This window comes from Miniopterus natalensis, chromosome 9 (genome assembly GCF_054644295.1).
Source record: "Miniopterus natalensis isolate mMinNat1 chromosome 9, mMinNat1.hap1, whole genome shotgun sequence".
Classification (NCBI taxonomy): Eukaryota; Metazoa; Chordata; class Mammalia; order Chiroptera; family Miniopteridae; genus Miniopterus; species Miniopterus natalensis.
In genome coordinates, this window is record NC_142089.1 from 44,155 (window position 1) to 178,320 (window position 134,166).

General features: G+C 59.5%; 8 protein-coding genes and 1 long non-coding RNA gene across 21 annotated transcripts in view; 6 read left to right on the forward strand and 3 right to left on the reverse strand.

Annotated features, from left to right (window-relative positions):
* The first annotated feature begins 40,994 nt into the window (after window positions 1–40,994).
* SAMD11 (sterile alpha motif domain containing 11) lies at window positions 40,995–58,895 on the forward strand. 7 transcript variants are annotated; one of them, XM_087820042.1, is made up of 15 exons: window positions 40,995–41,619; window positions 42,644–42,735; window positions 44,266–44,322; window positions 46,365–46,546; window positions 47,069–47,119; window positions 49,790–49,914; window positions 52,811–52,930; window positions 53,071–53,205; window positions 55,126–55,288; window positions 56,372–56,487; window positions 56,683–56,761; window positions 56,848–57,359; window positions 57,553–57,677; window positions 57,996–58,106; window positions 58,188–58,373. In XM_087820042.1, exons 1-15 carry the CDS (start codon window positions 41,103–41,105, stop codon window positions 58,287–58,289), a joined length of 2,487 nt encoding a protein of 828 aa, XP_087676168.1. In that variant the 5' UTR covers window positions 40,995–41,102; the 3' UTR covers window positions 58,290–58,373. The 7 variants fall into 7 exon arrangements, with proteins under 7 accessions (XP_087676168.1, XP_087676162.1, XP_087676163.1 ...); XM_087820036.1 differs by having other exon boundaries at window positions 40,997–41,619; window positions 58,204–58,895; XM_087820037.1 differs by having other exon boundaries at window positions 40,997–41,619; window positions 52,811–52,900; window positions 53,068–53,205; window positions 58,204–58,895.
* NOC2L (NOC2 like nucleolar associated transcriptional repressor) lies at window positions 58,544–70,908 on the reverse strand. 2 transcript variants are annotated; one of them, XM_016221912.2, is made up of 19 exons: window positions 70,838–70,908; window positions 70,539–70,691; window positions 69,179–69,353; window positions 68,969–69,091; window positions 68,190–68,310; window positions 68,004–68,094; window positions 66,319–66,397; window positions 66,085–66,195; window positions 65,784–65,897; window positions 64,923–65,111; window positions 64,609–64,748; window positions 63,697–63,808; window positions 61,935–62,048; window positions 61,505–61,606; window positions 60,405–60,548; window positions 60,205–60,318; window positions 59,778–59,910; window positions 59,348–59,443; window positions 58,544–59,119 (listed from the first exon to the last, which is right to left on the reverse strand). In XM_016221912.2, the coding sequence occupies exons 1-19, from the start codon at window positions 70,861–70,863 to the stop codon at window positions 59,010–59,012; spliced, it is 2,247 nt and encodes a 748-aa protein (XP_016077398.2). In that variant the 5' UTR covers window positions 70,864–70,908; the 3' UTR covers window positions 58,544–59,009. The 2 variants fall into 2 exon arrangements, with proteins under 2 accessions (XP_016077398.2, XP_016077399.2); XM_016221913.2 differs by having other exon boundaries at window positions 68,190–68,307; window positions 70,838–70,887.
* A 2,423-nt stretch (window positions 70,909–73,331) lies between these two features.
* KLHL17 (kelch like family member 17) lies at window positions 73,332–78,209 on the forward strand. Of its 3 annotated transcripts, none has more exons than XM_087820044.1 (11): window positions 73,332–73,597; window positions 73,681–73,802; window positions 73,916–74,137; window positions 74,501–74,686; window positions 74,924–75,137; window positions 75,432–75,576; window positions 75,661–75,828; window positions 76,222–76,310; window positions 76,415–76,488; window positions 76,707–76,888; window positions 77,166–78,209. In XM_087820044.1, the coding sequence occupies exons 1-11, from the start codon at window positions 73,387–73,389 to the stop codon at window positions 77,392–77,394; spliced, it is 1,842 nt and encodes a 613-aa protein (XP_087676170.1). In that variant the 5' UTR covers window positions 73,332–73,386; the 3' UTR covers window positions 77,395–78,209. The 3 variants fall into 3 exon arrangements, with proteins under 3 accessions (XP_087676170.1, XP_016077405.1, XP_087676169.1); XM_016221919.2 differs by having other exon boundaries at window positions 73,333–73,597; window positions 74,570–74,686; XM_087820043.1 differs by lacking the exon at window positions 75,661–75,828 and having other exon boundaries at window positions 73,347–73,597.
* A 687-nt stretch (window positions 78,210–78,896) lies between these two features.
* On the forward strand, window positions 78,897–85,481 carry PLEKHN1 (pleckstrin homology domain containing N1). Of its 2 annotated transcripts, XM_016221904.2 has the most exons (16): window positions 78,897–78,979; window positions 79,071–79,170; window positions 81,559–81,705; window positions 81,788–81,868; window positions 81,984–82,056; window positions 82,338–82,465; window positions 82,535–82,666; window positions 82,779–82,859; window positions 83,426–83,501; window positions 83,593–83,741; window positions 83,862–84,011; window positions 84,181–84,321; window positions 84,485–84,625; window positions 84,837–85,046; window positions 85,233–85,281; window positions 85,366–85,481. In XM_016221904.2, exons 1-16 carry the CDS (start codon window positions 78,897–78,899, stop codon window positions 85,479–85,481), a joined length of 1,857 nt encoding a protein of 618 aa, XP_016077390.2. The 2 variants fall into 2 exon arrangements, with proteins under 2 accessions (XP_016077390.2, XP_087676860.1); XM_087820734.1 differs by having other exon boundaries at window positions 82,338–82,666.
* A 1,466-nt stretch (window positions 85,482–86,947) lies between these two features.
* Window positions 86,948–90,043, reverse strand: PERM1 (PPARGC1 and ESRR induced regulator, muscle 1). The gene is made up of 3 exons (XM_016221902.2): window positions 88,016–90,043; window positions 87,294–87,419; window positions 86,948–87,039 (listed from the first exon to the last, which is right to left on the reverse strand). The coding sequence occupies exons 1-3, from the start codon at window positions 90,003–90,005 to the stop codon at window positions 86,948–86,950; spliced, it is 2,208 nt and encodes a 735-aa protein (XP_016077388.2). The 5' UTR covers window positions 90,006–90,043.
* A 3,948-nt stretch (window positions 90,044–93,991) lies between these two features.
* Window positions 93,992–97,201, forward strand: LOC107544129 (uncharacterized). The gene is made up of 3 exons (XR_001603871.2): window positions 93,992–94,030; window positions 94,946–94,987; window positions 97,186–97,201. It is a non-coding gene; the product is annotated as an uncharacterized LOC107544129 (long non-coding RNA).
* A 2,095-nt stretch (window positions 97,202–99,296) lies between these two features.
* Window positions 99,297–100,406, reverse strand: HES4 (hes family bHLH transcription factor 4). 2 transcript variants are annotated; one of them, XM_087820735.1, is made up of 4 exons: window positions 100,299–100,406; window positions 100,112–100,207; window positions 99,927–100,014; window positions 99,297–99,848 (listed from the first exon to the last, which is right to left on the reverse strand). In XM_087820735.1, exons 1-4 carry the CDS (start codon window positions 100,404–100,406, stop codon window positions 99,463–99,465), a joined length of 678 nt encoding a protein of 225 aa, XP_087676861.1. In that variant the 3' UTR covers window positions 99,297–99,462. The 2 variants fall into 2 exon arrangements, with proteins under 2 accessions (XP_087676861.1, XP_087676862.1); XM_087820736.1 differs by lacking the exon at window positions 100,112–100,207.
* A 3,718-nt stretch (window positions 100,407–104,124) lies between these two features.
* Window positions 104,125–104,897, forward strand: ISG15 (ISG15 ubiquitin like modifier). The gene has a single exon (XM_087820265.1). It carries the CDS (start codon window positions 104,256–104,258, stop codon window positions 104,895–104,897), a length of 642 nt encoding a protein of 213 aa, XP_087676391.1. The 5' UTR covers window positions 104,125–104,255.
* A 2,278-nt stretch (window positions 104,898–107,175) lies between these two features.
* Window positions 107,176–134,166, forward strand: part of AGRN (agrin) — a 30,812-nt gene continuing 3,821 nt past the window's right edge. For both annotated transcript variants that reach the window (XM_087820045.1, XM_087820046.1), the window contains exons 1-31: window positions 107,176–107,397; window positions 109,259–109,520; window positions 121,696–121,743; window positions 124,039–124,254; window positions 124,326–124,550; window positions 124,628–124,852; window positions 125,021–125,227; window positions 126,120–126,338; window positions 126,413–126,607; window positions 126,691–126,891; window positions 126,975–127,123; window positions 127,199–127,304; window positions 128,051–128,167; window positions 128,249–128,413; window positions 128,589–128,732; window positions 128,837–128,961; window positions 129,035–129,140; window positions 129,234–129,560; window positions 129,643–129,780; window positions 130,226–130,353; window positions 130,490–130,604; window positions 130,683–130,802; window positions 130,924–131,274; window positions 131,523–131,715; window positions 131,834–132,049; window positions 132,411–132,637; window positions 132,732–132,866; window positions 133,037–133,133; window positions 133,220–133,384; window positions 133,485–133,596; window positions 133,998–134,114. In XM_087820045.1, coding sequence (XP_087676171.1) covers window positions 107,191–107,397; window positions 109,259–109,520; window positions 121,696–121,743; window positions 124,039–124,254; window positions 124,326–124,550; window positions 124,628–124,852; window positions 125,021–125,227; window positions 126,120–126,338; window positions 126,413–126,607; window positions 126,691–126,891; window positions 126,975–127,123; window positions 127,199–127,304; window positions 128,051–128,167; window positions 128,249–128,413; window positions 128,589–128,732; window positions 128,837–128,961; window positions 129,035–129,140; window positions 129,234–129,560; window positions 129,643–129,780; window positions 130,226–130,353; window positions 130,490–130,604; window positions 130,683–130,802; window positions 130,924–131,274; window positions 131,523–131,715; window positions 131,834–132,049; window positions 132,411–132,637; window positions 132,732–132,866; window positions 133,037–133,133; window positions 133,220–133,384; window positions 133,485–133,596; window positions 133,998–134,114 — 5,358 coding nt within the window. In that variant the 5' untranslated portion in view covers window positions 107,176–107,190. The remainder of the gene's footprint in view (window positions 107,398–109,258; window positions 109,521–121,695; window positions 121,744–124,038; window positions 124,255–124,325; window positions 124,551–124,627; window positions 124,853–125,020; window positions 125,228–126,119; window positions 126,339–126,412; window positions 126,608–126,690; window positions 126,892–126,974; window positions 127,124–127,198; window positions 127,305–128,050; window positions 128,168–128,248; window positions 128,414–128,588; window positions 128,733–128,836; window positions 128,962–129,034; window positions 129,141–129,233; window positions 129,561–129,642; window positions 129,781–130,225; window positions 130,354–130,489; window positions 130,605–130,682; window positions 130,803–130,923; window positions 131,275–131,522; window positions 131,716–131,833; window positions 132,050–132,410; window positions 132,638–132,731; window positions 132,867–133,036; window positions 133,134–133,219; window positions 133,385–133,484; window positions 133,597–133,997; window positions 134,115–134,166) is intronic.

Sequence of the window (134,166 nt, forward strand, 5' to 3'; positions counted from 1 at the left end):
TTGGGGGGTGGGGCCCGGCTCACATACAGCACAACCAAGGCAGAGCTTGGAATTCTCTTAAAATATAGAACTGTCCAAAGAAAATATTGGAAGGCAGATTTTAAGAAACACCCTCAAAAGCATGTCCAATAACAAAGAAAAGAAGACCTAAGATACAAGGTAACCATTTTGGAAGATTGGTCCAGGATTTCCAACATCCACATCACATCTGTGCTCGAGAGAAACCGGAGAACACGGAGGGGAAAAATTATCAAAGAGTCAGATGACCAAAAAATACCCAGAGCTTAAAGGAGACCTTGATGTCTTACTTTAACTCAAAGGCTTAGCACCAAAGTGAATTACAAGGTCTCTTAACCTAGGGCTTAAAACTCAAAACAAAACCCTCCTTTTCAGCCTTAGACATTCATGGTGGTTGGAATGTAAAACAAAAGGAGTAACCAATGAACAGACAAAAACCAATTCAACTCATAGATCCAGATCCCAGAATGGTGGTTACGGGGAGAAGGGGGCGGGGGAGGGAGAATTGAGTAAAGGACTCAAAATATTCGGTAACAGCCCAGGTGGGGTGACTCAGTGGTTAAGCGTCAATCTATGAACCAGGTGGTCCCAGTTCCATGCCTGGTCAGGGCAACATGCCTGGGTTTCGGGCTCGATCCCCAGTAGGGGGCGTGAAGGAGGCAGCCCATCAATGACTTTCTCTCATCATTAATGTTTCTCTATCTCCCTCCCTCGATCTCCCTTCTTCTCTGTGAAATCAAAAAAATCATATTACAATACATATTACAATACAAGACAACCTGAGAACAATTTATCAGGAAATTTATTTTTCACTCACCCTTTACTGTAAAATTAACTGAACATGGTCTCCAACATAAGACATGTGTCAGGAAAGAGAGGGGAAGACCTATGACTTGGGACACCCTGGAGCGGACCCAGGGAAGCTACTGCAGGGGCTGTCAGGAGGACGGCCTCACCCCTGGCTCGGGGACACATCCCTGGGATGGGGACAGGGAGGAGGGCTGCAAGCAGCAAGTCTTCACTGGGGACACTTCAAACACTAGGAAGACTAAAGGATGTGAAGAAAATCAGGCGATGGAAGAAGAAAAGGACAATTAGAAAACCCAAGAAAACATGTCTGTAACCACAGGAGACTCAGAAAAGTGGGGGAGGGGCCGCAGTCATAGCCCAGGCACCTTCCTGAAGAGGTGGGAGGTCTCACGATGCTATTGTACTAGAGGACAATCAGAGACACCTATTGCAATGCACATTCTTTAAAGGGACTGATGACGGCAATTACCCCTAGGAAATAAACAAAGATAATGATATTTCTACTGTGGGGTGAGAGTGGGGAGAGGCGGGTCTCAGTATCTCCACCCTCTGCTGCAGGGGTAGGAGCTGGCAGGTCCTCAGGGGCACTGCAGAGGGGAGTGCAGGGCTGGCAGAGGCTTCCTTTCATTTTCTGCTCTTTCCTCACTGTCCTATTTTGTTTCATGTGTATGTTTTATTTTGACAAATAAAAGACATGAAAACGATAACCTCGGCAGATTGAAGATGGTGGTGGACTGAGTGGAGGCTACCCTGCCGCTCTCCCAGGACCAAACTGGAATGACAACTAAACTATAGAAACACCATCCTGAAAAAACTGCAACTGAATACGAGCTGGACGGCACCCCCATAACCAAGGAGGAAAAGGGGGAGATCGCATAGAGACATGTAGGAAGTGCGGAGGCACCAGAGCTGGCTGGGCTCTCACAGGCAGCAGCTGAAGGTCCGGAGGGAGAGCTCAGCTGTGGGGGTTCCCACTGAGGACTCTGGGGCCTCAACCCCTGGTGGGGCTCCCCAGCCCAGAGCACCAGACCTAAGACAGGTGCCCACATAACATCTGGCCCTGAAAAGCAGCCACATTTCTGCCAGGGAGAGAGGGCTGGAAATGCAGGCTCCCTCTTCAAGAGCCAACCCACAAAGTTTGGTGTGCAGCCACTCACCTTAGGCTCGGAGGGCAGAGTGGACTGTAGCTGTGTGAGGAGAATCTAGACCAAAGGCACCCCTCTGGATTCCTGTGCCGAGCCATTCCCCCAGACTGCAGAGGCAGACACTGACCTTCGAAGCAGCTTTTGCCTGAGGAGGAAGCAATTGCCCCACCCTGCAAGAAAACCTCTTGCCCTACCCCCCTGGAGTTTCTACAGCCTGAGGCTCATTAAGAGAATCAGGTTTATCAGCCTGCAGGCAGAGGCAGACCTCAGAGTGCTTTGAGTCTTTGCCTGATCTGCTTCTGGACCCAGGCCTTGCAAAAGCAGACTTAGGTGTGCATCTCGGTCCTGTCCAAACACACTCAGCCCCAACAGAGGGGACCTCAAGCTGTGGGTTATTGATAGCTCCAAAGAGGGTGCTCAAGGCCACTCACAAACAGCGTCTGACTTTGGCCTGCACTACAGACCTCCAAAAGGACAGCTTGTCCAAGCAGGCCAACCTAATATATAGAAACAAATCCAAACAGGCAGCTATTACGGCAAGCTTCAGCTGCTAACTGATCCCAACACAGAACCCTAACACAAAACGTAGCACAAACTTTCACCCTAACACTAACCCTAATCCTGGCCTAAACACTAGCCCTAATCCTAACCTTACCCATAGTCCTAACCCTAGCCCTAAACTTAAGCCACAACCTAGCCCGATCCCTAACCCTAACCTAAACCTAACACTAGCCCTAGCCCTAATCCTAAACCAAACCATACCCCTAACCATAACACTAACCCTAAACATAACCCTAGATATAACACTAACCCTAACCCTAGCCCCAACCCTAACCCTAAACCTAGCCCTGATCCTAAGCCAAACATAACCCTAGCCCTACACTTAACGCTACTCCTAACTCTAAACCTAGCCCTGACCCTAACCCTAATCATAACACTATCCTTACTCCTACCCCTAACACTAGCCCTTACCCTAACCCTAAGCAAAACCCTGACTCTAAACCTAGCCCTAAGCCTAAACAAAACCCTAATAACAATAACCCCAACCCTATCCTAGCCATATCCCTAACCCTGAGCTAAACCCTAACCCTAGCCATAGCCCTAACACTAGCCCTAGCTCTAACCCTAGTCATAACCCTAAAAGTAATCCTAACCCTAGCGCTAACCCTAGCCCTAACCCTAATCATAGCCCTAGCCCCAACGCTAAATTTAGCCCTAAACCTAACCCTAATCCTATTCCTAACACTAAAACTAACAGTAACCCTAAACATAACCCTAACCCTAACAATAGCTCTAGGCATAAACCTAACCCTAGCCCAAACCCTAACCCTAAATCTACCACTAATCCTAATCCTCACCTTAAACCTAGCCTTAAACCTAACCATGGCTTTAACCCTAGCCCTTAACCTAGCCCTCTCACTAACCCTAGGACAATATCTAATTCTATTCTAACCCTAGCCCTAACCATAACCCTAACCCTAAAACCCTAATCCTAAAACCCTAACCCCTAACCCTAACCCTAACCCCTAACCCCTAACCCTAACCCCTAACCCTAACCCTAACCCTAACCCATTTCTTCTAATTTGTGGAAGGTGTGCTTTTTGAAATTTGAAGATGTGTGAAATGTGTTCATAACAGTCAATCAAGCCCATGGAATAAACGTCATTTTTGCCTTGGGACATATCCCAGTGGCTGCCAGGGCAAGAGAGTTTAAATGTCACTTCTATCTCGAGAAGCCGTTAACAAGGCTGCAATGACAGAAGCGTTTGGGTGTCATTGGCAACTCGACATGGTAGAGCGGTTCCTTAGAGGGACCTCCGGACTAGGGCAAGGTAGCGGGTTAGATCCCCAGTCAGGACACATAGAAGAATCAACCAATGAGTCTGCTCGAGGAAAATGCCACACAGGCTGCTGCTCCCGCACATGTCCTGTGGCCCCAGAAGCCCCCCAAGGTATCTGAGCCGTGGGCACCACAATGCCAGCCCTCCCCCTCCACCACAACCCTACACCGGGTAAGATGGAGCCTCAGAGCTGAGGCCTGCACAGGATGGCTGAGGGCACCCAGGGGCCCCACCCCCACGAGCCCGCAGGCGACCACAGACCTGACATCTTCACCAGCCCCGAAGCCCCGGCCTTGATGCTCAGACCGGGTAAGTGCCCTGGAAGATGATGAAATGAGGACTGAGGTGAACAAGGAAATTGCCAGATAAAAAAGAAAACCCCTCATAAATGACTTTGGAAGAGAAAGGAAATCAGCATGGAGAAGCTGCGACTGGAGGATATCTCAGCCGACCTGGAGATGGATGAAAGCGTCCTGATGAGGAGACAGAAGCACATTCACCAAGGGAAGAACAGCATGGCCTGCGGCCGCAGCATTAGGGATCCCAAGGCACCTTTCACACATGGCATGGGCCAAGGAGACCACAGGGCTTCTCAGCAGAACCCCCAGGGAACTCAGGAAATCTCCCCTTTTTATCAGGATAAGGCTCTGTAACTGTGTTGAATGGCCAAATGGCTACACCTGCTTCCCCAGGACACTGGCCTGGCTCTGAGAGGTGGCTCAGCCCAGGCTTCCCCCTGAAAGCTCAAGGAGCATCCTGGCCCCCGAGAAGGCATCGCTGCAAGCCTGGCTGTCAGCCCACTGTGCCTGGAAAACCAACACAGCATTACACAGGCAGGTGCCTTCTGCCTGACTCCCCCCCCACACAACCCTGCCCCCCAGCACACAGCCCCCAGTTCCCATTCCACCGACGTCCAGCTTCGAGACCTCACGTCCTGTGTTCATCTTTGGCCAGCTGATTCACTCCAGGAGTTAGGAAGGAAGCCCACACTACCTCCTAGGAAAGCCTCACTTGGCTGGATGGCAGGGGCTTGCTCAGATCCACAGCAGTCGCAGGGCTGGGAAAGGTAGACAGGGCAGGTGTTGAAATTCTTCGCCACACTCCTCGGTTCCTCCTGTCTGCAGCCTTCTGGACTGTTGTCCTGGCCCCACGGCCAGTCCACAGCACCCAGGATACCCACGGCCCTCGCAAGCCCCTTTAAGACTACAATCTCGATATGAATCTAGGATCTTTATGCTGCTCGGAAACTCTGACAGCCTTTATCTAGGGAAAGAAAATGCCAGAAAGAGGCTGCAGGAAAGTCCCAGGACAATCTCAGGGAAGAGGCCTGAGCACCATCCAGATGTCCTGTCTGCCCTCATGTTTCTGGATCTTCATTTGTCTGACGGAAAACCACCCTCTTCTTTTTGGGAGATGCTGGCTGGGGAAAGCTGTGGTTTCCAGAAACAGGTAAGCAAAGGGCTTTATGGGCACCAGCTGGGTGGGAGTCTGTAAACCAGGTGAGACTCCTCACATAGCCTGTGGATAGTGTTGCCCGAGACACAAGGCTTTGCTGCCTTACCTCTGAGGGAAGACACATTCTGGAGCCTGCAGTAGTGTCTCCAGGAAGCTGCCCGCCTATGTGCCTGCCTGGCTAACGCCAGTGCCCTGATCCTCCTCCCGGTATGTGCTCTGGGGGTGCTTCTGGGTGGGTCCGCGAATCCTGCACACAAGGAACATCCACAGCCCAATGTGGGGGGATGGGGCCCGGCTCACATGCAGCACAACCAAGGCAGAGCCTGGAATTCTCTTAAAATATAGAACTGTCCAAAGAAAATATTGGAAGGCAGTTTTTAAGAAACACCCTCAAAGCATGTCCAATGACCAAAAAAAGAAGACCTAAGAAACAAGGTAACCATTTTGGAAGATTGGTCCAGCATTTCCAACATCCACATCACATCTGTGCTCAAGAGAGACACCTGAGAACATGGAGGGAAGAAATTATCAAAGAGACTATGGAGTAAGATGACCAAAAACTGCCCAGCGCTTAAAGGAGACCTTGATGTCTTACTTTAACTCAAAGGCTTAGCACCAAGGTGAATTAAAAGGTCTCTTACCTAGGACTTAAAACTCAAAACAAAACCCTCCTTTTCAGCTTCAGCCATTCACGGTGGATGGGATATAAAACAAAAAAAGGAACCACTGAACTGACAAAAACAATCCAACTCATAGGTATAGGTCTCACAAGTGTGGTTACCTGAAGAAGGGGGTGGGAGAGGGAGAATTGGGTAAAGGGCTCAAAATATAGGATAACACCCCAGGCGGTTGGCTCAGGGGTCAAGTGTCAACCCATGAACCAGGAGGTCTGCAGTTCGATGCCCGGTCAGGACACATGCCTGGGTTTTGGACTCAATCCCCAGGAGGGGGTGTGCAGGAGGCAGCCCATCAATAACTTTCTCTCATCACTGATTTTTCTCTCTCGCCCTCCTTCCCTCCCTCCCTCTCTGTGAAATCAATAAAAACACATTAAAATATATATATACAGTCAAAGGTGGTTAAGCATACAACTGAATATACAGATACCAAGTTATGATGAAAAGTACCTGGCAATTACGTGATGTTGGGAACCAAAGTTACCTCCGAAACTTTAATCTCTTAAAAAGCTCCAATAAATGAATTGCAGGTAACCTGCAGAGAAGGAAACCTCCAAGCGACTTGTGACTTATCAAGGACCCTGGCTGCCGCAGTGATACGGAGCTTTCAGGTTTCTAGTGGGAAAAGTATTTTAAACTCTGAATTCTGTCCCTGTCAAATCATTAGTCCAATGTGAGGGCAGATTAAAGACAACCTGAGAACAACTTACGCCCTTTCCTTTAAAATTAACTGAAGACGGTCTCCGACATAAGACATGTGTCGGGACAGAGAGGGCGAGACCTGTGACTTGGGACTCCCTGGAGCCGACCCAGGGAAGCTACTGCAGGGGCTGTCGGGAGGATTTCCACACCCCTGGCTCGGGGACACATCCCTGGGATGGGGACAGGGAGGAGGGCTGCAAGCAGCAAGTCTTCAATGGGGACACTTCAAACACTAGAAAGACTTAAGGATATGAAGAAAAGCAGGTGATGGAAGAAGAAAAGGAAGACAATTAGAAAACATGTCTGTAACCACAGAGGACTCAGAAAAGTGGGGCATGGGCTGCAGTCATAGCCCAGGCACCTCCCTGAAGAGGTGGGAGGTCTCACGATGCTACTGTACTGGAAGACAAATTATAGATACACCTATAGATACACCTATGCACATTCTTTAAAGGGATTGATGACAACAATGACCCCTAGGAAATAAACCAAGATAATGATATTTCTACTGTGGGGTGAGAGTGGGGAGAGACGGGTCTCAGAATCTCCACCCTCTGCTGCAGGGCAGGAGCTGGCAGGTCCTCAGGGGCACTGCAGTGGGGAGTGCAGGGCTGGCAGCGGCTTCCTTTCATTTTCTGCTCTTTCCTCACTGTCCCATTTTGTTTCGTGTGCATATTTTATTTTGACAAAGAGACGACATGAGAACGATAACCTGGGTGGGTTAAAGGTGACGGAGGACTGAGTGGAAGCTACCCTGCCACTCTCCCGGGACCAAACTGGAATGACAACTAAACTACAGAAAAACCATCCTGAATAACCAACTGCAACTGAAGACGAGCTGGACAGCACCCCCATGACCAAGGAAGAAAAGAGAAGATCGCAGAGACGGGTAGGAAGTGCGGAAGCACGAGAGGGCTGCATAGGCTCCCACAGGCAGCAGCTGAAGGTCCAGAGGGAGATCTCAGCTGTGGGGGGTTCCCACTAAGGACTCTGGGGCGTCAACCCCTCGTGGGACTCCCCAGCCCAGAGCACCAGACCTGAGACGGATGCCCACATAACATCGGGCCCTGAAAAGCAGCCGCATTTCTGGCAGGGAGAGATGGCTGGAAATACAGGCCCCCTCTTCAAGAGCCAACCCACAAAGTTTGGTGTGCAGCCACTCACCTTGGGCTCCAGCAGAGGGAGGGCAGAGTGGATCGTAGCTGTGTGGGAAGAATCTAGGCCGAAGGCACCCCTCTGGATTCCGGTGCAGAGCCATTCCCCCAGACTACAGAGGCAGACACTGACCTTTCCAGCAGGTTTTGCCTGAGGAGGAAGGAATTGCCCCCACCCTGCTAGAAAACCTCTCGCCCTACCCCCCTGGGGTTTCTAAAGCAGGAGGCTCATTAAGAGAATCAGGTTTATCAGCCTGCAGGCAGAGGCAGACCTCAGAGTGCTTTGAGTCTCTGCCTGATCTGCTTCTCAACCTGGGCCTTGCAAAAGCAGACTTAGGTGTGCATCTCGGTCCTGCCAAAACACACTCAGCCCTGAGAGAGGGGACCTCAAGCTGTGGGTTGCTGATAGCTCCAAACAGGATGCTCAAAGCCACTCACAAACAGCATCTGGCATTTGCCTGCATTAGAGACCCTCCAAAAGGACCGCTTGACCTAGCAGGCCAACCTAATGAATAGAAACTTGCCCAGATAGGCAGCTATTAGGGCAAGCTTCAGCTTCTAACAGATCCCATGCAAAACAGGTCCACTGTCCTAAGGGTTTTACCTGTTCCTTTTTGTTTTATACAAACAAAATTTATTTGAAATTCAGATGTCCAAGGCCTATCTCCAGAAATTCTTCAGCTGAATTTGGAGTAATATCCAAGAATATGCAATTTAAACATGTTTAGATATTTATATCTGGATTACTGCCTGAATTTTACAACTGGCTTCTGTTTTTGTATTTGCTGAGACACAATGACAAGTAAATGGGCTTGAATTTGGAATGTCAAGATGGACCAGATATATTATATTTGAAGTTAATGTAATACTCAACATAAGATTAGTGGTGTACGCCTCTCTCGTTGCTTTCTATTTGTATAGGGTTAGATATAGTTTGTATTTCTCAAGGTACTGCTTCCCATTTTAAGTCTCTTTTTGCACATTAACTCCCTCATATGTGCTGATGTCTATTATGTATTTGTTTAACAAACCAATTAAAATCAGTATATTTACTTATTTACTTTATAATCAAACCTCCATTACACCTCTGACTCAGACACTCCAAAATCCTGAGGCTGTGCGTTCCTATTGCCTCCTTCATAAAGTAGTAAACTCCTACCCTATTACTTAATGAAAAAAGAACTTTTCTACATTGAAAAGGGTTATTGGAAACAAGGGGAGAGATGTACAAAATTATATAGCCACAAAGATGACGCAAGAAATTGAGCCAAGAAAGACTTTTACAAACGGATTTGTGCCCCTTTTTTGTGGCTCTTACATTATGATTATTTTCATAAGTGCTAATGAAAAATCTTCAGGGAGATGATGGCATCTAACAAAGTCATGACTTCAGGGATGCTTGACCTCCTTCCAGTCAAAAGAAGAAGAAAAAGTTGCCTAACATAAAAAATTACAGGTACTAGTTAACTCCTATGCCCAAGTCCAAATTCAGATGTTGAAAACCCATAGCCCTAAATAAAATTTATTCACTCTCTCTAGTTTTTCAGCATTGTGCCTAGAAGAGGAAGGTAAGAGAAATGGAAATAGGCATCTAGGATGAAAAAATAATGCAAAGTGAAGGGAGATATAAAAATTATCAAACGAAGGCTGAGAAATTCAGGAATATAGTCTTAGATATTTATTGTAATCTCCAAAAATTAAAAGAAGATAAATCCAAAGAACAAAAACCACTTTCTATACAGAATTCACATACAAATACCTAATACAGCGCATACAATTTTTACACAATTAACTTCAAGAGAAGTAAAATTTCAAATGTGAACGCACTTTATAGCTTTAAGCCCAGGCAAGAGCTCCTGTGGACACGTGAAGAGTCACGAGATTTGCCGCGCAGTTTTCGGCTGAACATCAGATCGCCACAGGAAAGCAGGGAGCAGCTGCTAGTATTTGCTCAAGAAGAGCTCCACGGTGTCCCCAAGGCGCCCAGGGTGCCCGTCCCGGGGGCTCCAGCGCGCCCTCCCTCCCGGCCGCCGCGACCCGCACAGGACCTCTGGCGGGCGGGGCTCACCGCCCGAGTTACCTGAGGGCGAACTGCGGCTCCCAGGGCGCCCGGGGCCGCCTCCACTCCCGTTCTCGGCGACTTCCTTTTCCCTCAGTCCCGGGTAAATCTCGGCGTCTGTGTAACCCGGGGGAGGCTCTCAACGGACGGGGCGGGGCCAGTGGCGGCTCAGCCAATCAAGGCCGCTCGCCCGTCTCCACGGCGACCGCGGGGCTCGCTCCCTTCCCAGCTGCTGAGCGTCTCTGCTGAAGGTCGCTTGCGGTTTCTGAACATTGTATAAAAGAATCTAATAAACAAAATAGACTGAAGAAGAAAAAAGATCCAGAGAAAGAGAAGCAAGGAACAGTCTGATGAATCTCAGTGGGGAGGCGGGGGTGGGGGAGTGGGTGGGGGGAGATTAATAGAAGACCTTATATGCATAACCTATAGACGCAAGGCAACTGTGTGGTGAAGGACTGGGGGGCGCGGATGCCGGGTGGACGGGACCCACGGGGAGAAAAGGGGGGGGTATATATAATACTTTCAACAATAAAAGTAATTTTTTTTAAAAAATGAAGACAGCTCAAATAAAGTCAGACCAGCTACCAAAAGCAAAGGAAGGTCCAGGATCCAGGAGACACTCACACAACTTCACCACATGGGCAGGGAACCAGCAGGCTCAATGGCCCTTTCCTGGATCCTAGCACCGGGTCCGAGTCAAAGGGGTGGTCTTGGGGGAGCATCTTTGGAAGCCTAATGACTGCACCAAGTAATGTTAATGTCAGAAATCATTCAAACCTGTGAAGATATTTTGTGAGTCTATTTTAAATGGCATGCATGAAATCCATTGGTGATAGATTAGGGAGGCAGGAGAAAGCAAAGCAGGGAAACCTCTGTGATTGGATAAAAGGTACAATAATAGACACATACTTCTTTTACGTAGGTGGTTACAGGATAGTTAACAGTCAACAGTTAACAAGATATCAATAACAATGAGAAAATTCCTGGTCTCTGCCCTATTGCATTGAGGGCCTGGAAATTACTTTGTTTTGCAAAGACATGTGTTAGGTGTGCCATCCCAGATGCAAAAGACAACAGGTTAATGTGAAAATTAACCTTTGTCAGTGAAAAATACTGCCTCAGGAAAAGGCTACGAACCATAAGACTCTGATTGCTCAAACCGTATGTCCTCTGGCCACTAGGCCAGTGTCAAGAAACAGCCTGAGAAACGACACACCTGAGTTCGAGCAATGGGAATGAAAGAGACAAAGTTATGGGATCAGGAAGACTGCTCTCTGACGAGGAGCAGCCCCAAATGGCTTCAATGCCTTTAGTATATAGTAAGTGACAATTGGTAATGAGGTGAGGGTGATACAAAGTATCGCCTTCAAGGCTACATAAACACTTTCAGAGTAAACTCCCTGCCTCCCGCGTGAGCCCAGACCGTGGTAATTTCTTTATCTCCGCTCCTCATGGGAACTTGTGGGGAGGGTTGAGTCCTTGACTTCAAACCCTCAGGTGACATGGGCCATGTCCGGACACGTCACCAGCTCCCAACAGGCCGGGGAAAGAGCTGCTTTACTTTCCCTTCTTGTCCAGGATCGGGAGGGTGAGGCAGTAATTCTAGCTAAAAACAGAATGACTAACTGCAAGAGTAAAACTAAAATAACTATGAACACCTGGCAGTGATGAACTGGCACCAAAGGTACGAGGCATGTCTTCCCTCCAGTCTCTGCAAGCAGACACTCTCAGGTGACTGAGGGTCTCCTTCATGATGTGCAAGGGCCTCATAGGGACTCTAGAATACAATTGTAACTAGACTTTGACCCGTCTGGGGAGTGCATATAAGGTTTGGTCGCCCAGCATTTCGGTCCTCAGGGTTGTTTTAGACAGCCTGTGAGAGAAACCGAGGCACGTAAACTGAGCGAGGGTGACCATCAGGCTTCGCAGCCTCTGAGCACCTCCTCCACAAGCAGCACACTCTGACCCACCACATTGATCGCCAAGGATTCGGCTCGCAGCCGTGACCCTCGGACCCACACTCTCACCGTATACTTCTATCACCCATGTGTTGTTATGATTTAATAGGACTCACCTGCCCAACTGGTCTATTTAACCTACACTTTCGCTGGTCTCTATGCTCCAGGAACATTGTTGCATTTGTCCCTCAGTTAAAAACTGGACAGGAACCGTTAGACAGGAATCACTTTCTAGGACAGGAAATGGACCCTCCTCTTCTTACCTGTGCCCTAATGACATTGTAGGGAACATCGCTGGGCTAGCTCTTTATTTTTAATATATTTTTATTGATTTCAAAGAGAGGAAGGGAGAGGAAGAGAGAGCTAGAAACGTCAATGATGAGTCAGTGATCGGCTGCCTCCTGCACACCCCCTGCTGGGGATCAAGCCTGGAACCGGGGCATGTGCCCTGACCGGGAATCTAATCTCGATCTCCTGGATCCTAGGTCGATGCTCAACCACAGAGCCATGCCGGCCGGGCTGGGCTAGCTCTTTAAATTGGCAGCTGATAACCTGTATCTGGAGGTGGTGAATGCCGAACTCTTTGCAGGAAAACAATAAAGCCAGTCGTCCTCAACACTGTGGCTTGAAGGACAAGGTTAACTGTGGTCTCTTTCCTCCCTGCATCTTTTCATAGCTATGGAGTTCCCTCTCTCCCCCTCCCCCTCCCCCTCTCCCTCTCCCTCTCTCTCTCTCTCTCTCTCTGCAGACTGCCACACTGTGCAGGCATGGGTCGAGTATTTAAGAGCCATTAGGCACTCGCCACTCCCTCGACAGGATGAGTTGGTCATGGACCAGGGAAGTTTGCAGTAGGGACCTCGGTGACTGCAAGACAACGTCCATACACCCAGGAACACTGTGAAATCACACAAGGCCCTTCCCCACAGATTTAGGGCATGTGCCCTAAACCAGGAATCAAACTGTGATCTCCTGGATCCTAGGTCGACGCTCAACCTCTGAGCCACACCCAGCCAGGCTGGGGAGAGAGATCTTTGCCCTTTGGCTGGAAGGATGTTCTTTTCTTCACTTTCTCTTCCTTCCTTTGTGTCTATAGTTAAACTCAGATGAACTTCTTTGAGCTTCTTGAAATCCTCAAGGTAGCGCTAAGGGTTAAGGGTTGAGAGACCCTAGGCTACAGGTAAGGGTCAAGATAACCAAAAACAGGGGAGGAAATAGATGGCTGCTCTTTAACGTTCACGTTTCTGTTGGAGTTGCTTTGTGAGGGTCTCAACAGGACATGATGCTGGATAAATGAGAGCATAAAATATTCTGACTTGGAAAATGAGGGACACCTGGCAGTTTCTAACCTTCCTAGACAAGGCCCACAGGGCTCACCCCCAGGGCCAGAGGTGCTGTCTCTGGCTGGCTGCCCAGCTCACATGCAGGGAGTATGCCCACCCTCCCTGCGACTGGGCATCTGGGGCTGCTGGGAGGTCTGCCCTCAAGGCACGAGGAAAGGTCCACATCCCCTGTCCCCCTGCTGTGGTTCTCAGGCCACAGGACTACTGCCGGGACAGTCCAGAGACTAGCAGGGACGCCTCTGACTCTTGGCTGGGAATTTATGTCTCTCCATAGATGGGAGCCAGTCCACAGTGTCTCCAGATACCCCATTGGGGTGACATACCCTGTGGGCGAAATGTGATGAGTCCCTCAAGCTTTGGTTTTATCTGTTTTCTTATTTTTTATTTATCTTTATTGTTGAAAGTATTAGAGATGTCCCTTTTTCCCATTTACCCCTCGAGCCCGCTCCCTGCCCCTCCCCGGCCTTCCCCTCACTATCGTCCGCCCCTCACGCGCATGGACACTGTCGTCCGTCCCTCACGCGCATGGACACTGTCGTCCGTCCCTCACGGGCATGGACACTGTCGTCCGTCCCTCACGGGCATGGACACTGTCGCCCGTCCCTCACGCGCATGGACACTGTCGTCCGTCCCTCACGCGCGTGAACACTATCATCTGTTCCTTACAGGCATGAACACTACCGTCCGCCCCTCACCATGAACAACTGTGAGTTCATTGGTGACTCTCTTCCCTCCTCCCTCTTCCCTCTGAAACACGTCGGTCTGACGCTTTATTTCTGAAGCCTTTTTGGACCTGCCTTAGTTAAACATAACTATTACTCACGATGCCACTTCGAGATTTAAAGTTCTCCCAGAGACTCTCCTACTATATTATTTCACCTGTTCTTTGACTCTTTGAGCCCCACGCACTGTTCCGTCCACGACTTGTCTGGGAGGATGTGCTGACAGTCCCCCGGGTGCAGCGCAGCCTTCACCACACACGACCTGGGTGCTGTTCATCCTGAAAGGGGGCTGACAAGGGAGGGTGCCCACGGGCCCAGGAGAAAGTCCGCGTCCTGAGCACAGTCTGGCGGCAGGAAGGCCCGGTCCGCCCTCAGGACCTGCGGGCGCTCGGCTCTCCCAGCTCCTGCGGCTCCGGCGCCTCACCCACGCAGGGGAAACTAGCGGGAGAAACCGCCCGCCGCCGAAGGCTTCTTGACAGACACTCGCAGGCCCCAGAGCAGCCAATCACCGCGCGGTGGGGCGGGTCCTTCCACAGGATGCGAAGACCCGCCCGCCAGACGCCAGACTGGAGCCAAAGATTCTGACCGCAACTGACGGACAGGCTCCATGCTATGCCCCGCCCTTTCAGCTTCTTCTGACCACCCATTGGCCCGCAGGGCCCTGTGATCGCAGCACTGATTGGTGGCTTTGCCTGACGCCTCTATAAGGCGGGAACCTAGCCCCGGGCGCCCTCACTCCTCCTGAGGGCAGGTAGCGCGAGGGGCTCAGAGAGGGTGCTCGGCCAGAGTGGGCAGCACAGCAGGAGAGCCGGGACACTGACAGGAAAATGGGGACCTTGCTGTACGAAACCCTTAGCCAGAGGCCTTCGAATTCCAGCCCAAGGCCCTAGATGCATCTCCTCCTGAGATGCTCCAAGTCCTCTCAGCATTGAAGGACCCCAAGTCTCCTCACCCAGATAAACACTAAAGCCCCCAATGCTCACATCCCCAGACACCCTGAAAACCCCATTCCCCTCAGCCGGGGGCACTCAATACAGCCCAGAAAGACCAAATCTCCCACAACTCAAACCCTAAATGCCCCCATCCTGGGAACTCAATGTCAGGAAGCCTGAAACCCCTTAATGAGAGACCCCAAATCTCCTCACCCTCAGAGGCCCCAAATCCTGTCACCCCGAACATTCTAAATGTCCTTGACCAGAAAAACCCAGATCTTGTCCAAGTCTCCTCAGGCTGAGAAGTGTCTGCCCCTTGGAGACTGAGCCTCATTATGCGCAGATTTTTCCAGAATGTCCAGGTGGAATTCCCTCCATTGTCGCCGGCACAGCCCCTCCTAGCTGTCAGCGCGCCTCCAGCCTCGACCCTCAGGACCTCCAGACCCCAACTTTCCCCTCAGAGCCCCTCAGGACCCCACGGTTGCGCCCCCAGGCCCCTCACCCACCCCTGACCCGCCTCCCCAGGGCCCCTCAGACGCCCCGGCTGAGCCCCCCAGGGCCCCTCAGACGCCCATGAGACAGCGAGGCGGGAGCTGCGGGAGCGAGTCTGCTTCCACCGGCGGGTCTGCATGGCCGCGTCCCCGTCCCAGCCGTGCCCTGGTCGCAGCTGGGTCCCGCGTCTTCCCCTCTGGACGCCCTGCCCGACGGGGAGACGGGCTGTCACCCTCTCAGCACCTTCTCGTTCCACAGGCACCTTGGCCTCAGGCTCAGGGACTCGGGGTCGCAGCACCATGAACCCCGACAGGTGCTCGAAGGGGAGCCCTGAGGAAGAAGGGGGAGAGCGGGGTGGAAACCCAAGGTGGGAGCTGGGGGTCCGCGGGGAGCCGGGGAGCAGGGCTGGGTGCCCCTCTCTGCGCGTGGGCAGCGTGGAGGCCGGGAGAGCCCCCCAGGGGTCAGGGCCGGGTCAGGTCACGGCGGGGGCACGAGCGCCGGAGCGGCTCAGGAGCCGGGACGCGACGGGCGGGGCGGGGGGCAGAGCGCTTGGTCCCGGCTCCGCAGAGGCCACAGAGGCCTGGCTGCTCCCCGCGCGAGGCGGCGCGAAGGCCCCGCTGCGAGTTCTCCCGCAGGAGTGAGTTGTCGACGGAATCTGTTATCGTCTCCAGGCCAGAGCCGCTCTCAGAGACATTTCCGTCTACTTCCCCCGGGAAGAGCGGGCACAGGTGGGAGACGGGAGAACGCGGTGCGGGAACGTGAAGAGGAGCCACGAGGGGCTCCCAGCCTAGGGGACGGCGGTGCTGGGCCGGGGGACCCGGGACACGGCGCACGGGGCTGTCTCTCCTCAGGCGCTCTGCCTGCAGCGCCCTCCCGGGTGGGCACCAGTCCCGGGGATGCTGCTCCTGCGTCGGTGCAGGGCTCGCGCTGGCCGCGCAGAGCTCTCAGCACCTGGTTCTGGACTCTCCGTCCCACCCCCTCCCCTCCCCTCCCCCCTCCCCTCCCCTCCCCCCCCCCTCTCCCCTCCCCTCCCCCCTCCTCTCCCCTCCCCTCCCCCCTCCTCTCCCCTCCCCTCCCGTCCCCTCCCATCGCATCCGCTCCCACCCCCTCCCATCCGGTGGCACCGGCTTGGTGGCGTTAGTTCCTCCTTCAACCTCTTCACTTTCAGGACCAATGTTTTGTTTCCTTCCAGGTCTCAGAGCCCCTCGACCAGCTGTCATGTGTCACCGCAGGCAGGTCACCAAACCCCAGGTGGAGGACCCTGAGGACTCTGGTGAGGAGTGGACCCCCAGGCAGCAAGGTGAGGGGCCTGGAGAACTCAGAGGTGCCCTCCAGGAATGGACCTGGGTTTAGGTCAGGCTGCATCTCAGGAGTTACCAAGGGAACTGTGTTTGCTTGTTCAGCAAACAAGCAAGATGCAAAACTGTTATACAGTAAGGGGCTATTCATATAAACTCTTTAAATGTGTAAAAGAATTATATGTTTTTATTGTCAACACTATTACAGAGGCCCCCATTCCCATATATATTTATATATATATTGAAAGCACACCCACGCCTTTCTGCCCCCCCCCTTCTTCCCCACAGCCTACGTCTCCTAAACACTAAAGGACCCCAGGAGGTTTGCATGAGCATCAGCAGCTTGTTCCTGGATAACCCCCTGAACCTGTCTCCAAGGCCCTTTCTCTGTGAATTTACAATGAACCAAAGCAGCCCAAACTAGGCTCTCTCCTGTGCCTTCTTCTGTCCTAAGCCCTTCCTTGTTTCACTGTGCCCAGCTTTAATAAACATACTCTCAAAATAAAAATAAATAGATAGCCCTGGCTGGGTGGGCCAATCAGCTGGAGCATCCTCCCCTACACCAAAAAGACTGCAGGTTCGATTCTGGGTCAGGGCACATACTTAGGTTTTGGGTTCGATCTCCGATAGGGGTGCACACTGATCAGTGTTTCTCTCTCACATCAATGTTTCTCTCTCTCCCCCTTCCTCTCTCTCTAAAATAAATAAAAACATATCCTTGGTTGAAGATTAAAAAACAATAATAATAGTCCTGACAAGTTGCTCAGTGGTTAGAGCATCAGCCACGGACTGAAGAGTCTCAGGTTCGATTCCAGCCAAGGGCAGGTACCTTGCTTCCAGGCTTGATCCCAAGCCCCAGTTGGGGTGCGTGCAGGAGGCAACCAATCAATGTGTCCCTCTCACATAGATGTTTCTCTCTCTCTCCTTTCCACTCTCTCTGAAAAGCAATGGAAAAAATATCCCCAGGTGAGGGTTAAAAAACAACAACAATAATAATAGACGCAGCGTGGAGGTGCAAGAGGGTATGGGGGGGATAAATGGTGATGGAAAAATAAAAGAAAGAAAGAATAAATAAACATATATTTATAGATAATTAGTAAGCATTAAGTATATAAAATACAAAAGTGAGTAAGAGCTAACTAATTCAGAACAGCTGTCATCACAGAGGAGGAAGGTCTGGCAGGTGAGTGGTGCTCTAAGACCTGGCTGCTTGTTGGCTTGCATAGGGACATGTGAGAAAAATTACTAATCATGGTAATTAAGGGGGTTGGGCTGTGGGCCAGGGTAGAGAGTGGTTCATCATTTAATCAGGTCCTGATGTCTGCCATGGCATCATTCTGTCAACTTTCATGAAAGTGTGGTCAGTAGAGTCGTCCCGCTTTCACGGGTCTGGGGTTTAAACACAACTGAAGTCAAGATGGTATCTGTAATTTACCCAAAACTCTGTGTCTGTGGCCAAAAGACCTGAGTCTTTGTTCCTAAGACTGTGTGATGCTTACCAGAATCAAATGTTTAAGAAAGGGGGTGGACGGCCAGTACGTGCAAAGGTGGAAGGATAAGAAAGGAATGAGGCAAAGTAGTCTCGGTGCCACTGGATTGGACAAGGCCAGTGTGAATCAAGAAGACAGAAAGGAGAAACAGAGTTTGTGAATGGTTATGGGGCCTTTATTACATTTCTATCATGGATAGGCCAACTTTTTACATAAATGTAATAGATACCTTGTAAACATAGGAGGAAGCAGAGATGATGCTTTGTCTTTTTTTTTTAAACATTGTAAGATAATTGGTTGATGTCCCCAATAGAATCATAGGCCTTAAGGAAACCTCAGAAAACATTTTCCAGTTATCCTTGGACTATCCTTGTATTACTCTCTGATTTAGAATTCTGTGTCCCGAATAAGAATCTCCAGATTTTGGAAACAATTACCAACCAAAACACTGATTTCTCATCATCTTTTTTTTTTTTTAAATATATCTTTATTGATTTCAGAGAGAGGAAGGGAGAGGGAGAGAGAGAGATAGAAACATCAATGATGAGAGAGTCATTGATCGGCTGCAGCCCACAACCCGGGCATATGCCCTAACCGGGAATCGAACCCCAATCTCCTGGATCCTAGGTTGATGCTCAACCACTGAGCCACGCCCAACTGGGCTCTCATCATCTTTTAGTCAGACCTTCTTGGGTGGCCTTCAGAGTGGAACAGAGTAAACACCAGAAGGTGAGTATTTCCCAAATCCTGTTGACAAGAAAATCTTACTCATGGGTGTAAATGCAGGTAAGAGTAGGAAAATGCAGAGAGTATCCTAGGAACCGCTGCCTTCCTCTACTGATCTCTTCAACACAATGTCCGATATTATCTTAATAGTTCATGACAACAGCAACAAGAGTAGCTACCACTCATTTTATTTTCACAATGTTTCAGACTTTAAAAATTCTACGTGAATAAACTCACTTAAACCTTACCCCACTCCTATGAGCTAGGTATTATAACGATCACCGTTTCTGATGAGGAAACTAAGGTTTCAGACATATAGAAATGTTTGATTTTTCTGAGATCGCAGTATCAGTGGTAGTGCAATATAATCCACAGCCTCTTCTCTAAACCACTTACAAGCTCATTAAACCATTCATAGTTCTATACATTTTACCCTGTCGTATTCATATATCACTACATCATTCATCTGACTGGTGATTCCAAACTCAGCTCTTTTCTGCTATGCTTCGGTGAGAGGTGCACTAAGACCCTCTAACTAACAGAAGCTCACTGATGTACAGACAGTTTGTACAGTGGATGGTCCCAGATGAAGAAGGGTACAGGATCCCCAGTATCAGAGCCTCCCACTCTAATAAAAGAAAGCATCTCCCATCCCTGAAAAGCTTCAGGTTTGATGACTGAGGAACAACAAATAATAAAGTGACTTAAGGACTTCATCTATGTTACACACTATTCAACAGAAACTTATCCATCTGGAACTGATTTCAAAGGTCCACTCCTGTAGGAGGAAGTACCAGCTTCTTTCTCTGAGCTCTGATTAGGCCACTCTCATCTTGTTTGGAACCATTTGTTCAGCCTGCCTATCTCTGCATTGTGAGCTCTTTCAGAGGCTGATTCTTCTAAGAAGTCCCAGGTTGAGCTTCAACCTATGAACCAGGAGGTCTGTGGTTGGAAGCCGGGTCAGGGCACATGCCTGGGTTTGGGGCTCAATCCCCAGTATGGGGCGTGCAGGAGGCAGCCTATCAGTGACTTTCTCTCATCATTGATGTTTCTCTCTCCTTCTCCTCCCCCTCTCTGCCTCTACCTTCCTCTCTCTGAAATCAATAAAAACATGTTAAAATATACATATACAGTCAAAGAAGGTTAAGCACACAACTGAGTATACAGATACCAAATTATGATGAACAATACCTGCCAATAATGTGATGTTAGTAACCAATGTTACTTGCATAACTTTAATCTTTTCAAAATCTCCAAAAAAGAAATCGCAGGTGACCTGCATAGAAGGAAACATCAGAGTGGCGTGTGACTTATCAAGGACCCTGGCTGCCGCACTGATATGAGGCCTTCAGGTTTCTCATGGGAAAACTATTTTAAACTCTGATTTCTGTCCCTGTCAAATCGTTGGTCCAATGTGAGGGCAGATTAAAGACAACCTGAGAACAACTTATCAGGAAATTTATTTTTCACTCACCCTTTACTGTAAAATTAACTGAAGGTCTCCAACATAAGACATGTGTCGGGAAAGAGAGGGGGAAACCTGTGACTCGGGACACCCTGGAGCCGACCCAGGGAAGCTACTGCAGGGGCTGTCAGGAGGACGGCCTAACCCCTGGCTCCGGGACACATCCCTGGGATGGGGACAGGGAGGAGGGCTGCAAGCAGCAAGTCTTCACTGGGGACACTTCAAACACTAGAAAGACTAAAGTATGTGAAGAAAAGCAGGCAATGGGAGAAGAAAAGGAAGACAATTAGAAAACCCAAGAAAACATGTCTGTAACCACAGAAGACTCAGAAATGTGGGGGAGGGGCTGCAGTCATAGCCCAGGCACCTCCCTGAAGAGGTGGGAGGTCTCACGATGCTATTGTACCAGTGGACAAAATATAGATACACCTATCCCAGTGCACATTCTTTAAAGGGACTGATGACAGCAATAACCCCTAGGAAATAAACCAAGATAATGATATTTCTACTGTGGGGTGAGAGTGGGGAGAGGTGGGTCTCAGAATCTCCACCCTCTGCCGCAGGGGCAGGAGCTGGCAGGTCCTCAGGGGCACTGCAGTGGGGAGTGCAGGGCTGGCAGCGGCGTCCTTTCATTTTCTGCTCTTTCCTCACTGTCCTATTTTGTTTCATGTGCATATTTTATTTGGACAAATAAAAAACGAGAACACCAACCTGGGCGGATTAAAGGTGGCAGTGGTCTGAGTGGAAGCTACCCTGACACTCTCCAGGGACCAAACTGGAATGACAAACTACAGAAAAACCATCCTGAATAACCATCTGCAACTGAAGATGAGCTGGACAGCACCCCCACAACCAAGGAGGAAAAGGGGAGATCGCATAGAGACGTGTAGGAAGTGCGGAAGCACCAGAGGGCTGGCTGGGCTCCCACAGGCAGCAGCTGAAGGTCCGGAGGGAGATCTCAGTTGTGGGGAGTTCCCACTGAGGACTCTGGGACCTTGACCCCTGGTGGGGCTCCCCAACCTAGAGCACCAGACTTGAGACAGGGGCACACATATCATCTGGCCCTGAAAAGCATCCGGGTTTCTATCTGCCAGGGAGAGAATGCCTGCAAATGAAGGCCCCCTCTTAAAGAGCCAACCCACAAAGTTTCATGTGCAGCCACTCACCTTGGGCTCCAGCAGAGGGAGGGCAGAGTGGACCGTAGCTGTGTGAGGAGACTCTAAGGCTGCCGGCTCTGGAAGTAGACCTCAGAGGGCACCCCTCTGGATTCCTGTACTGAGACATTCCCCCAGACTGCAGAGGCAGACACTGGCCTTCTAAGCAGCTTTGGCCTGAGGAGTAAGCAATTGCCCCAGTCTGGAAGAAAACCTCTCGCCCTACCCCACTGGAGTTTCTACAGCCTGAGGCTCATTAAGAGAATCAGATTAATCAACCTGTCGGCAGAGGCAGTCCTCAGAGTGCTTCGAGTCTTTGCCTGATCTGCTTCTGTACCCGGGCCTTGCAAAAGCACTTTGGTGTGCATTTTGGTCCTGTCAAAACACACTCAGCCCTGACAGAGGGGACCTCAAGCTGTGGATTATTGATAGCTCCAAGCAGAGTATTCGAGGCCAATCACAAACAGCATCTGGCATTGGCCTGCACTACAGACCCTTCAAAAGGACAGCTTGTCCTAGCAGGCCAACCTAATATAGAAACAAATGAAATAGGCAGCTGTTATGGCAAGCATAAGCTGCTGACTCTGACACAAAACCCTAACACAAAACCTAATCCAAACTTTCACCCTAACGCAAACACTAACCCTGGCCTAAACGCTAGTCCTAAACCTAAACTTACCCCTAGACATAGCCCTAACCCTAACCCCTAACCCTAACCCTACCCTAACCCTAACCTTAACCCTACCCTAACCCTAACCCTAACCCAACCTTACCCTAACCCTAACTCTCGCCCTCGCCCTAACCCTAAAGCCCTCGTCCTAACCCTAAAACCCTAACCGGAACCCGGACCCAAACCCTAACCCCAACCCAAACCCCGAACCCAGACCCTGACCCCAGGCCCAAACCCGAACCCTAGCCTTAGCCCTAGCTCCAGCCCTAGCCTCAGCCCTAACCCCTAGCCCTGCACCCTAGCCTTTCACTCTTATCTTAAGCCTAACCACCTACCTTTGACCTCTCATTGTGGGCCATGACCTTTTATATATGATCTCCAATCTTTGACCTATGGCTTCTGACCTTTAACCTCTAGCCCTTGACCATTGACCCATGGCCTTTGATACTTGACCTATTACCTATAACCCCTTGGTCTTTAGCCTCTGATGCATAACCTCTTACCTGTGACCTATGACCTCTTGCCTTGACTCTCTGAACTGTGACCCTTGACCTTTGGTCTTTGTTCTCTTCTGACCCACGTCCTCTGCCCTTTGACCTGTTGCCCTTAACGTCTTACCTTTGGCTCTTGATCTATCTCCCTTGACTTTTTTTTTTAAATATATTTTTATTGATTTCAGAGAGAGGAAGGGAGAGGGAGAGAGAGATAGAAACATCAACGATGAGAGAATCACTATTTGGCTACCTCCTGCACACCCCCGACTGGGGATCTAGCCTGCAACCTGAGCATGTGCCCTGACCAGGAATCGAACCGTGATCTCCTGGATCCTAGGCTGACGCTCAACCATTAGCCACGCCCAGCCGGGCTCCCTTGACTTTTTACCTGTTGCCCTTGACCTCTGACCTTTTCCTTGTGACCCCTGACCTCTCACCCGTGGCTCTTGACCTGTGGCCTCTTTTCTATCACCCCTGACCTCTGACCTTTGTTGACCTCTGACCTTTGTTGACTTCTGACCCATATTCTCTGCCCTTTGACCTATTGCCCTTCACCTCTTACCTGTGACCCTTGATCTATTACCCTTGACTTTTGACCTGTTACCCATGGCCTCTGACCTTTTTCCTGTGACCCTTGACCTCTTACCTATGGCTCTTGGTCTATGACCTCTTGTCTGTAACCCTTGACCTCTGACCCATGCCCCTTGACCTATGACCCTTTACTTCTGGTGCTGGACCCTTGAACTTTGACCTTTGCTTTTTTTTTTACCTCTGAAACCAATCCAAACCTTTATTCCATCCCAGCCCCAACCTCCTAACCCGAATTTCAATCCTAACCTTAACTCTTATCCTCAGTCTGATCCTCTAAAATTCTAATCTAACTTAAATGGGAAACAATATATCATTACAGTAAATCAAACACAATAAAATGACACTATGACAACATATAGTAGACATGAGATGCAGAAGGCCGGTGTCAACAAATCAGAGTAATCTCTTCCAAATAAAAATATATAAATGATATTTCTTTGGCATTAAAAACTGCAGTGCACCAACAGAAGCTATCCAAAGAGCAAAAAGACAGCGCATGAAATCCAAGAAAAGAGTTACACATTATATCTCCACAAACAGCTAAATTTTTTTAATGAGCTGGAGTAATGCCTTCTCCAGAAAAGACACACTAGGTCAACAACACAAGAGGTGTTCAATGACAAAAATCACCATACAATGTCACCTTTGCAGACACTATAATGGGTGTCATTGAGAAAAAAATAACAAATGTTGATAACGATATAGAAAAATCGGAACTGTTAAATATTGCTTTGCAAATTTAAAATAGTGCAGCCCATGTAAATTTGTTTGGAACTTCAATAACTTGCTCAATAACTCCACTTTTAAATATAAAACCAAGAACTTGAAAATAGCACTGTTCACAAGAATCAAAAGGTAGAAAGTATTCAGGTATCCATTAAACAAGTACATGAATAAACAAAATTTGGTCACTTGTTCGCTGGAAGAGGACCAGCCAGGCCCTAGGAGATTATGCCCTGACACAGTCTGGAATGTAGGGGTACTTGACTTCATAAAGGATAAATTCCCCAACAGAAGTCCAGGAGATTTTGAGAGCATTTTAATTAAAGGTGGTGACAGTTGTTAATGTAAGAAATTTATTTAAACTTGTAAAGAATTTTTGAGAGTTAATTTGAATCATACTGTCAACAACTACCAGTATAGGATACTTAATGATTAATAATGAACATGATATAAATAATATGAGAGGATTTGTGGTTTCTATTCTGCTGTATTGACTGTGTCCTGAGTGGTCCAGAAAAAGGGAAGTTATTTTGACATTTTAAAGGTATGTTATTGTAGATGTAAAAGACAGTGCACATGCTTAGTTAAGGTAAAGATTGGCTTTTGTAAGGGAGGATTCTAGACTAGGACATAACTACCTGCCATAAACTGCTTTTAGTTTAGAAAGTTTTAATTTTGGACTATCCTTTGAGCTTATTTTCAATCTCTGAGTTAATGAGGCTGTTACACAGTCATTGCCTGAGCTTTCCAGGTTAGTGCTGGTCTCTCACGATAGTGCCCACCTCTTGATACTGGCTGCCTCTTGTCATAGTGCCTGGTTAGGAAACTGTATGTCAGATGGCAGCTACAGTTGCCATAGTAGCTGCCTTTTGTGATAGTCCCAGCCAAGGAGTCATTTCTAGCACTTTTCGTTTCTTTGTATATATTTATCTTTCTAACTGGAATAATTATTTCTTCAGCAATTAAGTATTTCCAAACCCTGTGACAGCTACGTTAGTTGTTCCGCTTACAGCTTCATAGATGTTCCATCTACAGTATGTCAGCTGTTATTTTCAAGATGTACACTAGATGGCAGCAGAGAAAAACTTCCTGGTGACCTTCACTGAGGTGTTATTACCAAGATGTCCATGAGATGGCAGCAGAAAATAGTTTTCTCTAGTTAGGTCCGCTAAGGTGTTATTCGCAATATGCACACAAGATGGCAGCAAAGGGCATTTTTCCTACCTTAGGGACTCGGCCCAGTCTGTATTAAAATGAGAATCCAGACCCGGTGATAAACTCACTTTGATATAATTTCTATTTTAAGGCCCTCATATGCCTCATCTTACCTGTCGATCTCATTTGCCAGATGAGGCAGGGACAATTGTTATCTCCATTGTACAGGTATTTAAACTGAAGACTGATTCTAACAGAATTCAAAGTCCAAACCAAAGCCTAAATGGGCCGAGAGGGACCAGAAGAGGGCGTACACACAGAATCCCGGACTAGTACAGTAACACAACAGTCCTTGCAGCTTTAGGTTGACTCTTGGTGATTCTATTTAAAGGAAATCTGCACATAACCTAATGGTCCAGCTTGCTGTGCACTCACCCCAGCTGGTGTTTGTAGTGGGACTTGGGCAGACAGCTGGGGATGGGGACAGGTGGGGAGGGAGGGGGTGAGTGCTCAGTCAACAACAGATCCCTGTAACAGTGACTTCCCCACTTCTACTCCCTGCCTGTCCCACAGCCTTTTAAAACCTTTTCTCCAGCCCAGAGCAGTGGCCTGCTTCTGCCCATGTCCCCCACTCTGAGGTCTCAGCTGACAAGAGCTTCCTAGCTGTGCAGAATGGAGTCTAAGGTGGCAGTTTCCCTAGGAGGGGAGTGCCTGAGCCCCAGACAGGATCAGAGCTGACTCCTGGACCTACCACCTACTAGCTGTGTGATTTCAGGTAAAGAAATGGACACTCAGTCTCCCCCTCTGTCAGATGGGGATGCTGCACCCTCGGGTGGCTGTGAGGACTCAGTGAGGTGGTGCGTTCAGCTCCTGCCCGGCATGTGATCGGTACTCTCTCCCTCCCTCTTCCCTTCTTAGTCCTTTCCTACCTTCTGTGGGCCAATAAATCAAGAGGTCACCAAATAGTCTCCTTTTAGCAGAAAGAGCTCTCCCATTGGTGTCCAAATGGCCACAGCACCCCAGGCACTAACTCTTGCACCTGTGCGGGCTCCCTCCTCAGGACAGTGAACCTCAGCCTCCTCTGATCTTCACACTCCTGCTCTTCTGCAAGCCCATGGTCCCTGCCTGAGTTCAGGCCAGCGCGGCACTCACCACTCTTCTCACTGGTCTCTGCTTCCTGTCCCTCTGCCATCCAGTCCAACTTCCACGCTGTGATGAGCTTGATCTTTTGAAATTAGGGATCTAATCCTGTCACCATGTTTAAAAACTACCAACAGCTTCCCCCAGCCTAGAGAATAAATTTTCTATCCACGGCACCATGTCAAGGGTCTTTATCAGGCCCCACTTGTCCTGGTCTCATTTCCTATCATACCACCCAATTCAGTCGCTGGGCACCCCAGCTGTCAGGATTCACCTCTCTGGTTGGAAGATTGGTGAGTACTTTAACAGATGAGGCACCCGCACTGGGACTCAGCCTGAATGCGGGAAACTAAATAAAATATAGACTTCAATGACAATGTATCAATATTTGTTCATTAATTCTAACAATTCTGTAAAAAAAATAGAAAGAAAGGAGAAATTAAGAGGAAACCTATTGTATCAAACTGGAAGCTAGAGAAAAAGTGATTTCCTAGTGAAAGTACATATTAATAAAATGGACCCTAAAATAGGGGAAACACAAAGATAAATGACCCATTCAGGCATCCCCACCCCCACCTCCCTCTGGTTCTCCTCTTATTGTTCTAGGGTTTCCCTCTCCCGGGACAGGGGACAGGGAAGGAACAGGGACAGAGTCTTGGCAGGTCCCCTAAGATCTGGCCCCACCCGGTCACCGGGCAGTGCAGTCGGTGTTAGCGCAAGGATTTGCTGGAGCAGCACAGTGCCCGCGCACTAATAATTCTAATAAAAATAATTGTCACCGCTATGTCGTTTCCCCTGGGATGTTGGGGACAAGAGGGCAGATTGGCTGCGAAGAAGCGGGGGGGGGGGGGGCCGAGGAGGGAGGGCGCTTTCCGCAGTGGCCGGAGGTCCCTAGGGCTGCCCTCCAGGGTCGGCCTGGCAGCGTGACCAGGCCCCGGGGATACCCCAAGCTCTGCGGTCGGACTCAGGCCCGGGTCCCCCTGGCTCGGCGCATCAGGCTGACCCCCTGGGACCTGCGCGGCCGGAGCGAGGACGGGGAGCCTGGCGAGGGACCCGGACGGGAAGGGAAGGGTTAAGCCGCCCGCGCCGGTGGGGGTTGGGGGGCCGCCGCCCGCCAGTCTCGGCGATTGGCCGGCGCGGGACCCGGGGGCAGCTGCGGGCGGCCGCCCAGACTTCCCGGACGCGCCTGGCGCCGGGGCTGTGCCGCTGGCGGCCTCCGGGGACGCAGCCCGGCTGCCCGGGGACAGCGCCGCTTGCCAGCCGCCCCACCCCGTCTCCGCCCGGCTGTGGGCGGGGCCACTCTGCCCCTCGCGGCTAGTCCACGGCGGACCGGCTGTCAGCGCCTCCCACGCCCCGAGCGGAAAGGGGCGGGGTCCGGGTCTCCGCCCAGCCCCGCGGCCTGGAGTCCGGGGGGGGGGGGGGGGGGGCTGGAGGCGGGACCCTCCGGCAGACGCTCCCTGGGGCGGGCCCCTCCCAGGCCCCGGGCACCGCCCGTACCAGAACGGATGGGGCGGCCTGCTCCGGCCCGGGGCCGCCAGCACCCTCCAGAGAGGCCCCGCGTCGGCGCTGTGCCCGGGACCTCCGCAGGTGGGCGGCCGGCACCCCCACAGCACTGCCACCGGGTGCGGGGCCGGCACCCCGCTGCGCGGCCACCGGGCCACCGCAGCGCTCACACTGGAACCCTCCCTGCAGCACCTGAAGAGGCTCCAGAAACCCCCATGTGCGCCCCAGATGTGCGCGCCGCGGGCAGTGGGGCCCTTATGTTGAGAAGTCTAGGTCTGCTCTCCCTGGTGACGTCGGCACTGTTGAAAAAATTCCCAATTCATAGAGAATTCCACCGCAAATAAAAGGCAGGGTTAAGATTCCTGGAAAAAAAATAGACGAAGGCAATTTTCTAACACCTGCCTCGCGGCCTCTCCTCCCCATGTAGGACCCTGTAAGACTTCAGCCCTGAGCAGGATTTGGGGAGAGGACACTGCTTCCCCGTCCTCGTGAGGGGCCTGGACTTGGTCTGTCCCCTCTGCCTCCCTCACCCCACTCCCACTCTGACCTTGCCACCCAGCCTACCTGTGGCTCCTCCCTTCTCCACCCCCTCCGGAGCCCCAGGACCTTTATAAAAAGTCAGGACCCTCCTTCCAGCCTCCCTTTCCAGGGGGGGAAGCAGTGAGGCAATCACCTGCCTGCTCCCTCATCTATCACCTTGAACTGTGTTTCACGATAAAATTACTCATCCTTGGCCAGTGATAAATGAGATCAGTCTGGAGAGGACCACAAGGTGTGGGGGTGGGGGGGCGCCCCATTCAGGATTTCTGTGCCTGAGTGCGGAAGCAAGGCAAACTGTGTGTCTGTGTTAAGGCACAGCCTAGCCTGGCCATGGCCAGTTTAGGGGATTTGTGGATCCTGTGTGTACTCTTGTTGGTGAAAAGCCATGTGCGTGGAATTCTGTGTGTGAGCGTAATGGGGGTGGGGTGGGGGCCAGCTGGGATTTGGAGTTTGAGCAAGGTAGCCAGGGGAGTGCTGGGCAAGGCCACAGAGAGGAGTCAGGAAAGTGGGCTGAGCCACAGAGTGGGGTGCTAGGGTAGATGGAAGGAAGGACTGGGTGTCTAGAAGCCTAGCCTAGTGCCGAGGGAGGGAAGCTGACAGTTCGGGGTGTGCAGGAAGGATGACTGATGTGTCTACAGGGGAGCCCCTGCCCCTCTAGCCTGTAGCCTCCAGACCTTAGGTATCCAGAGGTCAGGCAACTCAGCACCAGCCCCAGGCAGCAAGACAACATCCACTAGCTCCTCCATACCCCCCTGATCCTCTGCTCTCTTCTGCTGTCAGCCCGGAAATCCCTGAGAAGTCCTTAGCTGGCCACTAAGGGGTGAATTAGTCATCACAGTGACAAGCTGAGGAGGAAGTCCAGGCCCACAGCAGCAATGAGCTCCTATGACTAAAGCAGAGAGGTCCAAAGGACCAGGCCTCAGACCTGCTCTGCTACCTGCCAGCTGTCACCTGTAAAAGGAAATAAAAAGAGCACCTAGATCACAGGTTGCTATAAGATTATGCCAGTGAAATGCTGAGTCATTGTGACACACATTTCCAAGGCCTCCTGAAGGCAAGCTGGCTCCTGGAGCAGTTCAGGTGGGAATTGTGAATGCCTATATGAGCCAGAGTTCTGGAAAAGCAGGGATGTTCAAGGAACATCAAGAAGCTCAAGGAACAATGGACTGTCCTGACTGGAGAGATCCAGGAAGCTTCATGGAGGAAGTGGCATTTGAAAACAGCATCAAGGAGTGAGTCAGATTAGATTGAGGGGCTGCTATCCAAGTCTGCTCTGGAATTCGCTTGGTTCACTTCTCCTAGTGGAGCCCTGCAGAGGCTGTGACAGAAGGGTGTCACCTGCCCCACCTGGAGGGTTAGGGTTAGGGATTCTCTGACTCCCTCAGCAGGAAGGACTGTGTGAACCGCTCACCTGTCCCTGCAATGCTGCACCTGCCACAGAGGCAGATTCAGTGCTGGTTGAACAAATCAGAGAGAAATAATAAATGTGTGCTCACCCTGCAGGCAGCGGAGCCGTGGAGTTAATGAGTCGGGAAATGGCAGGTTGAACACTCCAGGCAGTAGAGCAGAGGCCAGTGGAGACAGTAGGAGCCTGGGAGGGCTGCCCCCCAAGGCCAGGCTCAGGGACATCTGAGACTCTAACAGGGGAGCAAGGCAGGGGAGGGGGAGCACTTGCCTGGACAGAGGATCTATAGTGTCTGTGTTATTTGGGCACTGACCTTCCCAGAGTCACTGCATTTGAGGACAATGCCTGGTGGAAAGGGAGGCCACCTCCCAGGAGTAACACTGGCCTCCAAGCTCCCCTAAGGATGGTAGAGGCAGCATCCTCCCCCCACTTGGGCCTCCAACTTGGGGTTCCCAGAGGATCTACCTTGCTGCTGGCTGTGCTGACAGTGGGTGGCATTTTGAACTGGGTCCTATCCCCAGCTTCTCCCTGGGAAAGTTTTACCTGCCACTCAAAGAATTCCTGGCCCATTAGAGCCTTAGGGACCAAACCGAAGAAACAGAACCCAGTTCAAGACCAAGACTCAGTGGATGGGCGCCCTCACTTCCCCTCCACCCTGCTCTGGACAGCCCATGGCTGCCACATCTGCAGAGCTGAGAGCCAAGGCCCCTCTGCCTACAGGTCAAAAGTCAGCCTCCTCCAGGTGCTATGCCTCCAGCTCCTCTGGTCAGAGGGCCTCCCCTGGAGAGTTCCTCCAAGCTCTCCTAGTTAGCAACAGCCTGTCCTAAGAGCCCCTGGGCAGTGACAGGCCAAGATCTGAAACCACCTGTTTTGGACAATGTCCACTCCAAGCCAAAGCCAGCAGCTGCCAGCCCTTCCCGTGTCCCCTCTATGCAAGCATGTCAGCAAATGTGTGCCCTTGTGTGGCATGTGTGTGTGTGCGCGCGTGCGCGTGTGCATGTTCACGAGGTTGCTGCTTCTAGGGTCTATGGAGTGCACTTTCCAGGTGTGTCTCTAAGACTTCCTGTCACTGGGGCCAAGGGGGTGAGCCTGCCCCGTTGAGGGATGGAGCCCTGGTCCAGGCCCACTGGGCCCTCCCAGAGTGGACTCAGCCTCCCCTCCCATCTCTTGCTGCTCCAGCCATGGGGTGCGCTCCCACAGTAAGCCCAGGAGACAGTGGCCCACTCCTCCTTTCCCTGTCCTCCTGGTCCCTACAGTAAAGTCACCAGATGCCCCAGGCAGCAAGGATTGACCTGAGGTCCTGGATGTGGAAGTGGCCAGTGGAGGCCAGGCTGGGGGTGCTGCAGGGAGCTTGGTGCCCTGATCATGGAACCCCCTCTGGTGCCCCATTCCTGAGCTAAAGTTCAGGACATCCCGGTAATGGGCCAAGGGTCTGCTGTGCAGCAGGCTGCACGGGCCTCAGGGTCCGGTTGCACAAGCAGCCCAAGCAGCCCAAGCAGCCCAAGCAGCCTCTGAAAACTCTCCAGGGGAGCCTCCTTGGGGAGGGGCACACTGTGAGCATGCTCATGGGACAGATACTTGGACAAGACAGAGCAGCCAGACTTACCCTCCTGCTCAAGACAGCACAGGAGCCCTGGAAACACAACAGGGAGCAATCACCTGGAGAGCCTTTAACCACTAGGCTCACTGCCTGGAGAGGTCCTGGCTGTGGCCTAGGTGGGTGCAGGGGTCCCCTAGAGGAGAGATGGAGCTGGGAGTCCTCAAGCCAAGGTGGGTAGCACACACATGAGGAAAGAACGCTAGGCGGACCCCAGGGAGTCGTGTCCAGAGCTCACACAATGCTGCAAAAAGTGCTCCTTCCAAAGCCAGGCTGGGAGACCTCGCCTCACTGTGGCAGAGGACTGAGCTTTTCTTGCTGCAGTCAAGGGAGGACAAATCGGCCCTAGACTCAGTGCTGCTCTGGTCCTCCCCGTAGAGTGTAAAAGCAAGACCTGAAATGACCAAACTGCTTCCAAGGAACTTCTCGGTGTCCAGAACCAAGTGCAAGAGCATTTACGAAAATACCAGCATCCAACAAAACTCACGGTTCTGGTCGCCCCATCAGCAGACACCCCGGGAGCAGGAAAACACGACCCATGATGAGAAGGAAAGACAATCAGTTGATGCCGACCCAGGACTCAAATGAAAGGCTTCATCACAACTGCAACCAGGTGTTCAGAGTTAAGTGCTGAGTGGGGACAGCTTGGAGCTAAGTAATGCTACTGCAAGGTCAGTCCTGAGAAAAGGGAGAAGAACACATGGCCGGGCAAGTGCCATGGAGAGTTTACCTCCAGCAACACTAGCTGGCGGGAACCACACCTTCCGCAGTTCCACTCAGGATGTCTGTGGTCTGGAGCCCCCCACCCCAATTTCCCAACCTTGCCTCAGCCTCGGCCTCTCCACTTTGGGGATTGTGACACAGAAGGGCTGTGGGCAGGGCCTGCCCGAGAGTGGTCATTTCTGTAATTACTATAATTGCCTTAATCCCCATGTGGGCTATAGCACTCTGGGGTCTGCAGCCTGTGTTCAGCCCCCACCTCTGCAAACCTCAGCCCCTCCTCCTGGGGGGCAGGGGCCACCACCCCCACTCACCCACTCTGTGCGCATGGCTCGTTGGCACCACAATGGTGTCTAGACTACTTGCTCGATGCCTGCCTACCAGGCAAGGAGACAAGTGCCGGATACAGGAAGACAGGGTAAGCCAGAGAGTGAATGCCATGTCTGCAGGTGCACTCAGGTACAGGTGCTGGCTCTGAGTCCCATCCAGGGAGGCACAGACCCAGACACAGACTTTTCTTTTCCTCTGGTCAGGGGCTGGGATGGGGTCATTTGTGGGCCTCTATTGTGTTGATGACAATGATAGCTGACCTTACTGACCAAGTGCCCCGGGCCTCCTTCGTTTGGCTTCACTGGCAGAGGGAGGGTGTGAGAGCACAGGGGCTAACGCCACAAAGCCCCCAGCTCCAGGGCCAGGGGATAGGGATCCTGCCATGGAGAGGCTGGGGTAGGAAGGACAGGGCTCCACTGGAGTCCCCGCAGCAAGCAGCAGCTGACAGCCAGGCCCAGGCAGGAGGGCCCCTGGCAGCGTGAGCGATGGCAGGCTGAGCGATAAGAAACTAATAATTTATGTTTCCAGCTCCGCAGCCCTGGCGCCGAGGGAAGGCTGGGCCCCAGCCGCCTCCTCACTCTAGCAGCCGCAATCCTTTATTGCACAAATTGTTAACGACCAGAGAAGGAATGACTCCGTAATCAGATCAGGGCTGCCAGCACTTTTCATTTCACTTATTTGTATAAATTCTGAAGTCGGGGTCTAGCCTGAGTTCATAAAGCCAGAATCATGCTGGCTGGATGCCCAGGGCTGCCCCCGCCCCGACTCTCCCAGATAGAACCCTTCCTCTCTCACCTCACTCAGGAGTCCAAGGGTGATAAAGACAGAGGGCGCCAGGGAGAAGGTCAGGGAGCAGGTCTGGGAGGTGGGATTGAGCTGGAGATCTGAGTTCACGCCTAAGGCAATTAGAATGGGCCAGGGTTGAGACTCCATCTTTCCACTGCCCCAGGGGCACCTCCTACCTGTTCTGGGAGCCAGGGGCTGGTCTAGGGCTGGTGGGGTGGGAGGAAACTCCCCTGTGCTGACGAAAAACCTTTCTAGGCCAGCATCTCTCCAAGGCCTGGGCCTCTACCCCACCCGTATCCCTCCTGACCTCCTATCCTCCCCTCATTGTGCCTCACAGGTGGGTCTGTCCCCTGCCCTCCTGTTCCTGTCTTCCCGTTGGGCTGTTGGGCTGGACTGTCATCTCCCTTGGGTCCAGGGACTCAGGCTGTGAGTTTTCGGTGGCAGCACTGAGGATGGAGCTGCCTGTAGTCCTCTTGAGTCCACTTTTAATCTCATTGACCTCTCGTTATACTACAGCGCATAAATTCAGATTTGGAGAGCTTATGTTCCATCATAAATTGGGCTGGCAGACTTCCGATCAACAAGATAAAGCTGTCTCCTGTGAGGTGGGTGTTTTATTAGTCTTGGCCTCGGCACTGCAGGCAGTACAGGGGGTGGGGGAGCAAGGCCTCTGCTCAGCAATCCCCCTGTGCTGCTCAGAGGGGCCAATGACGCGTAGGGTCTGAGTCCCTCCTGCTGTCATGGGCAGGCACCAGGACCTAGACCGACATCCCCAAAGCACCAGAGTAAACAACTGCTGGATCCCCGGGCTGGGGACTCAAGGAACAGAGGCCCCATGTGCACCCAGGCCTATGCACATGTGTGTTCCTCCCTCTGAGGTGGACTGTGGAGTTTGGGGGTTAGGGAGCAGCTGGACCTACCTGGGAGCCCTGGGGACCAAAGGGCTGGAGGAAGGGCACCCAGATGGAGGGAGTCAGGACTCCTGCTCCAGAGATGTGGGGCCTTGGTCCAGCTCTGCTTACAGTGGGGACACATTGCTTCCAGAGATTCCCCAGAGGCAAATAAAGGGGCTCTTGGCAGCTTGGGCCACCCTGAGCCTGGGCTTCTGTCACCCACCCAGACTGGGGCGATGTCTACCAGCCTTGCCTGGAGGTCATGTCTTCCTTCAAAAGCTCTGTTTCTGCTGAGGGACATGTTCCTGGCTGGAGGATGGGATGACCCAGCCCAAGTGTGACTTTGCCCCAGACCAGTGATGAATCAACTCATCCTGCCTCTGAGGTTCCAGGGCTCAGGTGCCCACACATACCTGCTGGACCTCAGACACACAGTTACTCAACTGCTGACTTGGAGCAAACTCTTGTATTTTGGCAAGACAGCCCAGTCCAGAAGGATGGTCTGTTCTCCTGGGGGGAGTATGTAGCACGCTGACGTCTGCTTGCATCTGCATGCACAGAGCATGAAAACCGGCCTCCTCTGTGGGCAGGGCATGAGGCCCCCACATTAGGGAATCCCACACCCCTCTCTACAGAGGTAAAAACACCCCAGCTCGCCAGCTGCCTCTTCTCCCACTTCTCAGGGGTCTCCAAGCAGCCTGCCCAGTCCCCCAGTCTGCAGTTAGGAAGCCCCCCAGGGCCAACCTGGGACTGTGTTAAATGCCCCTGGAAACGTGCCAAGTTGTGGTCTTGACTATAGCCCTGAAATTGCTGCCCTACCCCTGCCCACAGTAGGTTCAGGTCTGGCCTGTGCAAGTGGGCTCCCCTCAGGGTCTCAGGCAATACCAGGCTGTGCCCTTCAGCCCGCCCACTTCTGGGGCCACACCCAGAGCACCGTGCATAACTCTAGAGGGTTGTCCATCATAGAGTTCCTGCTATTATGGCACAAAGTGCAAGGCCATCCCATGGTAACGTTGCAGACAGACAGCCTGAGCCAGAGCTGTGGTGGGAAACGGTAAAACTCGTGTTCGCCTCAGCTTGTAACTTCTGAAAATTCCTGACGTGACAAATCAGTGGTTGCAAAGTGACTGTTGGTCCTCTAGGTGACCCTGATGGTGGGACTGTGTATGAGGGATACACAGACCTCCCACCTCTCCTTGGAGTGCAGATAGGTGATGGCTGCAGCCCTGCTGGGGTGCAGGGATGAGATCCTACAAAATACAGCCAACTGCACAGTGGAACCTGTGAGTTTTGTTGGGGTGCAAATTTAATTAAATAAAGAAAAATGGATGGGAATCCAGAGCAAGAGGGGATTGTGGGAGCTCCCTCATACCCCTGGCCCCACTCACTGACCATGAGGCAGCCTGGGGAGCAGCCAGAGGCGGCAGATGGTGTGCATGAGGGGTGTGCCTGTCCTGGATATTGCGTTCTGTGTCACATGCAACGTGCACCCAAGCCACACTGGGACAAGGGCAAGTGCACGTGATGGGCTACAGGTGTGTGCTGGGACCGGATCCAGGTTTCTGCATCCCGGCTCGTTACCCAGGAAGCCATTTTCAGGAAACCAGCTGTTTTTCTTTCATTCTTTTTTTTTATTATTATTTAAATGTTTTCATTGACTTTAGAGAGAGCGGGGGGAGAAACATTAATTGGCTGCCTCTTGCACGCCCCCTACTGAGGATGGAGCGGGAAACCCAAGCATATGCCCCCTACCAGAAATTGGACAGCACCCAAGCCACTGAGCCACACAGACCTGGGCTGGCTGTTTTTCTTTATTTTGTTTTTCTTTGTTTTGAGGCTCCACGTGTACTTCTCCTGTGCCTGAGTTCAGCCCTCTAAGGCCCCGGAGAACAAAATGTCCCATAACCCCTCCTGGGGGCACAGAAAGACCTTCATGAGAGGACCATGGGACAGATGTCAAGAGGTCTCTGGCAGTCACCACCTATACTGAGGGTGCATCTGTTTCTTCATGCAGGAGCGGGTGCGTGTGGGAATTCATCACGGGGCCTCTGTGCCGCCCTGCATCACCACATGGACCTCAAGACAGAGCACTACACCTGTCCTTGGGCCCCACCCTCAGGTCTCAGGCAACACCTGCCAAAAATCAAGGGTGGTTACCCTGGGCCCTGCTGGGAGAACCTCCAGGCTCATGAGCTTCCTTTCTCTGCAAAAGAGGATGCCTGTGGCCACGGGTGCTGGGAGGCCAAGCTGGGCTGAGGGCCACACTGGGACAATGTGTATGCAGCCTCAAATGATGACATGAAGGTATGTCAGTGAACTATGCAAGGAAGTCCTGCTCTCAGGGCGCTCCTGTTTGGCAGGAAGTCCAATGTATACACAGTCACTTCTGGGCCAGTCTGGACTCCCTGCACAGCCTGGGCCTGTGGGCAGCAACTTCTACCTCCAACCTACCCCCTAGCTCTCCCCTATCAGTCCTTGGCTCCAGCCAGCTTCCCTCTAGACTTCTGCTCCCAGTGTCCCCACCTGAGCCCACTTCTCCCCCAACACCCACTCTTGCTGTCCCCATGGGGGCCTGATCGCTGCCCTGGGGTTCTGAGGATGGCACAGCCTTGCATCTCTATTGGAACTGTGGTGGGTTCTGAGCCTCACACGTTGCCTCACATGACAGGTAAACATGAGAAGAGTGGACGTGTGACCAGCATAGTCGGGATTGACCCTCCAGGACATAGACCCCCCACAATGAGGAGCATGGGTCCCCCGAAGGTCTTCATGTCAGACCTGTGTTGCGAGTGAGCTGACGGGCAGGGCAAGACTGTGGTCACAGGAAGAGGAAAGTACACATGCAGGACAGGGGCCTCTGCTGAGCTCAGCATGAACACACGTGAGCACCTGGGCATCCCTCCACCCTCAGGTCCAGATCTCTTCCCTCACAGTTGGCCCTGCGGGCACATTCCTGGGACATGTGGTGTGCTGGGCTCTAGCTCTTCTATTCAGCTCTGGTCATCTCCCTGACCTGGCATCAGGAAGAGGGGGCGATTGTTGTGCTGCAATGGCTTGTGCCATGAGGGGTAAGGACTGCACAGGGCCTGGGTGCCAGTATCCACCCCACAGGGCTGCAGCCACATCCAGGGCTCCTCCCTCCCCATCTCCACACCCCAGGCCAGGTCCAGGCTGCAGGCTGACAGTGTCTGCAGGGAGGGGAAGGGTGGTACCAGCCTCATGCCATTCATGGGAGATTCTTCTGCTCCTGGGTTCCTGGAGGACTCTATTCCTTGGCCCAACCCTGGAGAGCCCCCCCAGCTCCTGCACTCTTGAGCCCATTCATGGAGGGGCAGGAAGGGTGTTAAGTTAGTACACACACTGTGCGTGTTTGTGGTGAAGATGGCAGCATCTGCACGCACCTGTCCTATGCATGCTCTCCTGGAGCTGCTGGGCATGCATATGGGCACGTCTAGGTGTGAGCACACAAGTGGGTTGTGCTTCCAGAAGGCATGCATCTGTTGGTGTCTGGGTGTTGTGTGGACACAAGTGTGTATGCAATGAATGTGCTTCCTCACAGCTCAGTATCTGCTACCCCTGGGGCAGTGTGACCCGTCCTTGCATGCCTTCTTGAGTCTGGGCCGGTCTAGGCCTGCTCTGCAACCCCTCAGTCGCCCTGGATGAGCACAGGCCAGGGGGCCAGGGGACTGCACCTGGGGTCTCAGGGACACGGTGCTTTCCTCCAGCCTCCCCTCTGGATCTCTCTTCCTAGGATTATACCACATCTGGTGCTCAATAAATGATTGATTGGCGAAGGAATGGATGGAAAGCGGGCTCTAAGGGGTGCAGTCTGGAGAGGGGCATTGGCAGGCACTTCAGGATGGGAGGGAGGGTTCCGGCAGAAGCACCAGTTGGGGACGGGGTCGGGCAGCGTCAGAGGGGGTGGTCAAGCCTGGCTGAGCCTGGGCTGGGGGCAGCGGGGTCGGCGGGCCACCCCCGCGCTCCCCGGGGAAGTCTCGGGTCACCGTCTGCACCGCCGCCGCCCGCCGGGTTATTTATGACCCCCTCCCCCTCCCCCTCCCTGGCGGCGGCGGCGGCGGCAGCGGCGGCGGCGGCGGCGGCGGCCTCGGCCCAGAGGCGGAGGGCCCCGACCAGGGGGGCCGCGAGCAGCGACGGCGGTGCGGAGGCCAGGGGCGGGGCCTCCGCCGGCGGGAGGTGGGGCTGTGGCCGCTGACCCACCCGCTGCCCCGGGTGCCGCGGCACCGCGGAGGATTCAAGCGCCCGAGTCCTGTCCGTCCCGCCTCTGGCTCCAGGCTGAGAAGCGCGGAGGAACCTGCGGGCCCAGGTGCCCCGCCAGGGCGCGAGGGGCGGGCGGGAGGAAGCGAGCGCGTCCTCGCAGGCGGGCGCGGCATCCAGGGACGCGCGCCCGGTCCTCGTGGGAAGGGGCCGGCGGGGGCCGAGGGCCCGTCTCCCGCGGGAGTGCGCGCCCCGACCGGCCGAGGCCTGGAAGGGCCGGGGGCGCTGCAGCCGGTCGCGGCCTTTTCGGGAAGCGCCCGGTCCTCGGAAAGGAGGGGCCGGATGGCGAGCGGTTAGGCGGTGAGCGAGGGGAGCCCGCACCGGCCAGCTGAACCCTCCCCTGAAAGCCGGAGCTGGGGACCCCGTGGCCCTCCTTAGCCACTGTGTGCGGGGATTAACGCGTGAGGGGTGCACCTGCAAAGGCGCGAGTTGTAGGGGCGACCCGGGCTGGCAGTCACCTTGGCACCGCTCAGGTCCGAGGTGCCCCACCCGCCCTGCCTCCCAGACCACAGTGCCAGGCGGAGGGGTAGCAGGCCTGAGGCTCAGGGCAGGGCAGGCAAACAGGCAAGAGCTGGGTGGAGGGAGCTCTTTTCTGGCAGCAGGGTCAGGGTTGTGGCCAGACAGGGGCACAGTGGCCTCCCACCTGGCCTCCAGCCAAGCCCTGACATCCTCTGCACTGACATGATGGCTCCTCCATGGGCCAGCCTCCTGTATCCATTCCTTTTTTTAATTAATTAACTTTTAATTAAATTTATTGGGGTGACAATGGTCAATATGAACATATAGGTTTCACGTGTGCGCTTCTATTTCTGCATCTATTAGATATGGAGGCGTCACACCCGAAGCAAGACAGGCCACAAGGGTGGCCGTGGGGGGAGCTCCCTAACGATCACACCTTGGGCCAGTCTCGTGCAAGGGTTCAGACTGCAGCTGGGGCAAAGGGGCCTTGGGTGGTGAAGTCAGGAGGGGCCACTCACATATACCCACGTTCCCACCAACAGACAGAAGGGGTGCAGAGGTTTGGGTGCACTGACCAGTTGGTTCCTGGTCTGAGCCCAGATCTCCATCCCCAGGCTGGTCTTGGTGCCTCAGCTGAGGATGAGGTGGGCAGTGTGTCTGTGAGGGAGAGCAGAATAGTTGCCAATGGTCAGCCACATGCCCAGTTGGTGCTGGCGTCTGGTAGGAGGTGGGTGGCGGTGGTGGTGTGCCCCCTTACCCCCAGGCCCTCACTTGCAAAAGCTGCTTGTGCAAGCGTGATCCAGCTCGCCCTGCAGAGACGGGTCAGGGAGACGCCGACACAGATGCCCAGCCAGGCTGCATCTCAGAGAGGCAGGGGCTGGGGTCTGGCCGCTGGGTGGGGATCTGAGGTTACTTTCTAGCGTGTCCAAAATGACACACCCGAGACAGACAAGCCTGTCTCACCAGCTCTGACCAAAGCCACTGGGTCTCTGTTGCTCTTTCTAATTCTCCGGATGCAAAGCTGACGTCCTGATGTGCACAGGGGTGTGGGTTGGTCGCTGGGGACAAGTCACCCTCATTCCTGCTCTCTCAAGGCACTTAGGTGGGCATGGGTATAGCTGGTCCTTCCCCGGACTTGCCCCCCAGAGGAATCAGGAGCGTGCTGAAGCCCCCACTCATCTGCCCCTCCCTTCATCCGGATTGAGCCCAGCCCACTTTCTCGCCCCACACCACCGCTCAGATACTGTTTGTCCTAAAGTCGGAGGCCTGGGTTTGAAACAGCTGTGTGACGTCCGGAGAGTTACTTGACTTCTCATCTATAAAATGGGAACAACAAGGAAATACAACTGAAATGACCAAGTGAACTAAGGTGTGTAAAGTTCGTAGTAAAGCGGCAACAATCAGTAAATTGTTATTGTTACGCACAGAACACAAACCCTCCCCACCACATTTACCACAAACCCACGGCCTCAAGCCCTGTGGGTGCAGAGGAGCCCCCACTGATGCCCAGCACCCACGGGCGCTGCAGGCTCACAGCCACACGCCTGCCGGGGAAGCGGGCGCGCCCCCTCCCGGATTCCCACTCGGAATCCGGCCCGCCACCCCACGGGGAGTCCCAGACTCCAGCAGCGGGCCCCAACCAGCAGCTCCCTCAACCGAGGCGCGTCCGTGCGCGGTCTCGCCAGCCCGCCAGCCGGCCTCCCTTCCGGCCGCCCACGACCACTCAGGACGGGGCGGGCGCAGCCGGGGCCCGCCGCCCCTGCCGTCCGGAGGGCCCGGTCGGCCTTCACGCACCCCCTGTCGGAGCCCGCCCGCCCGCCCGCCGCGCCGGGGCCGTTTAAATGGGCCAAGTTGTGGCGGCGGCGGCGGCGGCGGCGGAGTCTCCCAAGTCCCCGCCAGGCGGGCGCGCGCCAGCAGACGCGGGTGCGCAGCCGGGAGGGGTGGCGGGGCGGCACCGGGGCCTGGGACCCCGGGAGGGGCGGGGCGCGGGGCCGGAGACTCGGGGCTCCTCGCCGCCCCGCGCCGCCTGGAGGGCGGACCGGCGGGAGGTGGGGGGGCGGGGCCGCCCCAGGGGGCGCGGGCGCAGGTGGCCCCGCGCCCCGTGGAGCCCCAGGGCCCTGGAGCCGCGGCGCTCCGCACGTCGATCCGGGGCCGACAGCAGCTCCGGCAGCACCATGTCTCGGGCAGAGGCAGCCCTGCCGGCCAGCCGGGCAGCGGTCCGAGGCGGCCCGGCGGGCGGCGCGGCGGCGGCGGCTGCTGGCGCCGGCGCGCAGTAGCGGGAAGGGCAGGCGAGCAGCCAGGCGCCTCCGGGAGCCCCAACTCCAGCCCGGGAACAAGTTGAGCCGGCGGCGGCGGGGGCCGGGCTTCAGGACCCCTGCCGGCCATGCCTGCGGTCAAGAAGGAGCTTCCGGGCCGCGAGGACCTGGCCCTGGCCCTGGCCACCTTCCATCCGACCCTGGCGGCGCTGCCGCTGCCACCGCTGCCCGGCTACCTGGCGCCACTGCCCGCCGTGGCCGCCCTGCCCCCGGCCGCCTCGCTACCTGCCGCGACCGCCGGCTACGAGGCCCTGCTGGCTCCGCCGATCCGCGCCCCGCGCGCCTACCTGAGCCTGCACGAGGCCGCCCCGCACCTGCCCTTGCCCCGGGACCCTCTGGCCCTCGAGCGCTTCTCGGCCACCGCGGCCGCAGCGCCGGATTTCCAGCCGCTGCTGGACAACGGCGAGCCGTGCATCGAGGTGGAGTGCGGCGCCAACCGCGCGCTGCTCTACGTGCGCAAACTCTGCCAGGGCAGCAAGGGCCCCTCCATCCGCCACCGCGGCGAGTGGCTCACACCCAACGAGTTCCAGTTCGTCAGCGGGCGCGAGACGGCCAAGGACTGGAAGCGCAGCATCCGCCACAAAGGTGCGCCCGCCGCGGGGCTCGGCCGCCGCCGACCCTCCCCTCCGCTCCCCGAGGACCGTGGGTCGGGATCCCACTCGTTCTGCCACCTGGGAAAGTCCATCACCGCCCAGAGAGGGCGCTGTGACTCCGGGGCGGCCTCGGGGACACTCCCCCGCACCGCCGCCGCTGCACAGTCTCCTCTGTGGACCCGGGCAGAGCGCCCTCGGCCTCCAGCGTCCGCCCAGCTCCGCTGCGGTGCCCCGCGCTCCCCGCTGCGCGGAGCCAGCCGCTCCTGACGCTCCGAAGGTCTTGCGGGATCCCTGGGCCTCGAGGCGCAGGGAAGTTCACAGGAACTCGGAGAGCGGCGGGAGCGGGGGCGCACTCTGCCTCCCCGACCCCGGACGCGGGGCCCGGCTGCGGCGGGGCGCGGGCGCGCTGCGGGAGAGAAGGGCGGGGCGGCGGGGGGCGCAGGCAGGTGGGGGCCGCGGGGCCGCGCGTCGGGCGGGGGCGCGCGGGGCTGGAGCGCCGGCGGCGCCCGGAGCAGCCCGCTGGGCTCCCGCGGGAGTCTGGCTCCTCGGGCGCGACGGGCGGGCGCCTGGAAGTAGAAGTGCGGTGAGCGGGGGCGAGGGGCGTGAGAAAGTTCGGCGCGCAGTGGCGTTCCCCGCAGTGGCCTCCTCTTCCGCGGCGGGGTCAGACGCAGCCCCACTGGCCCCGCTCACCTGCCCCCGAGGTCGACCTTCCCCGGCCCTTCTCGGGGCTCCCGCGGACCGGCTGGGAGAGAGTGGAGCTGGAGGGGGGCGCTGGAGGGAGGAGAGGCCGCCCTTGACCAGGGAAGGGCTCTCGCCGGCATCTCCGGTTTAGGAGCCCTGGAAACCCCCGAGGGGTCCACGAGGGTGGAGTGGGGGGCAGGGCTGGGTGGCGGGATGGAAGTTGGACTGAGGTGGGCGTTCATACTTGTGCGGGGAAGGGTCCCGGCCTCGCTATGATGCCCCGGCAGTGTGCCAAGTGCGCCCCCCTCACTGGTCCTGCCTGGCTCTCCTCGCAGGGAAAAGTCTGAAGACGCTTATGTCCAAGGGGATTCTGCAGGTGCACCCTCCGATCTGCGACTGTCCGGGCTGTCGAATATCCTCCCCGGTGGTGAGATGTGGGAGAAGGTTGGGCTTTGGGGTCTTCTTTCTTCCCTGTGGAGCATGTGCCTCTTTTGTAGAATCCACAATCCTAACCTCAACTCTGCCAGTGTGCAGGAGGGAGACCCAAGGGCAAATAGGTGCGACTTTGCTTGGGGTGGGAATTCTGTGCACCTGGAGTCCGCACCCCTCTGGGTCCTGCCTATCCCCAAGCTTTTTTTGGGGAGACTTGGAGCTGCTTCTCCTGAAGTCCTGGGAACAATCCAGTGTGTGAAAGTTCCCTGGAGAGTGTCTTCCAACTGGCCTGGGGACTCTGCCTGTCACCAGCTTGGGGGGGGGGTTCACCATGTCACCTGGCCCAGCTTGGAATGCTCGTCCTGGGGTGTGACAGTGTTGCCCGGCCCCAGTGTGTGTTCTGGGGTGGCTATAGGCTTGGATGTGTGATGTGCCTCTCTGGGTGCCCACGGCTGGAACCCTGCAGGGCAAGACTGGGTGTAGGACAGTCTGGGGCAACTCTGTGCTGTGTGGGCCTTTGGTAACCAGAACTGAGGCTAGTTGAAGGCTGCCATGGGGCTCCCAACCCAGTGCAGACATCCACTGAGCCCCTCCTGGCCTAGGGGAGTGGAAGGATGGGTGCTGTGCCCACCCTAGCACATGTCCTCCAGGCAGGAGTGGGTGGAGGACTGATCTGAAAAGGAAATTGCATCTTGAGAAGGACCAATTTTGAGCCCCTGGGGGAGAGCCAATTAGAGCCCTGGCTGCATGGTGGGTGGGTTCTGCTGCTCCTATGGGCACCACTCAGCAACCCCCTCTGGCAGGAGGGGGTGGGAGAGGCAGAGGCTGATAATCTGGCTGAGAGGGCCCAGGGCCTCTGGCCTTTGCCTTAGGCTTGTTTTCTTTAGAGCAGCAGTAGGGTGGGGGAGATGTCCTGAGTCCCTCTTGGGCCCTGATGGCAGGTAATCTGGGCAAGCTGGGAAGCCACAGATACACGGTCACAGACAGACATGAGGTCACACGCACAAGTTGGGCAGGGGAGGGGGACTCAGCCAGGTGCCCAATACACACGTTGTCTGACATGAGCTCATCACACACAGGCATATCTGCACACGAGCTCCCAGACAGAGTGTGTGCACAGGCAAGGCAGCCTACCTCCCGCCCACGGCCACCTTGCCTTCTTGGGGCAGGAGACCAAGTTCTCCCTCTACTTCTGCACCCCTTCAAGCAGCTGGTGCAGAAGAGGGGTCCTCTGGGCATCCTCTAGGCTGGCCTGGAGTTTCTGTTCCCTGCCTCTGCCACAAGAGTGGGGAAGCAGGCGGCCTGAGACTAATATCAGTTCCCTTATGGACAGTGCTTGGATGGCAGTTCAGAAAGGGATGGGGACACTGTCCAGGGCTGCCTGCCTGTCTGGGGCTCCCAGATCCCTGCTTTGCATGAGTGATGGCTCAGACCTGGGCCTGCTCTGCTGAGCCTGGTCCCTCCCAGGCCTGTCCCCACACCCTCCCTTAAGAAGGGAGCTCCATGGAACCCCTTGTCTTTCCAGCCTCCACTTTTTCCACACAGAGACTGGCTTCTCCCACCCCCACGGCCAGGTCCACAGGTATGTGTGCACTGCACAGTCACAGATAGTCCAGGGGCAGAATCTGGGTCTGCATGTGGCATAGAGATCACACAGCCACACAAGCAGCCACCCTCCATGTCTTAGGGGCCAGTATTTGGCTGGGGCAGAGGCCCGGCACCCAATTTTCAAATCTTGTGCTGCCGAGCAGGGGTGAGCATCCGAGGTCTCCGGTGTGTGTGGAAGGCATGCATGTCCCAAGTCCTTGGCCAGGGTCAGGGTTCTCCATCATGGTTCCGCTTCTGAGCCCCCCTCCCAGGGGAGCACCCCTAGGAGCCACCCCAGGCCAGCATAGCTGGTCTGGCCTTGTTCCAATCGGCAGTCCTAACCCACCATTTTCCTCTCCACTTCTGTGTCTGCGGACGAGAATCAGAGGGCAGCGCATTTCTTTTCCTTCTTAAGTGGGTTTAATTTGAGCGGAAAAGCAGGAGGCACAGTCCTGGTGCTTGGCCTACGGCAGGCTAAGGGCAGAGTTGAGCAGGACTTCCCAGCAGAGCTGCACTCCAGACAGGCAGGAGCTGTTCCAAACACTCCCGCAAGCCCACTGCTGGCACATAGAGATGTGGGGACCAGACATTGGTCACCCCTGCAGCCTCACCCAGGCTCTGCTGTTGCTGGTGAAGCACTGGGCCAAGGCCAGGGTCCTAGAGGGGCCACAGAGCAGGCCTTTGTCCTACAGGCTACGCTTAGACTGCACCCCCGTGCCTTCGTGCCAGCCCCCAGCTGCCCAGTCCATCTCACTGAGTGTTGCAGAGAGGAGACAGGATGGTGTCCTGGGTAGGCTCCTGAGGGCAGGTGGGGAGACCAGGGCTCCTGGAGCCTAAGGGGGCGGGGGGCTGTGTGCCTGGAGGTGACGGTGGTCCAGGTCTGAAGAGAACCTTTCCCCTGGAGGACAGGACTGTGATGGCTGCACAGCTGCCCTTAAAGTCCAGATGACACTGGTCCAGGGAGGGACGAGGGCCTCTGTGACACTTTGCTCCTCAAACTCTGGAGGGGGGACATGTTATATCCTGACAACAGAAGAAAGGGGGTTGAAGGAGGCCCCTGAAAAGATGAGAGAGACTTAGATAATCCCAGGGCCCCTGCCACCTCACTGAGCCAGTAACCCACTATTAAATACGAAAGAGCTCCCTGCCCACCAGAAAACAATCACTAACTTTTCTTCCCCTGGGGAGGCAGGACCCGGACACTCGGGATGGTGCCACGGTGTATAGGAAACTTGCTTTGTATGTGTGTGAGCTCTGAGCATGCACAAGTCTGTGTGGAGTGCCCTGGGCATCTGCCCTCCCGGCTCAGGCACCATAGCTCCCTGCCCATGAGCTCTGCCTCATCATCGTGGGCACGGGATGGGGGGCAATGTGGACCTTGTGGAAAACTGGATCTCTCAGGGCTTCTGGGCTGGTCAGGGTTCCCGGCTAGGTGATCTGTGAGCCTCAAGCTTCAGACCCCCTGGGACCTGGGTTCTGTATGGCCGGGTCTCCATCGGGGCTCACAGAGTGAGTCAGGTTCCCAGGCAGACACATGCACATGGAGGGCATAGCATGTTGAAGGGATGACAGGACATACAGACGGTCTGTGTGAGGCAGGCAGGTGACACCTCTGGGCTCTGGGGAGCTGTGGAAGCTGGGTCTGCCTTCCCGTGGCGTCCCCACACGCAGGCTGATGGCCTGGGACAGCTGGGCTGGAGTATGGAGTCTGGACAAGGCAGTGGCCAGAGCAACCTGGCCAGGGCCCACACCCTGAGCCTCAGCCCTGGCCAGGGTGGAAGCTTGTCTATGGAGGGGCTCTGCCCCAGGCCCTGTCTCCCTGCTCTTGGCCTCTGGTCAGCTGTGGCTTTTGCCAACCCTGGAGGCTGGAGGCCCCTCTACTCTTGGCCAGGGCAGCGGGGAGCACGAGCTGGTGACTGTACCTATTTGGTCTTAGTGAGGCTTCTGTCACCTGGGCCTGCCTGGGGGTCGGGCCTGGGGTGCAAGGTACCCAGGGGGCTGAGGGGCCTAACCTTCCTCTCCTACCACTCTGCCCAGAACCGGGGGCGGCTCGCAGACAAGAGGACTATTGCCCTGCCCCCTGCTCGGGTCCTGAAGAAAGAACTGACCCCCGGCTTCTTGGCCAGTGATGGCGACAGCGATGGGAGTGGACCAGCCTATGGGCAGAGGCCGGGCTTGAAGCAGGAGGAGGACCCACACGTCCGTATCATGAAGAGAAGGTACTTCTACTGAGGACGAGGGCATGTAGGGCGCACCGGCCCAGCTGCGGGAGGGGACTTCAGGATGGGTCTCCAGGCAGCTGAAGGCTGACACCCAACCATTGGTACCAGTGGCAGTCCCAGAACTTGCTCCTTGGCCTGGTTCCAGCCCCGCTGGGGTAGCTCTAGACACTAGGAATTTGGGCTTGGTCACATGAGTGACATGCTGAGGAAGCTGCAGCCCCCACCCCAGCACAAGGTGGGGGCTCCTCTGGGCCCACAGCAGAGATATGGCGACTTTAGCTCTGTGCTTCCCAACTCTTTTGATCGATGAAGCCAGGAGCTGGCTGCCCCCCATAGGGCCTGTCCTGGTGGCAGCCACCTGCAGTTGAACTGGTACCAGATGGTAATGGAGACTGGTCTGAGCCAGCGCAGTTCCTTCAGGGCTGGTGCTCTGGGGTGGATGAGGGACACGCCACACGCCCTACTGTCCAGGTACCTGGTCCTAGAGGCCATGCTGACTCTCCGCTTCTTTCCTTGCAGGGTCCACACCCACTGGGATGTGAACATCTCCTTCCGAGAGACATCTTGCAGGTGGGGTCCGGGTCTGGGCCAGGCTTTCCCCCACACACTGTGTGTCTGCTGCTAAATCTCTTCGGCTTCCCACCCTTCCTCCCCTCTTTCGTCTGTGGCCCATCTGTCTGTAGACTTTTGCCTGGGCCTTGGCAGCAGCACAGGTGTAGATTCTGGGCAGCCCAACCCTGGAGCCAGAGTACCCCTCCCACACGAGACTGACCTTTTGAGGCCATCTGCCCAAAGGTGAGGCCATGGCCTCACCTTCCCACTCTCCCAGAGACTCACCAGGAGGTGAGAATGGTGATGTGTGAGTGAGGTCTTGAAGGAAGCATAGGGGTTCACTAGGGAAAGGGAATGTCTGTGAAGACATGGAGCAATGAAGGAAGGGGATGTGGGAGGGGAGAAGGTGGGGGAAGTCAGCATGTCTGACTCTGGCTTAGTTGGATGCTGCACCTGTGTCTGGCCAGGGAAGGTGCCCAGCCCTGGTGCCTCACACTGCCCACCCCGCTCTGTCTTTGTTTCCCTGGCTCCTTTTGGTTCTGTCCCTCTGTCCTTCTAGTCTCCTGTCTGTCCTTCAGACTCTGTCTGTTCAGTTACACCTGTCTGTCTGCCTTGATAAGCTCTCTCTCTACATCTGTCACTCTGTTTGTCTGTTCGTCTGACTCCCATCATCCATCTTCATCTCTCTGTCCATTTTCTGTCCGTTCATCCCTGTCCCTCTATCCGTCTGACCCTGAAGTGGAGGGGTGTGTGCACCAGGCAGCAGGCAGGTGTGGTCCCTGCCCTGTCGAAGCCCCTGAGCTGGCCAGGAGATGGGAAAGGACTGGGCCATGTGACAGTCGCTGAGGGAGCCTGGAGGAGCCTAGGAGGAGGGCTGGGGTCTGAGGGGTCCCTTCCTCCAGCCTCCCAGCACACCCTCCTCCACTCAGCCCCACCCACAGCCTCAGAGCCCTGGTAGGAGGGTGTTTTCATGGCTTTGAGAACCTCATGCTGGGATGCCCAGGGCAGGGTTCATGAGTTATCAGTTGGGTGTGTGCAAAGTTTTTTGTGGCATAATTTGTTCAGTGAGTGACCAGAACAGGTTTTCCGGGACAGGGGCAGGCTGTCTTTGGGCCTGTGGAATGAACCGCCAAGGCAACGAGCAGGCTGTCCTGGTTCCCACTGGGCATCACCTCCAAGGGGCTGCAGTACCCCCGAGTACCCAAATGACCGGCCAGTGAGTGAAAGAACTGATGTCTGTAGTCAGGGCAGGACAGACCCAAATGGATGGGGCGTGTTCTCACCTGCTCAGTCACCTCCTGCAGGAGCCCTGGGGACCCAGAAGGGGAAGAGTTGGCCCTGCCTCTAGGCCCCAGCCCCTCCCTGGTGCTGAGACAGCAGCTCACCCTCTGACTCCCCCTTGAGTTGATGAGGATGAGAGAGGGGGTGGATTAACTGCCAATTAGTCCCCTAAAGTACCTCCTCCCACCCCCACCTGCCCTCCTCTCTGCATGGGGGGGCACCTTCTCTCCTGAGGAGAGGTGGGGTAGGGAGGGAGCCCAGCCTTGGTGTCTCTGGTGCTGAAACTGATCTGCTTAGGGGACAGCCCTGGATTAGCCGCTCAGCAGCCCAGGCCAGGGGGCGGGGGCTATTTAATGAGGTTTAGGGTTGGTTCCCAGGTCACTCGGTGGAGGTCCTAGGACAGTGGCCCAGCCAGGAGGCTGCTCTGTTACAGGTGGGCCAGGAAGCAAGGGTGCTGGGGAGGTGGGGGGTGGGTAGACAGTCCGGTCCCTCCCTGCTTCTCTGTCCTGTCCCGACTTCCTGCGGCTTCAGGCTGTATCTGCAAGGTGGCAGGTGACCCTGTTCTGTGCCAATGGAATGGGGGACCATCTCCATACAGTCACACTGGGATTTCTACACTCCCTCTTCTCTCTGGGGTTCTGTGATACAGGGTTGAGCTTATTTAGCAGGAACAGAAATGAGAAAACAAAAGAGTTAACTACATGCTAACCCCAAGCACCCCACCCCCCCCCGCCAGGTCTGGCCGAGGTCTTATGGAGCCTTGATCCATGTCTGTGTCCGTGTCTGTATGTCCGCATGGCTGTGGCCCCTGTGAGTGTGTGTGTGCCTGTGTGTGTCATGAATGTGTGTCTCCATGGCTTCTGGCTTTGGATCTGACCCTTGGTTTCCTTATTTGAAGAAACTGGGTGTCCTTGGCTGGTTGCAGGTTTTAGTTGAAACGGTGGGTGGTGGTCTCACTGAAGCAACAGGTGCTGCAGTAAGCCCTGCATACATGTGACACTGTGTCCTCTGGGCTCCCCAGGGGTAGGTGCACCACCTGGTACCTGGCTGCCTTCCATGCAGGGCTCAGGGACATAGTCCTGGTCACTCTGGAGAGAGCATGGCAAGGCTGTCCCAGCCCAGCTCTGCACAGACCCTCCCCAGAGCTGCAGTGGAGTCTGAGTGCAAGTTCCTGTGCTCAGCAGATGCTTGGCAGGTGCTGAATGTCCTGGGCTGGCCTACTATGGGGATGCTCACACACGTGGTGTCACAGACCACCCTTGGAGGTGTGCGCAAGGCATGATCACATTCAGATGCTGTCCCTTGATGCCATACACGTCCACACTCAAGCTTGGTCTGGCACTCCTTGTGCCGGGGCTGGGCACACAGCCTCACAGGTCCCACCTTCCCCATCTTGCCTTGCTATAGCCAGGACGGCGACCTCCCCACCCTCATATCCAGTCTGCATCGCAGCAGCCACCTCGTTATGCCCGAGCATCAGAGCCGTTGTGAATTCCAGAGAAGTGGCGTGGAGATTGGCCTGGGAAGTGCAGGTGAGGAGCACAGAGGTACCAGGGGCCAGGACAGGGCTGCCAGGGCTACAGCAGCTCAGCCTGAGGACAGCCCTTGCCGCCACCCTCCCAGTGTCTCTGCTCAGTGGCTCTGGATGCCGCCACCCCCAGCAGCCTTGGCAGGCAGCCAGGGAGGCCAGCGGAGGAGGCGGGAGGTGGCGAGGCCGGCTGTCCCCCGGGGCTCCATGTGATGGTAATTGCGTTAATCCCAGCCAGCAGGGCAGACGGGGGTGGAGGCAGTGGCTCCATGGTGGCTGCTGCTGGGGTGGGCTTGGAGTGGCCAAGGCAACTGTCACCCCCTGCTCACAGGGGCAGATGGAGGCAGGGGATCGGGGATGTGCAGGCCTCATAGAGAGGCTCAAATGCACACCTGCAAATGACATACACAGAGCACCCACAAGCCCCACAGGGCACAGTGTCCCAGGAGGGAAAGGGACTGGGGCCAGGACCTCTGAAGGGGTAGGCAGGAAGGTGCTGGCCCAGGAACTCTGGGGTCACCTCAGAGGGGTGGCTCCTTGAGGGGGCAGGAGCTCAGAGGGAGGGGGCTGCTTGAGGACCCAGGCCCTCCTCAGAGGACTTGGCTGCGGAGAGTGGGGTATAGCTGAGCTTCAGCTGAAGACAGAGGGGATGTGGGGTATGAAAGAAGCTGGCAGGGGTCCCTTGGTGTCCTATGAGCCCTAGGCAAGGAAGTTTCCGGGCAGACTCAGGAAGGCTGGGCAGGGGGTGGTCCAATTAGTGCCCCCAGCATGCCTGTGCCTGGAAAGGCCTTGTGGGTGGGAGTGGGGTCTGCTTCTGGAGGCAGCTGAACAGGCGGCTGATAAAATCTAATTGCCCTATCGATCGGGTGGAGCCTCGGGAGCCCCACAATGATTGAGATATTCTGAGCCAGCGCCCCCCCCCCCAGACAGTGCGCGTGCACGAGCGTGTGTGTGCCCTGCCCCCAGCACAGGCTGTGCTCAGAGCCTTGGCATGGCTGGGCCAGGTTGTCCTCACTCTCACTTTGTGCTGAGGTCACACTTGCTCTGCAGGAAGTCCCACCTGTGTACTGGGTCTAGGTTTCATCAAGGTCTTGACCTCTCCTGGGGGCTGTGTCCCTTTTGCCTCCCGCCGTTCCTGTGGCCTTGGCATGGGGTCATCTGCCTGTCTTCCCCAGAAGCCACATGTTATCCTGTCCCCACAGCCCCAGCCCCTCCCTGGCCCCTGAGCAGGAAGGTGGGGAGGGCTATAAGAGGCCCAGGTGGGTGGGGGCTGCATCTTGTGATTGTGGGTCTGCTTCTGGCTCCCGGCTGTGCCCCTGTGTAAATGTGGCCCTGGTCAAAGACTGGTCGCTCAGCCCCCTGGCAGTATCTTACTGCAGCCACCACAGCGGGTTTCACTGGGGGACCCCTCCCACCCCCTATAGAAGGGGGGAGCGGGGGGGGTAGGGGGGGGTCCCACAGTGGAAAATAGGAAACAGGTTGCAGGGAGGTGAGAGCCCTGGGTTATTTGCTAAACCTTAAAGGGTATGTGCAGTTTGGGGTGTGGACCCAACCTAGGCCCAACCCCAGGCCTGGCACAGAGACATCCCACCCTCCTGCCCAGGACCCTGAGGCCACCGGGCTGTCCACTTGGAGTTCCTCAGGGCCTCATGCTGATTGTGCCCCCATCCTGCCAAGCCCCTGAGGTAGGGATGGGGCAGGGCCTGGGCTGAGCCGAGGGGCCCAGGCCAGTGGCAGCAAGGTGGCCTAGATCAATAAGTTATTAGCACCATTCTGTCAGCTGTAAAGTGGAGATTGATCGTGCCGCACTTCCCGGGCTGATAAAAATGACAGATTAAGGGAATAAGGAAAAGGAATTAGGCTCTGGAGCTGATGGCAGAGCCCCCTCGCCAAGGTGTCATGGTGGCCCTGGGTCACAGAAGGGGCGGCTCTTGCACCCCACCCCCCAGACAGCCTCGTGTGATGGAGTGGGGGCTGGAGGCTGGAGGCCAACACTGTGATGGGCCCAGGAGAACAGGACCACTGCTGAGCTCTTCAGCAGAGACTTTAGACCTTGGGCTCAGGAGGGTGCCTGGCAGCCGGGTGCCAGGGACTGGGATGGAGAGGGCTGGCTCAGGGACATGGATGAGTGTGGTTTGGATGTGGGACCTGAGAGAGGACTTCAGGGAGGGGTAGGGTGGGGCTGGCCACATGTGTATGGGGTGAAGAGCTGCACACAGTGGGTGAGGCTGCTCAGGGCATCCTCAGGAGCTCAGAGCTTGCTCTGCAGGTAGCCATGTGTGTGACAGGCAAAGCCAGGGTGCTGGCTCAGGCCTTTTTGGGCCAGTGATGAATGTTGCTGGTGGAGGAACTAGGGGTAATGGATGTGGCAAGTGCACCCGACTTCAGGGGCCTCTAGGTGGCCTTCAGGGCCTGCAGCTTGGAGACCTCCCTTAGCAGGAAGACTGTGGGGCACCCTGGCGTGGGCCCCTGCACTGCCAGCCCTCACCCCATCCTGTGAGTCACATCAGGAGCCTTTTCTTCCTCTAGGCAGGGTGCTGAGCCAGCCTGCATTTGCACCAGACACCCAGTCTGGCTGGGTGGGGGGCATCAGGACGCCTGTGGGGTCCTAGGTTGCCACCTGAGGCTGTTATCAGATGCCATCATACACACATACACCCCAGAGCCCAAGGTCAGAAATGTCCTCTGGCTGAAGGCCTGGGACTCCGGCTAGCAAGGTCTTGACGTGGCCAGGACTCATGGACACCCTGAGCAGTGATGGGTGTGGTTCTGGGCTGACCTGGGGTTGGGAAGGGATGGAGGCCATGGTTGGGGTGGGCCTGAGTCTTCCCTGTCCCTCCCAGTCTCCATCTCCTCCAAAGCTTGAGATGTAGGGTGGGACTCACTCTACCCTCCCCCAGGTGACCTGTTGGGCAAGAGGCTGGGCCGCGCCCCCCACATCAGCACTGACTGCCCTTTGGAGAAAAAGGCTCGAAGCAAGTCCCCCCAAGGTGGGAGCCCTGTGAGGGGCAGTGGGACAGGTCAGTAGGTGGGGAATGTATAACTTAGACCCTCTGCAAGATGGGGTCAGCCCAACCACCGGTTCCAAGAGGAGAGGCCCTGCCTTTCCACTTGGGCAGTATCTGAATAAGACCCCTCCCCTTGTGCTCCCCACAAGCAGAGACCCTGTTGCTGCCAGAGCTAGGGCCCAGCATGGCCCCCGAGGATCACTACCGCCGGCTCATGTCCGCACTGAGTGAGGCCGGCACCTTTGAGGACCCGCAGCGTCTCTACCACCTGGGCCTCCCCAGCCATGGTAGGTGCCCCTTACTAAGTGTCCACCCATGTGTGCTGGGCTCTCCCTGCCCCTGGAGGCCAATACCCTGAAAAGAAACCCTGGGATCTCTGGCTGCTAACAAACAGCAAGGCTGTGCTGGGTGCCCGGCCATTGGCCCCTGAACCACCATAAGCAAGCTTCTTGTCGTTGCACAGAGGCATGGCTCGCCTCCTCCCTCTCTGCCCAAAGCAGGTCCCCCACCAACAGGTCCCCTGTGGTTCTATTCCCTACCCTATCCTCCAACTGCATGTCCCCTGTGGCCCCACCCCACTGTCTCCCACCCAGCAGCGCCACCCCCACCTCTCACCACACGCAGGCACTGTCATTTCATACTCTGAGTCTGACTGGGAGCGGGGTCCATGCCCCTGCGCAGTCCGTGCAGGCTGTCCTGCACCCTGTCTGTACACTGCAGGCCCTCCCACTCCACTCCAGGATGTGGCAGTGTCAAGTGCCTCCTCCAGGGAGCCTCTGGGTCTGCCTGTGGGAGGCCCCAGAGGAGGGGAGCAGGCAGCCTCAGAACTTCTGCTGGTGGAGTCCAGAAGGCAGGGTGGGCAGCAGTTGAGATTTGGCCACCAGAACCTCACTGGCATTCGGGAGAAGCCCAGCTGGAGGCATTGTCCCTGCTCCAGTGCAGCACCCCCCCCACCCCCCAACCCTGTGCAAGGCTCTGGCCATCTGGCCATCCTAGCTCTCAGGGACGCTTAGAAGTCCCACCCACCATCACAGGATCACACTCCAGCCCCCTGCCCAGCTACACCCTGACCTCGCAGCCCCCAAGCCCCAGTCTGGGGAGCTTGGTTTTGCTGGCTGGAGGTGGGTGAGGGGTGCTGGGAAAGGGGGCAGGATTTCCTCTCCTTACACAAGGCAGTGTCCCCCAGGGCAGTCAGGCACCGAGAGCCTGAATTATTCACCAAATGTTAATAATTTAAAAATCTTCCTTTTTAATTGCTTTCCCTGCCCTGCCTGGGGCCGGCTCTGCCGGCCTGCGCGGGGGAGGGGCGCGGGCCGCGGGGAGCAGCGCCGGGAGCTGGGCTGTCAATCACGCCCCGCGCCGCCGCCCCCGCCGCGGAGCCGACTGTAAATAACCCGGCCGCCGGCGCGCGGGGGCGCGGGGGCCCCGCTGGGATCGATGCAGGCGGCCGCGCCGGCTGGGCTCTGCGGGCTGGCACCCGGCCCGGGCAGGACCCACCTCCGCTTTTCGGGTAATTAATTTATAAACAGGCGGCGGCGGCGGGAGCCTGCACGAACGGGGGGCAGCGGGGGGACTCGGAGGCCCGGCCCTGAGCAGACTGGAGGGATTCGGATGGGTGGCAGAGTGCATCAGCCTCATGGATGGTGTGCACCGCGTGTGACCTAGGAAGGGGTCGCCTGGGTAGCCTCAGTCCCGGGTCGGAGACCCACTTCAACTCCTGGACTCTGGTCACACTGCCCTCCAGGAGCAAGCCTGCACCCATGGGCCTTTGCACACACCCCTCCCCTCAAGGCTCCTGCAGCCTTGGTCTCCATGCCTTCTGAACTGTCAATATCAACATTCATGCACCACCAGCCTCCCCTGCCTGCTAGGTTTTTCCCCTCCCTCTCTGCCACTGCATTTTGGTTGCTAACATCCCCATATCCCTTTCAAATGCTTACCTGACCCCCCCTCCAAGACAGCTGGGTGCCGCCCACCCCCAACCCCAGCATCCTCCAGGTTGCTGCACCATACTGATCTGGCCTATGGACTTGTGCTTGTCTTTCTGTCCCAGTGACCAACCAGCTGGGTCAGTGTGAGGATGTGCTGTCACACTGGTCCTGGTCTCGGTGTCCTTGGCCAGTGCTCTATGCTCGCCACAGTGGGGGGAGTGAGAGCTCAGGGGGAACCTGGCCTCTGGGTCACTGCTGTTGCGCCCCCTTCCCCAGACCTTCTGAGGGTCCGGCAGGAAGTGGCAGCAGCAGCTGTGAGGAGCCCCAGTGGCCTGGAAGTCCACCTGCCCTCATCCACAGCAGGTCAGCGTCGGAAGCAGGGCCTGGCTCAGCACCGAGAGGGCACCGCTCCAGCTGGCGCCCCGTCCTTCTCAGAGAGGTACTGGGATGCCTGCATTTCACAGAGGCCCCCATATTCACTGTGCTTGTTTCTGGGGTACAAAGCTGGGGTGGACAGACTTACCTGGTTTCTGCAGGTCAGGCCCACGGCCTGCACCTCCATACTTGGCAGCCACTTTGACTCCTGCATATTCCCCTGTCCCATTCCAGCCACACAGCCCTGTGGGTACTGAATGTAACAGCCACTGTGCTGGCCCTAGGTTCGTGGCTTATCGTGCAGAAGGGTCCTGATGCCCCCCTGAGCTGGGCTAAGGCCCAGAAAAATATTCCTGGGGTAGAATGCGTGGGGGTGACCACGCCTCTGGTTGGAGTGTTAAGGGATGATTCCCTTTTCACTGAGCAACTGTGGGACCTGCTGAATCCAGGTGCCCCTGAGACAGCTGAGGGCTTTGCTCACCCAACACGTAGGTGAGGGTGCTTGATGCAGATTGGGGGAGTCCGTGGAGAGAGTGGTGTAGACGGGGCAGAAGGCAGAAGAGGGGAGCGGCGAGAGGTCTGGAAACCCGTAGTCGGAGGCCCCTGCCCCCAGCAGCACTGATTCAGACTCTGGCGACACAGGAGGAGCCTTTGGCGACACAAACGAGGCCTCCGGGGCTTGTTGGGGCCCGGAGACCCCAGGAAGGGGGCAGGGGCTGGTAGACGAGAAGGGGGCAGGAAGGGCTGCGGCGGCTCTCCGGGCACGGCCCCCGCCCCCCGCAGCAGCCGCCCCCGCCGCGGGCGCTGTCTGCAGCCGCCTCCCGGATCGCAGCTAATTGCGCCCCGCCCCGGGCCGCGCGGGGTCGGAGGGAGGGGAGGCGGGAGCCCGGCGCGCCCCGCGGTAATTACCGCTGCAGTCGCCGTCGCCCGCCGGGTCAGCGCCTCCGCGCCGCCGCCGAGATTAATTGGCGCCGCCAGCGGGGGCGGGGGTGGGGGCGGCGCGCGACCCGAAGCCGAAAGGAGCGGCGCTTCGACCGCCCGCGGGGCCGGCAATTAGCGGCGGCGGCAGGAGCGGGGGCGCGGGGCGGGGGCGGGCGGTTCCGGGAATGGAGGGGGCGCGCGGCGCTCACGGCCCTGCCATCCACAGGGAGCTGTCGCAGTCGGCCCCCTTGCTGTCGCCCCAGAATGCCCCGCACATCGCCCTGGGCCCCCACCTCAGGCCTCCCTTCTTGGGGGTGCCCTCGGCTCTGTGCCAGACCCCAGGTGAGGAGTAGCCGGGCCTTCGAGGCTTTGTGTCGGGGGGATCCGTGCGTGCGAGGCCATCGGGTTTGCCTGTGCCCGACCGGTGTCCACGAGTGTTTCTGCAGGACCCACCCCTGCCAAGGACGGGGGGGGGGGCAGGCGGTAGGCCCTGGACCTCGCGGCCACCGGCTTCGTGGTCTGTCCCCTTCCCACCAGGTTTCGGCTTCCTGCCCCCCGCCCAGGCGGAGGTGCTCGCCCGGCAGCAGGAGCTGCTGCGGAAGCAGAACCTGGCGCGGTAGGTGGCGTGGCGACCGTGGGGGCCGGCGGGGCAGGGGTGGCGCGCCGAGCGGGCCGAGGCTGTGACCGGCTCTCCCCGCCCAGGTTGGAGATGTCCGCGGAGCTGCTGCGGCAGAAGGAGCTGGAGAGCGCGCACCGCCCGCAGCTGCTGGCGCCCGAGGCTGCGCTGCGCCCTCCGGACGGCGCCGAGGAGTTGCGGCAGCGCGGGGCCATGCTGGTGCTGAGACACAGCTCCGCGCCCGTGCTGGCCCTGCCCCCGCAGGGGCCCCCGGGCCCTGGCCCCCCCAGCCCGACCCGGGAGCCTGCCCGCCGAGCCCCTCGGAAGGGGAGCTCCAGCCCTGCCTCAGCCCGGCCCAGTGAGCCCAAGGAGACCACCGGGGCTGGGCTCTGGGTACAAGATGGCTCTGAAGATGAGCCCCCCAAGGACTCAGACGGAGAGGACCCCGAGATGGTGGCTGTTGGGGGCCGGGGCCCTACCCCCGGTCAAGCCCCAACTGGAGGGGCCAGCTCAGAGGGGAAGGGGCTTGTCTCAGGGTCCATGCTGCCCCCTCCACTGCCCCTGGGCTTGCCCTACATCAGCCCCTACTTCCACACAGGTGGGCACCCCCAATGCTTTAGATCCCTCCAAGGGGTGGAAGGAGACCCATCCCCCCATTTCCCCTTAGGGCGTCCAGGGGGAGAAAAGTCCCATTTAGTCATGGACCCAACATCTCCGAACGAGGGCAAAGGTCAGAAGACGGGTGGGAGCCTAGGAAGGAGGCAGCCTAGTAACACCCCCTTCCAACTCAGGTGCCATGGGGGGACTCTTCACGGATGGGGAGGAGACCACAGCCCCTGAGGATGTCAGCAAGTGGACAGTGGAGGATGTCTGCAGCTTTGTGGGGGGCCTAGCTGGCTGTGGAGAATACGCACCGGTGAGGGGGGCACCAGCTCCCAGTCCCCCAGTGCCTCTCCTCACCCCAATTACCCTCCTCAAAGGGTATTGGGGCACACACACACCAGTGCATGCTCCCCACCCCCACCCGCAGTGCTCTGCCTTCAACACTGGCACACGCCCAACAGGATTTTCTCTCACTTGAACCCTTTCCCTACAAGCTGCAGCCAGAGCTCCTCTTGGGTCTGCTCTCTCTGGAGAGCCTGAGCCACCCACACAGCCCTGGCTGGGCTGAGGGACTCTGCAGGGTGGGCAGTTTCCACACTCAGGCACTGACAGGCTCCCTGTCCCACACCAGATCTTCAGAGAACAGGGGATCGATGGGGAGACCCTGCCCCTGCTGACTGAGGAGCACCTCCTGACCACCATGGGGCTGAAGCTAGGGCCTGCTCTCAAGATTCGGGCACAGGTGAGTGCCAGCTGGGGCGGTGGTCTCCACCTAGTGGAGGAGCAACACTGAGGCCCTTCCTGGCTGCAGACCCCCACCCAGGCCTGTCTCTCCACAGGTGGCCAAGCGCCTGGGCCGAGTCTTCTACATGGCCAGCTTCCCTGTGGCTTTGCCCCTGCAGCCACCAACGTTGTCGGCCCCTGAGCGGGAGCTCACCTCAGGAGAGCAGCCCCCGTCCCCAGCAATGGCTCCCTCGCCCTATGGGGGACAACCCACTGCTGGCCGAGCCTCACCCAAGCAAGAGAACGGGACCATGGCTCTGCTCCCAGGGCCTTCAGACCCCTCCCAGCCTCTGTGCTGAGGTCTGGCCCCTAGCCCCTTAGTGCAGCCGCTGCAATGCAAAGGCTCCTCCCCCACAGCTTGTTTTCCTTTGGTCTTGGAAGCAAACACACACAAAGAACTTTTAAAAGAAAAACATTTGACTTAAGAGAAAAGGAACGTGTTTCCAAAGACCTGGGGGATGACGGTAGAGCCTGGTGTACATGGCCTGGGGATCCGAACCTGGGCACTGCAGACAAACCAAAGACAAGCAGTTCGCTGGCCCTGGCTGTGCCTCTGGCTCCCTCTGGAACTGAGACTGCTGTGAGATTTTCAGCTTCCCTCACAGGGACCCGCCACCCTGGGGTGCAGCAGTGGGCAGGCTCCACGGTGCAGGCAGTCCCAAAGGCTCCCTCTCCAGCGATCAGCACAGCGATTGGTACTTTCTGGTCTTTTATGTTGTAAAAATAAAGCCCCATCCACCATCTACTGTCCTTTCCCCATATGGGTGCTGACCCCAGGGCCTCTGGGCAGCTGCAGGCCCTAGGCCGACTGCTGGCGAGATGGGGATGCTGCAGGCAACCCTGCAGCCCCGGCAGTTGGTCCTCAGTCCTCCTCAGAGAGTTGTAGATCCTCCAGCTCATCCTCTGGCCCCTGGGCCAGCAGCCGCCACAGCTCCTGAGGGGCTGGGCCTGCCTCTGCATCTGGGCCTCCATCTGCAGGGAGACACCAAGGCTCCATAAATTCTGCTCTATCAGGAAGAGGCCAGCCTTGGGGGTTACTCATCACTAATTAGTCACAGCACTAATTAATTTACTGGTGCCCTGCTGCTGGCTGCCACAGCCAGCAGGAATAGAGCAGCCGGTCTGATACCCCCAGGGAGAACTTGGGTGGCAACACACAAGCTGAAAGGGCACAGCACCCTCACCCCAGGAAGCACTCACCCTCTGAGGTGCTCACTTCCTCATGGCCGCTGCTGCTGCTGTCATCCTCACCCTCCTCCTCTACCCTCTGCCCGGCTTCAGGGGACCTAGGTGTACCTGGGACCAAGGGAAAGAGCCCATGGAAATGGCCCACCAGCAAATGCACAGGGGGGGACAGCTGGGTTCACAGCCCTGTACCCACCCTCCCCTTGAAGATTCAGAACTGCCCCAGAAAGTAGCAGGGGGAGGGACAAGCCCTGGGGACACACGTTCCGATTCCAGGAGATCCCATCTCAAAGAAAGCAAAGTGGTGAAGGAGCAGAGGGGACCCCGCCCATGGGAGCTGAGGTGACAGTGGGCACCCCTCCTCGGGCTACTGGAGGTGCTAGGGACACCTTCCAGGCCTGCCTCCCCGTCCCCCAAGGGCTTGAGCTGGTCCAGGCAGGCCCACCTCTCTCCAAGAAATCCACAGCACTGTCCTCATCACTGTCCAGGCCAAAGAGGCCCTTGAGTTCTGTCCTGTCTTCCTCCTTCCTGTCCCCCAGCTTCCGCCGCTTTATCTCGGGGAAGTTCAAGTCTTCGAGCTGAAAGGCCCCAGAACAAGAAAAGAAGGTGAGGGAGTGCAAGGAGCCCTGAGTGCCCACCCCAGCCACACAGCCCCAGCCACGGCAGTGACACCAGCAAGAACCCTCATTACCAAAGTCAGGGTCCACCTAGACACATCCCTCAGAGCAGCTACAGCCCCAGCCGCCCTTGCAGATGTCATCCCCAGCAGCCCCCATCCCATCCTGTCTTAAAGTCACAACCAGGGTGCTAGGTCCTCGCCTCAGAGTGATCCAGCCTGGGGTGCCCAAGCCCCAGCATCTCCCAGCCCATACCCTCTCCTTGCCACTGATTTCCAGCTGGATCTCACGGTCCCTCAGTTTCCGCCACTGGCTGTAGTACTTGGTGAGTGGAGTCCCCTCCTCTCGGGTCTGCTTCTCCCAATCATCCTGTGGGGAGAGGTTTGGGGTCATGTCCCACCCTGGGCGAAACCCCAAACCCCAGCCACACACTGACTGGTGCCCTCCCCACTGACCACTGCCTGCCGGTTGGCCACGCTGAAGGAGGCTCTCTGGCGGAGGCTGCAGATGTGGCCTGAGTTCTCCTGCACCTTCTCCAGCAGCTGGCGCATCTGCCGGCAGTAGTTGGCCACCTTGCACTCTCGGAGGAAGGACTTTAGCTGCAGAAGGAAGAGAAGCTCAGCCAGCTCCACATAGGGCTGCTCTGCATGCAGCCATGGGCCCACACTCCACACGTGCTGACCAGAGAGGTGGGGGTGGGGGGGTGCGGAGCCCAGGGGCAAATGCCTATGTGGTGGGGCTGGGTGAGACCCAGGGCCTGGCCCCTCAGATCTCCCCTACAGCAACCTGAACTGGCCCAGCCACTCACTCATTTACACATTTCTGTAGGTTTTTTACTTGGACAGGAGAATTAAGCAGTTGTGGCAACCACAGGACTGCGAAGCCTAAAATACCACCTGGCTCTTTACCAAAAAAAATGGCTGATCCCTGAGGCTTCAAGCCCAGAAACAGAGCCTTGCACACCCACATGTGTCTAGACGGGCCTTTGAGCCAGGTGCAGCCGGGTGTGAGCAGCCCCACCCCCGGGGGCCATGCAGAGACGGGCAGTACCCCATCCCATGAGGCACAAGCCTCTCTGAAACGGGGAACATCTAGCCTAAAAACAAATGGACCCCCATGGGGACCCAATGGGCTTCCCAGAGGGAAGACGCCCACCCTGCTCCCAGTATGGCCTGAAGGAAAACTGAGGCAGCTAGAAGCTGCCCTACCTTTGCACCACACCCAGGACTACCTGGGGAGGCAGGTGAGACCAGACCATTCAGTCCCAGCTCCCCCAGGAAAGACTTATGGCAGTCTGGTCCTTGGGCTGCAGCAGGCCTTGGGGTCCTCATGGAGTCACCCAGGTCACCCCTCCCTCCATGTGCAGACCCCACACCACAGCCCCAGGACGGGGCCAGGCTCCACCACTGGTCTGTGGCTGAGACAGAGATAGGCTGCCTTCCTCTGGGCCCTGTCTAAATGGGGAGCTGAGTCCATTAAAACAGTTTAGTCAGCCTTACAACAGGCTACAGAGGGATCTGGGCAGGGGTCGGGGAGCTGAGCAGCAGGAACACACCTGCAGGATGGCAGGCAGCGCCAGTTCAGGGAACGCGATGCTGTGGGCCTGACTGTGCAGGTACTCGAGGGTGAGGTCATACAGCTGCTCCACCAGGCCATCCTGAAGCAGCAATGGGGAGGAGAGCATCAGTCAGGGCATGGGCAAGGCAGGGGAAGGGGTGTGTGTGGGGGGGGTAATGGGTACTCAGGCTGACAGGTCAGCTCACTCTCCAGGGTGGGGAGGGAGGTCAGGATCCCACAGCCACACTCAGGCTTACTGGGGCTGGGGCCAACGAGTGTCTGCTCCCTGACCCTGGGAGCGCACGAGGGTCCACACTTAAACTCCACAGGGCAGCGAGCCCCTCCTATCCACACTCATCTTGCCTCCTCAGTCACCCTGCATGCTGACCTCAGTGTCCTCTGACATCCCGTTGTGATCCCAGTCTCACCCGGTAAGCCTTCTCCTGAAGGTTGACGTTGGACAGCTTCAGGATCACAGCAAAGTTGATGGGCTTGGAGCTCATGCGCCCTGGCTTCTTGTTGAAGTCAACCTGCTGGAAAACCTGCATGGCCAACAACTACATCAGCGACTCTGGCGCCAGCACCCCACTGCAAACACCCCACCTGCACCTGGGTCCTTGAAGACCCATCACAAGAGCTGGGATAAGGGGCCAGAGGCAGTGTCAGACCCGCAGCACCACAGACACCCCAGCCCCAAGAGTCTGCTCGCCTTCCAGAGCTCTGGTGGCCCCCAAGGGAGCCCCTTCATCCTAGAGTGGGAACCTCGCCAATGGGCAGTACCAGGAGTGCGAGCGCGCGCACACACACGCGCACACACTCTGCTACTGAACACCTCCTACAACCCAGCCAGAGAGCCATAGGACCAGTGTCCAAAGACAAAGGAGTCCCTCCTGTGCAGGACAATGCCACTACACTACCCTCACCCACGATCGAGGCCCCAAGGGCTGCATCCCCAGGAGTCACACACCAAGGGACACAAAGTCTCAAAGGAGGAGCTGGGTGGCTCCACTCCTATGTCCTCTACAGAAACGGCAGACTGTGCACATCTGCGTTGTCTTTGGCCTCTAGGAGAAGTCCTCCTCCCAGTCTGGAGGCTAAAGGCTGCCAGGGAACTGACTAAGTGCCTGGCCTCTCAGCTGGGCACCTCTCCCCATGACCCTCGTAAAGGGTGATCAGGATGAGTTCCTGAGGGGGATGTGTGGCTGAGGCTGGGGGAGCCTAACCAGAGAAGGCACCCACCACAGAGCTGAGCTCAGGTCAGTTCCAGATGAAAAGCAGCCTTGATGGTGGTGACACAAGTGGTCCCTGGGAGGGCAGGGCCTGAGGGGGGTCTGACCTCCCACACAGGGCTGCTCTCAACCCCCTTTCCCACAACCCAAGGAGGGAAGGGGTGGGGCTCCCCAGAGGCAGAGAGCTCGGATTCTGCCTTTGTGGACTATTTTCTCTAGAGAGGAGACACCTGCACCCCTGGGTGAGAGGGATGTGCGAGATGCAGCTGCGGCCGGGGTCAGTGCAAAAGTGAAGGGAGAGGACAAGTGAGGGAGGGCTGAGAGCAGAGGGGATGGAGACAGATACCAAGAGCTGGCTGGCGGGGGGGGCTCCAAGCATGGACACCAGGACTGGGTGGGGGGGGTCATTCTATGAACAGGAATCTGCACTGTCCCTGTGTCAGGGCATTGAGTAAGGTTCCTGAGGCTCCTTCCTTGCCCATCCTGCTCCCAGGCGACTACAAACCTGACCTCTGTATTCCCGACACACAACTCTGTGCTGTCTGGTGGATGATGGGTTGTAAATTTCTGAGTATTTCCTGGGTTGGGGCCTAACCACTAGTGGGTTTCTGGGCTTTCCCCACCTGAGCTTATATGAGCATGCAGACATGCAGATGCACACACATGTGCACACATGCAGACATGCAGAAGGCAGATGCACCCTTATAGTCAGACCTGGGTTTCTGGCTTGGATCTCCGGTTCACCCTTATCTTGGGTAAATGCCTAGAACCACCCAGGTATGAGCCCTAAAACTAGCACCCTCAGGCCCACCCCATGAGGCAGCTTCCTTGTCCTCACTGCTGCTCTTGCAACTAACATGTGCCACCAGCCTGGGTGGGTACAAGGTGCCAAGTACAGCAATGCCCTCACAACACCTGTACTCTGCAGGTGAGGGCCCCACCCGCTCACCTCCCTGCTCACCTCGAGGATGAAGGGCAGCACGGGGATGAAGGTGCCAGTGCCCTCGGAGAGCAGCATCAGGGCTCGCACACAGTGCATGCGCAGTGGGTAGAAGCGCGCAGTGGGGACCAGCCTAGGAGTAGGACGGGAGTGGGACAAGGCCCAGTCTCAGGGACCCCACAAACCTGCTTTACTCCCCTGGCTGCTGCCCTGTCGCTTCCCATGGAGCCCCAACTTCAGGAGGGGCCCTCCTTATTCCCTCTCTCGGGGTCAGAGGCCACAGCTGCCCCACCAGATTCCTGACAGAGCAGGGCAGGACACAGGCCTCAGGACATGCCTCCTTGCTCAGTTAGGAGCTGGGGGGACACCAACCAGGGTAACTTTGTTTCATTTTAATGTGTGTGTAGGGGTCGTTCATTCAAGCCTCTGTCCCAGCTCTCAGCTCCCACTTCAGGAAGACAGAGCTGCCCCCTCCTGGCCAATGGCCACCAGGCCATGTGCAGCTCCTCCTCTCCGCAGAGACCCAGGTGGAACACTCACACCCAGGATCCCACACCAGACCCAGCTGGCTCTGTCCAAGAGCTCCATGCAAATAAACCCAAATTCCCTTCAAACCACACACAGGCCCTCTACCCAATGTCCGCAGAATGCACACCTGTGCTGCATCCTTGACGAAGGTGAGGGTGAGGAGCTCACATCACAGGCCACCCAGAACCCAGCTGCCCAAGCCTGGGTGTTCTCCCACACAGGGCACAGGCCAGAAAGCTCCACCCCAGTCCTTCCACAGGTGTCACCAAGCCACAGACTCCAGACCCTCCTTGGAGGCCCTGGCCACCTGGAAAAGGAGCCCCTCTGGGCCCTCCAGGACACCTCTATAACCCTGCCCCTGCCCTGACCTCCAGCCCTCAGGGCCGCCTGCCCGCCCTGACTCACTTGATGCAGCCCAAGATGACCTGGGCAAGGGGGTAGATCAAGGGCTGTAGGGTGTCGCTGGGGCAGATGGTGCTGAGGACACGGCACCATAGCTGCAGGCAGTGCACGAACTGCCAGTTGTACACAGACTGGTGTGTCTCCTGCAGAGAGACCCACCCGGCTCAGCCCAGAGTCCCCAGAAGGCCCAGCCCCTTCTCACCCACCATATGGAGGGTCCCAGCAGGCAGCAGCACTGGGCCCCTCCCAACCCCCCAGCAAGGACCCTGAGCTGGGTCAGGCTTCTGGGTGCTCAGTACCCTAGCCCAGCCACACACCTTCTTGCGTGTCGTCATGGCGTTGCGCAGGTGGATGGCAAGCTGGCGGATGTAGAGGAAGGCGTGCTGGTAGGCGATGCTGGTGTCCAGGGCCAGCAGCTCAGTCAGGGTCCGCTGCATGAAGCTGATGAGGGGCAGGGTGCTGGGGGAGGTGAACCTGCAGTTCCTCACGTACGTGATGTACATTTGCTGCCAGAAGATCAGCCACAGCCACCTGAGCTCCCAGGGTCCTGAGGCCCCTCCTCCAGACACCTGGGCCTGTCTCTCGGAGCTGCTGCCTCTTAGAACCACAGCCTGGCGATGTCTGCTGCAGACCCCTCCCCCCGTGGCCCCTGCTGCTGCTCAGTCCCCACAAGGGTATGCCCACCAACGTGGGCACAGAGTCTGCAGTCAGAGGAAGGGCTCTTATAGGGAGGGCCCAGTACCAGGGGAGGGTGAGCTCCAGCATGAACAAGTTTGGGAACCAGCAAGGGGACCACGGAGGGACTGAGAGGGAGGAGCACCTGCTGCCAAACATATACAGGGGGTTCTGGAGGGTCCCCATGCAGGCAAGCCACCTGTGGTTTAGAACTGGGCACCAGGGTCCCTGTCCCTCTCCACACCCGATGTCCTTGTCCAATGAGGGGACAGCTCCACATTGCAGTCACATAGAGCCCGGGGGGGGGGGGGTAGGATGCTCATCACTATCACCGCCCCCCACTTCTCAGGCAGGAAATAGTGCAAGAAACTGGGTCTGCCTTGAGCCACAGTCCCACTGAGGGGTGCTGACCACAAAGGCAGCCTGCCAGCCCTCATGCTGACTCTCAACCCTGACCCTGATGTACAGACCGGGGCACCACAGGCAGGAGCCACCCACACTACCTTCAGGATGGGGCTCAGGAAGGCATCTTTCTTGTGCCGGCAGACTCTGGCGAGGACCAGAAACGCCAGCACTCGGAGGGTCTCCTCACCCGTGCTCCACAGGACCACCATCCTCTGCAAAGAGAGAGATGTCACAGTGGCCTCAGCCTCCCCAAGTCCGGCCAGAGGCGCCTGTGGACACTGCTGAGAAACAGCTCCAGCCTGGAGCCTGCATGTGCAGCCTGAGGCTGACCCTGGCGGGGTGGGCACGCTTGAGGGTAGCCACCTGCACTCAACCACACAAATGGGGGGGCACACCCACCTTGAGCAGCATGCGGCACTGCTTGGGGAAGGTCAGGAAGTAGGGCACGGAGCTGCTGACATGCTGCAGGAGGGCTGCCGCCACTGTTGCCTCCGCCACGCAGGCCACCAGCTGGGGAAGCAGGAGAGATCAGCGCCACCAAACCCACTCACATCAAGACACAGAAAAGGATCAGACCACTGAACATGGCCAGGCCCCAGTGACCCAGCAGGCTCTCCCCCACCAAAACCACACCTGTATGACTGAGCTCAGGTAAGCCTTAACATCGAGCCGGAGCTTCCCCCACAGCGGGCTACTGGATGGTTGGAGCAACCTGCAGAGAACACACCCGTCCCGCCTGCGTGAGACCCACTTAGACACCCCCCGGCTGACACGCTGAGTGTCCTGAGCCATGTTCTGTCCATGACAGGACACAGGGCATGTGGACCATGTGGGAAGACCCTCTCAAGAGTGCCCGAGACCAATGCCTGAGGAGGGGCAGGTGGCCCCAGCTGGCCGGAGGGCCGAGAGCCACTGTGTTCCTGTCTGAACCCAGGGAGGCCACTTCCCCAGGGTCCCCAAAGGGCACCCACACCTGCAGCAAGCATGGAAGGCCCTGAGGTATAACCCAGGCATCACTAACCACCACTGCAACCAGGTTTTCTGTGGCCCAAACAAGCTTTAAAAAAAAAACAGTCTCCATGTGTACAACTTAGTTTCACCAAAAACCCCAGACTCTAACCTCTCTTAAAATATGGAAAAACCTGGCAATGGCAACTACCATTCCTGGGAATTTCTCACAGGCATCGAACACCCCTCAGCATGCACAGAACTCCACACACAGTAGGTGCTCATTAAAACCTGCTGAAGTACGCCCGGCCGGGAGTGGCTCAGCGGTTGAGCATCGACCTAGGATCCCGGCAATCGGGGTTCGATTCCCGGTCAGGGCACATGCCCAGGTTGTGGGCTCGATCAGTGACTCTCATCATTGATGTTCCTATCTCTCTCTCTCCTTCTCCTTTCCCCTCTCTGAAATCAATAAAGATATATTTTTTTTAAAAAAAGAAAGAAACCCCCCAAAAAAACCCTGCTGAAGTGCACGAAGGGGCAAAGGCAAGAGGCACCTGCAAACAGCTTGCCCTGACCCAGGCAGCAGCACTCTCCACTTCCTCACAGTGACTGCGATGCGGCAGCCTCCTTCCCAGGAGGGCGCCGCCAACGCTGCCCTGATGTCCACATACTCACTGCCTGTCCCCTTCCACCCTGCCCATCAGAGAAGGCCACCTCCACATGGCTGAACCTCCCTCAACCCATCAGTCCAACCTGACCAGCACCACCAGGCCCAGGTGATGAGAGGGCCTCTCTGTACTTCTTTCCTCCTTTGAAAGGTGTTTGGGGTGAGTTTGACCCTCTAAGGCTCTTACTGCGTCCAAGCCACGTGGCTACATGGCCCTCTCAGCCCCAGTGTGATCCCTATTCTACCAACGTCTGCTGCCCTCCACCCTCCTCCGAAGACAGCTTCTCTGCTCCATCTACCTCTAACGTGGAAGATAAGGTTCTCAAACCCAGCATCAACCAGGCTCCCGCCTGGAAATATACCCAGCAGCCACAAAACAAAGGACAAGGAGAGTGCATAGAACTTATTCATCAAGACAGGAAGACAGAGAGAGAGAATCCTGACCTGGGAAAATGGGGGAACAGAGAAAAGCACAAAGCTTGCAGTCCCTGAGAAATTCTGGGCAGAGAATTTCCCTTCTCAGAGGATGGGGCCACTCCAACTGGCAGAGAGCCCAGCTTCTCCCAAGAGCCCCAAAAAGAACCCGGCTCTGTCCCCAACATCACTCTGTGCCAGCTGGGTCTAGAGGGAACTGCTAGGTCACAAGAACCTCTGCCTTCCCCACTGCAGGGCCCTAAACACCTCCCACTCCACTCCCTCTCACCTGCTGCTGTCCTTTGGGGCTTTTCCAAATAGCAGCTTCTGGAGACAGCCAAAGAGGTCTCTGATGCAGAAGGTGACCAGAGCATTGAACACTGCAATGAGAGGGCCACAGATACAACTCACAGGACAGCACATGGGACAGAGACCTATATATATGTATATCCCAAGTTCCCTGGCCCCAGCTCACCAGCACTGTCTGTGACCTGGAATTTGCTGGCCTCAGCATCCCCCTGGTCTCCTTGGGTAGTGGCCACAGCCGCTCGGAACGCCTGCACAACTTCATGGAACAGCTTTGGAGTTAGGTGCTGCTGAAGGGGCAACAGAACCCAGAATGTTGAGGGAGCTGTTAGAGGTACTGGACAGAGGAAGAGGTAGCCAGGGCTCCCAGAATCTACCCTAGGAGAGAAGGGCACTCCTTGCCCTCATTCTCAGACACCTCATTCTCAAACACAAGGCAGAGGCTGACAGTGTTACTCAGTCACATGCCATAAATAAAGAGTCCAGAATCCTCCTAGGCAAGCAGGGAGCCCAGCTAGGGGACCAAGGGAAGGGGCCGAGGGTCCCAGATCTAAACGACGGCCAGTTGTGTGTAGCTTCTAGAGCTCTCTCTTTCTGTCCCTTCCTTTCCCGACAGAAACCATGGCAACACCCTCAGAAGAAGGGGCCCGGCTCCAGCAACTAGCAAAGGCACAGAGACCATATCCTGCCCACAAGAGACTAGGTAGCAAGGAGCCGCAAAGAGAAACTGAGAGCAAAGGAGCAGGCAGAGCCCTGAGGATCTCCAACTGAAGAAGAGCACAGTTCTGGGGCCTGCTACCATGAGGAAAACTACATGAGGTCCTTCGCAATACGGCTGCTCAGGGAAGGGGTCCTCCCATCTGCATAGTCCCGGGTAACTGAGCTGAGTCAGGGCAGACTCCTAAAGAGGGGAGTGGGTCCAGCTGTTCATCCCATGCCATTTCTCACTTTTGCTGCCAGCTTCCATCTCTCAACCATGGCGAGGGTCACTGGGGTAGAATCCCTCTTCTTCCCCTTGGGTCCTCTGGAGGCCCCATCCTTGTCCTCCTCACCTTCCTCCTCACTTGCTTCCTGCACCAGACACAGAGAACCAGGCTATAGCAGGATGTAGAGGCCACGAGTGTAGCCCTGCCCTGCCCAGCCTGTCCAGGCCCTCACTTCCAGCGTGTCTGGCAGGGAGTGGAGCTGCTCCTCTTCATCCTCAGAGCTGTCCGAGTCGCTGAAGTTTAGCAGGCTCTGGTCATTCTCCTGCAGGAACTTGTAGAACTCAGGGTCTTTGTCCTTCAGCCGAGAAAGCTGGTCCTTGTGCTCAGATGCACGGCCTTTACGTCGGCTGGGAAGGTGGGAGTCAGTCAAGAAGTAAGATGGACAGGTAGAGAGTGTGTGTGTGTGTGTGTGTGTGTGTGTCAGGCTTCCTGTTCTTCACAATGCCAGCTTGCTGGCCTCCTGTGGGAAGACAGAGGGCTTAATCTGCTCCCTCTACAACAGCTACCGACAACTAAGGCAGGGAATTAATTTCCAGGGGGTAAGTTTTCAGCAGATGGCTCTGTCCCCCAAGCTCCAGACTCACATATCCCACAGCCTCTCTACAGGTGTTTCAGCACGTGCATTTCAAACCCAGCATGCACAACAATGAACTTGGGGCTCCCCCAAACTTGCTCTGCCCACACCCTGCTCTACCTCAGTGGTTGGTAACTCTACCTTTCCAGGCACTCAGGTGAAAGGTAAACCTCTGTCTGTCTCTCACACCCAGCATGTAATGTTATGAGACCTCACCAGCAGTATCTTTGAAACCCCTCGTCCCCTCCAAACTGATACCTCTCAATTACCCTAACGGTCTCTCCCTGTCCCTATCCCTGCGCCCACAGCCTATTCTTCACACAGCAGCCCAGGTGACCCTTGGTGTTATGTCACATGCCATTACTTCACTTACTGCGCAAAACCCTGAGACCACTTCCCATTTTACTGGGATATCTTACACAGGACCCACCTTCACCTATCCAGGTCCACCCCCAGCTGCTCCAACCCCCTCACTCGTGCCACAGCCACACTCACCTCTGCATAAGCCCTGCTCCCAGTTCAGAACCTTTGCTGTCCCTGCCACCTGAACTGAAACACAACACTCTTCCCCTACCGTCTGCGTGGCTTGTTCCCTCAGGTCCTTGCTCAGTTACCACCTCTTCATATGACCTTCTCCACTCCACTTAACACAACAGATGCCCCAGCCGTGCTGCTTTTCCTTTCTGTCTACAGCACCCAGCACTTCCTGACCCACCCGAGGCCGCGTGGGCCTCCCAGACCAACGTACGCCCGCCTCCTACAACCGGGCTTGGCACCGAGTGGCCGCTCAGTAAGCACCAGGTGAAAGGAAGAATGAGCCCGAGGGTCTGGGGCAGGGTCAACGGCCCCCAGGCCTCGGTCCTGAGGCCCCAGGAGCGGCCAGCGGCCCTGCGGTGGGTGTGCCAGGACCACGGAGGGGGTTTTGATTACACACGCCCACGGGTGACGCGCCGCTCACCTGGCCAAGGGGCTCCTGCCTGCCCCATCCGGGCTCCGGAAGGCTCCACGCGCCGCCCGCGCCTCGGCTTCGGCGGCTCCTTCGGGCTCCGACTCAGACTCGGAATCAAAGCCCGAGGCCAGGAACTCATCCACCGTCAGCTCCGCCAGGCGCCTGCGGGTCCCGACACCCTAGTCACGACTCCCGCCAGCCCGGGGTGCCCGGCCCCGCTGCCCGGGAACGCGGAGAGGCGCAAGGGGAGCCCCTTCGGGTACAAGCACCGCAGGGAGACCTCACCGGTCCCCAGATTCTCAACTCACCGCTTGCGACTCCGCACCACCGCCATGACCGCCTGGCGGCCGCGTGAGCCCCACTTCCGGCCCCAGAATGCCGTGCGCCAGCCGCACTTCCTCCGACCGACCCCGCCCCTGGCCCCGCCCCATCCAGGCCCGCCCCTCCCCGCTGGCCTTATGGTTCTCCAGCCCTGGTTCCGGCGGCAAACGAGCGGGAGGGCTCGTTCACATCCTCCGTGCTGCAGGCGCGCCCGGGCTCCTGGGTGGCACGCGGGATGCGGGCTCCTGGCACAGGCCTGGTTTGACCAAAGCTCCCGCACCCGCTGGAGCCCTGGGCAGGACGTGCCGCTCACGATCTGTGTCCTTCTCTGGAAGAGGCAGTGATAACGCTACCGAGCTGGTGTTAGACGGGGCCTGGAAGCCCTCGCCAGCCTGGGCACAGCCTCCCTAGGGCTCCGTAACTGGAGCCTGTGTGGGCGTCAGTGCATCGGCAACGGACAAAATGCACCAACAGAGGACCGCTACAGAGAGAGCTCTTGCAATTCAATAAAAATCCAGCGCTCTGATAGGAAACACAAGGCAAAATAGAAACGTGATGCTATTTTTTTTTTTAATTCATCTTTATTGATTTCAGAGAGAGGAAGGGAGAGGGAGAGAGAGAGAGAAACATCCATGATGAGAGAGAGTCATTGATCGGCTGCCTCCTGCACGCCCCCAGCTGGGGATTGAGTCAGCAACCCCGGCATGTGCCCCGACCAGGAATCGAACCGGGATCTCCTGGATCCTAGGTCGATGCTCAACCTCTGAGCCACGCCAGCCGGGCAGGTGATGCTATTGATGGGCAGTTCGCCAAAAGATAAATGACACCCTGATGGCCAGGCTGGCCTCACCCTGATCAAAAGAGAATGTGAGTCATGAGAGTGTTTCCATTTCACTGGACAGTCCCATAGTCCCTGTGATGGGGAAGGGGGTCGGGGAAGGCACTGTTACTGAAGCCAGTTTGGCCAAATCTACCTGAAAGTACTGTGGCTGATACTTCAGTCCAGCGACTCCCCCCTCTGCTGGATGTTCACCTATGAACACATCTGCCTAAGTCCACAACTCCGGGCTTAGCAGGGACAGCCACTTTTCCTGGGCTGTCTGTAGGAGCAGCCGCAGGTGCAAAGGCCCAGAGGTCGGAAGGTTGCCTTGGGGAAGAAAGGCCTGTGCCCTCCTTCCCGCCCGCACCACCTAAGGGTGAGGGAACGGGGACGTGCATGGCCAGACCCCGCCACAGTGTATCCCACAGCCCCCGGGGCGCGGGAGACGCTCTGGTCAGGCCCCTCAGGCCGAGCGCCCGCTCCACCCACCCCACCCCGCAGCCCGCACCCCGCTCAAGCTCTGGTACTTGCAGGGGGTGGGGGGTGGGGGGCTTTTCGAATGAGTTGGCGAGGGCGGTAGCCCCGGAAGCTTCTCGGATATAAGCCGCAGGCGGGGCCCGGGGCCTTCCTGGAGGAGGAGGCGGGTGGGGCGCCGAGACTTGGAGAGAATTCGAGTCCTACGTAGCTTGCACGAAGCCAAGGGGAGCGCGGGAGGCGGGGCGGGCGGCGCCGAGAAACAACGGCTGCGGGCGAGCGGCGGGAGCCAGGGACGCCGAGCCGGCCGCCGCCGCCGAGCAGTCCTCCAGCGGCCCCGTCCGTTCGTCTGGGCGTCCTCCGCGGATCCGCGGGTCCGGGGGCCGAGCCCATGCAGCCGCGCAGCGAGCGCCCGGCCGGCAGGACGCAAAGCCCGGAGCACGGGAGCCCGGGGCCCGGGCCCGAGGCGCCGCCGCCGCCGCCGCCGCCGCCGCAGCCGCCGGCGTGAGTGTGCGGGAGGCTGCGGGCCGCGGCCGGGGCTGAGTGGGCCGGGGGGAGGGGCGCCCCGGCCCTGCAGGCTTGGGGGGGCGGCCGAGGCGCCCCGCAGCTCGGGCCACCGGCGGGGGGTCCAGCCTGCCCCCCGTTTATCCGCGCCCACGGCGGACGCGGGGCAGGGCGTCGGGGGGGCTGCTCCCGGAGGCGCCGCTTCCCGCCGCCCCGGAATCCTGGCTGCGCCGCTGGTCGACTCCCGCGGCTCGCCTGCAGCGCGGGGGCGGGCGGAGGGTCAAGTGAGGTCACGCCCCCGGGGGGGGGGGGGGGACGGGGTCCGCTTAAGAGCAGCCTGATGCCACTGACCACTTTCACTTCGTGCACCTCCTGTGTGCCCGCCGGGGCTGTGGACACCGGACTCCGATGGAGGCCCGGGAAGGGTGGCCAGCGATGGACAGAGGGAAGCCTGGTTCTGGTGGGGCGCTGGGCAGCATGGAGTGTGGTGCCTGGCGAGGGGCGGGCAGAGGAGGCTGTACAGGTCCGACCTCGTGGGAGACGGTGGGAGGCTTCTGGAAGTGAGGGAGCAGAGTGGGGTGAGCCTAGGCCTCAGGGGAGGTCCTTGATGGGTGCCAGGTATGGGCCGTGGGGGGAGGAGTGGCCTCCTGGGTGCCCTGGCACCCTGACCTGGCACTGCCCATCTGCAGCCCTGAGGCCGAGCGTGCGCGGAACCGGCAGGCCCGGCCCACAGCCCCCATGGAGGGTGCCATGCAGCTGCTGAGCCGCGAGGGCCATACAGTGTCTCACAACTCCAAGCGGCACTACCACGATGCCTTTGTGGCCATGAGCCGCATGCGGCAGCGTGGCCTCCTGTGTGACATCGTTTTGCATGTGGCCGCCAAGGAGATCCGAGCACACAAGGTGGTATTGGCCTCCTGCAGCCCCTACTTCCACGCCATGTTCACAAGCAAGTACCTCCCCACCCAGTGGGCGCTGGGGGGCTCTGCGGGTCTCCCCAGGTGGGACTGGCCTGACCCACTGACCCCACAGATGAGATGAGCGAGAGCCGCCAGACCCATGTGACATTGCACGACATTGACCCTCAGGCCTTGGACCAGTTGGTGCAGTTTGCCTACACTGCTGAGATCGTGGTGGGCGAAGGCAACGTGCAGGTGAGGCTGCTTCAGCCATCCCCTCCCGTCTCCCACCTGGTCTCCTGCCTCAGCTCTCCTTTCACCCATTTCTCTGTTCCTGCTCCCCTGGCCCTCTCCCACCTCACCGGCAGACTCTGCTCCCAGCTGCCAGCCTTCTGCAACTGAACGGTGTCCGAGACGCCTGCTGCAAGTTTCTGCTGAGTCAGCTTGACCCCTCCAACTGTCTGGGCATCCGGGGCTTTGCTGACACGCACTCGTGTAGCGACTTGCTCAAGGCAGCGCACAGGTATGTGCTGCAGCACTTCGTGGATGTGGCCAAGACCGAGGAGTTCATGCTGTTGCCACTGAAGCAGGTAACATGCCAGCTGGGTCACAGCCTGGACTGTGACCCAATCCCCTGACACCCAGAAAGAACCCAGCCCTTGGACCTGTTGACCCCCATCACTTGGGCTCTTAAGATCTGGGGCTCCGCTCCCTAGCTCTTATTCCTACCCTCTGATCCATGTTCCACCACCCATCCCCTGCCCCCTCCATGCCCCCATCTTCTGACTCCACCTAAGCCTTCTTCTTTGGTTCCTGACCACATCTCTGTCTCCAACCCCATGTCCCCAGATTGCTCTGGGCCTGGGTCCCCAGGAACCGGATCTGTGGTTCCTGACCCCACTTGGCCCCTTCTCATAGGAACACTGGGCCCCCCGTTGGACTCTCCCTCCCAGGCACCTTCAGGGCTCCATGGGCCCCCAAGACCCTCCCCAGATCTCAGGTCTGAGGGTCCCTACCCCCAGGTGCTGGAACTGGTCTCTAGTGACAGCCTGAACGTGCCTTCAGAGGAGGATGTCTATCGTGCCGTCCTGAGCTGGGTGAAGCACGATGTGGATGCTCGGAGGCAGCACGTCCCACGGGTGAGGCCAGCCCCTCAGGGGCCCACTGTATCTAGGAGGGGATGCAGTGTCTTAGGACCTGGGTGTGCCTGGGCTCCTCCTGTCCAGGAATACCTGGACGGGAAGTGGTGCAGGGGTAGTGCAGGCACATGTCTCGAGAAGTGACAGCTGGACCGGTGTCTGAGGGGTCTCACTGCTGGGATGAAGTATGTCCATGGGTTCTGCCTGCTGCCTGACCATGGCACCCCTGCACCACAGCTGATGAAGTGTGTGCGTCTGCCCTTGCTGAGCCGGGACTTCCTGCTGGGCCATGTGGATGCTGAGAGCCTGGTGAGGCACCACCCTGACTGCAAGGACCTGCTCATCGAGGCCCTCAAGTTCCACCTGCTGCCGGAGCAGAGAGGCGTCCTAGGCACAAGCCGCACTCGGCCCCGACGCTGTGAGGGTGCGGGCCCTGTGCTCTTCGCTGTGGGTATGCCCACCTGTCCGGTCCCCCCCACAGCCCTTCCCTCTCCCTTCACATCTCTGTTCTGTGTCTTCCATCAATGAGCCCAGCACCAGCCTGCCCCACCCTGTGATTGTCATATCCTGCACCCACCCCATGCATGCTCCTATGTCTGTCTGTGGAGGACCCTGTGTGATGTGACCCACTCGCAAATCCTCACCCTTGAAGCTCCCATACCCTTCACCTTGAGATGTGCCAGAGCCCCCCAACCCATTACCTCCCTGGGCCCCTCATCCAACCCCATCACCTCCCCCTCCCTAGGTGGTGGGAGCCTTTTTGCCATCCATGGGGACTGTGAAGCCTACGACACACGCACTGACCGCTGGCACGTGGTGGCCTCCATGTCCACACGCCGAGCCCGGGTGGGTGTGGCAGCAGTTGGGAACCGGTTGTACGCAGTGGGCGGGTAAGTGTGGAGGCTGCTCTTTGGTCAGGGGCTCAATGTGTGCCCACCAGGCCAGCCCTGACTGGCAGTGGATCCCTCTCCTAGTTACGATGGAACTTCAGATCTGGCCACCGTAGAGTCTTACGACCCTGTGACCAATACCTGGCAGCCCGAGGTGTCAATGGGCACGAGGCGCAGCTGCCTGGGTGTGGCTGCCCTGCATGGGCTCCTGTATGCAGCCGGTGGCTACGATGGAGCCTCCTGCCTCAACAGGTAGTAGTGGGGGTCGGGGCAGGGTGGCCTTTCGGGGTTGGCTCAGCAACAGGTGTGGCTGCATCAGGACTGCAGAGGTCATGCCTTAAGGGAAGCAAAGTGATCCTGCCTGACTCAAGTCCCCTAGGCCTCTTCATTTCTGCCAGCCCACCTGCCCCTTCTGTTCCTCTCTGGGGTCCTTCCCACCAGTCGGGCTGGGCCCAGGTGGACACTTGCACAGGATCACCCAGGCAGCCAGGGGCTCCTGCACACCAGCAGCCCTGCTTCCTGCTCCAGTGGAACTCTGGGGTCAGTCTCAGTAACTTCCCAGCACAGAATTTTAGTGATCCTCTGAGGGAGGGCAGGTCCCAGTCTGCTATTGCTCGAGGTCAGCAGTGGTCCTGTTGTCCACAGTGCCGAGCGCTATGACCCCCTGACAGGAACATGGACGTCCATCGCTGCCATGAGCACCCGCAGGCGATATGTTCGAGTTGCTATGCTTGGTGGGTGACAGGGCTTGTTTGCTGTAGTGCCCACCCCTGCCCTCCCCCCACCCTGGGGACTCCACACACAGTAGGCACACCACGGTCATGTTGACTTCCTGCAGATGGCAACCTATATGCAGTGGGCGGTTATGACAGCTCATCACACCTGGCCACTGTGGAGAAGTATGAGCCCCAGGTGCGAAACACCCCAATCACAGATGCTCCCCTTCCCAAGGGCCACCTGCGGTCATCACCCTGGCCACCCACAACCCCCAAAGTGTCAGACCTTTAGATCCATCTACCCCTCCCCACCGCATCCCGACACCCACCCTGGAGGGGGGGTCTGCTCTGTGGAGGTGGAGGTGGGGGGGGGGCTGGTGGTGGGTCTCCCCAAAATGGGTACTCTGACCACAGGCGAACACGTGGGCGCCGGTGGCCTCCATGCTGAGCCGGCGCAGCTCAGCCGGCGTGGCGGTGCTGGAGGGGGCTCTGTACGTGGCCGGCGGCAATGATGGTACCAGCTGCCTCAACTCAGTGGAGAGATACAGCCCCAAGGCCGGTGCCTGGGAGAGTGTGGCACCCATGAACATCCGAAGGTGCGCTGAGCCACTGCCCGCAGGCTGGGAGTGTCCCGGTCACCACCACAGCGTCTTTGCGCCTTCAGAGACTGACTGACATGTGTCTCACCCCTGCATGGTATCCCGTCCCCCCTCCCTTGTCCAGGCTCAGCTCCAGTGCTCTCCTCCCACCACCCCAGCTCCGGGAGGCCCAGCCCCAGAGGCTTCTCGCATGGCCCATGGCCCCACCCTAGAGGCTTCTCCCTGGGCCCGCTGCCCCACCCCGTGATCTCACATCCACCTGCCCGGCCCCCAGGAGCACCCATGACCTGGTGGCCATGGATGGATGGCTGTATGCTGTGGGGGGCAACGACGGCAGCTCGAGCCTCAACTCCATCGAGAAGTACAACCCGAGGACCAACAAGTGGGTGGCTGCATCCTGCATGTTCACGCGGCGTAGCAGCGTGGGCGTGGCAGTGCTGGAGCTGCTCAACTTCCCCCCACCATCCTCGCCCACGCTGTCCGTGTCGTCCACCAGCCTCTGACCCACGGCGGGACTGTGCAGAGGCTTGGCCCTGCAGCCTCCCACATGCCTTAAGCCCCAGGGGGGCCCAGCGCCTCCCTGCCCTCGACCGTGTGTCAGGGTTGGGTCCCCTGGCCCCCACCAGGACGTCCTGTGCCGTCTGTCCGCTGTCTGTGTCCATGCCGCAGGGCTCATGTGTGTGCCATTTATTTAGTTTGTTTATTTATTCAGTATTTATTCATGAGCAGTGCTGCAGCTGCCACTTCAGACGTTTGCTCTGGAAGTTTCTTGTGTCTCTGGGACCAAGCTGCCATCCTGGGTGTCTTCCCGCCCTGCTGGGGGCACCAGCGAGTGATGGTGGACACTCATGGGAGTGTGGGTCAGGGCCAGCTCAGACTCTGCAGACCTGGAGGGACCAAGGGGTAGATGCAGAGCAGCCTGCCAGGGTGGGTGGGGGCGGCCTTCTAAGCAGGTGCAGGCCCCCCCAGCCTTCACTTTGCACAATGCCCTTGCCTAGCGAGGCGGGCGCACTCCCAGGGAGACATGAAGGGGGCTTCCTGCCTGTGGACAAGGTGTCTTCTGGATCCTGCACTGAGCTGGGCACACACACGTGCCACAGATCCCTCACAGCAATATGAGCCGACTTGAACAATAAACATATTTCTTGGGCTCTGGGCCCGAGTCCAAGCGTGCATCTCTGCCTTTTGCAGTCCTGGTGGGTAACCAAGAAGGTCTGGGGTGAGCATACATCTAGGCTGAGGTACTGTGTTGGCATCTGGGGCCTTTGCCACAGCACCATCATCTCCAGGTGGGGCAGCGCTGTGAGCGCCTGACCATGGCCCCTGTCAGCCTGGCCCTGAGAGGTGCCATGGCCCCTGTCTCACCCCAAGCTCACCACAACTGTCCCACACTCACCTGGGAGGGTTGTGGCCTCCTTCCTGGATTCTGGTTGAGCCTGTGGGACCCTGACCTTGGCCCAGAGTGAGAAATGAGCCAAGGCAAGAGAGGAGGCTGGGGGAGTGTCCCGGCTTCCCCTGCCCCCATGCTGCAAACTCCTGCTTCCAGAGGGAGCACACACCCCCTTATAGTCACTGGTGACTCAGATTGGCATTGAGGTGGAAACAGGATGTTTGCTCACATGAGGTGCCTCATAGGGGGTCCCTGGACTCACGGAGCTCTAGCGACACCCCAGCCTAACTTCAGGCAGGCCACACACTCGGGCCAGGCCTTTGAGGCCCCTCCTGTACAGACTGGAGGCTGAGATGGGGGCTCTTGGCTGGGCTGGGGGACCTGCCGCATACCCCACAGGCTGGCCTGCTTGTGTGGAGGACCCAGGACAGAGGCCTGAAAGGCTGCACAGGTAGGGGCTGGTCCCTCCCCGAGAGGCTCCGCCCTCGCCCAGCGCTTGGGTACAGGGCAAACCCTCGCACAGCCCCGCCCCCCAGGAGGTGGGGGCAGGAGGTTCAGGACCAAGGAGCCCAGACCTGTGGACCTGCTTGCTGGGGCCGGCCGCCACCACCACCCATGGGGAACAACCACTGCGTCCCCCAGGCTTCCAGGAGGCTCCGGGCCTCCTTCTCGAGAAAGCCCTCGCTGAAGGGAACTAGGTGAGGGGCAGGTGCGGCCTCGGTGCTGGGTCACAGGGTTGCCCTCTGCCGATCAGGGGCCAGGCTGTGAGCCCCCTTCCTTTGTACCCAGAGAGGACGGCACCAGGAAACTAGCTGGCCTTTTTGGCAGCGAGGCCAGTCCTGACGGGGACACCACTGCCGACAAGATCTTCTACTACATCCCCGGGACGGTGAGCCGCAGTGGGCGTGTCCCAGCTCGGGTGCCTGCCTCCCAAGGGTGCGGTGGCGGTGGTCTGCCGTGGGCGGCCCTGCGGCCGCCTGTGCCGCTCCGCACCTGCTCAGCTCAGGGTCTCCTAGGTTAACCCAGGGGCAGGGGCGGTGGCGGAGTGGGGGGCGCGTCAGATCCAGAACCAGGTGAGGAAGTAGGAACAACCCCGCCCTAGAAGCTCATCCAGCCGAAAGTCTGAGCTGAGAGCGAAACTGGGACCAACTCTGAGTCAGTGGGTGAGCGAGCACCGGCGGGCGGCGGGTGGGGCCTCCGGAGTCCGCGGCCTCAGAGGGGGCACTGTGGCCAGGACGCAAGCCTGGCCCAGGACTGGGCAGCATGTCCAGACACATTCCGGTCGGGCCGAGCACACGTATCTGAGTTGCGTGTGGTGTGGGCTTGGATACTGTGTTCCTGGTGTGGATGGGAGTCCCAGCCCTACCCCGTCTTTACTCTGAGTAAGGGGCTTGGGTGAACAGTGAGCCAGCCTCCCGCCTGTTCCAGGTCAGTTTCTTCCAAGGTGTCTGCCAGCATTCACCACTGCCTCCTCCCATGGCAACACCCCGTGCTCCCCCAAGGCAGCAGGCAAGGACTGGCCACCAAGCACAGCTGAGCTGAAAACCGCCCCCTCCCCCTGCCCAGCTCCTGCGGGGCTAAGAGTTAGCTGAGGGAGGAAAGACACCCAGCTTCCCAGACAACTGGCGTGGGCCCCAGGATATGAAGTCAATGACCCCCAAGTTCTTATTCCAGGAGAGGGTGCAGGAGGGACACATGGGGCTGTGCCAGGGGCTTGGGACAGGGCTCCACCCTGTACCCCTCTGTCCCCATGCTGGTGTGGGCTTCCATAGCCCACCCTCCCAATGTGTTCCCCTCAGGCTGGGAAGCCCCCTCTCCTGCCCTCTGAGGTCCCAGGGCTCTCTGGGGGCAAGTACTGGCTTCAGAAACCATGCTCCCTCAGAGGAATGGGGTCCTTCTGTGTGGCCACATCTCAGACCTCAGCTCCCACTGTCCAGGCCCAGGACACATCACAGGACCCTGGTGGAGTCCCTTGAGGTGTGGCAGTCCTCTCTTGCCAGGACTGGTGGTGGCTGGAGAGGGGACCGACCACGCATGTTGTATCTCGGGAGATGGGGCCCAGAAGAAGCCAGCTCTCCCTGGGTCCTGCCCGTGGTGGCTCTGAGCTGACTCCTCCCTGGACCCTAAGGCTGAGCTAGGCCACAGGGCCAGCTTCACAGCCCTTCCTGCTCCGTGGCCTATTTTTCATGGTCCCATCCTGGTGTCATTCCCCGAACTGGGTGTGGGTGCAGGAGGCCCCACCCAGAGGCAGGGAGGCCGGGAAGCTGCACGTCTGTCTGTGCACATTCCTGGGCTTGTCTAAGGGGCAGCTCAGCTTGGCCAGGGCACAGCAGCCAGGGAGCAGCCCTGCCAGGGCCCAGAGAGCATGGCCCCCCCACAGCTCACCCCTCCAGCACCAGCCTTGTCTGACTCCCAGCCTGATGCTCAAGCCCTTGTTTTTGGAGGCCTCTCTGTGTCCCAGAGTTGGCTGCTGTGGGCACCAGCAGGCAGGCACTGAACCCCCAACATATCCCAGACCTGTCCTGGCGCCGATGATACTGCAGTGGGCAAAACAGACAAATGCCCTGTTCTCACGGCGTTTCCATCCGTGACACAGGGCCAGATGACGAGCAAAAGGTGTTATGAGTAAGATGTGGTTGGCACTAAGGTATGCAGAGGAGTCAGGGAAGGTTGGGATGTTGGAGGGCACCAGACGGGGTGTCACAGAGGAGATGAAGTGAGCCACTCCTCGAAGGAGGTGAGAAGACTGGCCCAGGCAGAGGGAACAGCAGACTCGAAGGCCCTGAGCTGGACACCTGCCTGATGTGAGGGAACCAGAAGGGAGTGGGGACAGGTCACAGAGGACCCCTTGGCTGTTGCCTGGTCTCCACTAAGTGACATCAGGGGATCAGGGGCACCTGCTTTCTTCCCAGCCTACAGATGTGACGCTTGAAAGGGACTGTAGAGGGACTGCCAAATACTATAAATCAGTCACTGCCCCCCCTTTTATAGAACCAGATTAAACATTTACCAGCCAGCATTGGAAATATGGAGGGTTTTAAGCATTGCCTCACTCAGACACTCAAAATCCTGTGACCCACCAGACTTAGGGGGCTGAGAAACCAAAACAAGGGTACACAGCTTAGGAATCTCCTTTGAATCCAAGCATCACTGTCTCCAGTGCTGGACAGGGAGAGTCCATGATTCACAATGAGGCCGTGTGTGCGTGTGTGTGTGTGTGCGTGTCAGTGTGAGTGCTGGGGCTCAGGCCCCCTCCCCTGAGCTCTACTCCCCACAGGACCTCCCGGGCCTGGAGAGCCAGCGAGAACACCTGGACCAGCCGTTCCTGAGTGTTTTCAAGAAAGGGAGGCGCAGGGTGCCCGTGAGGAATCTGGGCAAGGTTGTGCACTACGCCAAGGTCCAACTGAGATTCCAGCACAGCCAGGTGGGGACCAGGCCGGGTGGGTGCTTGGGGCCCAGCCTGGGCCTGTCCCACAGTGCTCAGATGGCGGCCCTGCTCCCCCCAGGATGTCAGCGACTGCTACCTGGAGCTATTCCCTTCCCACCTCTACTTCCAGGCCCACGGTTCTGAGGGACTCACTTTCCAGGTGAGGAAGTGGGCGGAGGGAGAAGGCTAGGGGGCCAAGGAGAAAGCCCCTTGAGAGGTGGTGGCCACTGCCCCTAAGGACCCTCTAGCCCTCCCATCCCACTGTGCTCTGGCAGGGGCTGCTACCGCTGATGGAGCTGAGCATCTGCCCAATGGAGGGGTCCAGGGAGCATGCCTTCCAGATCATAGGTGTGTGTGTGGGGGAGGCATGAGCAGTCCCAGCCCCAGGGAGGGCGAGAGGGCTAGGGCTGCTCAGTGACCTTGGCCTTGGCCGGGCCCAAAGACACTGGAAGTGCCCTGAGTGCATTGAGGGGTCCTGACTTTTCCTCCAACAGGCACATGGCCATGTGCCTGGCTGGGGGGAGTGCAGCGGGTCCTCCCAACTGCAGCCCTGGGGTCTGCGTGGGGACCTGGGGAGGGGCCTCTCCTGTAGGCTGTTAACCCAGCCCACCCTGCTCCTCTGCCCACAGGCCCATTGCCTGCCCCCCTTCTGGTGCTCTGCCCCAGCCAGGCCGAGCTAAGCCGCTGGATCTACCACCTAGAAAAGCAGATGGCCCTCGTGGGAGGGCTGCAGCGCTGCCACTCGGCACCCCCACTGGTCAGTGCCGGGAACCCCACGCCCCTTCCCAAGCCCCCCTGCCTGCCTGCCCTGACCCCCCTTTCCCAGGACCCGCCTGAGGATGAGCTCCCCTGGAGTCTGCAGCACAGGCTGACCCAGCTGCGGACGGCGTGGGGGCGCCAAGTGGTGGGCAGTGCCATCTGTGCCTCGAGGGTCAAGCTGCAGCACCTGCCATCACAGGTGTGTGGGGGACATGGGGTGAGGGGTAAGGGGGGGGTGGAAGCAGCAGGTGGGGCCAGGCCTTTGCTGCATGCCAGTGGAGACCCCTCTCTGCCCGTTGACCACCTGACAGGAGCGGTGGGACCGGATCCTAGTCCTGTACCCGACTTCCCTGGCCATTTTCTCTGAGGAAGCTGACGGGCTGTGCTTTAAGGTGGGTCCTCTCCACTGTGACCTGCCCCAGGGAGGTGCCCTGTGCGTAGGGGTGGGAGGGGGCGGCAGCTCAGGAGGAACCTGTATTTCAGGGCCGGTTGGGACAGAGCATACTGGCCCCACCCACCCAGCCTGCTGCCCTGGTCAGTCTGATCTCAGCTCTGATGTGGGCAAGAGGAGCCCTGCCTGGGCACCTGTATCTTCCTGGAGGGTCCTCAGTCACCATCAGCATCACCTGAGGGTGATCATAGTTTTCAGTTGCTGAGAAACGCACATGGGGGCTTCAGTCCCCCCAACATGCCCTCCCGGTCTTAGCGGTGATGGAGGGGACCCGTCCCCGTAAGCATCCGTCTGTTCATGAAGGCCCCACCCAGAGGCCAGGGGTGATGATGAAGATGCCTTGGGGCCAGTGGGGAGCACCTGGCTCCCTGAGGGCTGTTGGCCTTGGCCCTGCCTCGCCCTGCCTGGCGTCCCCATCTCTGGAGGGTGAGAGGAGAGATGGGCCCAGGCAGAGCCCCAGGGGTTCCCCAGACAAAGGCCCCACCCTCCCTTGCTGCCCCACCCCAGGGGGAGCTTCCGCTCAGCGCCGTCCGCTTCAACCTGGAGGAGAAGGAGAAGCAGATCCGCTCCTTCCTGATCGAAGGTGGGCTGCAGCTGGGCCTGGGGGGGGGGCACGAGCCCAGGGGGCCGCCCTTCAGTGGGCCTGGGGGACACCTCTTGGTGTCTGTGTGCAGGCCGCCTCATCAACACCATCCGAGTGCTGTGTGCCAGCTACGAGGACTACAGCCACTGGCTGCTCTGCCTGCAGACCGTCTGCCACAGGGAGGGAGGCCCCCTGCTACCCGGCCCTGAGAGCTTCCCGGGGCTGCGGGGGCCCACCCAGGTGAGCGGCCAGCAGGCCCTGGGTGGGTGGATGAAAACAGGAGGCCAGAGGGTGGGGCTGGCCGTGGGTCAGTGGAGAGGGGTCCTGCCATGCGGCTCACTACCCCCCACCCACTGCCAGGTGCTGGGCAGTGGCCGAGGCTCACTCTCCTCAGATGGACAGACCAGCTGGGACTCGGGGTACCTGGCACCCCCCTCTACCCGCACCAGCCACTCCCTCCCTGAGTGCTCAGTTCCATCCACAGCTGGTTGCCCTGCCCAGCCTGCATCTGTGAGTGTCTGGGGGTATGGGCAGGGGCTATGAGGCGAGTTTGTGTTGGGAGCCTGGGTCCTCGTGGCACCCCATCCCTCACAGGATGCTAGCTCCTCAGGGGAGGGGATGCAGAGGGTTGTGTGGGAGAGGGCCCCGGGAACCTTCTAGAAGGTCCTCTTCCCCCCAGGACCAGGCCAACCCTGGCTGTACCAGCACCAGTGGGCAGAAGGCAGAGCTAAGACGGGGTGGCAGCAGTCGGTCACCCAGGAGCAAGGCCCGGAGCGAGGGGCCGGGCCCAGCCACTCCGCTGCACCTGGACCTGACCAAGGTGGGCCCAGGCACTGAGCCCAGCTCCCAGCCCAGCTCTCCCTCTGCCCTCAGCCTCCCTGGCCTCCGTCTCTCAGGTGCTAGAACCACCTTCTCTCTCGAGAAGGGAGGACTCGGGTGTGTCCAGCTTCAGGAAGCCTGTCTCTTCCGCCTCTTGCCTGCAGCTGACCAGGATGAACCTGGAGGGTGGCCCAGAGGCCTTCGACCACTCACTGGAGACACCTCACTCCCCCCTGTACGCCGACCCCTACACACCACCTGCCACCTCCCACCACAAAATCAGAGATGTCCGGGGCCTGGATGAGGTCAGTGCCCCCTGGTAACAGAAAGGGCTGGACGTGCCCGCAGCCTGCTGTTTGGAGTCAGGTCTAGACTATGCTCCTCCCCCTGGGATCTGCGGCTGCCACAGCCTGAGGTTTAGAGGAAGCCTGAGGTCTGCTCAGGCTGAGGCGAGGGGGGTTTGTGGGCAGGAGTCGCTCAGCCTAGGGCCTTGAGTCACCCGTACTTTCCTGGCAGTTCCTCACTGCGATGAAGAGCTCACTTGGACCCGCGCCCTCGAGCCCGTTCCCCTCCGTCCCTGTGTCTGTGCCTATCTCCGACCCCAGCTCTGGAGTCTCCAGCCCCCACATGCTCTCCAGGAAGGGAGCCCTACAGTCCCGAGCCTCTCAGCGACACCGGGGCTCCATCAAGGGCCGTGGGCCCCGGCCCCCAGACTCTCCTCAGCTCGTGAGTAGCAGCCCCCACCCTGGGAAAGGGGTTCTGTGGGCCTCCCAGGCCTACCATCTGAGGGAGCACGACAGACAGAGCCAGGGCAGTGGACACCAAGGGCAGGGGGCTGGGGCAGTTCATGGGCTGGTCTCCAAGCCCCCTTCCTCAAGGCTTGGCTCTCACACTTGTGTTTGGGGTCTCCAGGTCTCCACTTCCAGGGAAGTTTCGCCCGACCCCCTGCTGCCTCCCCCAGGTGAGTGAAAGACCCTGCCTCTTTCTGGGGGGATCTTTGGGTATTGCTTCCTGAAAACGCATGCACTTCTGCTCCTCCCACCAGATGGCGAACCCCCCCGGAGCTATGACAACATCTGGGACAAGGCTCCGTCTCCTTCCCGCCAGCGGTGGCCCCGTGAAGCAGCGGAGGCTGAGGGGGGCCTCAGCCAGTGGATCTGATGGGCCCCAGGCAGGGTGCTTCTCAGGACCACCTGCCAGTGTTGACCGTGGGAGGGTCTCCAGCAAGGCCTGGGTCTTTCTTTGTTGGGCCACCGGCCGACCACTACCCACCAAATACCCAGTCAGGGTCTGACACCAGGGGGTGAAGGGGGCCTTCAGAACCCTGAATTTTCTAGGCTCTGGAGGGGCCCGGAGGACAGCTTCACCCTGAGGATGCCCTAAACATCACCCACAGAACAGGGCACGATGCCCAGAGGGGCCGAACCTTGGTCTGCCCCCAGGGAAAGAGTGAGGGAGGGGCTTGATGGGGGCTTCCCCTGGGAGTGGGAGAACAGAGCCGGGGTGAGGGTGAAGGTCAGAGGGCTGAGAAAGTTGGGTTATCGAGAGTCAGAGTACGTGAGGTCAGAGGTCACGAGGGTCAGAGATCAGCAAGGCCAGAGGTAGGAGGAGGCTGCCTGGGCGCCTGTGAGTGGGGTGGCCTTGCTTGGGAGAAATGGACAAGAGACAAGCTGAGAGCGAAGAGAAGGAGATTTTATTTGTCTGTGTCCATGTGTCCTTTACTGTCCAGTGCTCACTTGGCTGCCAGGAGGCCCCTGCTGCCCCAGGGGCCTGTGCTCGCTGCCTCTGGCTGGATGCCCTTCCAGCACCTAGCTGACCCCCTGCCCACCTTCCTGCCCTCTCTTTGGCTCCTCTCAGCCCTGGGACAGGCCCAGGTGTCCCGTCCCTCCACCTGATACCATGGAACTCTGCTGCCCACCTCGTCCAGAGCTCCCCCAAGGAGGGGACCCAGGCTCTGCCCTGCAGACCCCACCCTGAAGGGACCACTGGGGTTGCCTTCCTACAACCCCTCTAGGTACCTGCTCACTGTCTCAGGCAGAACCCAAGGAGACCGTAGCTACAGGCCCTTGGGTTCTGGAGGGGTTCCTGAGAACAGAGCAGAGAGTCCCTAGGACTCCTCCCCAGCCCCCTTGCCCCTGCCTCCAGCCCAGATCTCCAGGTGGGGCCCTTGCTGCTGCTCTGACACCTTCTGATTTCCAATGCTCCGTCCTGTCACTCACCCTCTAACTAGATAACCAGACAAAATGCCCATTTAAATTTGATTTCAGAGAAACCACAAAGAATTTCTTAGTATATGTACATCTCAAATATTGCCTTCTGAAATTCCAGTTTTACTGGACACACTGTTTTTATTTGCCAATCTGACCACCTTCCTAACCAGCTCCCTGCTCAGCCCAGGCCACCCAACTTTCCAAATCTCCCCTCCCAGGCGTTGAGCACAACCTGGGCTTCGGCTATGGCCAGAGCCTCGGGTAGAGTCCAAAAAAGCCAGGACTGAGGACACTGGCTCCTTCCTAGATGCTGCCGTGGAACACAAGGGTCAAAGGACAAGGCCAGAGGGCAGTGCCTCGTCCTCAGCACCTGTGGCCATTTCCTTGTCCTGCGTCTTCGTAGGCCAAGCCTGGGTCCTAGGGGCTGGGACTGGGGCTGCGGCGTCCCCGCTCTACCTGCCGGCGGAAGTAGCGGATGGCAGAGATGGTGCCGATGTTGGCCAGCAAGACTGCAAGGGAAGCAAGAGGCTGCCTGAATGCCGACTCCTGGTCACCACCTTCCTCCTGCGTGGCCTGGCCCTTGAAGGGCGAGAGGAGGCCAGTGGGGCGAGTGGCAGGTCAGCGACAGGAAGAGCAAGGTCAGGGGAGAAACCTGTGCTTCCCCAGGCACCCCTCATCCCTGCTGCCCAGCAGGTGAGGCGACACCCCTGTCCCTCCATTTGACTTCTGGGCACCAGCCCCCCTTCCCCCAGGGCCCCCAAACCTGTTTTCCAGGCGTCTGGGGTATGCAAATCTGATGTTCTCACAGCCCAGGTGGCAAAAGCAACAAACACCAGGCACATGTCATTCTGGCTGAAGGTAAACGAGGTGAGGGGACCCAGCGGCTCCCCTAGGAAAGAAAAGCATATTCTGAGCTCCAGCTGCTCCACTCAGACAGGTCTGTCCCGGGACATGTCTGTCTGGGGACATGTATGTCCTGGACACATCTGGGGATACGTCTGCCCTGGTTCACACTTTCTGAGTCACATCTTCCCCGTGATACCTCTGTCCCAAGACACAGGGCAGCGTGTGGCACAGTTGAATCAGCTCAACTTGCCTGTGGGGCACTGTTCCCTGGTTTCTAAAATATCTTCCAGAAGAAATGTGAGAGGAAGTCCACTGAGTGCCCGCAGCCCCAGCACCTGCCTTGCTGGAGGCTGGGGGCCAGGCTCCAGTGTTCTCAAGGCTGGGGTGCTCACACTGAGCTCAGGGTGACGGTCAGTGCACAGCCAAACCCTTGAATGACCTGGCCTGGGCTGCCCCACCTGGACTGTGTCCTGGGATGGCCAGGAACTGCTTCTCCTTCCCAGATCATCCCTGAGGCCTCCCCACTGGCTCACTACCAGGCTTCTGGCCTGCCCCTCCCCCAATGGCCCTCCTGGCTGACATCCCTGAACAGCGTGTTCCCAAGACCTGGACAGGCCGTGGGACCCACGGGACACGCACCTGCTTGCCTGAGCACCAGGTCGAGCTGCTCTGCCGCCGTTGGGCTGGGCTCCGGTGGAGGGCCAGGCTTCACACCCTGGGGCACTGACGTGGGGGCTTCTGTGGCCTGAAGCTGGAGGAGGGCAGCTGGCCCCAGCACGCCCTCCGACTTGTCCTCCCCAAGGAAGTGTTCATAGGCCTCGGGGATGGAGATGGGCTTGGGGTCTCCAGGCAGAGGGGCTGGGGCAGGCTTGGCTTGGGGGGTTGGGGCTGGGGAATGGCCCCCCCCGTGCCCAGACCTCTTGGCTCGGCTGTCCCGGAAAAAGAACTCACACACTTCTGGCCACTGGACTTGGGCCTGGCCCTCACCGGCCTCTGCCTCCTCCTCAGCACCTTCATTCTCCTCCTCGATAGTATCACAGAAAAAGAACTCGTAGGCCTCTGGGACGGTCACTGCAAAGCAACTCCTATACCCAGGTCCCCCAGAGGCATAAGGGGAAGGAGGGGGCAGGTGCTTCAGGATCCGAGGCTGGGGAAGCCGGGGCCCAACTGCCACTGCGTCCCAAGCTCCAGGCCCCCCGCGGCCCCCCGCTGCTGTCCTGGGGGCTGAGGGCCAGGCTGTGGCTGGTGAGAGCGGGCGCAAGGCCTCTTCTGACCCTGGCTCCTTGGGGCTGGGCACAGCCATAGAGAACCGCACTTTCTTCTTCCTGGGTGCTTGGACGGGACCTGGGGGGGGCTCCCCAGAGGGGTGTCCGGGGGCACCTGCTGAGGTCTCCTCTTTGGGCTCCTCTCGGTGCCCCCCTGAAGACACAACAGAGCTCAAATCCAACTTGGCCAGTGGGGCAACCTCGGTCTCCATTGTGTCTTGCCCAGCCTGGGGAATGGGGGCAGGTGTAGATACATCCACATCGGACTGCGCCTCTGAGACAGGTACAGATGAGTCCCCCTCTGGCTTGACCTCTGGGTCCAACAGGGGCAGGTCCACATCCAGCCTAGGCTTGCAGGCGGGTATAGACAGAGTGGGATCGGGACAAAGCTTGGAGGCGGGTGTAGACAGAGCAGTGTCTGACTTAGCTGCTGAGAAATCTGGACAAGGTTCCTGGGCAGGTGTGGACACAGCATGTAGCTCAGCTCTGGGGGTCATTCTGAGAAGGTCTGTACTTTGCTCAGTAGTAGGGACAAGTGTAGGCAGATCCAGTCCTGGCCCTGGCCGGGCCACCTGCTCAAGGGCTCCAGAAGACTCGGGGCCCAGGCTGTCCTGCCCGGCTCCTGTCGTCCGCTCGGCTGTCCGCTCTGCCGTCTGCTCAGCCGTCCCCGCTGAGAGACCCTTCCTCCCGGACCCAGCCAGGCCAAGACCCTCCTCAGACCTGGCCTCAGTGAGCAGCGGGGAGCCCAGCCGGGTGGGAGCAGAGCCTGCGGCGCCTGAGCGCCCACTCCCCTTGGAACCAGCAGAGCGCCTCTTCTTTCGGCTGGGGCTTCGGGGCAGGGCTCCGGGGCTGCTGGGGGGTCTCTGGGGCAGAGAGCTGCGGCCTGGGGACTCGGGACTCGGTGGAGGCTCACCAGAGGGACAAGGGGCAGGGTCCCGGGGGGCTGGCCCCTGCAGAAGCCTCTGCATCTCGTCTCTGGAAGATACTGGCCCTTGGAGGGACGTGCTCTGGTCGGGAGAGGCGGCGCCAGAGCCAAGGGCCGGCCGGGCTCCTGACTGTGCTGATGAGCTGGGCATCTGCTGATCGGCCCCCAGGGCCAGGACGGGCTCTTGCCAAGACCGGCTGACCAGCTGCTTCGTGGCCTCCTGGTCCACCTCCTCAAAGCCAGGCCAGCCACTCCCCCTGAGAAGGGGCTGGGGCCCGGGGGGACTGCTGCCACTGCTGTCCCCTTGGTCAATGTCACTGGACAGAAGCTCATCTCCAGAGGCCAGGCCGGCCTGCAGGAGCCCACACTCCTCCGCCACGGCTGAGAACTCAGCCCAGTCCTGGTCACTCAGCTGGACGCTGTACTGGAAGTTCTCCATCTCGGGTCAGCAGGGCACGTGAGCAGCAGAGCTCAGGGTCTTCACACACTGCCGCCACCTGCCTGCCTGCCGGGCGCCCCCTCCGCCGTCCTGGCTTGAGGCTGGGCCAGCATCTGAACGAAAAAGCCAAGCAGGATGCAGGGGGAAGCCGGCTGCTCCTCCAAGTCACAATACCCACAGCCCTACTGTCCCTGTTTCCAAACTGACCCCAAACGGCAACTTTATGACATGCGGTCACGTTCCTTCCACCAAATACAGCTCTAAATTGGTGAAGCGCACTAAGAAATGGGATCCTCGTGTTTGGATTTTCAATCCCAGAAGTGGCTTTCCGTCACATCTCCAACTTTTCTCCGGACAGGCCAACCCCGTGATGGTAAGTCCAGGCCTGTCCCAGCATGCCCCAGGTGGCAGCTGGCCATGGGGGTGGGGCCACAGTGTCCTGCAGGTGACCAGCCTTTGGCAATGACCTTCCACTAGCCTTGGCTGGGACAGGCTGCTGTGCTTCCTCGAAGCTCACCACGGTCACACTGGTGTTGGCCAGAACACGAATTGGTCATCAGGGAGAACCTAGCGAGGAAGTCACAGAACAGAAATGAGCCTGCTGACTCCCAGTGATTCCCTAGGTCATCCTCAGGGTCTGTGCCCCTGACCCAGATATGCCCAGCTGCAAAGGTCGCTCCCTGGGACCCAAGGCGACCCTAGCTGGAGAGCCTCTAGCCTCTTGACCGCCTGCGAGGGGCTGCCCTTTGCCAGCTCCAGCCAGTCCATCCTGAGATGGAGATGCCTTGACCCCAGGGCACTGTGGCTTCCTGACCCATTGAACCTTGCCCTCCTCTCTAGCTCTAGCGAAGGCCCCTGCAGCGGCTATCCACCTCTGGGACCCCTCAGGGCAGGAATGAGGGGCTGCTGGTGTCGTACCTGGGACCCCACAGTCAGGGGGGCAGCAGCGCTGGGCGTCTAAGCTCCCTGTCCAAGAGCAGCATGGTGCTGGGCTCGCCAAGCAGGCCCCACCCCCATGGCCAAAAATACCCGTCCCAGGGTCACATGTCTCCTACCAGCTATCAGGGTCCAGGCCACAAATAGATGGCATTTGAGGGGCCTCCAGCTATGTGAGGGACACCTTCCTGGTCAGGCCAGACGCTGGCCAGAGAATGCTGATCAGCAATCAGCACTGTGGCCTCCCTTTTCCTAGCTGAAGGCTGCTCTTTTCTCTTAAAGGGGCCCCACTGCTGTGAGACCTTGATCAGGCCCCCACTTCCCATTGCCTCATTGCCAGCAGCCCCCCAAGATCAGCCCAGGCCCTCTGGGTCTTAGGGCTTTACCCTGACACCTGTAGGGAGTGGAGGGAGTTAGAGGGACAGGTTGGAAAATGATGGATTCCAAAATGTTCCTCAAGGTCCTTTGGAGGTGGTCCACTGCAGACCTGGGGACAAGGCTTGCACCTTCCAGGGCTGGACTCAAAGGGCTTGCTAGCCCCTCCCCTGGCAGCACTGCCTACCCTGCTGGGGGCTTGAGGGACACATGAGGGTGTTGAAGCTTCTCAGGGGAGGGCACCTCAAATGGGCATGGCCCCTTGGTCTCTGGAGAGCATGGGAGGGGTCAGGGGAGAAAAGTGGGTCACTTCCTCCAGCATTTCCCCATCTAGGCTCTTGGCAATGGGACCCAAGATGGGGGCGGTGCCAGGAAAGGGCATCTGGTGCTGCCAAGCCCCAGGGTGAACCAGTCACCAAGAGACGGGCAGGAGAGCAGCAGCCCCTGGCAGGACCCCCTGAGCACTTTCCCAAAAACCATCCATCCTGAGGGGGCGCCAGGAGGACTCTCTTTCATGGTTGAGTTGGGTGAGGCACAGAGAGGGTGAGTGACCTATGCCAGCCACACAGCCAGTAAGTGGCAGAGTTGGGTGCCAAAGCCTCTGCTGTTAACAGTGCCCTGGGCCATCCTGGACCTTGGGGCTGCGTTGCATTTCCCTGGGCAGGTCACTGTGACAGTTACATCCAGCCTCCCTGCTGGGAACACAAGGAGGGAGTAATGGGTTAGACAGCAGACGTCTACACACAGGAAGATGAGCCCATTCCCAAAAGCACCACATGGTGAGGAGGAAGTGAGAGCCTGGGACAAAAGTCCTGTGGAAGTCTGAGGGGCAAGACTCGGGGGCAGGGGCTGTGGGGGTCACAGTGGGAGGCATCACAAGAAAGAGCCCAGCATGGGCGTTTGAGTCTCGGCAAACTATTCCATGTGACGGGTGTGTAGGAAAAGCCCAAGGGGACAAATGGTGAGCGAGCATATCGCACGGCCACTGCCAGATGTCACATGGGAAGGTGAGGCCTGCTGTGTGCTCCTGGGCAGTCCTCACCTGGGGCAGTCACCCTCCGAACCTCTTCACTCTTGTGTCTCCTTGAGGCTTCCTTCTAGACGCTCAAATCACTCTACTCCCGTCCAGACGTGGGGGTTCCACACACCAAGCAATTCCGTGACACCAACTTCAGTCAGTCCTGACGCCGTCTACCTGGATGAGCGTCGGATCCCAAGTTAAGGGCTCTGTCCCACAAGATTGCCCCCCCTTTGACACCAGGCCCCAAGACATCTGTCCGACTTGGCACAAATCCAAGGTTCCATGGCTGCTGCCCCTTGGTTTGGATTCATTTGCTGAAGCAGCTCACAGAGCTCAGGGAAACACTTATCTGCATTTGCCAGTTGATTATGAAGGGTTGTTACAGAGGGCACAGCTGATCGTCTGGATGGAAGACGTGCGTTCTTACCAAATGTTTGCACTTTCGGTATCTTCTCCCTGTCTGTCTCACTTGTTCACTCTCTTCAGGGTGTCTTTGGATGAACCAAAATTTAAATTGATAAAATTCAAATTTTATCATGGTCCAAGTTATCAACAGTTCCCTTTGTGGTTATCACTTTTCCTGTTCCCTTGAGCTCCCTGCCTGCCCCGAAGTCTTGGCAATGTCATGAGGACGCCTTGCTTGCTTTGTAGAGCCTCACTGCTCCACCTTTCATGTCAGGCCGGCAGCCCAGCTGGTATTGCCATCCGAGGATGTGGGCATTGGCAGCGGATCCTGGCACTTTCTGTTTCCATGTGGACACCTAGGGCCTGTCTCAGATCTGGTGGCTCACGTGTGTGCGCGGATCTGCTGGTCCAGACAAACGTGGGCTTCCACGATGGGAGGGAGTTTGGGGGTTTGCAGCAGGGCCTTTTTGACAATTGCCCTGGTGGCCCTAGAAGAAGAGAATACAGGCTCACGGGGAGGCAGGAAGGCTGGCTCTGAGGCTGTGGAGAGTGCGGTGGGCGAGGGAGGGAGGCCATGGAAGGACCGAGAAGGCCTCTGAAGACCAGCTGTCACTGGAGTTAATTCCCACCCCAATCAGGGGCCTCCTGGGCGTGGGGGGTGTCTGATGTAGGGTGAGGAAACAAGGAGGACTCTAGAGCACGTCATCGGGATACTAACCCAGAGCCTCGTGGAGGCGTCAAGTCCCTGCAGAGACCAGCGCCTAGGTGGGAGGAAAGGATTCGGCGATGGGCAGGCGGACGGGGGCCCCAGCAGGGGGCAGCAGAGGTGCGACCAGGCGCGCAGCCCGCTGTGCCCCGGAGAGCCGCCAGAGGGCAGCAGGACCCCTGGAAGCCAACAGAGCCCAGCCCCCTGGACAGTTCCTGGAGGGCGAGGCCGCCTTTTTTGAAGGCCCTTTGAGCCCTGGACCTTGAGACAATAAACACTCAAAAACGGAGCCACCTTTCCACGAGCAGCTATCACATGCCAGGCAGTCTTAAATGCTTTCCACAGATTACGGGCTTTTTACTTTAAATCTTTAAATAGTTTTAATGAGGTATAATGTACACATGACAAACTGCACATATTGAAGGTGTAAAATTCACTACGTTTTGGCAGCTATAGACTCAGGAGGCCATCACCGTAACCCAGAGAGCGAACGTGCCCATCACCCCTAAAGGTTCCTGGGCCTTTGGAAATGCCTCCCTCTGCTGCTCCCAACGTAGCCAATCAGAGCTCATGACACGGTAGGTAAGTGGCACTGCTTAGGATTTTATACAAATGGACCATACAGTTTGTCCCCACTTGCACAGGACAAGAGGGCAGTGCGTCTGGTGTCTGTCACTCAGCATGATCATTTTGAGATTCATGCACCGTTGTGTACATCAATAGTTCTTTTTTTAAAAACTAATGAGGAGCGTTCCTCTGTTGGATACGCAGCTGGTTTGCCCATTCACCCGCTGATGGGCCTCTGGGTTACCTCCGGTTTGGGCCTATTCTATATAAAGCTGCTGGGAACCTTTGAGTTCGGATCTTCGTGTGGACTTGTGCTTCCATTTCTCTTGTGTAAATACTTAGGGTGGGGTGGTTGGGTCACAGGACAGGAATACTTTTAACTTTCTAAGAAACTGCCAAACCATCTTCAAATATGGTTAAATTTTCACTCCCACCGACAGTGTGTGAGGCCCATCCTCACCAACACTAGGCGTGGCCAGTCTTCTTAACAGCAGCCATTCGAGTACATGTACAGTGGTGGCTCACTGTGGCTTCAACCTGAATTTCCTTAGCGACCTATGATGCTGAGCACCTTTCCATGTGTTTCCTTTGCTACCCGTTACCTTCTGTGCAATGACTGATGAAATCCTTTGCCTATTTTCTTTTTTAAAAAATATATATTTATTGATTTCAGAGAGAGGAAAGAAGGGGGAGAGAGAGAGATAGAAACATCAATGATGAGTCATTGATCGAGCCCTCAACCTGGGCACGTGCCCTGACCGGGAATCGAACTCCAATCGCCTGGATCCCAGGCCGATGCTCAACCACTGAGCCACGCCCGTCCGGGCCTTTTGCCTATTTTCTTAATTGGGTTTGTTCTTTTCTTATTGCTGAGTCTTGACAGATCTTTGAAGAGTCATCAGACGTGTGATTTGCAAACATTTTCTGCAGGTGTACGGCTCATCTTTCCGTTTCCTTAACAGTCTCTTGAAGGTGAGAAGTTAAAATTTTATCTTTCATGGACTGGTGTGTGTGTTTTGTGCTGTATCTAGGAAATCTTTGTCTAACCAAGGTCACAAAAATGTTCAGTCTTCTCCAGAAAGTTTTATAGTTTGGGGTTTTGCATTTGATCTGTTTCGAGTTCATCTGTGCATATGGTGTGAGGCCTGGTTCCAGGTTATTTTATTTGTACGTGGATGTCCAGTCATTCCTGGTCCTTTTGTTGAAACACTTGCCTGACCTGGGTTGGAAGGAAGAGCCCTGAAGGGCCTGGGGCCTTGAAAGACAGTAAGAGGGTCAGGAGTTGGGGGTGCTCAGGCTGGAGACAGCCAGCCCCTGGCCCTCTGGGCGGGGATGTGTGGCCCGGACTGTGGTTAGCGCAGAAGCTGGGAGGTGAATGTGGAATCCAGGAGAGGACAACGGCACCTCCCCACACCTGGCGCTGCTGGGCCCTTCCCCTCACTGTACTGGGACAAGGCAACGGGTGCTGGGGGAGCCGTGGGGAGGAGAGGGGTAGAGCTGGGGAAGCCCTTCCCTGCCGCCAGGATCAGGATGGGAGGGCAGGAGGTGGAAAGCCACTCCTGGCTCAGGTACGAGCACCTCCCTTACTGTGAGGTCCAGGGGTGATGAGGGCCAAGCACAGGGCTTCAGGCTTCTGGTACCAATCTACTCTGCTGAGTCAGCACCCCCCACAGATATCAGGACCCTCACTCACAGTAGGGATCTAGGAGGCGAGCCCAAAGCCGCCAGTTGACCAGGTAGGTGTCCGGGTCAGAGGGGCACCAGGAGGTGACATCCTTGAGGCAGCAACAGCCAGGGGCTTTTTGGTAACCAGGCTGCAGAAAGGGTCATCGTGGCCCAGGCATGTTGGTGTCCGTGCTGTGGCTGGCAGGGCAGCTGTGGCCAAGTCGCCCAGGGCAGTGGATGCTGGGGGTCTCAGCATGAGTCCCCCACACCTGTCCCTGTTTGAAGCCAGGGGCTTGTGCACCCTCAACCCCTGCTCCAATCCCAGTGCCCCATCAGGTCTTGCCTCAGTAATACCTCCAGCCCTGCCTGGATACCACAGGGGTAGGCTTGAGCTGTGGCTGGTCAGCACCCACATGGCAGGGGCTGCACCCACCATCGGGTCTCGCTGGAAACTGCTTCCAAATCAAAGCCGGGCCAAGCCCCTCTGCTCACCACCTCAGCTGCAGGCCTGTTTCTGGGTCCATCCCCACCCCCACTCCAGTCCTCACCTAACCTCCTCCACAATCCCACCCTCGTGAGGGCTAGCAGTGGTGACCCCTGGGGGGCCGGGGGGAATATGTGTTTATTGCTATTGTAACTTATATTTATCTTAAACTTTACATAAAATGTCTTGTTATTTATTGCTGCATCACAAGTTTACCTAAAATTTAGAGCTTGGAACAACCAGTGTTCATTGTCTCATACAGAGTCTGGGGGCCAGGAATGCGAGTGCTGCTCCCAGGCAGGCGGTTCTGGCTCAGGGTCCCCCAGGAGGCTGCCCTGACAGTATGGGCCATGGCTGGGGCTCATGTGAAGGCCGGATGGTGTCAGAGGATCTGCTGCTAAGCTCACTGTCATGGCTGTGACAGCAGGTCTCAAGTCCACTCTCTGCAGGCCTCTCCATAGCAAAGCACAGCTGGTCTCCCCAGAGTGAACAATGTCAGACAGACAGACAGACAGACAGAGAGCAGGCAGCACTTGCAACCTAACCTTGAAGAGACAGCCCGTCACTTCCGCGGGAGCCTCTGCATTGGAACACTCGCTGGCGGAATACCAGAAGGGTCACTGGGGGCTCAGGGAGCCCAGGGTGTCTTCCCTTGCCCACGGGGGCTTCCCAGAAGGGGTGTAGCCCCCAGGGCTCCAGGGAGCAGAGATAGAGCAGCCTGGCACAGCTGGGGGGGGATTCGGGTTCCTGGAGAGAATCAGGCAACTACAGGAGCTTTGGTGGGGAGCTGCCCCAAACCTCCCCCACTGCGAAGTTCCTGGAGTTTCCTGGGCTGATTCCTTCTCCAGACTTCACACCTATGATTTGCTGTCATTGTCCGGTCCCCAAACCCTGGCCCCACAGGCAGACATAGGCAAACAGACTGACCCAAACAGACAGGGCTCTGACACCCAGAGGCAGGCAGACTGTCTGACGGTGCACATTAACTCAGCAAATATTTATTGACCCTTGGTCCTCGCAGGAACTGGGCTGGAAGGAGGCCAAAGATGAACAGGAGGCTGCCTGCCACTGAGGGGAAGTGACCAAGAGGAGCACCCCTCACCACCCCCCTCCTGCCCGCTCCTCCCCCCAGGAAGTCCTGGTCCCTCTCCACCCCCTGCACACGCCTGGCCTGGCCTGGAGAAAGTAGTCACCACTACTTAGCAGGAAGTGTCTGCAAGACGAAAGCCAAGATAAAAGTAGCTGGGGTGAGGGGTGAGGGGACCAGGGAGTGACCCAGAGCCCATCAGAGGCAGGGGTAGGGGCAGAAGGGGGGAGGGGAAGGAGGAAGAGATCCCAGTGGGGACAGCACTCCATGGTTTGGGCCCCAGCTCCCACCACCAGAATGGGCCCTAACACGCCACAGGCCTGGGCAGATGTCCAGGCTGATGTGGGGAGGGGTGTGCATCCTTCTACAGCTGGAGACAAAGAGAGCCACCTGCCTTCAGCTGCTGAAAGGGCAGCTTGGGGAGGTCCCAAGACAGCCCCTCTGGTGCGGCCCTGTGCTCAGAGCCCTCACTAGGCTCGGGGCAGACCAGCTTCGGTGCGCTGCGCCTCTCAGACCTCCCTAACCTAACCAAGGACAACGCCCCTCCCCAAGCCTCCTGGCTCTAGCTTTCATTCAAATTAATTGGTTAAGTCAGTGTGGGTTGAGTGGTTCCAAGTGTGGGCCCAGCTCTGAGCAGGCCCTGACTATTCCCTTGCCCACCCAAGGTTCCACATCCCGTACCCCCAGGCCTTCCCCTCCCTTCTATACTGAGGCCCTCCCTGAGCTCCCCTCCCCTAACCAAGCTTTCAGCTCCCCCAGTAGAGAGCCTCTGTCACCCTCCTGCTCAGGAGGGCCTCCCAGGAGCAACAGCTCCTCCTTCCCAGGACCAGGGCCACTGAGTGTATGTGTCCAAGGGTGCAGTGCCCGGCCCACACTGCTGGAACCACCAACCCAGGCCCTGCTGCTCAGAGATACAAGCGCAAGGCAGCCACAGAGCAGATGAGGACTTGGAGATCCCTGCCAGGTGAGCATGGCTCGGTCCAGGAGGGCCCAGGGGCACAGACGTGGGAGCCTTGAAGGAGGGGCAGACCAGGCTCAGGCAGTGACTCACCCTCTTCCCCCTTGATGGGTGCTGGCCAGGCAGGCAGGCAGGCAGCAGGCAGGCAGGCAACTGTCTGAACTGCGGCTGGGATATGGATCTTGGCTCAGCCTCAGGCGGGCTCAAAATGATACACCCCAGTCTCGGCTGGTGTAACTTGGACCACCCCCTCATCGCACCTGGAGCACAGTCCCCATCAGACTCCCAGGCCAATGTCCAACGCTGGCTAGTATTGCAGCCTAGTATTACAAGGCTGACACATAGCAGGTGCTCAGGACAGAGGCTTGGGCAGGATGAACCCCCAGTCCTTTCCCACTAGGGCAGGAAGGGCCCTCCCCTCCCAGGGCAAGGTCAGGAGCACAGCAGAACCGGACTCTGGTGGGAGAGCACCCCGAGCCCCAGACTAAGTGCCCTGTGCAACCTCACTCCAGTTCCCTACCCCAGGGACTCTGATGCCTCCCTTTCCTGGGGAGACACTGGCCTGGGGGAGGCTCAGTTCATAGTGGAGGGGCAGACAGTTGGTGTAGGACCCTGAGAACAAAGCAGGATGTGCACCAGGCCAGAAGTGAAGCTTTAGGACGCGGACACCCCTGAGCACAGCTCAGCAGCCCGGACGACAGTGTGAAAATACACGTCTCCACCTTCCAGGCTCCCCAGGAGTGGGAGCAGGGAAAGGTGCCTTAAAAAATAGTGTCCAGTGATGCTCGACTAAGGCTTGCCAACACTGGGGTGCATTCTGGAAATCGTGGTGACTACTGAGGCCTTCCAGCCTGAGCCTCCGGAGGGACCTCACACCCCCACTCCAAGGCGGGTCGATGGCTCCTGCGCAGGTGCGGGCAAGGGCAATGCCCGGGCGGAACCACGCGGGGGCGCGCGGGCCGGGAGGGAGGGACCGGGGGCGGGCCGGGGCCGGGGCCGAGCAGGGGCGGGGCCGGGCCGGGCAGGGGCGGGGCCGGGGCGGGGCAGGGGCCGGGCCGGGCCGGGCCGGGCGGAGCGCACCCGGAGCCCCGCGGCCGCGGCGCCAGCTCAGCCGACGGCCTCTGCCGCAAGCGCCCCGAGTCGAGACTCTTCGCAGAGAAGACAGACACACCCGGGACTCCGGCTGCGGCCTCTGAAATAAATATTTGCTGGTACAGTCTCAGCAAAGGCCGCGGCCCTAGAACGGCGCGGCCTCAGCGCAGCCACGGCCTCCAGGGCGCCCCTCGGCCCTGCGGCCCCAGCCGGGGGCCGGCGGGGGGCGCCCCGGTCAGGCCCCGCGGGAGCGGCGGCGCGAAGGCGGCCCCGGGGCGCAGCAGGGGGAAGGAGCCGTCGAACGCCGGCGGCGACTGGCCGCCCACGCAGACCTCGGGCGTGGGCGCCTCCGCGGCGCGGGACGGTGCGGCGGCGCGGCGCGAGGGCCCCAGCTGGCCCAGGCAGGCCGCCAGGTGGCCGAGCAGGCGGGAACGCACGTCGGCCGGGACGTCGGCGCAGCCGGCCAGGAAGCGGTGCACCTCGGCCAGGCACTCGTTGAAGCCGGCGCGGTACTTGCCCAGGACGGCGGGGTCGGCGCTGAGCGCGGCTGCGGGGCGGAGGGGACAGGAGTCGGTGCCGCCGGCGGTCCCGCGCCCTCCCCGCCCCCGTCGCCGCCGCGTCCCACCTGTCAGTTGCGCGCGCCGCAAGCTCTGCAGGTGCCTCACGGTCATCTCCAGGATGTCCGCCTTCTCCAGCTTCGAGTGGCGGGAGCTCTGGGGGCAGGGGCGGTGTGGGCGGCTCGCAGTCCAGCAGCGCCCCGACTCGGGCTGCGCGCCTCGGCCCCGCGGTCTCGCCCCGCCCCCGACTTACATCTTTCCGGAGGGCGTCCAGGAGGAGCGTCTTGAGCTGAGCCAGGCTCTCGTTGATGCGCGCGCGGCGCCGCTTCTCCATGACCGGCTTAGAGGACTGGAGGGCGGGAGTGGGTGAGTCCCGCGTGCGCCCGCCCCCGCCTCCCAGCGCGTCCGGCAGCGCCCCAGGCTCCGGCTCCCGGGCTCACCTTGCGGTGCTCGGCCGCGCTCCGCGGCTGGTCTGGGGCTCGGCTGGCGCTGGCCGGCGCTCCTGCCAGCGGCGAGGCCCTCGGCCTCCCCGGCGTGTCTGCGGGCATGGCGGGCCCTGCGCCTCCCGGGGCCGGGCGCGCGGCGTCCGGGTGCCTCTCCGGCAGGCGCCAGGCCCGCGCGCGCGTAGCCAGCCTCCGGCTATTTAAAGAAGCGCCGCGGCGGGGTGTGTGAACCCAGCTCCGCTTTCTTTCCCACACTCGCGCCAGCCAATGAGCGGCCGCCTCCTCCGTCCCCCCACCCGCGTCGGGCGCCCGCCCCCGGCCGCGGCCCGCGGCAACTGTCAGTCACGCGTCGGCTCGGGGCCCGCCAACCCCGCGGGCGACAAAGGGGAGCGGGAGCGCCCCCCCGCGCCCGCGCCCGCGCCGGCACCGCGGGGACCGGGCGCCAGCAGCGCCGCGCCGCCTCCCCCGCGTTCCGAGCCGCGCGCCAGGGGCGGCCTCTCCGCGTGGCCTCGCCGCGGCCCCGGGCTGGGCGGAGTCGCGAGCTCGCCCTCCCCCCGCGGGAAACCTGAAAGGAAATGTCGGGGAACCGAGCCCGCGAAGTGGGGCGCCTCGGCCAGCACGCCTCCTTGGGGGCCCCGCCCAGAGCCTCTGCGCCGCCTCGGGACCGGGCCTGCCGCGCGCTCGGCCTGCGGGGCGCCGCCACCGGCAGCACCCACGAAGGACCTCGACGGGGCGGACGGGGAGCGACAGCCACCGGGCAGGAGCGAGCTCGGCTCCCAGGGTCGTAAGGCAGTCGGGTGGCATCACAGCGCAACTGAATGGTGGCATAGGACCAACGAGGGTGATCAGGGGCAGGAGTGACGTCACCCGCCAGGCACGTGACGTCACCGACAGGATGCGAACACCGCACAGGTTGGGCTCGCACGCCATCAGATAATCAGAATGACGGCTCGGGGTGAAGGACAGGCCGAGCCAGGCGGGGTGACACCGTGACGCCACGCCCCAGGCCACGCGACAGCGCGGTCCGCGCCCGCAAAGGGAGCGCTCGGCAAAGAGGGACAGCGGCGAAGATGTCATTTCCAGGCGGCCTCGCGGGAAGCACGCGGCGCCGCCTGTCGGGGGCGGATGTTTTCATTATGAATTGGGGGGGTGCTGCAGTCTTGAGTCCTCGGGGTCTCCAGCCCACGGCCGCCTGCCCTTGGGGCTGTGGAAGCCTCTCGGGGGCGCCGAATCCCGCCTGGGAGGCACGACAGACAGACAGAATAATCACTCCCCTGTAAGACAGACAGACAGAAGTGGGTGGGTTGCTGGGGGGCCCTCTTTCCGCCGGGGGGTCCGGGGCCTTGGGGAGGAAGGCGGCCGGGCGAGGCCCGCGGGAGCGCTGGCCCTGCGCGACCCGGGGGGGGCCCAGGGGGCGGGGGGACCTCGAGGGACTTTCTGACGCGAGCGGGCGACGGGCAGCTCTGCAGGGCCCCCCGGGCTGCTGGGGTCCCGAGGGGCGGCGTCCCGGCTGGCCTGCCACGCCCCTCCCCAGGGGCCTAGTCTGGCCCTAGGGCAAGGCCAAGCCCCGAGTCTCACCCGGAACCCCTCCGGGATCCTGGCGCTAAACCGGCCCTTCTGAGGTCCGCCTGGGGCGCAGGGTGCGCGGGAGGCCGCTCGGATCCCCTACGCGCGCCCCCCGACGGCCTCAAGGCCCAGCTGCCACTCCCCGCGGCGGGGCCGCCCACGCCCCGGAGGCGCGCGTGGATTGACAGGGGCCCTGGGAAGACGCAGGGGGTTGGGGCTCGGTCCTCAGGGGAGGCAGGGGGAGGTCTGCAAGGAGGAGGCCCCCTTTGGCTGTATCAGAAGAGGCTGGGAAGGAGGGAGGGAGGGAGGTGTAAGAAAGGCCTGAGACAAGAGTGGGCCATTCCAGTCTGGGGGGGAGCTGGAGCTGGGGTGTGGCAGGAGCCAAATGTGGGAGCACTGGATTAGTTCAAAGTCACAGTATCTGGTGAGGGCAGGCGAGGGAGGTGCAGGGAGGGAACCCAGCAGGCCCCACAGCCAGTTGGACACAGCTGGACACTGACCTACGTGGCCCTGTGCCCTGACCCCCCCCCCAAGGACAGCTGGCCTTTGATGGCTCCCAAAAAAGCCCCTCATCAGATGGAAAGCCAGGTCTCAAAGCCACTGAGCCTCTGTAAATGCTGGAGGAGAAAGGAGTGAACACAGGGAGGGTGGGGCAGTGGGAGGGAGAGGCCACTCTCTGGGCCCAGAGCTTCCTGCATCCCAGCTATCCAGTTACTACTGCCGTGTGACAAAGAGGCCCAAAATGTCACAGTAAAAACTGTCCCATTCTGAGACAGCAAGATGGTGGCGTAGGTGAACGTGGCACCCGCCGCCTCCCACAACCACATCAAAATTACAGCTGCAGCACAGAACAGCCGCCACTCAGAGCCTCCCGAGATCTCGCTGACAGAAGCTCTGCACGACTGCACATTCTCCACGGCAGTGTATGAAGGCCCCACTTTCTCTGCGTCCTCACTAACACTTGTTTTCTTGCGATGACTATGATTACAGTCAGGCTACTGGGTGCCACATCTCCGTGTGGTTGGTTTGTTTTTATAACCGTCACCAGAGGATATCTTTTAATTGCTTTCAGAGAGAGTGGGAGAGGGAGAGAGAGAGAGATATTGATGTGAGAGAGACACATCGATTGGTTGCCTCCTGCATGCGCCCTGACCGGAGGCAGGGATTGAACCTGCAACCAAGGTCCGTGCCCTTGGCTGGAATCGAACCCGGGACTCTTTAGTCCACAGGCCGACTCTCTAACCACTGAGTCAAACCAGCCAGGGCTCTCATTGTGGTTTTAATTTGCATTTCCCTAATGCCCAATGATGCCGAGCATCTTTTCATGAGGTTGTTGGCCACTTATGTATTTTCTATGGAGAAAAGCCTGTTCAATTCCTTTGACCAATTTTTAATTGAGTTATTTTTTTTGTTGAGCTGTAAGACTTCTTTATATATTATGGATATTAGACCCTTATCTGACATATGATTTGCAAATATTTTCTCCCATTTTGGTGGGTAGTCTTTTCATTTTCTCAATAATGTCGAGTTCATTTTTGTAGAAAATAAAAGGTACATCTCTTTTATTTAAAAAAATATCTGAACAAATATTGTACTAGACCAATGGTGACCCTCTCTGGGTAGTTGGGATTGTCACTATTTTATGTTATTTCTGAATTAACTGTGACAAGATTTTCCAAGCTCACTGACGTTACAAGTTGGTAAATGGAAACTGAAACTGAAACTTTCTTGTCATTACTTCATGTTATTATGACTTCTGGGTACCTTGTAACGGACCTGAAGTGCTGATCACTTCTGGGATTTTGGGATGCACACTCCTGGGGCGGGGAGTGGTGCCCTGTGTCCCTGGCCTCTCTAGGTGGGTGGAAAGCCATTCGGTTTTGTTTCTGCCTCTGGCTCCCAGGTTAGCCCCTGGGAAACAGAAACAGAAACTGAAGCTGAATTGGGCAGCCGATGAGGCTGGCTCCCAGACACACCCCCTGACGTGTGAGGCTCAGGCTCAGAAAAGCGGTGAGTCTAAAGGGGTGAGTCACCAGAACCCTCAAGGAGTTGGAGCTGAGAGGCAGCGAGCCCATCACTGCCTACATTACTGCCTGTGGAGGACCTGGCATCAGAGCTCACAGCCATGGTGAGGCGGGTTGACAGGTGGGGCAGGTGGGCTGGGCACCAGTCCCTTTTCTTCCCCCTGTGTGCCAGGCAAGCAGAGCTGCTCTCAAGCTCCCCAGGTTCCTAAGTGTAATGGAGGGACAGGGCTCCTTCTGATATCAGGGTCAGGGTCTTGGAAGACGGGTTCTGCCCAGTGGCTGATTCTGAAATTCCTTGGTGGACATCTTAGCTAGTGAGGGCAGACCAAGTGATGGTCGTAGGAGGCGGGCCATTCCTCTAGAAATGCCCCCTTGTGCGTCTCCAGCACTTGAGGTCTCTCTCCTGGTGGATGAAGAGGACTCGGAAGAGGGAGCAGTGTCTAGGACCCTAGGAGCTAGCCCTGCGACCCAGTGCCATACCTGTAGTGGCCCCAGGACTGGTGCCAGGGACTCTGAGCTCCTTGTGACTCCACAGGGCTGGTACCTGCTAGTGAAGATGCTGAGCAAGGAGTTCCAGGTGCCCCTGAGGGAGTCCATGCTGCTGTCGGAGCTGAAGCAGCTGATTACCCAGGAGGTCCAGGTGCCTGCCTTCCAGCAGCACCTGGTCAACCAGTCGAACAACACCGTGCTGCAGGACGGGGTTCCCCTGGTCCACCAGGGCCTCCGCTCCGGCAGCACTGTTGTGCTGGTGGTTCAGAAGTGCGACGCCCCCCTGAGCATCCTGGTGAGGAACGACAAGGGCCGCAGCAGAACCTATGAGGTCCGGCTGACGCAGAAGGTGGCCAAGCTCAAGACGCAGGTGTGCCAGCAGGAGAAGGTGCTGGCCGACCTGCTCTGGCTGAGTTTCCAGGGTAGGCCCATGGAGGACCACCACCAGCTGGGGGAGTACGGCCTCACGCCCCTCTGCACCGTGCAGATGAATCTGCGCCTTCGTGGGGGAGGGTAGGGAGGGGCCAGGAGAGCATTGCGGAGGTCTGCCGCCTGTGAGTCCCTGACCAAGGGCCCATAATAAAAGTTGATGGAAAGCTAACTGGCTGCCTGTGTCTTGCCTCGCGCCTGCCCTAGCACCCTGGCCTCTGTCAGCCCTCATTCAGCACCCCTGCTGATGAACTTGGGGGAGAGGTGGAGGAGCAGTAGGGCAAGGGGACCCAGGGTCCCTGTGGTCACCAGACTGGGGTTGCCAAGTTAAGGGACAGCCAAGTGGGATAAAAACAGTAACACCCCCACACACAGAGAAATTGAAGATGTGTTCCCACACCTTTGAGAAATTAACTTCCAGGGAAAGAAAAAGAGGCATCGCTGGAGCCCATCCCTGCCTCCATGTTGATCATGGTCAGCCCTTGCACAACTGGTCCCCACCCAACATCTGGGTCAGCAGACAGCACAGAGGCGGGAAGGCCAGGCAGGTCCCAAAGGCCACAAGGCAAGGTCCCTACTGGGACCAACACCCTGGAAGTTGTGAGGGAGTGAGTCCTAGGGCCTGCCTGGGTGAGTTGGGAGGTGGGGTTCAGGGCCTCTCTCCCCCCTGGGATCCACCAGCCTGCCCTGTCCAGGCTGCATTGGTCTGGGAGGGGTGTGGACAGGGCTTGAATACACACATCACCACCGGTGAGCTGTTGTGCGGACTGTTTGAAACAAATACGCTTGCCTTTGGGGTTTCACTTAACGGAGAGGCCATGGCCAGCAGGGGAGGGGCACCTGGAATGGGGGTTCCTCCAGTCCTATAGAAGAGCTTGTGGGGAGCATCACTTGGCACAAGCTACAAGTGCTTCCACACCAGATGTCTCCTCCTATCCCAAGTTCCCAAATGAGCCCACAGAGCCAGGCGGAGTGAGCCTTGGAAGAAGGCGAGATGGGGGTGACAGAACAGACACCCCTCTGGGCCAAAGTCCGAGATTCCCAGGACACTCAGACCTCAGCTTTCAGACTCTTCAAGGGGGATTTATTTGGCTGGAGACCCAGAAACCCTCTTACTGGTCTATGGGAGTCCGTATTTGGCCTGGAGGGGGTCCCAGGTCTGCCTTGCTAGGACGGATATGTGTGGACCGTGCAGGTGTGGGGGGGGCTGGCCTGGCTCCAGCCTCATTTCCTGGGCCCCACCCTCACCTGTGTCCTGCTGCAACTCAGCAAGTGGAAGCACACACATCGCTTCTGGCTCCGAGCTCTGTGGCAGGCTTGGGGTGAAGGGTGCACCTCAGAACCAGCCCTGGAGGAACAGGAGGGGTCTCATCCCCTCTCCCTCGACCTTCAGCTAGGCCAGGCTCTAATTTGGACGCTCTGGGCCGCAGCTTATGCCTGTGCTTGGCCGGGCTGCGGACGCGCAATTCCGGGAGCGGGGAGGGGGCGTGGCCGCTCCCCGCACCCCGCACCCCGCCTCCCGGGGCCGCAGCTGAGCCGAGGCTGCCGCCGCCAGACGGCAGGGGGAGCCCTGCGCCCACAGCGGGGCCGGCCGGGCGCGCGGGGCGGGCGGCCTGCGCCCGTTCTGACCAATCGCCGCAGCCCCGGGCCCGCACTGGCCCGAGCCCGCGGGGGGCGCGGCCTGCGGGAGGCCCCCTCCCCCCGGCCGCTGGGGTCCCGGCCGGGCCGAGCCTCTGCGCCCCCGTCCAGCGAGGGGCTGGGGCCCCCACTCAGGGTCCTCCCGCGGGGGCAGGCGCTGTTCGGGAGGGCTCGGGGGACGCGGGGTCCCGGGTCCGGCAGCCCCTTCCCGCGGCGGGAGTGTCCGCAGCTGTGGACCCCGCGCAGCCTGGAGCCCCTTGGAAGTCCTGTCACGTCGCGTCCAGATGATGCATTAACCCGATTTCAGCCGCATCTCCAGGGGGCGGGGGCGGGGCGTCCGTGGGCGGCTGTCCGTGGGGGAGCCTCCGCAGCAGAGGGATCCCCGGGGCCGCCCGGTCCCCCCAATCCGGGCCGCCGTCCACTCTCGCGAGCCCCACCACCCACCTCGGCCCCCAGCCCGGCCCCCCTCCTCCAGTCCCGCCTCCGCCCGGCGCCGCAGTCCCGGCGCTTTGTTCGCGGGCCGGCGCGGGTCGCCGGGCGCCGGGCGGGTGTGGGGCGGTGCGGGCGGCGGGGGGCGGCGGGCGGGGGCGGCGCTTCCCCAGGTTCCGCCCCGCCCCGCCCCCGCGCCGCCCGCGCTCCCGCCGCCTCCAGGGAGCTGCGTCCCGTCCTGTCCAGTCCGGTCCCCGGCGCGGTCCGGCCCGCGCGCTCGCTCCCGCCGCCTTCCGCCGTCGTCGGCCCGCGCCATGGCCACCCCGCGGCCGCCCGGCCCGGCCCCGCTGCGGCCGCTGCTGCTGCTCCTGGCGCTGGCCGCGCGCGCCCTGCCCGGCGCCGACGGGACGTGCCCCGAGCGCGCGCTGGAGCGGCGGGAGGAGGAGGCGAACGTGGTGCTCACGGGCACCGTGGAGGAGATTCTCAACGTGGACCCGGTGCAGCACACGTACTCCTGCAAGGTGGGCCCCGCGGCCCCGCGGCCCCCTCCACGCCCTGGCGCCCTGGCTGGGGCCTCTCCCTCCGCGACCCCGGCCCCTGGCTCGGAGGCCCCCCCTCTCGGTGCCGGCCTCCCCGCGGAGACCCCCCAGGCGTGGGAACGAGCCCCCGACGCTCCGCGGCTCCGCTTCCTTGGCGACCGCCGAGCACGGGGGGAGGGGGGCCGGTCCCGGAAAACTCGCGAGCGCCGGAGGGAAAGTTCCTGCGGGCCGCTGCGGTCCCACCCAGAGGTGCCCGGGCCGGGGGCCGGTCACGGCTGCCTCTCCGCCCAGAGCCCCCTCCCTTCCCGGGAACGGCCGCGCCGCCCCAGGGAGAGCGTGAGGCTACCGCACCCCTCCCGCGCCGAAGGGGCGAGGGGAGGTGGAGGCCTCGCCTGCGGTCAGTGCCGTCGCCCCCTCCCCAGAGGCCTGTGTTGGGGCGAGAGGGGGGTCTCGCTTCTAGTCCCCCGATCCCAGGGACCCTGGGGGTGCCGCAGTGCCTGGGTGTGGGGCGGGAGCTGAGGAGTGGGCGGGCCGCTGCTGAGCTCGGGTTTGGGGGAGCAGGGGCAGGTGCCCCGCCCGCTGCTGGGAGGACTGCATTTCCCCGGCCGCGGGAAGGGGGCTTGCGGGGCCTCTCCTTCGGGGGGATCCGGAAGCCCCCGGGGAAGGTATGTGGGTTTTAAACCACGACCCCCGCCTACGGTGGACTCAGGGGACCCAGGACCGGCCCCCGCTTCTGGCCCCAAACTGCCACCTCCTTGACCAGAAATGGGACCGTTCCTCGTCCTTGGAGGTGGGGAGGGCGGCGGCCCCTTGCCCACGGGCTGTGCGGCTGGGCTGGGATCCCCGCCGGCCCCCTCCCCTGCACCTCGGGGCACCGTGCCAAGTCCCTGCAGGATTTTCCCGACTTCCTCCCTGCTGCTCCTGGGTGTGGCTGGGCGGGGGGAGGCCATGAGAGCTGCCCAGCCCTCCCCCGCTGGTTATGGTCCTACTGTGTGCCCGAGGTCAGAGGGAGAGGGCTGGATGAGGCTGGACAGGCCACTGGTGGGTGGAGGAGCAGAGGCTGTGGACCTCAGGCTCCCAGCATGGGGGAGGCAGGCAGGTGAACTGGCCACCATTGTCTTTCGTCCCCCATTCCAGAAGCCCTGGGCCCCCAGAGCTCCAGAAGAAAAAGGCACTTCTCAGGGAGTGCCCGGCTCATGTCCTGTGGACCTGTTCCTTTGAAGGCAGCCTGCAGCTTCTGCGGCCCTCCTGCCCCACTCCCACCCCCACCCCCACAGGCTGTGGGCATCTCAGGGCACAGTTTGTCAGAGCAGGTGCCCTCAGGGCCCCAAGAGCAAGCGCAAGGAGGGTGGGGCTGCCCTGTGCTGCCCAAACTTGATTTTATGGTTCCTAGGCTGCCTGGACTGCACTCACTGCGGGAACCTGGCAGGAGGAGGGGTCTTACACCTCCTGGGAGGGGGTGTCAGCCCACCCACAGGGCTGCAAAGAACCCAGCTGGCTCAGAGCCCTGAGCTCAGAGCTCGTCGCCCTGAAACTCTACCATCCATGTTAGTTGCTCCTGGCTCTACCCAGGGTTGGCCGGAGTAGTGGATGGGCAGATAGGGAGAGTGGGGCGTGGGAGGCAGGCAGCCCAGGCCAGGTGGGTCCCCTTTCCATATCCAGCCTGAGCTGACATGGGCATTGTTGGAATCGGGGTGGCTGGGGTCAGTTAGACCTGAGGGTGGGGAACTGTTTCCTGGAGGAAAAGGCCCAGGCGCCCAGTCTGGTGTTTTCTTCTGGCATCAGTGACCTCCTTTCCCCAGTGGGAAGAGGGTCACCGATACCTGCCCCCCCTTCACCCTAGGTTCGGGTCTGGCGATACTTGAAGGGCAAAGATGTGGTGACTCAGGAGAGCCTGCTGGATGGCGGCAACAAGGTGGTGATTGGCGGCTTTGGAGACCCACTAATCTGTGACAACCAGGTGTCCACTGGGGACACAAGGATCTTCTTTGTGAACCCTGCGCCCCCATACCTGTGGCCAGCCCACAAGAATGAGCTGATGCTCAACTCCAGCCTCATGCGAATCACCCTGCGGAACCTGGAGGAGGTGGAGCACTGCGTAGAAGGTGTGTCGGGGCAGAGGGTGACCGAGGTGGGGGCAGAGTAGAGTGTTGTAGGCTGGAGCTCAGTGTGTCCATGGTCTGATCTTTCCAGCTCCCTGGTTCCCAGGCTGTGTCTCAAGGTCAGCTCCAACCTCTGACACTAGCAGTGCTCCCCCTAAGCCCCCAGTATGCCACCATCTTTTGTTTTAGAGCCAAGCAAGTCCCCAGCTCTGCAAAGGGACAGGCCTCCTTCTCTTGCCCTCCCCTCCCCCTCCCTGGCTCTGCACCTCCTGGAGGGTCTTTTTCTAAAGGAGAGGCTGGAACCAGGTGAACGAACACCAGCTGTTCATGTTCCTGCAGAGGCCCAAACATCTGTCTAGACGGGTCCCAGATGTTGAGCAAACCCCTGTGGGTGGGGGACTGCTGCCTTGTGTGTTTCGACCGAGGCCTGTCATTTTTGGGAAGGGGCAGTTCTGTGGGGTGGGGGCTTCTGTGGGTTTGAAAGGTGTGGGACTCCGTTACCGAGGTGAAGAACTTTTTCTTATCTGCTATCTCCACTCCAGTATTCTGAATGGCCTGAGAGTGCCCCTCCCCCACCACAGCCCCTGGGAGGTGAGCAGGAATCACATGCCCAGGGCTCCCCCGCACCCCCTTCACCCCAGTATAGTCCCAGTTAGGGGTTGAGATCCTTGGCTGAGGAACGCGGCAGGGAGAATGTAGGAACTGCCGTTGTCCCCATATCCTGTCTGTCCCCTCATGGCTGCCTAGGAAGGGATGTATTGTTGGGGGTGGGGGGGGGCGTGAGAAAATGTTTCCTCCCCAGGGGAGTGGGGGGTGTCTGTGACTTCCTGTGCTGGGACGGTGACCCTGTCCCTCTGATTTGCTCTGTTGGCCAGTAGGGAAGTCCCACCTTCTATCTAGCTTAGTGCTGTGATGCTGGCTTGGCTTTTTTGGGGTCCTGGATGATGGACTCATCTGGTCTGGGGAGGACGAGGCAGGGGCAGACCCAAGTGGCGTGGGAACCCCGTGATGTCTTGCCCAGACTGTGGTCAGCTGTTTCTGGGGCTGCCTCAGGCCACAACACCACACAGAGAAGCCAGCAGGTTGGTGTGTCCCTAGTCCCTTGCCAGCACTGGCCCAGCTGAGGGGGTCTTAGGCTGGCTGTCTCACTTGGCAAGGACTTGAGACCCTGGCTCCACTCTGGAAGCTCGTGGTCTAGGAAAGAGATGGGAGGGAGACATGGAGATGGGGCAGCTGTGTGATGGTCATGCCCAGTGTTGGGGGTGAGTGGGGACTAAGGAGAGGCTGGAGAGAGAGGTCAGGACAGAGAATCCCCTGTCCCTAGACAGGGAATCCAGAGGGCGAACCATTAAGCGTACTGCTGGGTGGGTCCAGCCCAAGGGTCTGTGACTCAGTAACTGAGGCCTTGTGTCGAGTCAGAAGGCATATGGCATGAGGGCCACTGCGGGCAGAACAAGATTGGCCATCCTGCCAAAGCCCCACCCACATCAACCCTGGCTCTGGACATGCCAGGCTGGGCAGAGACAGCTGGACAGGACAGTCCACAGGGAGAGGCCCCCAGCCAGGATCGAGTCAGACTTGACCTACTGTGTGTTGCCTGCCCTGGTGACCAATACTCAGGGGCCAGTCTAGGACCCAAGCTCTGGGTAGATGCTGGGACCCATAGGCCAGTGTGCAGCAATGGGGTGAGTGCTCAGAGGGGCTGAAGGCACAGAACCCAGGCCCACCAGGGAGGAGAGTTTGGGGAAAGGAGTTCTTGGAGATGAGGAAGGGAAAGGAAATGGTTTGGAGCCTTGTGGGTGGAGGCAGGGGAGGCCCAGGGCGGGGAGGGGCCCAGAATGAGGAGCTTCCCACTGGAAGGCTCTGGAGTTTTGAGCTGGGCCACATGGATCTCTGCTTTGGAAGCAGACCAGGGTGCTGAGGGTGGTGGGCTGGGCACTTAGGCAGGGCTAATACATCACAGGGGCCTAGGGTGAGATGGAGGTATCTCCCCTGAGTGCCTCAAAGCCTGAGGGACAAGGTCCCCTGAAGCTAGGGCCAGGCTGGGGAAGGAAAAACCTTGTGCCTGAGTCCTTCAGACTAGGTGGGTGGGAGGAGGGGCAACCTCCTGTTTTGTAGGAGATAAGGAGCTCAGATCCCACCCTAGGACTCTACCCCAGGCTCCCGGAGCCAGGACTCCACCTAGTAAGGTGGACAGGGAGGGCCTGAAATAAACTGACCCTTCCCCATCTCACTGACCCCATTCTGCTCCCAGGGGCCCTACAGGGCCCAGAGTGAAATCTGGGCAGGCACTGATCTGTGGAGGTCACCCTAAGACCACCAGGTCTCACTTGTTCCTAGCACACCTCACCCCCTGCAAAGCCCAGAGCAACCTAGGTAGGGGCCTCGTCCTCCCAAGCCCACCTCCTGGGGTGCTGCCTTTGGCCCACCCCTCCTCATCCCTGCCTGGGCACTGAAGGGGCATCTGCTGCTATCAGCACACTTGGTCCCCAGCTCTGCTAGGACCTGCCTTCCTTAGTTTCTCCCCAGGACCTGCAGGGTCTTCCTAGCTCTCCTGGTCGGGCCCCTTCCCCAGCCTCTAGCCCCTAGGAAGACACCTCCTCCAGTCCTGACCTGGGGAACCACATTCCTGGCATAACTGAGACAGGTATGTGTCCCTCCCTCTGCGCCACCTTTGGGTGAGGGAGGCTTGCTGTTCTGGAACTGCCTCTTCCGGAAGGAGACTCCCCCACCTTGCCGCTTTGTCAGGGATGTGGCCTGGACTCTTTCAGTGACAGCCACCCATATACTGTGAGTCTGCCTAGGCTGGCAGCTTAGCGGGCATCTCCAACCCTCAGCTACCTTGTCCTGGTCTGGGCACTGCCCACTTACTCCCCCCACACTCCCTCCTCTCTCCATATGAAGGCTAGTCCTGGGCCTTCCCTGCAGCCCCCAGGAAGACACAGGCTGGCTGAAGGCCGGCAGGGCAGCCTGGGGCCCTCCCTTCCCCTCCCCATAGGAGCCAGGAGCAGAGAAAGGAAGTGTTGTTTGCCCCTGCCGGGCCTGGCACAGGGACAGGGTCGAAGTGAGTCTGGCGCTGGCCCAGCCTGTCCCTGCCCAGCCCTAAAACCAGGGTCCTGATGGCCACACTCTCCAGCCAGCAGTGCTAGGCCTCAGGCTGCAGAGGTGTGGGCCCTACAGGCCCAGAAGCTGGCTCTCCATCCTGCTGGGTCAGGTAGATGTCCAGGGTAGGTTTCTGGACTGGCTCCCTCTGCTGCCTGGCACTTAACCTCGGCCTGTCCCGCCCCCTCCACATTCCTCCCTGCTGTCGGGGAGGTGGCTTCTTCCGGTTCACGGTTCCTTCTCCTACCCCGTCTGGTCTGTAGGTTCTCACCCCACCCCCTCCAGACCCCACCCAGCGTCCTTCCTGGCCCCTCCCCCAGGCTGGGCCTAGAAGTGGCAGGTCCAGGCTGGAGGCTGCCCGCTGGCAGCCTCGCACCTTCCCTCTGAAGGCTGGGGGAGGCTGGGGGCGGTGTCTGCCCAGGTGGGGCGTGTTCTCCCACCTGGCGTCCCTGGTAGGAAGTTAGCGATGGGAGCTTCCAGTGCACAGGACTGGACGTGTGGGGGCTTGGACTCCACCTGGGTTCACGTGCTGGCGGGCTGCGAGCGTTCCTGGGGCAGCAGGGGCTTGTGGCTGAGTTGGTGGAAACAGCTCTTGGCTTTTTCCATACCCCTCCCCACCCCCTTGCTCCCCACCAAGAGAAGAGCCCAGCCTCCATTCTCTCCCACAGACTGGAAATGGGAAAAAATTGTTTTGAAACTGCCCTCCACCCTCTCCCTCCCTCTGTGACACGGGGATGCTGGACAGAGCATTCTGGTGGGGCCAGCCTGTGCCCCGCAGCACAGGTGAGGAAGTGGCAGGTCACCTGTCCAGAGCTAGCTGGCCTAGGTCTGGGACTGCGTGTTGGGGCAGGAAGTGCAGGGACTGCCCCGGGGAAGGTGCTGGGTGCGGGGAGGAGGAACAGCCCAGACCTAGGGCCATGGGTCAAGCTAGAGTCATCCCAACCATCCCCTGCGGCCAGCTGGCCAGCCAGCCAGCACAGCCTCCTCCAGCCTGTCTGATTTATTTCCTTCCTGGAGGGTTAGTCCCCCCATCCCCGCAGGGGGTTGGTAAACAGCTGCAGGAACAGGCTCCACCCTCCCCAGTCCTTTGCCTCCACCTGTGGGATGCAAGCCAACTGCCCCTCCTCCAAGTTCAACCCTTGCCCAGAGGCCTGGGCAAAGGGGGCATGGACTTCTTTCTGCCCTGCCCTAGCACCCCCTCACCACAGGCCACTGGGGCTGGGCTGGGGCTGTAGGCACAATCATCACAGTAGCCCTAGTGGCACTGGACACCCCAGAATCCCAGGAAGTGCCCACCTTTCACTCAGAGAAATGAGACAGCAATCCAGTGACAATTACCTCATGACAGTGATGCAGCTCATCTGAGGAGGGCACTGTGCCCCCTGTGGGTCTGCACTGGGGCCCAAAAGAGGTCATGTTGGAGCCCATGTTGGGCTGGGATCTGGGGAGGGGTAATCTAGGCCTGCAGTGGGAAGCTCCCCTCCAAGAGGCCTCCCCCCACCTAGCAGATCCTGAGAACTTCCTCTGAGGAAGGCCCCCTGCCAGAGGCGCTGACAGCTGGACCTGGACCTGGGAAGGGGAAAAGGCCCTTCCCAGCCACTCCCCCGTGCCGCCCCCCCCACAGAGAGGCATGAAGAGGGAGAGCTCTTTTCAGCTGTGTGGCATGCACATGTGCATGTGCACATTTGTCTGCTTGGTGCACATGCACCCTCAGCTTCATATGCTCTGTGCACATGAGAATTCTGGTCAGAGGCCCAGCAGGTGGCCTGTGGTTCCCACCACGCTGGCTTGCCTGCGTTCTGTTGAGGGCCAGGGGCCCTGCAGGTGCTCTGACAACAGACTAGTAAGGGGTGACCTTTGCTTGCATGCCAGGGCCTTGGGGACAGGGCTCCAGCCTCTGTCTCCTGTAGGTCCCAGCCTCTGCTTGCTGTAGGTTGTCCTGTCTGCCCATGTGCAGCTGTGTGTGTGTGTGTGTGTGTGTGTGTGTGTGTGTGTGTGTCTGCTCGTCTGCTCGCCCCCCTCCATTCCTGGCAAAGGGCCGGGCACCACCTCCTACACCTCTCAATCCAGGAGACCAAAGGGTTGTGGTGAGAACATGAGAGAGTCCCTGGGGGCCACTTGGTTTCACAGTTCCCTCGCGTGCCTGCCAGACCCTGAGTCTGAAACAGGGCCCTGGGGAGGTCTGTCGCTGGACTGAGGGGGGCCTGCGCCTTCTCTGCTCCTCCCCTCAGCAGCCCCCTCCAGTCACCCGACGCTAGGCCCTGGGAGAAGCAGGAGCCTGGTTTGCCTGTGGCGGTGCCTGTTCCTCTGCCCGCAGATGTGAGGCCCCAGTGCACACCTGGGCCCGACTGTGGTCCTACCCCGGTGGCCCTACCTGACTGCCAGTGGGGAGGGGATGTGGGCCCGCTTCTCTTCCTGGGGGCTGAGGCTCAGCACATCTGTTCATTAATTCACTCATTGGTTCCTCTCTCATCCACACGCCCATTCACCACCCTCAGCAGATCCTCAGAGGGCCCCTGGGAGGGGCTGCTGCTGCCACCTGCACAGGCTCCTGCTGGGTCCTGGATGTGCCTCCCGGGGAGGCCAGGTGTGTGCTCAGTGTGCAGGAGTGAAGGTGCAGGGGAAGGGCATTCTGGGCAGAAAGACAGTGGGATGAGGTGAGTGGCTGGTGGTTCCTGTAGCTTGGATGATGGGTATGGGTGGGAGAAAGCTGCTGTGGGCATAGTGCAGGGGAGAGGGCTGGAAACTCAGGGTACTGCCAACCCCTGGATGGGAACTGAGTCGAACCCCCCCCCGAACCCCACCCTCTGAACTGCAGTCTTCCACCTGACACTTGGCACCTGGCACCTTCGCTGCTGGTCCCATTAGCACTCCCCCGTCTGTACCCTGGTGGCTCCAGAACCTCCCTGTCCTGCATCTGTCTTTTCATCTCTCCAGCTCTCTCCTCTCTGGCTCTCTGTCTTTCTGCACCTTCGTTAAACCGCGTCTGTCTGTCTGCTACACCACTTCATCCTGACACCCAGACCGCTGCACCTCCATAAAGTGGAGGGACTTCCGACTCACCACTGACTCACTGACCACACCTGGGCACCTCCCTTGATTCCCCAGCCTTCTCTTTCCTTCTGGAGATGTGCAGGACCTGGTAGGCTTGGGGCTGCCCTGGGGAAGAGGGACAGAGGCATGGATCAGCCCCACCCCATCCCTACCTTTTCTCCAGATACCTATTCTCCCCCTCCTCTGTTCTACTGGTGCCCTCTAGCGGCTGTGGCCCGCGTCCTGGCAGGTGTCCAGGCTTCCTCCCCCCTGCGCTCTGAGGCCTTAGGATCTTGGATCTTCACCACACTGGCTCCACCTGGCCTCCTACAGCCTCCTGAGCCTGTTTTCACCTGGGCCTTTGTATTTGCCTGTCCGAGGGCTCTCTCCAGATCTGTGCAACCCCCTCTCCCCATCATTCAGATCGCTGCAGATATCACCCCTCAGACCAATATAGTGCACCACTGCCCCTGTGTAACTTGAGTGCAGAGAACGTAGTAGCTGACTCTGGGCACACCTCCCACACTTAGCCTGTCCAAGGAGGGGCTCAGACGGGCTGGGAAGGGACGGTGGAAGGGACCTTGGGCACAGATGAGGAATGAGCTTTGTTGACGGAGGGCTGTCAGGGCCACTGGTTTAGCAGTTGCCTTCCAAGAACCCAGCCCTACGTGCAAGCCCTGCTGAACCCCTTCCCAAAACCCGTTTAATCCCATCACCCTGACACAGCCTCTGGAGTCAAACCTCCTGGCCTCACCTGAGGCTATGATCTGAGACCTGGGCTGGATGCCACCTCCTTCCCAGAGGCTGGCCTGGGTCCAGCAGCTATGTCCTTTGTGAAACGCCGATTGTCTGCTAAGGCTGGGGGGAGGGGACTGCTTTTGCCTGAGACCGGACACCGGGAGGCCCAGAGGGGAGGGGGCTGCTCTGCTGGGTCCTGTTCCCCTCCCCCACCGAGGCAGCCAGACACCTGTGACTGGTGCTCCCTCAGAGGTCTGTGTGCGCATGTGCGCTGTGCGCGCCTGTGCACGCTGCTGGAGGGTAGCCCTGCCCCGCCCCCTCCCCATCCATCCTTTCCCTCCCGACTGGGGCAGGGGTCATCTGCATGAGAAAGGGGCCTGCGGGTTGCCACTGGGCTGGACTCTGTCCTCTCCAGACCCCATCCCCCACCTTCTCAGGGCCAGAGAAGTACCTGGAGGTGCCCAGCCAGAGCCTGCGTGTGTGCACACATGTGTACGTGTGTCGTGTGTGTGAGGTGCCCAGTGTGTATGTACACAGGTGAGTGTAAGTGACATCCGGTGTGCATGCACACAGGTGACACCAGTGCCTGTGCAAACTTGAGTGTGTGCCTGTGTGACATCTGGAACACTGGATGTGTGTACATGTGTGTGTAGTTGCATGTTGCTGTGTGTGAGCCGAGAGTCCAGGGGGCTAATTCCTGGCTCAGAGAATCCTCTGTTCCTTCTTGGGGCATGAGCCCGCCTGGGCTGGTCAGGGCTGAATGATTGAGTCTAAAGATCCCAAAATAGCTTTGGTTGCCTGAGTTCCCCTCCCCCATCTGGGTCTGGGGCCTCAATGGCCCTTTGTCTCTGTAGGCTGCCAGCTCCTGTGGGGGGCTCAGGCTCCGGCTGGGGCTGGGGCTGGGGCTGGGGCTGGGAGGGACCAGGCTGCCTGGCGTTTCCCTTTCCCCTAGGCCAGGCCTGTAGGCCCTAAGCCCCACCCCAGTGTTGGCTGGTTGGCCATCCCATCTTAGGCAGATCCCAGGGTCTCTGCCTGGGGGAGGCCTCCCCTTAAGCTCCACCCTGGGCTCCCACTGACCCCCCAGGCTTACCCTTCCCACACCCTGGTTCCTCCCTTCCCTCCGCAGCGCCCCCCATGGTTTTGCTAGTTGTAGTGGCAGCAGATACAAGGCCTCTGCGCATGTTCCCCTTGAGCTCTGGGCACCTCCTACGGTTTGACCTCTGGTGCTGTCCGAGGGGCCATCTCTGAGCCAAGGGATGCGGATCCAGTCCTGGGGGGCTGCAGTGAGAAGTAAATGGGAAAATGTGTGGCCGTCTGGGCTCTGGGCCAAGCCCTGCCCTGGGTGCTCCCAGTCAAAGGCGGTGCCAGAGGAGGCACTATCAGTGTGGTGTGGGCAGTGCCAAGGTCCAGCGAGGTGAATGGGTGTGGGAGGCCCCCAGAGGAGAGTGAGGCAGCTAAGGGACAGGATATCCACATGCTTGATGGATTGTCACTTCGGGTCCATTGCGGCCTGGGGTGGGGGAACCACTCTGTTATTGGCTTTTCCTGCAAAGTTTTATCGGAACCTCAGATTCCAGGACTCCAAGAAGTTTAAAGAACTCTGCTGGGGGTGATGGGGACCCTGGCTGGGGCTGACACCGTGTGGGATGTGGCACTAGTGTGCCTGCTGAGGGACAGAAAGGAGTCAAGAGAGATGGACCTGGTTAACTGGGCGCTGGCTGACAGGTGGCTACCCGCTGAGAAAGGTTGGGGTTGGGGGTGGAGGAGCCTGCCTGACAGGAGGGAGTGACCAGGGTGGGACTCTAGTGCCTGTTTTTGAGGCAGCTGGACATCTAGTAGGTTGGAATGATCTGGGGGGGGTCCAGTTGGAGGCACAGAGATGACTGTCCTGCCCTGCGGTAATGCCATTGCACAGGGCAGAGAGTGGGATGACACCAGGAAGGGCCTGTTCCAGGGCCAGGGCAGAGGAGCCTCCAGATCTGGGGAGAAGGGACCCCAGGGAGCTGGGTGTGGTTAGACTGAAATGAGACCTAAGAGTGACCAGGGTGGCACTGCTGGCCATGGCAACAGCAGTTTGGCTGAAAGGAGACTTTCAGACAGCAAACACAAATACCCCTCCAAGGCCTAGTGCAGCATCTGTGAGTGTGAGTGTGAGTGTGAATATGGGTGTGAGGTTGGCTGTGACTAAGTGTGTGGGGGTAAACGGGGATGCAGTTAACATCTTTTCAGCTTTGGTGGGGAGTTGGTCAGTGGCCGCTGGAAGGAACTGACTGGGAGGGATACTGGGATGGGACAGGGTATGGCCTTACCCCAAGAAGAAGAGGGACCCTTCTGCTTGAGACTGTGCTTTGTCGATGTAGGAAACACCCAAACCTGTAGAGAATTTTTATGAATTTGAGCCAAACTGACAACAGTGCTGGGAAGCAAAATCTCAGGGGATTGAGAAAATGCTCTGGAGAGGGACAGTTTTACAGCTTATTTTATGCATTAGAATCAGAGGAGGAGATTTAAGGGGAGGTTACATGAAATCCACTCCAGGTAGAGGAAGGGGGCGGTAGAAAGCAGATCGGGGAAATCTCTGGGATTGGATAAGCGTAAAACGGAAAGACATACTTTTACACTGGTGGGTACAGGGTAGTTAATTAACATTTATGACACTTGGAGATGGCACTTGGGGAACAAGAGGACAATGAGGGGTTCTGTGGTCTTGCTCTGGGTGTTTCCTGAGGGGTCTGGAAAGGGTGTTACTCTGGCATTTCAGACGTACGTGATCATAGATACAGGCTCAGTTACGTGACCTTCCCTCACCTTTGTAAAGATTGGTCTTCATCACCTTTGTCACAAGCTACAGGACTAGGAGGAGACACCTGCCATGACCCGGCGTGTGGGGGTTTTGCGCTCTGACCCCCCGTGTGGCCTTTCCGTGGCCGAGTGTGTCAGGCCCCATGCAGGCCTCCTGAGCCTGCCAGGGTCGGTACGTGGCCCTTGCTTTCCGCCGGCAGCTTCCTCTCCCTCCCCCGAAAGGGCTGGCAGACTGGGCGGGGGCGGGCGGTGGAGGCGCGCAGGGTCCTGCCAGGTCCAGGATGGAAGGGGCCAGCATCCATGGGTGTGCCCGTGGGCACGTAGGGGCCCCCCAAAGGACTGCCGAAGGTGGAGCGTGGGGGTGCAAGGGGTGAACTGTGGGCCATGGAGATGGTCACCTGTGGGGTCCTCCGTGGCGGCGCGATGTGAGTGGTGTGGATGGTGGGACGCAGCCCCCGCCCCGAGCGGGCCTGGAGCCGAGGACCCGACGTCGGGGCACCGGCTGGGACCCGGCTGGGCACGGCGTCCTTCGGGGGGTGGAGACTTCGCTGTGACGTCACGGCCCCAGCCTCCCGGGCGGCCTCTGGGGGGCGCTCCATGCTCGCGGGATCCCGCCCGGGGTCCCGAGACTGTTTGCGGGTCCCTCCCGCTGGAAGAGGGGGCGGTGCGCGGGTGGTTGGGGCGTTGCTGTCCGCTCCTGGGGAGAAGGGGGCCCATCAGTGCCACCTGCATCCCGGGTACTGGACTCAGCCCCCTCTCCACCTGAGGACCCGCACCCCCCACCGGCGGGGGCCCGCTGGGCAGGGACGCGCAGGAAGGGTCCCTCCCGCAGGCCGAGCCCCGGGCGCCCCGAGGAGCTGGGGGGACCCGTCCCCGCCCCCGCCCCGCCCCGCCCGCTCTCCCCTTCGCCCTCCCGCTCCCGGCACCTGCCGCCCGCTCCCCCCACCCGCCCGAGCCCCTCCCCACGCCCTGGCGCCCTCCCCAGGCCCTGCTTCCCCCTCTGCCCCTTTCCCGCCCCAGCGCCCCTCCTGCTCCCCAGCCACGGTCTCCGGCGTCTCCCAGCGCGCCCCCCGCGCCCCAGCCCTGCCCGAGCCCCTCCCGCGCCGCCCCGCCCCCGCCCGATCCGCACCCGAGCGCGACTCCCGCAGACACGGTCGGAGGCGGCTCCTTTGTGCGCTCCCGCCCCGGCTCCCGCCCGGCCCGCTCCCGCCCGCCCCGCTCCCGCCGCAGCCCCGCGAGGGCCAGGGGAGCGCCGCTGCCGGGCGGAGGCGGGAGCGAGGCGGCGGCTCTTTATTCTCCGCCCGCCGCGCGCTCCTGCCCGCGCCTCCGCCCGGCGCCCGGACCCTCCGGCCGCGCCCTGCGCCCCCGCCCGCGCCGAGGGCCCGCCTGCGCCCGGGCCGGGCCTCCAGGGCGGCGGGGCTGCGGGAGGACCGCGCGCCAGGGCCCTGCGGACAGCTGCCGGCGACTTCCGCCCGCGGGGATGGGGTGCGGCCAGCAGGGGTGCCCGCCGGCCCCCAGTTCCTCCGCTGCCTCCTGAGCCCAGATGAAGGATTTCTACCGCGGGGGGATCCTGCACACCTCCCATCATGGGCCTGGGGGTGTGGAAGGGGCCCGGTGCCCCCGGGCGAGGATGGAGCTGAACTTTGAGAACCCAGCCGTCGTGAGCTGTCCAGGGGTTTCCAGAATGGGGGCGTAGCCCTGAAGAGGCCCAAGGGTACCCCGTGAGGACCCCCACACCCCCAGAGTGGAGGCTGAGGAGCCCTGGCCATGCCTCCGCTGCGGCTGGAGCGGGACCCCCGGCAGCAGCGCGGGGTCTCCCTGCTGGTGCGATATTTCATGATCCCCTGCAACGTTTGCCTGATCCTGCTGGCCACGGCCACGCTCGGCTTCGCGGTGCTGCTCTTCCTCAACAACTGTACGTGGCTGCAGGCGCGGTCACCCTGGGCCTGGCCCAAGCGACCCTGCCTCTGCTGGCTGAGCGCCCCTGCCTCGGCTGCCAAGGATTGGGGGACAGGCGGGGTCCCCGAGAGACCACCAGCTGGGATGTGGCTCAGATGGGCCACCTGCATCTTCTGGGGATAGGATGGGCCATTCTGTGGATTCCTGGCCCCCCAGGAGCCTATCCTTGGGCTGACCATCATCCTGAGCTTCAGGAACAACTTTTGGGGGGAGTTGGGGGAGGAAGGGGGCAGATGGCTGCACTGGGAGTGGGGATTTGGCCAGGTTTGGACTGGGCTCACTTAGGAGGTGGCTGCCCACAGGCCTGCAGCTGGGACCCCACCTGACATCTGTCAGGCCTTGACTATGCAGCTGGAGGCCCAGAGACAAGAAAGGGCCTCTGCCTTTGTCCACCCCCAGGCCTTGGCCAGTCTTCAAGGCTCAAGCTGGGGCCAGGGAAGGGATGTGGGCAGGTAGGAGTGACCCCTCCAGGCTGGGTGAAGGGACAGGCTATGGAAGGGCCTGCTCATAGGGGCCTAACTTGGAGATTTGTTTTCTTTTCCAGACAAACCTGGGACCCACTTCACCCCAGTGCCCCCAACACCTCCGGATGGTGAGTGGAGTCATCAGTTGGCGACAGACTGAGCTTGGGAGTCTGTGCCTGGAGGGGCGGTGGCACTTTTGGGAGTCAGGGGCCATTCTTGGGGTGTGTCTGGAGCAGGGAGGAGGCTAGACAAGGGAGCCTGGTTCCTTCCCTGGAGTCCACAGTGCTGGGCAGCAGAGGGAGCGAGGGTCTGGAGTCCCTGAGCCTGGAAGACTTGGTGCCAGCCATTGCTCACAAGCATGGCTCTGACTTCTCTTGGAGTAAGTCCTGGAGCCCACAGGTTGTGAGATGGGTCAGACGTATGCAGAGGATGGGGAACTGGGCTGGACTGGGGGTCTCGGCAGGCCCAGCGGCGGTCTGAGGAGGGGTTGGAGGGCCTGTCCTTGGGACTATGCAAGCTGGGGCCTGGCCTCTCTGGGGGGCCTGTGGGAGTGAGGGGAGAGAGGAAGCTGTTAGTGCTGCAGGGGTGACCTGCATTCAGGGAGGAGGGCTCCCTGCTGGGCCAGTACCTGCCCAGGTTCTCGGAAGTCATGTGTAGGGGTTTGTTTGTATGTGGGATGGGGTCATGTGTAGGGGTTTGTTTGCTGTGGGGTACGCCGTGAGGAGGCAGGTCTGTGTTGGGTTGTGGGCAGGGGCCCAGGGCTGTCTCTCAGAGGCTGTGGGCAGGAGGCCTAGTGCTGCTTCGATTTAAAGATTGACCCCTCCCATCCTCTCCTCTGCTGAAGCCTGAAAGGCTGGCATGTCTCCTGCCCTTTACACACACTGGCCCCTCCTACAGCTGCACACATGGGCTCCACACCCACACCCCGATCCCCTTGCACACTCGAGGACAGCCACACACTATGGCCATTGTCACCTTTCCCAGGAATACACACCACACATTTGTGGCCACAGGCAGGGCTTGAGGTGTCCACGCTGGCCCCAGGCTCTGGTTCAGTCTGCCGTGTGGGGGTGGAGACACCCAGGCAGACAGGCAGGAGCCTTGGGTGGGCCGTTGCTGTGGTGACAGCTAGCTCCAGCTCTCTGTGCTCCCCGCCCTCCATAGAATTGAGGGTGCTTCCTCCCACCCTACTTCCTGAGTCTGCTGGGAGGTGATGGGGAGTGTCCCCATTCCCCATAACTTATTAATGCTAATTGGACTCAATTAAACATTTATTAGATCCGGACAGCTGTGGCCTTTAATGGCCCCCTCCTCTTGCTGCCTGTGGGGGGTGGGGGCCCTGAGGAGTCAGCTTGCCCCATGTGCTCGGGACCATGGTCCCTCCCCAGTGGCCACCTCCTTGGGCTGCTGCAGAGGTTCCGTGATGGGACGCGTGCTGGGCACACCCAGCTTCCGACTACAAAGTTAAGAACTAAGATAATTAAAGAAGAAAATGACAGGTCTGCAGAACCCTGTGCTGGGCCTCAGTGTGAGGAGGGAGGACACGTGGGAGAGGGTGAGGCACGTGGGTGCCCGAGGCCCCAGGGAGAGAAGCCCAAAAGGCTGAGGCCTGGGGGTGGGAGGGTCGGAGGGCTAGCCACACAGAGCATGGGCCTGGGGGAGGCTGGCTTGGGGGGCATGGAAGGTGAGGGTGGGCAGCAGCAGGGCCCACATGGGGACAGGTCCAAGGGGCAGTGGCCTCCAGAGAAGCAGGAGGGGCAGATGTGGGAATATGATGGGGGCCAGGGGTAGCTGGGCAGCTGGTGGCTGGGTTCCTGGCCTGAGCAGGGTGGAGCATGTGACCTGACCTTAGATCTCACCTCCCCCCTCCCCCAGCTGTGTGACCTCAGGTGTCCAGGAAAGGCAGGGCGGCTGGTCCATGGGGAGGTAGCACAGGTCAGGTGTGCTGGTGGCCCAGGTCACCTGTCAGATGAGGGTCTTTGTTATCATGGGGGGGTTCCTGCACCAGGTCACCGATGCCCTGTGATAGAGTTGGCCTCGAGCTGGCTATACACTGGGGCGGGTCATGAGATGTCCCCGCACAGTAGGAGCCTGGGGCGAGGGCAGAGAAGGTTCTACCACAGGGAAAGACCAAGGAACATCTGGGGCTGGTGGGGGAGGCCTGTGGTGGGCAGGGTCTAAGAGGGGAGGGCCAGGCCCTGTGGGTGTGCCCATGAACATGTCAACATGGGCATGATGGGCACATGTTTTCCTGTGAGTGTGAGCATGAACATGTGTGGACACATGTGCACGTGTGAATGTGTCCGTGGAGTTTAATGAGTGTACAGTGTGGATGCTGGATTGTGTCCCCAGACGACTGTGAGCCTGGGGAGGCTGGCCTGGCAGGGGTGGGCTCTCACCCCCCTTGCCCTGTCCCATGCCAGCGTGCCGAGGAATGCTGTGTGGCTTTGGCGCCGTTTGTGAGCCCAGTGCGGAGGCTCCCGGCCGAGCCTCCTGCGTGTGCAAGAAGCGCACCTGCCCCAGCGTGGTGGCGCCCGTTTGTGGCTCCGACGCCTCCACCTACAGCAACGAGTGCGAGCTACAGCGGGCGCAGTGCAGCCAGCAGCGACGCATCCGCCTGCTCTTCCGAGGGCCCTGTGGTGAGTGGGCTGCGGTGGGGCTGGGCTGGGGGAACTGCCAGCCAGCATGACCCACCCTGCCTCGTCCATAGGGCCCCGCGACCCCTGCTCCAACGTGACCTGCAGCTTTGGCAGCACCTGTGTGCGCTCCGCGGATGGACAGACAGCCACATGCCTGTGCCCTGCCACCTGCCGGGGGGCCCCTGAGGGCCCCGTGTGCGGCAGTGATGGCGCTGACTATCCCGGCGAATGCCAGCTCCTGCGCCGCGCCTGTGCCCGCCAAGAGAACATCTCTAAGAAGTTCGATGGCCCTTGCGGTGAGCTGCCCCGGTGCACCGAGCGTGACCTCCTTGCACCTGCCCATGAGCCCTAACCTGTGCCCTCCCGCCCCCAGACCCCTGCCAGGGTATCCTCAGTGACCCTAGCCGCATATGCCGCGTGCACCCTCGAACACGGCACCCCGAGATGCTCCTACGGCCAGAGAGCTGCCCTCCCCGGCAGGTGCCTGTGTGTGGGGACGATGGAGTCACCTACGACAACGAGTGTGTCATGGGCCGCACGGGGGCTGCTCGGGGCATTGACCTCCAGAAAGTGCGCTCCGGACAGTGCCAGCCTCGAGGTGGGTGGCTCCTGGGGGCGGGCTCCACCATGCCTGTGCCCACCTACCCTGCTTGCCTCTCAGGTCCCCACAAACCACCTCATGTGCCCATGGATCCCCTGTATGTCCCAAGGTCGGGGCTGGTGTGGTGCTCTGGCCTCTCTGATCTCATTGTCCCCCCTGCCCCAGACCAGTGTCCAGACTCCTGCAGGTTCAATGCCGTGTGCCTGTCCCGCCGAGGCCGTCCCCGCTGCTCCTGTGACCGCATCGTCTGTGACGGGGCCTACAGACCCGTGTGCGCCAAGGACGGGCACACATATGACAATGACTGCTGGCGGCAGCAGGCCGAATGTCAGCAGCAGCGCGACATTCCCCCCAGGCACCGGGGCCCGTGTGGTGAGCACCGTGGGTGGGGTCCACGCCGGGAGCAGGCTGGTCCCACGTTAGCTCCTGCCGCCATCATCACACGCCATCTCCATCCTGAGTCATGCTCCTCCTGGGGTGGTGGGCGAGGGCGGGTCAGTCTGGGGGGCTTGGCAGGGCTCTCACCTGTCAGTGAGCTCTGGGCAGTGGGGTCTATAGGGGGGTGCCCGCAGCACCCGGGGCAGTGAGGCAGAGGCAGGGCCCGTGCGGCTCCTGCAGCCCTCTGGGTCCCTTAGAGGCAGCCGCGCTGGGTTTTGAGGGGCCAGCAGAGGGTGGGGCCGCTGTGCCCCGCCCACCTCCAGCGCTGTCCCTGGGTCTGTGCGTCTCTGCGTCTGTGTCCTCTCTGTCCTTCCTTCCCTCTCGGCTGCGCCTCTTGTGTCTTCCAGCCTGACCTACGGGCAGGATGACGAGCCGCGCCTGCCGCCAGGAGCCCGCAGCCCGAGGTCTGCCCCCAGCGCGGGGGGGGGTGGCTCGCTGCTGCCTGGCCTTGTAGTCCTCAGAGCAAGTGGACAAACACCTCCTCCCCTGTGCGGCCCCGGGTCTGGCTGGGTTGCAGGCTCTTCCTTACCGCAGAGAGGATGCCCCACGCATGCACACGCGCCCCGGGGCTGCTGGTCAGGAGCCTGGCCTGGGTGGGCAGTCAGGAAGCTCCTGTCTCGGGGGCAGCCCCACGCCGCGCTCCGCGCTCCTGGGTCTGTCCCTGTCCGTGTCCGCCACGTGTCTGTCCTTTCCTCTGCCACGCCCTTTTCCTGGTCCACTCTTCCTGCTCCATCCCCACCCCAGGAGAGGGTCTGCTGCGTGAAGCTGGGGCTTGTGCGTCCGCCTGGGGGTGGCTTGGCCCACTGAGCTCCCGTGTCCTCCCCAGACCAGCCCCCGTCCCCGTGCCTCGGGGTGCAGTGCCTGTTTGGGGCGGTGTGTGCCGTGAAGAACGGGGGAGCTGAGTGCGTGTGCCAGCAGACGTGCCCAAGAGTCTACAGCCCCGTGTGTGGCAGCGACGGGGTCACATATGGCAGCACTTGCGAGCTGGAGGCCACCGCCTGCGTCCTGGGGAAGGAGATCCGTGTGGCTCATCGAGGACCCTGTGGTCAGTGGTGGGCAGGTGGGTCTTGCTGGGGAGAGGGGGTCCTGGTCGCTGTGGTGACCGAGCTTCTTCCCCAGACCGCTGTGGGCAGTGCCGCTTCGGAGCCCTGTGCGAGTCGGAGACAGGGCGCTGCGTGTGCCCCTCGGAGTGTGTGGCCCTAGCCCAGCCTGTGTGCGGCTCTGACGGGAACACGTATGCCAGCGAGTGTGAGCTTCACGTCCACGCTTGCACACGCCAGATCAGCCTGCACGTGGCTTCGGCTGGACCCTGCCGTGAGTGGGGGTGGGCCGGGGGGCTGTGGTCCCCGCATCTCCAGCCTGGGCGTGCTGACCTGGCCTGGCTCCGCCCTCTGCAGAGACCTGTGGAGACACAGTGTGTGCCTTCGGGGCAGTGTGCCTGGCGGGGCAGTGCGTGTGTCCCCGGTGTGAGCGCCCCCCACCCGGCCCCGTGTGTGGCAGCGACGGTGTCACCTACCGCAGCGCCTGTGAGCTCCGCGAGGCCGCCTGCCAGCAGCAGGCCCAGATCGAGGAGGCCCGGGCGGGGCCCTGTGAGCAGGGTAGGTTGGGGTGACGCCGGTGGGGCCTGCGGGGCGCCAGCTCTGACTAGCGCCTCACGGGTGACCCAGCCCCCTTCCCACAGCCGAGTGTGGCTCAGGAGGCTCCGGCTCCGGGGAGGACAGCGAATGTGAGCAGGAGCTGTGCCTGCAGCGCGGCGGTGTCTGGGACGAGGACTCCGAAGACGGGCCCTGTGTCTGTGGCTTCAGCTGCCAGGGCGCCCTGAGGAGCCCGGTGAGACCCCGCCCTCCCCCTCGGGCAGGCGGCGGGGAAGGGACTGCAGCCCCCACACTGACACCTCCCCTCCAGGTCTGCGGCTCCGACGGCGTCACCTACGGCACCGAGTGTGAGCTGAAGAAGGCGCGGTGTGAGTCCCAGCGCGAGCTGTACGTCGTGGCCCAGGGAGCCTGCCGAGGTGCGTGGGCCCGCAGGCGTGCCCGGTGCGCGCGTACACACGGGCTCTTCTGCGTATTCGCTGTTCCCTATGTGTGCCTGTTCAAAGATGTGTGCGCGCAGGCGTGAGGTGTGGGGGTGTGCTGGGGCAGGCGTGTGAACACGCTTAGGCGTGCAGTTACGTCTGTGCAGCCGCAGTGTGTGGACTGGTGTGCTGCTGTCAGTCAGCACAGGTGCGCTAAGCACCTACTGTGCACCAGGCGGGGCTGCGGTGCGGGGAGGCAGCAAGGCCCACACCTGGGCGCTTCCTCTCACGGGGAGGCTGGTGGTGAGCCAGTAAACGTCGTGGGTGCACACGTGCCCGTGAATGTGCACTCCTGCGTGCATGCCTGTTCCTGTCTGCTCAGCCCTGTGGTTTGGAGGAGCAGGGATGAAGGTGTGTACCCACATGTCTTCTTGTGTGTGCATGCATCAGGTTGCAAAGACACACTAATCCAAACACGTGTGGCTCTGGTTTATATGGTGTGCCCAGGGCTGTGTGTACTTGATCTTTGGGTGTCTGTGTGTTCCTGGCCCTATATGGACAGGCATGTTCCTGTATACGGTGAGGGATCCTCACCTGTGGCCTGAACTATAAGCTCTGGCCCCAATGGCAGTTGGCCTCAGGAAGGTAACGGTGACGACCCGGGAAGGCTGAGGTGGAGTGGCCAGTCCCAGGGGGATGTCCAGCACTGTATGGTGCCTGAATCCCCTGCCCCTCCTCTGCAGGTCCCACCATGGCTCCAGTGCCACCTGCAGTCCCCCTGCACTGCACCCAGACGCCCTTCGGCTGCTGCCAGGATAACATCACTGCTGCCCGGGGTGTGGGCCTGGCTGGCTGTCCCAGTGAGTACCCAAGCCCAGCCCTGACCCACAGCCAGGCAGAGCCAGGCAACTGTGGTGACCTTGTCCTGCCCTGGCCTACAGGCTTGTGCCAGTGTAACCCCCATGGCTCCTACGGTGGCACCTGTGACCCGGGCACAGGCCAGTGCTCCTGCCGCCCGGGGGTGGGGGGCCTCAAGTGTGACCGCTGTGAACCCGGCTTCTGGAACTTCCGTGGCATCGTCACTGATGGCCGGAGTGGCTGCACCCGTGAGTGACAGGACCCACAGGCGGTCCTCAGCTGAAGTCTCCTGCCTGTCCATGCTGTCACTGTGCCCCTGGCTCCCCTGTTGAGGCTCTGGCCTGGCTCACACCTGGCAGGGGCTGGGTTTGGGGCCAGTGGGGAAACCAGGCACAGACCTCAGGTCCCCACCCGTCCCCTCAGCCTGCAGCTGTGACCCTCGGGGTGCTGTGCGGGACGACTGTGAGCAGATGACCGGGCTGTGCTCCTGTAAGCCTGGGGTGGCTGGACCCAAGTGTGGGCAGTGCCCAGATGGCCGTGCCCTAGGCCCTGCTGGCTGTGAATCAGGTGAGGGCCAGGCCTGTTGTTGATGGGGGCTCCCTGTTTTGGGGGTGTGGCCATCATGAAGGCCAGCCTCCTGAGCAAGTGGGGGTCTCCTGTGTCTGCCCCAGATTCCTCAGCGCCCAAGACCTGTGCTGAAATGCACTGTGAGTTTGGGGCATCCTGCGTGGAGGAGGCTGGCTCCACCCGTTGCGTGTGCCCAACACCCACCTGTCCGGGGGCCAGTGCTACCAAGGTGAGGGATGGGGTATGTGGAGGGTAGCAGGGGTAGGGAGAGCTCCCCACCAGCATCTTGTCCTGTGCCCCAGGTCTGTGGGTCGGATGGAGTCACCTACGGTAACGAGTGTCAGCTGAGGACCATTGCCTGCCGCCAGGGCCTGGATATCTCTATCCAGAACCTTGGCCCCTGCCAGGGTGAGGCCTGACCCTCTGCCCCAGAACTAACTGGATGGCCAGACCCTGCCCTGACTCGGCCTCCCACCCGATTCTCCTCCCCTTTGCTCACAGAGGCCGTGGCTTCTGGCGCCCGCCCCACACCTGTGTCTGTGGCTACCTCCGTGCGCTACCTGAGTGAGGCAGCCCCACCCAGTGCCCTCCCCCTGGCTCCTGGCAGTACTCCCCACAGCCGGCCCACCCCTAGACCCTCATCACACGCTCGGACCACTGCCAGCATCCCTAGGACCACCAGGAGGCCTGTGCTGACTATGCCCCCCACGGCACCCCCCTCAGCAGCCAGCCTTGCCACGTTTGCCTTCAGTGAATCTGGCAGCGCTGACGGGAGTGGCGATGAGGAGCTGAGTGGGGACCTGGAGGCCAGTGGGGCCGGCTCAGGGGGTGAGCACGGGCTCAGGGATGTGGTGGGGGCAGGGCCCCAGAAGGCTGCACCTGCAGCTGGGCTCACACTGAACCTCCCCAGGACTTGAGCCCCCCGAGGGCAGCAGCGCTGTGACCCCTGGGCCACCCATCGAGAGGGCTTCCTGCTACAACTCACCTTTGGGCTGCTGCTCAGATGGCAAGACGCCCTCGCTGGATGCCGAGGGCTCCAACTGTCCTGGTGAGTGGGTGGCAGGGGCTGGGGTGCAGCGTGAGGAGTGGCTTGGACCCGGACCTGGATGCCATCTCTCCTCCCAGGAAGCAGGCCTGCCCAGTAGGTGGGCACCCAGGGCTCATGGTATTCTGACCTTAGTATACACGTGTGCGTGGTCTTGGAGATTCAGCACATGCACACACATGAGGTCTTGGCTCCTGCACACATGTGGGTGCCCAGGATTCTGTGGCTAACCTGTCTTTCCCGTTGCAAGCTGGCCTGGGGCACTGTTCCACGGAGTCTGCCTGGTAACTGCTGCCAGCCCTGCCCCTGGCTCCCCACTAACCTCATGACCATCTGACTAATCCTCACCTGCCCTGCACCCATGTGGCTTGCTGCCGGGGTCTATGCCCATGGCCGGCCCAGAGGCCGGGCGGTGCTGGGCAGGGCCTCACTGCCCCCTCCCCCACAGCCACCAGGGCGTTCCAGGGTGTGCTGGAGCTCGAGGGGGTCGAGGGGCAGGAGCTGTTCTACACACCAGAGATGGCCGACCCCAAGTCAGAGCTGTTCGGGGAGACGGCCAGGAGCATCGAGAGTGCAGTAAGTGCAGGGCCTGTGGGGTTGGGGTGCAGCCCTGTCTTCCTCCCAGGTCCAACCCAGAGAAGCACTGGGGTGGGAGGGCCAAACAGCCCCATCTGGGCAGCCCCTGGAGCCCTCGCCCACTCCTCACCCACAGCTGGATGACCTCTTTCGGAACTCGGACGTTAAGAAGGACTTCTGGAGTGTCCGCCTGCGGGACCTGGGGCCCGGCAACACGGTCCGGGCCATTGTGGAAGTGCACTTTGACCCCAGTGAGCACCCCCCAGTCCCTCCCAGGAGGTGGGGGGTGCTGCACAGGGCTTCTCGAGCTCAGTGTTCCTCCTCCCCAGCCACAAGCTTCCGGGCACCCGACGTGAGCCAGGCCCTCCTCCGCCAGATCCAGGCATCCCGGCGCCGGGCCCTGGGGGTGAGGCGACCACTGCAGGAGCACCTGCGCTTCATGGACTTTGGTGAGCGCCTGTTGGTCCTGCGCTGCAGGTCGCCTGTCCCCTCCCCTGCCACCCCCAGCACCCGCACCGCTTGCTCTCCCTGTGCCCTGCCTGGTACCCTGACAGTTCTCCCTATCCTCAGACTGGTTTCCTGCCTTCTTCACTGGAGCTACCACAGGAGCCACCCCAGCTGCAGCCATGGCCAGGGCCACTACTGTGGCTTCTTCCACTATGACCCCTCGGGGCCTCTACCCCAACCACACAAGCAGGCCCGTCAGCAGGACCACAGGCCCCCTCACCACACGCCGGCCCCCCACCACTGCCCCCAGTCGTGTGCCTGGACGCCGGCCCCTGCCCCCAGGCACCCAGCAACTCCTGAGGCCCTGTGACTCCCAGCCCTGCCTCTATGGGGGGACCTGCCAGGACCAGGACTCAGGTGGATCTTTCACCTGCAGGTGCCCAGCTGGCAGGGGGGGCACCATCTGTGAGAAGGGTAAGGGTCATCCTTGCTGGAGAGGGGCAGAGAGGCAAGTGAGGCCAAGTTTTGGGGTGTGGTCAAGCCACCGTGGGGAGTCGGGGGCTAGGCTGAGGGGGTCAGGTTGGGGTAGGGGGCAGGTTGGACTCCCCACCCCCGAGCTGGGGACAGGGTGGGGGCAGGGAGCGGGGGAGTGTTTCAGGCTGGAGGACAGGGCTCTTGGGGCCCTGTTCCTCTGTCCCCTCCAGCTGGTCCCTGTCTCACAGCCGTGCACCCCTTGGTGCCGTTCTTCGGGGGCCGCTCCTTCCTGGCCTTCCCCACCCTCCGTGCCTACCACACGCTGCGCCTGGCACTAGAGTTCCGCACGCTGGAGCCGCAGGGGCTGCTGCTGTACAATGGCAATGCTCGGGGGAAGGACTTCCTGGCACTGGCACTGCTGGGGGGCCGTGTGCAGCTCAGGTGGGCAGCAGTGGGGCTAGGATGGGCGGGGCCGTATGTAGCTCAGGTGAGCTGGGCAGTGGTCCTGGCTCCCTTCAGCTGTCTTAAGCACCTCCTTTTCCCTTGGGCCCCACCCCAGATTTGACACAGGTTCAGGGCCCGCGGTGCTGACCAGCACGGTGCCCGTGGAACCTGGCCGGTGGCATCGCCTGGAGCTGTCTCGGCACTGGCGCCAGGGGACGCTCTCGGTGGATGGCGAGCCCCCTGTCCTGGGCCAGAGCCCCAGTGGCACCGATGGCCTCAACCTGGACACAGACCTCTTTGTGGGTGGCGTCCCAGAGGATCACGCCTCTGTGTGAGCATCAGGAAGGGCTGGGGTGGCCCTGACCCCAAACCTGACCTCTGACCTTGGTTCTGACCCCTGACTTGTTGGCCACATCCAGAAAGCCCAATCTATGCAAATAGCAAAGGGGATGGAGGGTCAGGTGTGCACCATGGCTGTGACCTTGACCTCAACCCTAGCCCTTGACCCTGACCTTGGCTCAGCCCCATCCCCTCTGGTGGCATCCCCGAGGACCAGTGTGACCACCAAGGAGGGGCTGGGCTGATGTCCAGTCCCAACCCCTGACCCTCTGCCCACCTCCTGTTTTGTGGTCTGAGCCCCCAAAGGACGTGTGGGGAGCCACCCTGATCCCTGACCCTCATCCTGGTGGCAGGGTGCTCGAGCGGACCTCTGTCAGTGTGGGCCTCCGGGGCTGCATCCGCCTGCTGGACGTCAACAACCAGCGATTGGAGCTCAGCAACTGGCAAGGGGCAACCAGAAGCTCCGGCGTGAGCGAGTGCGGGGCCCACCCCTGCCTGCCCAGCCCCTGCCTTGGGGGGGCCCCATGCCAGGCCCTGGAGGCTGGCATGTTCCACTGCCAGTGCCCCCCTGGCCGATTTGGTGAGGGCGGAGCCAGGGCTGAGGGCTGGGGGACACCTGTCTGTCTGTGGGCAGGGGCTCAAGCTTGCTGGGACCCCATCCTGTCTCCGTCCAGGCCCAACCTGTGCCGAGGAGGAGAACCCCTGTGACCCAAACCCCTGCCATGGAGCAGCCCCCTGCCACGTGCTGCCTGGGGGTGAGGCCACATGCGAGTGCCCCCTAGGACGAGGGGGCCCTCTCTGCCAAACAGGTGGGGGCACTGGGCCTCAGGGCAGGAGGGAGGGGAGGGTCGAACACTTGGGTTTGGGTTCTGTTCAGGGATAGGGGTGGGGTTCAGGCCAGGGGCTCACAAAGCGGTGGGGGTACAGGGGACCCAGGGTCAGGGCATAGCGCCCTGTGTGACCCCTCTCGTCCTCACAGTCTCAGAACGGAACGACCCCCGGCCCTTCCTGGCTGACTTTAACGGCTTCTCCTACCTGGCGCTGAAAGGCCTGCACACATTTGAGCGGGACCTGGGGTCAGTGACACAAGGGGTGGGTGAGGGGATGCTGTCCCCCAGCCCTCTACCAGCCAGTGTGCTGACATGCCCCCACCTGACCCCAGGGAGAAGATGGCGCTGGAGGTGGTGTTCCTGGCCCGAGGCCCCAGCGGGCTGCTCCTTTACAATGGGCAGAAGACAGATGGCAGGGGGGACTTTGTGTCATTGGCGTTGCGGGACGGCCACCTGGAGTTCCGTTATGACCTGGGCAAGGGTGCAGCAATCATCAGGTGTGCGCGTGGGGGGGGGGTAAGGCTGGAGACCGTGGCACCATCACTTGGGCCCCTGGCCGAGCAGACAGTGGAGCTCACAGTGCCCCCTCCTCACCAGGAGCAAGGAGCCAGTGGCCCTGGGCACCTGGACCAGGGTCTCCCTGGAGCGTAACGGCCGCAAGGGTGCCATGCGTATCGGCGACGGGCCCCGAGTGCTGGGCGAGTCCCCGGTGAGTGTCTCCGGGCCGTGGGCCTCCCTCCTCCTGGGCGGAAGGCAGCCCACCCACGCGGCTCTCACTGAACTGTTTTCTCTCCCGTCTGTCCTGTGACTCTGTCTGTCTGCTCTCTGCTCTCTGGCCTTGCTCTGCAACCCCTACCCCGCTCTTCGGATGTCAGAAATCCCGCAAGGTACCGGTCTCCCCGCTCATCCTGCTCATGGTCTTCTGCCGCCTCCATTCCTTCATTCCTAGAGTAGCCCCCTCGTGCCACTAAGCCCCACATTGGCCACGTCTGTGTGATTAACTCTGCCTCCTAGATAGTCTGGAGGGCGAGGGGTGGCCTTGGCAGGGCACAGTGTCCTGCCCTGCCCAGTGGGTGGTTCCACAGCCCCTCACCCAGCACCTCCCCCCAGGTGCCGCACACTGTCCTCAACTTGAAGGAGCCGCTCTACCTGGGGGGGGCTCCTGACTTCAGCAAGCTGGCCCGGGCTGCCGCAGTGTCCTCTGGCTTCGATGGCGCCATCCAGCGGGTAGGTGGGGGGCTGTCATGGCAGGGAGGACAATAGGCAGGACTGTTGCTCA

Coding starts and splice junctions, on each gene's coding strand:
- SAMD11 (XM_087820036.1), top strand. CDS start 41,103: ATGCCTGCGGTCAAGAAGGAGCTTCCGGGCCGCGAGGACCTGGCCCTG. Junction 56,488..56,682: donor GGCTCTGTGCCAGACCCCAG/GTGAGGAGTAGC, acceptor CCTTCCCACCAG/GTTTCGGCTTCCTGCCCCCC. Junction 57,360..57,552: donor CAGCCCCTACTTCCACACAG/GTGGGCACCCCC, acceptor CTTCCAACTCAG/GTGCCATGGGGGGACTCTTC.
- NOC2L (XM_016221912.2), bottom strand. CDS start 70,863: ATGGCGGTGGTGCGGAGTCGCAAGCG. Junction 62,049..63,696: donor TGCTGCCCTTCATCCTCGAG/GTGAGCAGGGAG, acceptor TTGGCCATGCAG/GTTTTCCAGCAGGTTGACTT. Junction 61,607..61,934: donor TTCAGGAGAAGGCTTACCGG/GTGAGACTGGGA, acceptor TTGCTGCTTCAG/GATGGCCTGGTGGAGCAGCT.
- HES4 (XM_087820735.1), bottom strand. CDS start 100,406: ATGCCCGCAGACACGCCGGGGAGGCCGAGGGCCTCGCCGCTGGCAGGA. Junction 100,208..100,298: donor GCGCGGCCGAGCACCGCAAG/GTGAGCCCGGGA, acceptor CCCGCCCTCCAG/TCCTCTAAGCCGGTCATGGA. Junction 99,849..99,926: donor GCGGCGCGCGCAACTGACAG/GTGGGACGCGGC, acceptor TCCGCCCCGCAG/CCGCGCTCAGCGCCGACCCC.
- PLEKHN1 (XM_087820734.1), top strand. CDS start 78,897: ATGGGGAACAACCACTGCGTCCCCCAGGCTTCCAGGAGGCTCCGGGCC. Junction 84,012..84,180: donor GCCCTGCCCAGCCTGCATCT/GTGAGTGTCTGG, acceptor TCTTCCCCCCAG/GACCAGGCCAACCCTGGCTG. Junction 85,282..85,365: donor CCCCCTGCTGCCTCCCCCAG/GTGAGTGAAAGA, acceptor TCCTCCCACCAG/ATGGCGAACCCCCCCGGAGC.
- KLHL17 (XM_087820044.1), top strand. CDS start 73,387: ATGGAGGGTGCCATGCAGCTGCTGAGCCGCGAGGGCCATACAGTGTCT. Junction 73,803..73,915: donor TGGGCGAAGGCAACGTGCAG/GTGAGGCTGCTT, acceptor CCTCACCGGCAG/ACTCTGCTCCCAGCTGCCAG. Junction 74,687..74,923: donor GGAGGCAGCACGTCCCACGG/GTGAGGCCAGCC, acceptor CCTGCACCACAG/CTGATGAAGTGTGTGCGTCT.
- ISG15 (XM_087820265.1), top strand. CDS start 104,256: ATGCCCCCTTGTGCGTCTCCAGCACTTGAGGTCTCTCTCCTGGTGGAT.
- PERM1 (XM_016221902.2), bottom strand. CDS start 90,005: ATGGAGAACTTCCAGTACAGCGTCCAGCTGAGTGACCAGGACTGGGCT. Junction 87,420..88,015: donor CCTGGTGCTCAGGCAAGCAG/GTGCGTGTCCCG, acceptor TTTCTTTCCTAG/GGGAGCCGCTGGGTCCCCTC. Junction 87,040..87,293: donor CCCAGACGCCTGGAAAACAG/GTTTGGGGGCCC, acceptor CTTCCCTTGCAG/TCTTGCTGGCCAACATCGGC.